Source organism: Ranitomeya variabilis, chromosome 6 (genome assembly GCF_051348905.1).
Source record: "Ranitomeya variabilis isolate aRanVar5 chromosome 6, aRanVar5.hap1, whole genome shotgun sequence".
NCBI classification, from domain to species: Eukaryota; Metazoa; Chordata; class Amphibia; order Anura; family Dendrobatidae; genus Ranitomeya; species Ranitomeya variabilis.
This window is the reverse complement of record NC_135237.1, coordinates 83,226,465-83,370,643: the sequence shown is the minus strand read 5'-3', so window position 1 is coordinate 83,370,643 and position 144,179 is coordinate 83,226,465. Positions and strand designations below refer to the sequence as shown.

The 144,179-nt window shown below is 43.4% G+C and overlaps 1 protein-coding gene and 1 long non-coding RNA gene across 3 annotated transcripts; one reads left to right on the top strand and one right to left on the bottom strand.

Annotated features, from left to right (window-relative positions):
- Positions 1 to 23,918: 23,918 nt before the first annotated feature.
- On the bottom strand, positions 23,919 to 96,210 carry MACC1 (MET transcriptional regulator MACC1). Of its 2 annotated transcripts, none has more exons than XM_077268728.1 (5): positions 96,095 to 96,210; positions 44,862 to 44,971; positions 35,785 to 37,826; positions 31,391 to 31,579; positions 23,919 to 24,959 (listed from the first exon to the last, which is right to left on the bottom strand). In XM_077268728.1, exons 2-5 carry the CDS (start codon positions 44,965 to 44,967, stop codon positions 24,750 to 24,752), a joined length of 2,547 nt encoding a protein of 848 aa, XP_077124843.1. In that variant the 5' UTR covers positions 44,968 to 44,971; positions 96,095 to 96,210; the 3' UTR covers positions 23,919 to 24,749. The 2 variants fall into 2 exon arrangements, with proteins under 2 accessions (XP_077124843.1, XP_077124842.1); XM_077268727.1 differs by lacking the exon at positions 96,095 to 96,210 and adding an exon at positions 56,135 to 56,258.
- Positions 96,211 to 96,365: 155 nt separating this feature from the next.
- Positions 96,366 to 129,543, top strand: LOC143781843 (uncharacterized). Its single transcript, XR_013216816.1, has 3 exons — positions 96,366 to 96,410; positions 126,756 to 126,787; positions 129,167 to 129,543. It is a non-coding gene; the product is annotated as an uncharacterized LOC143781843 (long non-coding RNA).
- The last annotated feature ends 14,636 nt before the right edge of the window (positions 129,544 to 144,179 follow it).

The window sequence follows — 144,179 nt, the reverse complement described above, 5'->3', positions numbered from 1 at the left end:
TTTAAAAAATGAAAGTCGCTCAACCCTAGTCCTGTATACTCAGAGAGTGATATGTAGAGAGGAATAATAGGAGCCTTCTATGTACATCAGCAGAAGTCACAAACCCTGAAGACAACATCAGCTGATCAATGAAACATAATCAGAACTGCGAACCAAACTTGCATTTACTTGTCTATTGCAATGGTGGAGAAAAAATTTAAGTGCCTTAAAATTGGTTGTCCACCACTTTTTATTTTAATAATAGGCCCACAGTGGTTCGAAAAAAAAATACACCTACTCTCCTAGGGGACAACAGTAATTCCTAGGTACTTCTGCCATGACCATTGGCCTACTTGCTTCCCCTTCTTATGTTTAACCCCTTAACGACCGCCGATATGCCTTTTAACGGCGGCAGTTAAGGGTACTTAAACCACAGCGCCGTTAATTACCGGTGCTGTAGAAAAAGTGAATAGCGCCCCCCAGAGTCAGATTTTCTCTGGGGTCTCAGTTACCGGAGGTAGCCGAGACTCCAGAGAACATGATTCGGGGTTTTCTTACTGACCCCCGGGTTGCGATCGCCGGTAATTAACTGTTTACCGGCGGTCGCAAAAAAAAACAAAACGCGATTTCACATATAATTTCTCTGTCCTCCGATGTGATCGCACATCAGAGGACAGAGAAATGGGGTCCCCGATCGCCCCCTGATACTCACCTGTCTCCCCCCGTGCTCCTCGTGGCTCCCGATGGGTGCCGCAATCTTGTTCCGTCCGGCACCCGGAAGATCTTTGGGGTCTCGGCTGCCAGGGGTAGCCGAGACCCCAAAGAACATGATCGGGGTCGGTTTTTACCGACCCCTGTTTTGCGATTGCCGGTAATTAACTGTTACCGGTGATCGCAAAAAATAAAAGCAATGTGTAATTCTCTGTCCTCTGATGTGATCGCACATCAGAGGACAGAGAAATAGGGGGATTTGGGGACCCTTTTATACTTACCGGTGTCCCTGGGTCCTCCTGTGTCCACTCCTGGCCGCCGGCTTCTTCCTCCGGTAAGAAAATGGCGGGCGCATGCGCAGTGCGCCCGCCATGATCTGCCGGCCGGCAGGTAGAGGAGTTGGGGCTAAAGTTAGGGTTAGGGTTAGGGTTGGGGCTAAATTTAGGGTTAGGGTTAGGGTTTGGGCTAAATTTAGGGTTATGGTTAGGGTTGGGGCTAAATTTAGGGTTAGGGTTGGGGCTAAATTTAGGTAAGGGTTAGGGTTAGGATTGGGGCTAAATTTAGGGTTAGGGTTGGGGCTAAATTTAGGGTTAGGGCTAGGGATAGGGTTGGGGCTAAAGTTAGGACTAGGGTTAGGGTTAGGATTGGAGCTAAAGTTAGGGCTAGGGTTAGGGTTGGGGCTAAATTTAGGGTTAGGGTTAGGGCTAGGGTTGGGGCTAAAGTTAGGGCTAGGGTTGGGGCTAAAGTTAGGACTAGGGTTGTGGCTAAAGTTAGGGTTAGAGTTGGGATTAGGGTTAGGGTTTGGATTAGGGTTGGCATTAGGGTTAGGTTTGGGATTAGGGTTAGGTTTGGGATTAGGGTTAAGGTTAGGGTTGAGATTAGGGTTAGGAGTGTATTCAGATTAGTGTTACGTCTGAGGTTAGGGTTGAGATTAGGATTAGGGGTGTGTTGGATTTAGGGTTCTGATTAGGGTTATGGTTAGGGTTAGGGTTGGGATTAGGGTTGTTTTGGGGTTAGGGTTGGGATTATTGTTAGGGTTGTGATTAGGATTATGGATCGGGTTGGGATTAGGGTTAGGGGCATGTTGGGGTTAGGGTTGGAGTTAGAATTGGGGGGTTTCCACTTTTTAGGTACATCAGGGGGTCTCTAAACACCACAGCCAATTTTGCCCTCAAAAAGTCAAATGGTGCTCCCTCCCTTCCGAGCTCTGCCGTGCGCCCAAACAGTGGTTTACCCCCACATATGGGGCATCAGCGTACTCTATAAATTGGACAACAACTTTTGGGGTCCAATTTCTCCTGTTACCCTTGTGAAAATAAAAACTTGGGGGCTAAAAAAATCTTTTTTGCGGAAAAAAAAATATTTTTTATTTTCACCACTCTGCATTATAAACTTCTGTGAAGCACTTTGGCATTCAAAGTTCTCACCACACATCTAGCTAAGTTGCTTGGGGGTCTAGTTTCCAAAATGGGGTCACTTGTTGGGGGTTTCTACTGTTTAGGTACATCAGGGGCTCTGCAAACGCAACATAACACTCACAGACCATTCTATCAAAGTCTGCATTCCAAAACGGTGCTCCTTCCCTTCTGAGCTCTGCCATGCGCCCAAACCGTGGTTTACCCCCACACATGGGGTATCAGTGTACTCAGGACAAATTGGACAACAACTTTTGGGGTCCAATTTCTCCTGTTACCCTTATGAAAGTAAAAATATGGGGGTAAAAAGATAATTTTTGTGAAAAAAATATGATTTTTTATTTTCACGACTGCATTATAAACTTCTGTGAAGCACTTTGGCATTCAAAGTTCTCACCACACATCTAGATAAGTTCCTTGGGGGGTCTAGTTTCCAAAATGTGGTCACTTGTGGAGGGTTTCTACTGTTTAGGGACATAAAGAGCTCTGCAAATGCAACATGACGCCCGCAGACCATCCATCAAAGTCTGCATTCCAAGCGGTGCTCCTTCCCTTCCGAGCTCTGCCATGCGCCCAAACAGTGGTTTACCCCCACATATGGGGTATCAGCCTACTCAGCATAAATTGCACAATAAAATTTGGGGTCCAATTTCTCCTGTTACCCTTGTGAAAGTAAAAATTTGGAGGTGAAAATATCATTTTTGTGGAAAAAATATGATTTATTTTATTTTCATGGCTCTACATTATAAACTTCTGTGAAGCAGTTGGGGGTTCATAGTGCTCACCATACATCAAGATAAGCTCTTTGGGGGGTCTAGTTTCCAAAATGTGGTCACTTGTGGGGGGTTTCTACTGTTTAGGTACATCAGGAGCTCTGCAAATGCAACATGACGCCCGCAGACCATCCCATCAAAGTCTGCATTCCAAGCGGCGCTCCTTCCCTTCCGAGCCCCGATGGGTGCCCAAACAGTGCTCCCCCCCCACATATGGGGTATCAGCGTACTCAGGACAAACTGGTCAACAGACGTTGGGGTCCAATGTCTCCTGTTGCTCTTGAGAAAATAAAAAATTGCAGGCTAAAAAATCATTTTTGAGGAAAAAAAAAGGATTTTTTATTTTCAGGGCTCTACGTTATAAATTTCTGTGAAGCACTTGGGGGTTTAAAGTGCTCACCACACATCTAGATAAGTTCCTTAAGGGGTCTAGTTTCCAAAATGGTGTCACTTGTGGGGGGTTTCCACTGTTTAGGCACATCAGGGGCTCTCCAAACGCGACATGGCGTCCGATCTTAATTCCAGCAAATTCTACATTGAAAAAGTAAAACGGCACTCCTTCTCTTCCAAGCTCTGCAGTGCACCCAAACAGTGGTTTACCCCAACATATGGGGTATCAACGTACTCAAGAGAAATTGCACAACATCTTTCATGGTCTAATTTCTCCTGTGACCCTTGTGAAAATAAAAATTTGGGGGCAAATATCATTTTTGTAGAAAAAATGCGATTTTTATTTTCACGGCTCTACGTTATAAACTTCTGTGAAGCACCTGGGGGTTTAAAGTGTTCACCACACATCTAGTTAAGTTCCGTAAGGGGTCTAGTTTCCAAAATGGGGTCACTTGTGGGGGGTTTCCACTGTTTAGGCACATCAGGGGCTCTCCAAACGCGACATGGCATCCGATCTCAATTCCAGCCAATTCTACACTGAAAAAGACAAACGGCGTTCCTTCACTTCCAATCTCTGCGGTGCGCCCAAACAGTGGTTTACCCCCACATGTGGGGTATCGACGTACTCAGGAGAAACTGCACAACAAAATTTATGGTTACATTTCTGTTTTTACCCTTGTGAAAATAAAAAAAATGGTTCTGAAGTAAAATGTTTGTAAAAAAAAGTTAAATGTTCATTTTTTCCTTCCACATTGTTTCAGTTCCTGTGAAGCACGTAAAGGGTTAATAAACTTCTTGAATGTGGTTTTGAGCACCTTGAGGGGTGCAGTTTTTAGAATGGTGTCACACTTGGTTATTTTCTATCATATAGATCCCTCAAAATGACTTCAAATGTGATGTGGTCCCTAAAAAAGAATGGTGTTGTAAATTGAGAAATTGCTGGTCAACTTTTAACCCTTATAACTCCCTAACAAAAACAATTTTGTTTCCAAAATTGTGCTGATGTAAAGTAGGCATGTGGGAAATGTTATTTATTAACTATTTTTTGTGACATATCTCTCTGATTTAAGGGCATAAAAATACCAAGTTTGAAAATTGCAATATTTTAAAAATTTTCGCCATATTTCCGTTTTTTTCATAAATAATCGCAAGTAATATCGAAGAAATGTTACCACTAACATGAAGTACAATATGTCACAAAATAACGTTCTCAGAATCAGCAGGATCTGTTAAAGCGTTCCAGAGTTCTAACCTCATAAAGTGACAGTGGTCAGAATTGTAAAAATTGGCTCGGTCATTAAGTACCAAATTGGCTCTGTCACTAAGGGGTTAAAGCAAAGCTAAACCAATTTTTTTTTTTTTCAGATTAAATGTAAGCTTCCTGTTCCCGGCATCTTCACCATTCCTTTTCCGTGATGCCATCTTGTGACCGCAGCTTCTGACTGGCCAGAAGATACATCACAAACACTCAAGTGTTTGAGAGCTAAAACAAGGCCAGAACAAAACTCTCATAGACTTGTTTTGAAAAGTGACTTCCCGTTCACTCCATGAAGCTATCGGCAGGTCAGTTTTCACTGGAGACTGACGGGAGTGACTCTGGAAAATGATTAAATCAGCGTCAGGAGAGTATGAGATAGGGGGCAAGAAAATTACATTATAAAGCACAACTTTAGTGCTACAATAAAAAAATATGCACGAGTGATGCTTTAAAAAGAAGGTGAATAGACTCGCAGGGGACACGAGCACATGACTGATGAATGTCGAGATCCCAGAAAGGTAAGTAAATATATTTTTTTATTTCTAGACTACCATGGGTGTACAACTCTTTTAATGTAGGAATATATTGACCCAAATGTCCCATTTCGGTCTGCGTGTGAAATTTCATATACTTCTTTCATACATTTGAATCATATTCTTTGTTCACATTGATTATACAATAGTTTTCACTGTCTAATAATTGGGCCATTATAATGAAAGAATTTAATATATTTATTTTACAATTTCCCATCATTAAGATTAAACACAACATTTCCAGATTATCCTTTACAAATGTCAGATGTAAGAGCGGCGCACAATACACGATAATAACAACCTTTATTTCCAATATAAACATTTGTAATTCAGGTATTTTTAGATCTCTGTACATTCACATAAAACATCTGAAAGAGCAGATCTGGTAGTCAGAGACATGCTACCACAGGCCGGCCTCACCCCAAGGATTTGCAAGTTTACGACAAGAGCTTGGGTGCGTCTCCGACACCCATCTCCAGCATTTATACTGCGCTTCTTGGATCTGACAGGCTTGATAGTTAACGAGGGATGAGAACAGTTTTACAGTCTCTAAACATGAACTTATAAAACTGTTTACATGCATATTCTATATACATAGTGACTTATAATAGCCGGTCTTAAATTCCGAGCACATGACATATATGAAAGCACACATTAGGACTCATATACAGTAATGAGCTATTGCTAAAGTAGAAAAAAATACATTAACACATTACACATTTGTCAACAGTAAAATTAACATTGATAAGGAAAAGGAGTAGGAATGATCTGACCTCTATCACAAAGCATTGATCTGGGAAAAGGATATTAAATAGGTTATTAATTAAATGCAGGAAATTCAAATGTGTAGTAAATGTTCCTGCTGTGACAAATTATCACTTCTTCAGTTTTTCATACATTGAAAAATTGAATTTACATTTGCAAAATACAATCAAATCCATTTAAAGGGAATCATATGGGCATGTAGGAAGCTGAATAAAATTATACCTTGATGTTTGTGATCCAATGTCTTAGTCATGAAAAATTCACATTTCTTATATGTAAATGAGCTGTTAAATCTATGGGCCTGATACAGATTTCTCCGACAATTTGTCTCCAGAGCTTATTTTAAACTAAAGGGGGCATTACTAGTGTGAGACATGTAATCACTGACAGTCTACTCTCCTATTCTCACTTCTCTTCCATTTAAAATAAGCTCTGAGGGCAGATTCTCAGGGAGATTTATGTCCAGCCCATAGAATGAGGCTATGTGCACACCTTGCGGATTTATTGCGTATTTGTCCACGCAGAAACGCTGCAGATCCGCAAAGTGATTTACAGTACAATGTAAATCAATAGTAAAAAAAATGCTGTGCTAATGGTGCAGAAAAATCCATATGAAAAACGCTGCCAATCAAAAGAAGGAACATGTCACTTCTTTTGTGCGAATCTGCAGCGTTTCTGAACCATTTCATTATAGAAATCCGCAGGGGTAAAAAGCGCATGAAATCCGCAACAAAAATTGCACAAAATCCACGTAAAAATGCGTCAAATCTGCACCTGCGTTTTCTGCCAGGAGATACGGATTTTGTGCAGAAAATTCTGCACCCCAATCCGCAACGTGTGCACATAGCCTTAACAGCTAATTTTCATATAGGACAAACATAGATTTTTATGGAATAAAGCAATGGATTGTAGATATCAAGGTATCTTTTTATTCAATTTTTTATGACCTGAAAACCCATATAGACGGTTTAGAAGGGTTGATTCTACTGAGAGATTCACTTTATTCTGTTCTCCAATAGTCCACAAGGCCTGTTAAGACATACAGAACTGTAATATGTAAAATTACATGACCTGAAGACTGTGCCGGGATCAAATCAGAAAATGCATCTGTTTAAAAGCAGAATTTGGTTGTCCGTGCAAATTACTCCTTTCACAAGCACTGATGATGAGCAAATACCCTTAAACAGTGGTCTGTAGAAGGGTGACAGGCATGTTGCAAGGCTCGCTAAATGGTTAGACATGAAAGGGGTAGTCCTGTAATATAAAACTGATAAGTGACCTATCCTTAACCCCTTAATGACACCACCTTTTCGTTTTTTGGCTCCCCTTCTTCCCAGAGCCATAACTTTTTTATTTTTCCGTCAATATGGTCATGTGAGGGCTTACTTTTTGCGGGACGAGTTGTTCTTTTGAACAATATCATTGGTTTTAGCATGTCGTGTACTAGAAAACGGGAAAAAAATTCCAAGTGCGGTGAAATTGCAAAAAAAAAGTGCAATTCCACACTTTTTTGCTAGGTTCACTAAATGCTAAAACTGACCTGCCATTATGATTCTCCAGGTCATTACGAGTTCATAGCGTCTCCATTTTTCGTGATGTGGGGTCAGGTGAGGGCTTATTTTTTGCGTGCCGAGCTGATGTTTTTAATGATACCATTTTGGTGCAGATACATTCTTTTGATCGCCCGTTACTGCATTTTAATGCAATGTCGCAGCAACCAAAAAAACGTAATTCTGGCGTTTTTAATTTTTTCTCGCTATGCTGTTTAGTGATCAGGTTAATCCTTTTTATTTATTGATAGATCGGGCGATTCTGAATGCAGTGATACCAAATATGTGTATGTTTGATTTTTTTTTATTGTTTTAGTTTGAATAGGGCGAAAGGGGGGTGATTTAAACTTTTATATATTTTTTTTCATATTTTTTAAAACTTTTTTTTTACTTTTGCAATGCTTCAATAGCCTACATGGGAGGCTAGAAGCTGGCATAGCCTGATCGGTTCTGCTACATAGGAGCTCCTATGTAGTAGAATTGCTGCATTGCTATGAGCGCCGCCCACAGGGTGGCGCTCACAGCAATCCAGAATCAACAACCATATAGGTCTTCAGTAGACCTCTGTTTGTCATGCCGACACATCGCTGACCCCCAATCATGTGACGACGGTCAGCGATGCGCGCATTTCCGGCCCGTTGGCCAGAAGTGCTAGCTAAATGCCACTGCCAGAGTTTGACAGCGGCATTTAACTAGTTAATAGTGGCGGGTGTCAGCTGTACAAAACAGCTGACATGTCCCGGCTTTGATGCAGGCTCACCATTGGAGCCTGCATCAAAGTGGGGGTTCTGTCCTTGGACGTACTATTCCGTCCAAGGACAAAAAGGGGTTAAAAAGAACCTGTCATCACAATTTTGGAATATAAAGTAAAAATATGGCTGAAATTGTGCGGTAATACAGATAACATTGATACCTTTAGTGAAGAAATCCAGTTGGTTGTTGTTTTGTAATCATTATTTCAAATGTTCTTTAGATTAGGTTTAAGTTCACAAGGGCCTGACTGTGCACTGGGTCTTACCCTCCCAACATCTCCACTAGTGATGGGCGAACCTGAAAGGTAAAATTTGGTGTCCGTGCATAGACTCCATAAACGGACTTCTCATGGCAGCCCAAACAAAGCTTCAACAAACAATTCCGGTGTGGGCATTTCCGGCTCAATTATAGCCATGTCAGCTATTGGCAAGACTCTGATTGATTCCGCAGTATATAAAAACAAATCAACGTAAGGTCTCTATTCTCGATAACCAGCCAGGTAAAGCTGACAGCTGTGGGCTGCAGCCCTTAGCTGTTAGCTTTATCTTGGTTGGTTATCAAAAACAAAGGGATGCCTTTTTTTTAAATTAAGTAAATAATTTAAAAAAATGGCGTTGGGTCCCCCCATTTTGAAAACCATCCAACCTAAAGCAGACAGCTGGGGGTTGGTATTCTCAGTCTGGGAAGGGGCCATGGATATTGGCTCTCCCCAGTCTAAAAATACCATCATCCACCCAAGAAAAGGCACATCGATTATATGCGGCAATTCTACTGCTTTGCCCAGCTCTTCCCACTAGCCCTGGTGTGTTGGCAAGTGAGTAACAGTTTTGGGATTGATGTCAGCTGTTTTATGTCTGCTGACACGAAGCCCAGGGGTTAGTAATGGAGAGGTGCTTATCAGATGCCCCATTATTAACCCCGTAATCAAAAGTTAGATAGACACACAGAAATAAGTACTTTAATTGAACAAAACACTCCCTAAGGCCGGGGACACACTTAACGTATAAAAAAACGGTCCGTTTTTCACGGCCGAGAATCGCACAAATGTTTCAAAAACAGTGATCCGTGTGCAGTGCGAGGATGCGATTTCCTCGCATCAAATGATCCGTGTGACATCCGTGTGACATCCGTATGGCATCCGTATGCCGAGATTTTCTCGCAAGCTTGCAAAACCAACATCTAATGGATTTATGTGCTCAAATGTTCGGGAAAACATATATACAGTATATATATATATATATATATATATATATCATTGAGACACATATATATATATTCTGTATTTATATTTCATTCAGTGCGATATCTGTGAACAGCCGGTAATTCAATTGCCGGCTTTTCATTTCTCCTGCACAAACCCGACAGGATATGAGACATGGTTTACATACAGTAAACCATCTCATATCCCCATTTTTTTGCATATTCCACACTACTAATGTTAGTAGTGTGTGTATGCAAAATTTCAGCGCTGTAGCTGCTGAACTAAAGGGTTAAATGGCGGAAAAAATTGGCGTGGGCTCCCGCGCAATTTTCTCCGCCAGAATGGTAAAGCCAGTGACTGAGGGCAGATATTAATAGCCAGGAGAGGGTCCATGGTTATTGGCCCCCCCGTGGCTAAAAACATCTGCCCCCAGCCACCCCAGAAAAGGCACATCTGGAAGATGCGCCTATTCTGGCACTTGGCCACTCTCTTCCCACTCCCTGTAGCAGTGGGATATGGGGTAATGAAGGGTTAATGCCACCTTGCTATTGGAAGGTGACATTAAGCCAGATTAATAATGGAGAGGCGTCAATTATGACACCTATCCATTATTAATCCAATTGTTGGAAAGGGTTAAAAAACACACACACACATGATTTAAAAGTAGTTTAATGAAATAAACACAGCGGTTGTTGTAATAATTTATTGTTCTCGCAATCCATCAGGAACACCCTGGCTTGGAAAAATAATAAACGCACAAGATACATACCTTCTGGTGAACCGTCTCGTCCCTCGAAGTAATCCATCTGAAGGGGTTAACTAATATTACAAGCAGGAGCCCTGCAAATGCAGCTGTGCTCCGTGCCTGTAATCCCCGGCGAATGAATGAAATGTAGGTCATTGACCTACATTTCCTTCAGTCGCGGTGAGGCGCCCTCTGCTGGATGTTCTCATGAACTGCAGCCTGGGAACTTTTTCCCACGCTCCAGGTCATATGAGGACATCCACCAGGGGGCGCCTCACCGCGACTGAAGGAAATGTAGGTCAATGACCTACATTTCATTCATTCGCCGGGGATTACAGGCACGGAGCACAGCTGCATTTGCAGGGCTCCTGCTTGTAATATTAGTTAACCCCTTCAGATGGATTACTTCGAGGGACGAGACGGTTCACCAGAAGGTATGTATCTTGTGCGTTTATTATTTTTCCAAGCGAGGGTGGTCCTGATGGATTGCGAGAACAATAAATTATTACAACAACCGCTGTGTTTATTTCATTAAACTACTTTTAAATCATGTGTGTGTGTGTGTTTTTTAACCTTTCCAACAATTGGATTAATAATGGATAGGTGTCATAATTGACGCCTCTCCATTATTAATCTGGCTTAATGTCACCTTCCAATAGCAAGGCGGCATTAACCCTTCATTACCCCATAGCCCACCGCTACAGGGAGTGGGAAGAGAGTGGCCAAGTGCCAGAATAGGCGCATCTTCCAGATGTGCCTTTTCTGGGGTGGCTGGGGGCAGATGTTTTTAGCCACGGGGGGGCCAATAACCATGGACCCTCTCCTGGCTATTAATATCTGCCCTCAGTCACTGGCTTTACCATTCTGGCGGAGAAAATTGCGCGGGAGCCCACGCCAATTTTTTCCGCCATTTAACCCTTTAGTTCAGCAGCTACAGCGCTGAAATTTTGCATACACACACTACTAACATTAGTAGTGTGGAATATGCAAAAAAAATGGGGATATGAGATGGTTTACTGTATGTAATCATGTCTCATATCATGTCGGGTTTGTGCAGGAGAAATGCAAAGCCGGCAATTGAATTACCGGCTTTTCTATAGAACACCGCTGCGTATTTCTCGCAATGCACACGCATGGTCCGTGTGTAATCCGATTTTTTCTCGCACCCATAGACTTGCATTGGCGAGTCTCGGCCGAGATACGCTGACAATCGCAGCAGGCTGCGAGTTCCCTCGGATCCGAAATACGGTGGAGAAAATATCGGATGATGGGAGCTGCACCATAGATTAATATTGTGCCGAGTGCTATGCGATTTTTTATCGCATAGCACTCGTCCGTATTACGGTCTAGTGTGACCCCGGCCTAACAATAACTCTCTTTTACCCATTTATTAATTTAAAAATAAAAAATCTAATTTATACTCCCCTGTCCTGGAATAATCCATAATGCTGATGTTCCATGACAATCCCCAACTCTGCTACATCTGGTTGCATTGCTGAGCAGTGACAAATGTAACCTCTCAGTGCCACAACCAGTTCATACTGAGCGGAGTGTGTTATGGTTCTCAATGGCAAGAGAACATAGCCCAGCAAACATACGAACTAGCTCTTGGAAGGATGGAAACTAAACTGACCATGAACTAAACCTGCCGCACAACTAACAGTAGCCGGGTAGCGTAGCCTGCGTTTTATCCCTAGACGCCCAGCGCCGGCCGGAGGACTAACTAATCCTGGCAGAGGAAAATATAGTCCTGGCTCACCTCTAGAGAAATTTCCCCGAAAGGCAGACAGAGGCCCCCACAAATATTGGCGGTGATTTTAGATGAAATGACAAACGTAGTATGAAAATAGGTTTAGCAAAATTGAGGTCCGCTTACTAGATAGCAGGAAGACAGAAAGGGCACTTTCATGGTCAGCTGAAAACCCTATCAAAATACCATCCTGAAATTACTTTAAGACTCTAGTATTAACTCATAACATCAGAGTGGCAATTTCAGATCACAAGAGCTTTCCAGACACAGAAACGAAACTACAGCTGTGAACTGGAACAAAATGCAAAAACAAACAAGGACTAAGTCCAACTTAGCTGGGAGTTGTCTAGCAGCAGGAACATGCACAGAAAGGCTTCTGATTACAATGTTGACCGGCATGGAAGTGACAGAGGGGCAAGGCTAAATAGCGACTCCCACATCCTGATGGAAACAGGTGAACAGAGAGGATGATGCACACCAGTTCAATTCCACCAGTGGCCACCGGGGGAGCCCAAAATCCAATTTCACAACAGTACCCCCCCCCTCAAGGAGGGGGCACCGAACCCTCACCAGAACCACCAGGGCGATCAGGATGAGCCCTATGAAAGGCACGGACCAAATCGGAGGCATGAACATCAGAGGCAGTCACCCAAGAATTATCCTCCTGACCGTATCCCTTCCATTTGACCAGATACTGGAGTTTCCGTCTGGAAACACGGGAGTCCAAGATTTTTTCCACAACGTACTCCAACTCGCCCTCAACCAACACCGGAGCAGGAGGCTCAACGGAAGGCACAACCGGTACCTCATACCTGCGCAATAATGACCGATGAAAAACATTATGAATAGAAAAAGATGCAGGGAGGTCCAAACGGAAGGACACAGGGTTAAGAATCTCCAATATCTTGTACGGGCCGATGAACCGAGGCTTAAACTTGGGAGAAGAAACCCTCATAGGGACAAAACGAGAAGACAACCACACCAAGTCCCCAACACAAAGCCGAGGACCAACCCGACGCCGGCGGTTGGCAAAAAGCTGAGTCTTCTCCTGGGACAACTTCAAATTGTCCACTACCTGCCCCCAAATCTGATGCAACCTCTCCACCACAGCATCCACTCCAGGACAATCCGAAGATTCCACCTGACCAGAAGAAAATCGAGGATGAAACCCCGAATTACAGAAAAAGGGAGACACCAAGGTGGCAGAACTGGCCCGATTATTGAGGGCAAACTCCGCTAAAGGCAAAAAAGCAACCCAATCATCCTGATCTGCAGACACAAAACACCTCAAATATGTCTCCAAGGTCTGATTCGTCCGCTCGGTCTGGCCATTAGTCTGAGGATGGAAAGCAGACGAGAAAGACAAATCTATGCCCATCCTAGCACAGAATGCTCGCCAAAATCTAGACACGAATTGGGTACCTCTGTCAGAAACGATATTCTCCGGAATACCATGCAAACGGACCACATTTTGAAAAAACAGAGGAACCAACTCGGAAGAAGAAGGCAACTTAGGCAGGGGAACCAAATGGACCATCTTAGAGAAACGATCACACACCACCCAGATGACAGACATCTTCTGAGAAACAGGAAGATCCGAAATAAAATCCATCGAGATGTGCGTCCAGGGCCTCTTCGGGATAGGCAAGGGCAACAACAATCCACTAGCCCGAGAACAACAAGGCTTGGCCCGAGCACAAACGTCACAAGACTGCACGAAGCCTCGCACATCTCGAGACAGGGAAGGCCACCAGAAGGACCTTGCCACCAAATCCCTGGTACCAAAGATTCCAGGATGACCTGCCAACGCAGAAGAATGAACCTCAGAAATGACTTTACTGGTCCAATCATCAGGAACAAACAGTCTACCAGGTGGGCAACGATCAGGTCTATCCGCCTGAAACTCCTGCAAGGCCCGCCGCAGGTCTGGAGAAACGGCAGACAATATCACTCCATCCTTAAGGATACCTGTAGGTTCAGAATTACCAGGGGAGTCAGGCTCAAAACTCCTAGAAAGGGCATCCGCCTTAACATTCTTAGAACCCGGCAGGTAGGACACCACAAAATTAAACCGAGAGAAAAACAACGACCAGCGCGCCTGTCTAGGATTCAGGCGTCTGGCGGACTCAAGATAAATTAGATTTTTGTGGTCAGTCAATACCACCACCTGATGTCTAGCCCCCTCAAGCCAATGACGCCACTCCTCAAAAGCCCACTTCATGGCCAAAAGCTCCCGATTCCCAACATCATAATTCCGCTCGGCGGGCGAAAATTTACGCGAGAAAAAAGCACAAGGTCTCATCACGGAGCAATCGGAACTTCTCTGCGACAAAACCGCCCCAGCTCCGATTTCAGAAGCGTCGACCTCAACCTGAAAAGGAAGAGCAACATCAGGCTGACGCAACACAGGGGCGGAAGAAAAGCGGCGCTTAAGCTCCCGAAAGGCCTCCACAGCAGCAGGGGACCAATCAGCAACATCAGCACCCTTCTTAGTCAAATCAGTCAATGGTTTAACAACATCAGAAAAACCAGCAATAAATCGACGATAAAAGTTAGCAAAGCCCAAAAATTTCTGAAGACTCTTAAGAGAAGAGGGTTGCGTCCAATCACAAATAGCCTGAACCTTGACAGGATCCATCTCGATGGAAGAGGGGGAAAAGATATATCCCAAAAAGGAAATCCTTTGAACCCCAAAAACGCACTTAGAACCCTTCACACACAAGGAATTAGACCGCAAAACCTGAAAAACCCTCCTGACCTGCTGGACATGAGAGTCCCAGTCATCCGAAAAAATCAAAATATCATCCAGATACACAATCATAAATTTATCCAAATAATCACGGAAAATGTCATGCATAAAGGACTGAAAGACTGAAGGGGCATTTGAAAGACCAAAAGGCATCACCAAATACTCAAAGTGGCCCTCGGGCGTATTAAATGCGGTTTTCCACTCATCCCCCTGCTTAATTCGCACCAAATTATACGCCCCACGAAGATCTATCTTAGAGAACCACTTGGCCCCCTTTATGCGAGCAAACAAATCAGTCAGCAGTGGCAACGGATATTGATATTTAACCGTGATTTTATTCAAAAGCCGATAATCAATGCACGGCCTCAAAGAGCCATCTTTCTTAGCCACAAAGAAAAAACCGGCTCCTAAGGGAGATGACGAAGGACGAATATGTCCCTTTTCCAAGGACTCCTTTATATATTCTCGCATAGCAGCATGTTCAGGCACAGACAGATTAAATAAACGACCCTTAGGGTATTTACTACCCGGAATCAAATCTATGGCACAATCGCACTCCCGGTGCGGAGGTAATGAACCAAGCTTAGGTTCTTCAAAAACGTCACGATATTCAGTCAAGAATTCAGGAATCTCAGAGGGAATAGATGATGAAATGGAAACCACAGGTACGTCCCCATGCGTCCCCTTACATCCCCAGCTTAACACAGACATAGCTTTCCAGTCAAGGACTGGGTTATGAGATTGCAGCCATGGCAATCCAAGCACCAACACATCATGTAGGTTATACAGCACAAGAAAGCGAATAATCTCCTGGTGATCCGGATTAATCCGCATAGTTACTTGTGTCCAGTATTGTGGTTTATTGCTAGCCAATGGGGTGGAGTCAATCCCCTTCAGGGGTATAGGAGTTTCAAGAGGCTCCAAATCATACCAACAGCGTTTGGCAAAGGACCAATCCATAAGACTCAAAGCGGCGCCAGAGTCGACATAGGCATCCGCGGTAATAGATGATAAAGAACAAATCAGGGTCACAGATAGAATAAACTTAGACTGTAAAGTGCCAATTGAAACAGACTTATCAAGCTTCTTAGTACGCTTAGAGCATGCTGATATAACATGAGTTGAAGCACCGCAATAGAAGCACAACCCATTTTTTAGTCTAAAATTCTGCCGTTCACTTCTGGACAGAATTCTATCACATTGCATATTCTCTGGCGTTTTCTCAGTAGACACCGCCAAATGGTGCACAGGTTTGCGCTCCCGCAGACGCCTATCGATCTGGATAGCCATAGTCATGGACTCATTCAGACCCGCAGGCACAGGGAACCCCACCATAACATCCTTAATGGCATCAGAGAGACCCTCTCTGAAATTCGCCGCCAGGGCGCACTCATTCCACTGAGTAAGCACAGCCCATTTACGGAATTTCTGGCAGTATATTTCAGCTTCATCTTGCCCCTGAGATAGGGACATCAAGGCCTTTTCCGCCTGAAGTTCTAACTGAGGTTCCTCATAAAGCAACCCCAAGGCCAGAAAAAACGCATCCACATTGAGCAACGCAGGATCCCCTGGAGCCAATGCAAAAGCCCAATCCTGAGGGTCACCCCGGAGCAAAGAAATCACAATCCTGACCTGCTGAGCAGGATCTCCAGCAGAGCGAGATTTCAGGGACAAAAACAACTTGCAATTATTTTTGAAATTTTGAAAGCAAGATCTATTCCCCGAGAAAAATTCAGGCAAAGGAATTCTAGGTTCAGATATAGGAACATGAACAACAAAATCTTGTAAGTTTTGAACTTTCGTGGTGAGATTATTCAAACCTGCAGCTAAACTCTGAATATCCATTTTAAACAGGTGAACACAGAGCCATTCCAGGATTAGAAGGAGAGAGAGAGAGAAAGGCTGCAATATAGGCAGACTTGCAAGAGATTCAATTACAAGCACACTCAGAACTGAGAAAAAAAAAAAAAAAATCTTCAGCAGACTTCTCTTTTCTCTCCTTTCTCTGTCAATTAATTTAACCCTTTAGTCCGGTCAAACTGTTATGGTTCTCAATAGCAAGAGAACATAGCCCAGCAAACATACGAACTAGCTCTTGGAAGGATGGAAACTAAACTGACCATGAACTAAACCTGCCGCACAACTAACAGTAGCCGGGTAGCGTAGCCTGCGTTTTATCCCTAGACGCCCAGCGCCGGCCGGAGGACTAACTAATCCTGGCAGAGGAAAATATAGTCCTGGCTCACCTCTAGAGAAATTTCCCCGAAAGGCAGACAGAGGCCCCCACAAATATTGGCGGTGATTTTAGATGAAATGACAAACGTAGTATGAAAATAGGTTTAGCAAAATTGAGGTCCGCTTACTAGATAGCAGGAAGACAGAAAGGGCACTTTCATGGTCAGCTGAAAACCCTATCAAAATACCATCCTGAAATTACTTTAAGACTCTAGTATTAACTCATAACATCAGAGTGGCAATTTCAGATCACAAGAGCTTTCCAGACACAGAAACGAAACTACAGCTGTGAACTGGAACAAAATGCAAAAACAAACAAGGACTAAGTCCAACTTAGCTGGGAGTTGTCTAGCAGCAGGAACATGCACAGAAAGGCTTCTGATTACAATGTTGACCGGCATGGAAGTGACAGAGGGGCAAGGCTAAATAGCGACTCCCACATCCTGATGGAAACAGGTGAACAGAGAGGATGATGCACACCAGTTCAATTCCACCAGTGGCCACCGGGGGAGCCCAAAATCCAATTTCACAACAGGAGTGTGAGAACCCACCTTCGTATGACCAGCGGTGATGTCATTAAGCTTACCTCTGGTTACAGGCAGCTGCGTTCTCTTTATCAGCTCAGCGTGTCCGTGATGTCGGGCTGAGAGATCTCAGTACTTATGTCACCGTTTAGCAATGTATCCAAATGTAGCAGGGTTGGAGCTTGTCATGGAACATATGGATTATCAGCGGACAGGTGAGGAATACTTTGAATTTTTGCTTTTATTTTGATCTTAATGAATGCATAAACAAGGGTAATTGTTGGAGTGTTTTGTTCAGTTAAATGAATTTTTTCTGTGTATGTCTTTATTAATTTTCACTAAGATGCGCCATATCTGGGGCAGCTGAGGGCTGGTGTTATTAGTCTGGGATGGAGCCAATATCCATGACCCCTTCTCAGCCTATTAATATCATCCTGCAGCTGTCTGTTTAACCTTTACTATTTAATAAAAATAGGGAAAACCCCATGTCATTTTTTGGGGGTCCTCCCTTTTTAATAACCAGCAAAGGCTACACAGACAGCTGTGATCTGATATTAATAGGCTGAACAGCTTCATAGATATTGGCCCCTTCCCAGAATAATAACGCCTGCTATTTTTAGGCAGGGGAGGCCAATATCCGTGGTCCCTTCGCAGTCTGAGAATACTAGACCCCAGTTGTCTGTGTTAGCTTGTCTGGTTATCAAAAAGGGGGGAAACCCACACAGCTTTTTTCATTTATTTAAATAATTAAAAAAATCGGGGTGGTGCCCCCCTATTTTTCATAACTAGCCAAGGTAAAGCTGACAGCCTGCAGCTGACAGCTCTAACTGCCCTGGTTATCAAGAATAGAGGGGACCCCACACCATTTTTTCTTCTATTTATTAGCTAAATACATGTACAGTGAAATACTCACACACTGCACAAATTATCTCACTGGCATATTTATTACTATGGACAAGTGCCGGCTGGTGAATACTCTCATCAGCGTACACCTGCTCACGCTGCTATCAGCAAGACCAGGCATACACTGATAAAAGTAGTACTCAACAGCCGACGCCTGACCGGCTGTAACCTTTCACCTATGTGACAGCATTGGAACAGCAGCCTGTGACCGGCGGTAATGTGTAAAGTTATCGCCTATCAGAACTGGTGTTTCTTGAGCTGTCACACAGATGAAAGCGTGGGAAATGCTAGCTGTTCGGACCCCCTTTCATTTCAATGGGATCCGGATTCGAGTTCGAGTTCCGGTACTGTTCTGGCACCCGAACTGAACTTTTTTTTTAAAGTTCGGCAAACCTGATCATCCACGGATCTGCCCATCCCTAATCTCCACTTACCCCCGATCTTTGAATAACAGGTCACTGCTTTTTTCAGTGACCTGACTCCTCTTTTTAAAAAAGTTGATTTCAAAGCACTTACTGATTTTCGCATTTACTCAATCAATTCTGTGTGTCTTGTTTTAGCTGGTTTCTCTATTTCAATCATGTCTGTATCACTGTATTCATACCATGACTAAAGACAGTTCCATGTCTGAAACAAAACTGCTTTTTCCTTGATGCAATATTTTTAATATACCTGACAAATTTTAGGCTATGTTAATAAGTTGTATTAAGTTGTATTATATTGTAATAAGTTGTATCAAGTTTTGTATCTAAACGGCTGGATACCTTCATTTGCTTTGTCACAAGCAGTAGATCTCTCTCTATAAGGCCGCTGTCACACTAGCAGTATTTGGTCAGTATTTTACATCAGTATTTGGAAGCCAAAACCAGGAGTGAAACAATTAGAGGAAAAGTATAATAGAAACATATGCACCACTTCTGTATTTATCACCCACTCCTGGTTTTGGCTAACAAATACTGATGTAAAATACTGACCAAATACTGAATGTGTGACGGCAGCCTAAGACATCTACATTCCACATCAGTATTTAAGTGGCCAGATCAGGATGGATAGAAAGACATACCGTATATACTTGAGTATAAGCCGACCCGAGTATAAGCCGAGACCCCTAATTTTGCAACAAAAAACTGGGAAAACTTAATGACTCGAGTATAAGCCTAGGGTGGAAAATGCAGCAGCTACCGGTAAATGTCAAAAATAAAAATAGATACCAATAAAAGTAAAATTAATTGAGACATCAGTAGTTTAAGTGTTTTTGAATATCCATATTGAATCAGGAGCCCCATATAATGCTCCATACAGTTCATGATGGGCCCATAAGATGCTCCATATTATAATATGCCCCATTTAATGCTGCACAAATGTTGATTATGACCCCATAAGATGCTCCATAGACGCATTTGCCCCCTATAATGCTGCACATGGCCCCATAGAGATATTTGCCCCATATAATGCTGCACATGGCCCCATAGAGATATTTGCCCCATATAATGCTGCACATTGCCCCATACAGATATTTGCCCCATATAACGCTGCACATGGCACACTACAGGAAGAAGCTGCCGGAGAACCAGGGACGTCCAGGGACTGCGCCAGGAGCAGGTGAGTATTATTACACAGCTCCGCTCCCCCTCCCCTGCCGACCCCTGGGTTTGACTCGAGTATAAACCGAGAGGGGCAATTTCAGCCTAAAAAAATGGGCTGAAAATCTAGGCTTATACTCAAGTATATACGGTAGTTTAGTTCAAACTTCATTTCTAGGAAGTTTTAACTAAACATGTGAAAAGTAAAAAGTAATAATGATTGGAAACATTATAGAGTGCATTCTGAAATTAATTTAATATCTTAAACTGTACATAACCGTAACATTAAAACAAGATAATTCCCTTTATTTAATCCATTTATGATCAGTAATATACATCAAAGAGTCACTCATCTTTTTCATACACACAATATTGACCAGGCAGTAACCAGTGGTGCAGGCAGCAGACACAACACGTATCTATTAGCAAACATTAGCAAATAATATAAATACATAACAAAATATAAACCATAGCACTGAACAGTGGAAATCAATAGCTTTGAAAATATTTAGTTAGCTTAGATATAAGATTCAGCTAATCTCACATACTGCATCAGGCGATTAGTTTTTATACTTTATTTCATAGTTTTGATCATTGTGTAACATGTAGGTTATTAAAGACAATAATGTCTTTTTCCAGAACTGTATTTTTTTTATATAAATTAAGAAAAAAATGGCACAAAAAACATAAAAGTTAACTACACTTGTACTGCTGCATATACTGTAAAAGAAAGGCTTATAACTACTATAGGGTCATGGATGGACTGACAACATCGCAGGCGTTCCTCCTAAGTTCAATACTAGCTGTATAAATTCATATTCAGCTAGCTCCCTCTAGTGGTTGCTGCATGCAGTCAGATATTTATAATTGAAAGAGAATTTGTCACACCAGGTTTTGCAACCCCATCTGAGAGCAGCATGATATAGGTGGAGAAACCCTTATTCCAGCAATATATCACTTACTGGGCTGTTTGCTGCAGTTTTGATAAAATTACTGTTGATTCTGCTGCAAATATACCAGTTTTCTGAATGCTGAGCTCTGTATAACCCTGCCCACACCACTGATTGGCAACTTTTGTCGTTTACTCAGTGTATACAGAAAGTTGCCAATCAGTGCTGAAGCGTGGATGAACATGGGGTACTACATGGCAGCAGGTTTACTAGTCCTCTAGTGATAATCTTCTGCTGATAAACTAAGGATTTTATCAAAGCTAAAAAGTAGTGAAGTAAGTAACACATCATTGGAATCAGGGTTTCTGCCCTTACAGTATGCTGCTCTCAGATTAGGTGGCAAAAAAATCTGATAAACTCCCTTTTAGAAGTCAAAATTGAACAATGAACTTGGCACTGAAACAGCACTGCAGCATCATGTTTGAAAGAAGTTTGAAGCTTGATAAAAGTAAAATAAGATTATAAAGAATTTTGAAAAAAAAATCTTAACTATGCAAAAAATTGGGAGATAATTAAAATGAAAAGTTGAGTTACTCTTTACAGCTCTCTTATACACCTATTTCAAATATTGTCGCTTAAAGGGAATCTATCAGCAGGTTTTTGCTATGTAATCTGAGCACAGCAGGAGGTAGGAGCTGAGACACAGATTTCAGCAATGTGTCACTTATTAGGCCTTGTGCAGTGGTTTTCATACAATGAATGTTTTATCACCAGGAGATTATTACTAATCAGGTTAACTCCCTCTTGTCAAGTGGTCCAACCACGCCCCTTCCTCTGATAAGCAGCTCTCATTGCTACATCTAAAATCTCAGATTGTGTCACAATTGCTGCACCCAATCAACTAACTGACACATCGCTGGCATCAGAGTCTCTTTTCCTACATTATGCTGATCTCAGATCAAGAATAAAAAATCTGATAACAGATTCTCTTTCGTAAAACAACTACAGTGGCTTGTAAAAAGTATTCACTTGGCTTTTTACTTATTTTGTTACACTACCACCTGTGTTCAATTATTTTTGTAATCAGATTTGTGTGTGATGCATCAGCACTAAATAGTCGGTGAAATGATGTGAGAAAAAGTTAGTCTTAAATTTATCTGATGAAATAACTAAAAAATTGCATGTGCATATGTATTGACCCCTATTGTGACCCCCTAAAATTGTCACATGGTCTGTGAGTTTATACACTTCACCTTTTCTGAAAGGTCATAGAGGCTGCAATACCATTAAGAGGCACCACTAACCAATCAACACCATGAAGACAAAGGAGATCTCCAAGCAAGTCAGGGACAAAGTTGTTCAGACATACAAGTCAGGGTTGGCTTATAAAAAAAGATCACAATCTCTGATCCCCCAAAGCACCATCAAATCCAATATCAAATGGAAAGAACCTTGCACCACAACAAACCTGCCAAGAGAGGGCCGCCCACCAAAACTCTCAGGCTGGGCATGGAGGGCTTTTATCAAAGAGGCAGCACAGAGACCAAAGGTAACCCTGAAGGAGCTGCAGAGTTCTCAAGCAGTGATTGGAGTATCTGTCCACGCGACCACAATAAGCCATACACTCTATAGAGGTGGCCTTTATGGAAGAGTGGACAGAAAAAAGCCTTTACTTACACATAAAAATTTTAAGTTTTGACAAAAGACATGTTGGAGACTCCCCAAATGTATAAAGGAAGTTGCTGTGGTCAGATGACACCAAAATTCTACATTTTGGCCACTATGGTAAACACTATGTCTTGCACTAAACCAACACAGCTCCTCAACCTGGGAATGCCATTCCCACAGTGAAACATGGTGGTGGCAGCATCATAATGTGGGGATGTTTTTCAGCAGCAGTGACAGGGGAATTGGTCTGAGTCGAGAGGAAGTTGGATGGTGAGAAATACAGGGATATTCTTGAGCAAAACCTGTTTCAGTCTGTCAGCGATCTGAGACTGGAAGGAGGTTCACCTTCCAACAAGACAATGACCCAAAGCATACTGCTAAAGCAACACTCGAGTGGTTTAAGGGTAAACGTGTAAATGTTTTGGAGTGACCTAGTCAAAGCCCAGACCTTAATCCAATTGAGAATCTGTGGTCAGACTTGAAGATTGCTGTTCACCAGAGGAAACCAGCTAACTTGAAGGAGCTGGAGCAGTTTTGCCTTGGGGAATAGGCAAAAATCCCAGTGGCAAAACATGGAAAGCTCATTGATACTTATCCAAAGCAACTTGCAGCTGTAATTGCCGCAAAAGGAGGCTCTACAAAGTACTGACTTTAGGGGATTGAAGAGTTATGCACTCTGAAGTTTTCAGTTATTTTGTCCTATTTGTTGTTTGCTTCACGATAAAAAGAAAAGCAAATGTTCACAGTTGTAGGCATGTCCTTACATGAGCTGATGCTAACCCTCAAAAAAACAAGGACACTTTAGGTTGTGAGTAGTGTTGAGCGATAACGTCCGATACTTGAAAGTATCGGTATCGGAAAGTATCGGCCGATACCGGCAAAGTATCGGATCTAATCCGATATCGATAGCCGATACCAATACAAGTCAATGGGACACCAAGTATCGGACGATATCCTGTATGGTTCCTAGGGTCTGAAGGAGAGGAAACTCTCCTTCAGGCCCTGGGATCCATATCAATGTGTAAAAGAAAGAATTAAAATAAAAAATAGGGATATACTCACCCTCCGACGCAGCCTGGACTTTACCGCCGTAACCGGGAGCCGTTGTACTTAAGAATGCGCGCTTGAAGGGCCTTAGATGACGTCACGGCGCTCTGATTGGTCCGTAGCAGTCGCGTGACCGCTACGCGACCAATCACAAAGCAGTGACGTCACCTAAGGTCTTTCAAGCGCTTGAAATACCTTAGAAGACGTCCGCAGCTTCTGATTGGTCGCGTAGCGGTCGCGTGACCGCTATGCGACCAATCACAAAGCAGTGACGTCACCTAAGGTCTTTCAAGCGCTTGAAAGACCTTAGGTGACGTCACTGCTTTGTGATTGGTCGCGTAGCGGTCACGCGACTGCTACGGACCAATCAGAGCGCCGTGACGTCATCTAAGGCCCTTCAAACACGCATTCTTAGGTACAACGGCTCCCGGTTACGGCGGTAAAGTCCAGGCTGCGTCGGAGAGGTGAGTATATCCCTATTTTTTATTTTAATTCTTTCTTTTACACATTGATATTAATCCCGATATCGATTCCCGATACAACAAAAGTATCGGATCTCGGTATCGGAATTCCGATACCGGCAAGTATCGGCCGATACCCGATACTTGCGGTATCGGAATGCTCAACACTAGTTGTGAGGTAGCAAAGCACGAAAAATGCCAGGGAGGGTGAATACTTTCACAAGCCATTGTATGTCTTCATGATACATGTGTTTTATGCGTGCAAAGCTATGTTAATAGAAAAAACAAGTTTCTCAGTCATTTAGTGGTATAAAGTACACAAATAACATGCCTCAACAGATTACTATAGATGGTATCATCATAACAATACTAATACAATAATTTACACATGATACATTCCAGAATAAATAGTCAGCAAAAACAATATAATTGAATGAATATTATCACAGCATTAGAAAGATCTGGATATTAGAGATGATACTGTCAAACAGTAGTCGCAGAGTTAACAATATATAGAAAATATATAAAACATAGTACATCCCAGCATTGAACAAATATGCTTGTAGGGAAACTACATGTAAAAATTTAGAAAAAAAAAAAAGATGTTGATAGCTTGTGTATGCTATGTCTGAGCACTTTATGTCCACCGGCAATACATCGTGGCATACCAGTCATCCAGTCATTTTAGAACACTGTTTGGGTTGCTATGGCACCAATCTGCAGGAACCTAATGATACTGATATAAAAAAGCACCATAAATTCCTCTAGAACAAGCCAAGGAAGGTGTTTATAGCGGCACCAGGGTCTGACCCCCACAATTTAATTGTATTCACTGTAGATATGTAACAATTTCACAATTTTTACAATTAAACTTCAGGCTTCGAAAAAGAAGTGGCCCGAAAGACCTCCAGGCAGTTGACAAAGATGAGAGTCCCAGTCAGCTCCCTCCATTGCCTGGTCACTGGATATTTCATTCTGTCCAATGCACAGTGTAAGTCTTGTAGAACGTCCCTGTAACTGTCCCCGTAATGAGCTGCCCAAGTATACAGGAAGTCAAAAGCAGGTTTCCACATCATCTGCGAGAGAGAAATCAAGGGTTAAATGAGAAGGACGTAATTACACTGTGGAAGCCAGGAAACCCCAGGAGGGTCATGGACAAGTGTCCTGTCCTCAGCTATGCAAACCCACATATAGTTCGGGAGTCTGAACCCTAAATGTTGGTAAGGCTGTGTTCACATGTTGCGTTTTTGTTTTGTTTGTTTTTTCCTACCTTTTTATACAAATTAAAAGCTGCTTTTCACAGTACCAGTAGTGTTGAGCATTCCGATGCTGCAAGTATCGGGTATCGGCCGATACTTGCTGTATCGGAATTCCGATACCGGGATTCCGATACTCTTGTGGTATCGGGTATCGGGTATCGGAACAACATTAATGTTAAAATGTGTAAAAGAGAGAATTAAAATAAAAAATATCGCTATACTCACCTGTCCGACGCAGCCGGGACCTCAGCGCAGGAACCGGCAGCGTTGTTTGTTTAAAATTCCCGCTTTTACATGGTTACGCGAAGTCCCGGCTTGTGATTGGTCAGGGCGGCCATGTTGCCGGGCCGCGGACCAATCACAGCAAGCCGTGACGAAAATACGTCACGGCTTGCTGTGATTGGTCCGCGTCCCGGCAACATGGCCGCCATTAACCAATCACAAGCCGTGACGTCACGGGAGGCTGGAAACGCGCTCATTTTAAAAAGGGCGCGTGTCCAGCCTCCCGTGACGTCACGGCTTGTGATTGGTTGCGTCGCGGTCAACCAATCACAAGCCGGGAGGCTGGACACGCGCCCATTTCAAAATGAGCGCGTCCAGCCTCCCGGCTTGTGATTGGTTGATCGCGGCGCAACCAATCACAAGCCGTGACGTCACGGGAGGCTGGACACGCGCCCATTTCAAAATGAGCGCGTCCAGCCTCCCGGCTTGTGATTGGTTGATCGCGGCGCAACCAATCACAAGCCGTGACGTCACGGGAGGCTGGACACGCGCCCATTTTAAAATGAGCGCGTGTCCAGCCTCCCGTGACGTCCCGGCTTGTGATTGGTCAGGGCGGCCATATTGCCGGGACGCGGACCAATCACAGCAAGCCGTGACGTAATTTCGTCACGGCTTGCTGTGATTGGTCCGCGTCCCGGCAACATGGCCGACCTGACCAATCACAAGCCGGGAATTCACGTAACCAAGTAATAGCGCGATTTTTAAACAAACAACGCTGCCGGTTCCCTCGCTGAAGTCCCGGCTGCGTCGGACAGGTGAGTATAGCGATATTTTTTATTTTAATTCTTTCTTTTACACATTTATATGGTTCCCAGGGCCTGAAGGAGAGTTTCCTCTCCTTCAGACCCTGGGAACCATCAGGGATACCGTCCGATACATGAGTCCCATTGACTTGTATTGGTATCGGGTATCGGTATCGGATTGGATTCCGATACTGTGACGGTATCGGCCGATACTTTCCGATACCGATACTTTCAAGTATCGGACGGTATCGCTCAACACTAAGTACCAGCAAAAGCTGTGAGATTTCAGAAATCTCATGCACACACATCCTTTTTTCCCTGACTAAATTGGAAAATTGATGCGGTTTTGAAAACTGCAGCATGTCAATTCTTTCAGCGTTTTTTTCACCCTTAGATAGCAATGAGGGACTGCAAAAAGCAGCAAAAACATTACCACAGTTTTTGCAGCATTTTTGGAGAAAAAAACTCAGGTACAGCAGGATGTGAAACCCATTCATTGTTGTGATTTTCCTAAGTTTATCCCATAATGTCTTGGTGTCCTCACATAAGCATGGATGTTAGTATTATTACAGTGTAATTCAACTAGTGATATGTGTGAAACTAAACCAAGCATGAGCATCTCAATGCCCGACCAAGGTGCGAAAGTGAACAATGCCCCACAAACTCAATGCCCGACCAAGGTGTGAAAGTGAACAATGCCCTACAAACTCAATGCCCGACCAAGGTGTGAAAGTGAACAATGTCCCACAAACTCAATGCCCGACCAAGGTGTGAAAGTGAACAATGTCATACCAATTCAATGCCCTGCCAATGTGGTAGGTAAGTAATGGCAGACCAATTCAACTCCCACTGCTGTGTTTATGTTAGCAATTGTGTATTTTTTCATGAACTCATATGAACAATTTTGTTCAGAATAGTCACTATTTTTTCAACTAAATAATTTGATCAATTTACCCAGTTTTCAAAAAAGGCTGTACTGATATCCCTTGTGGACATTCCTGCAACGTCTGGAGCCTAGGTCTCGATCCAGATACTAGAGGAAGTGTCTGGTCTTCTGACATCTCAAGGTCGGTGGACATGGAATCGTGTGAAGGGCAGGTGGCTGGTCCTAGGTGAACTGCTAAAATGGACAGGAAATTCCTGAGGGTGACGGAGTTAGTGGACTTAGGGATAGTACAAGTTGAATGAGTGGTAGGGCTGAAGATATGTTACACTAAGGAAGTAAGAAACGTGAAGTGTTGTGCCCTATCCCACGTTACACCCTGAAGAACTTGAACTGACCAGTAAAGTTTGCCTTTTGGAATGAACTTGGTGTCTCCTGAGTTGTGTGCGGTGGCTCCTGGAGACATCAGAGGCCTGAGGCCTACAAGTGAGTGTGATGCACCCCACACCTGACAGCACACTGGGCCTGAGACTGCTTTCCTGTAAAGTGTCAGAGCGTAACCGGACAGAGGCTCGATCATGACTTCCTCTCTTGGCAACTTTACACAAGTGCAATCCATTTTTTAATTAAATTGCACTCTTCTGATTTATACACTAGTGCCCTAATGACAACTCTCTTTTTCTTTGCTGTGACAAGGTTGCCCAATATGAGCTATAGATGATCTTGCCAAACACTGTTTAATGCACTAATGGCATCAGTCGCTCTTTTTTGACTCATGAGAAGCGTCTACATCCAATAAGAATGTTGCCTAAAAGGACATCTGAAAAAGTACTGTGTCAAATACCAATCAATATTCTTCACTATATTGACAGCTATTGTTTTTAATGGTGATACCCATCATCTGTTTTGAGAAAATGAATTAAAGTGAATCTGCCAGCAGGTTTTTGCTATGTAATCTGTGAACACCATGAGGTAGGTGTTGAAACACTGATTTAAGTGATGTGTCACTTATTAAGCTGTGTGCTGTTGTTTCAGTACAATGAGTGTTTTATCAGCAGGAGATTATCACTGCCAAACTAGTGCCTGTGTGCCAAGTGCTCCAACTATGACCCCACCACGGAGTAGCAGCTTTTTCTCACTATACAATGTACACAGAAAACTACTAATCAGGGATATGAGCAGGGTTAGCTTCTCAGCTCTGCTGCATCTAAGAACTCTGTATCACAACTGCAGCGCCCAGTAAAGAAAGTGATACATCACTGGATTCAGGGTCTCTTTCCCTACAATATACTGCTCTCAGATGAGGTAGCAAAAACTAGTTGACAGAATCCCTATAACTGTTAATCTGCAAAAGTACACAGATATTATATTATTGTTGAAATGTTTCTGTAGAAATTTCTGACCCTCAGCTTTAATGTAGAAGTGGGTATTATTTCATATTTCTGTATCCAGTCTTTTATACCTTTAATCGGAACCTCTCATGCTTTGCTTCTGGTTATGGAGGAGGTGCAGAGAGCGGTAAGTCATTACACAGTGAGCGTGGCAGTAATCACTCCCCTTCACTGATTGTCAGCCTGCTCTGCACACATATGCTGCAGATACACACTGCAGAATTGGTTGGGAGTGATTACAGTCACACTCACTGTATAGTGTATCCAGGGCCGGCGTCAGCACCTGACGCACCAGGGCAAGTGATGGGGCCCTAGCGAGATGGGGGGGCCCATTTTGACAAGTGTGATCAACTTTTTACTATTGATGCTGGCTGTGCTATATACTACATGGCTGTGTTATATACTACATGGCTGTGCTATATACTATGTGGTTGTGCTATATACTACATGGCTGTGTTATATACTACATGGCTGTGTTATATGCTATGTGGGCTGTTATATGCTACGTGGCTGTGCTATACACTACGTGGGCTGTGCTATATACTATGTGGGCTGTGTTATATACTACATGGCTGTGTTATATACTACATGGCTGTGTTATATGCTATGTGGGCTGTTATATGCTACGTGGCTGTGCTATACACTATATACTATGTGGGCTGTGTTATATACTACTTGGCTGTGCTATATACTACGTGGGCTGTGCTATATACTATGTGGCTGTGCTATATACTACGTGGCTGTGCTATATACTACTTGGCTGTGCTATATACTACGTGGGCTGTGCTATATACTATGTGGCTGTGCTATATACTACATGGCTGTGTTATATACTACATGGATGTGTTATATGCTACGTGGGCTGTTATATGCTACGTGGCTGTGCTATATACTATGTGGGCTGTGTTATATACTACTTGGCTGTGCTATATACTACATGGGCTACATGGGCTGTGCTATATACTATGTGGCTGTGTATATACTACGTGGCTGTGCTATATACTACGTGGCTGTGCTATATACTACGTGGCTGTGCTATATACTACGTGGCTGTGCTATATGCTACCCATTTTGCACTTTTACAAATGTTCTAATTAACCCCTTTCTGCCAGCTGACGGAATAGTACTTCAGCTGGCAGATCCCCTGCTTTGAGGTGGGCTCCGGCGGTGAGCCCACCTCAAAGCCGCGACATGTCAGCTGTTTTGTACAGCTGACATGTGCGCGCAATGAGCACGAGCGGAATCGCGATCCGCCTGTGCCCATTAACTAGTTAAATGCCGTCATCAAGCGCTGACAGCGGCATTTAACTAGCGCTCCCGGCCGCGCGGCCGGAGGTTCTCGCACCGCTGACCCCCGTCACATGATCGGGGTCAGCGGTGCATTGCCATAACAACCAGAGGTCTCCTTGAGACCTCTATGGTTGTTAATGGCCGATTGCTTTGAGCGCCACCCTGTGGTCGGCGCTCAAAGTACACCGCCATTTCTACTACATAGAGGTGATCTGTACTTCACCTCTATGTAGCAGAGGTGATCGTGTAGTGCATGCCTCTAGCCTCCTATGGAGGCTATTGAAGCATGCCAAAATAAAAAAAAAAAGTGTTTAAAAATATTAAAAAAACAAAAAAATATAAAAGTTCAAATCACCCCCCTTTCACCCCAATCAAAATAAAACAATAAAAAAAAATCAAACCTACACATATTTGGTATTGCCGCGTTCAGAATCGCCCGATCTATCAATAAAAACAAAGGATTAACCTGATCGCTAAATGGCGTAGCGAAAAAAAAATCAAAACGCCAAAATTACATTTTTTTGTTCGCCGCGACATTGCATTAAAATGTAATAACGGGCGATCAAAAAAACGTATCAGCACCAAAATGGTATCAATAAAAATGCCAGCTTGGCACGCAAAAAATAAGCTCTCACCCGACCCCAGATCACGAAAATTGGAGATGCTACGGGTATCGGAAAATCGCGCATTTTTTTTTTCTTTTAGCAAAGTTTGGAATTTTTTTTCACCACTTGGATAAAAAATAACCTAGACATGTTAGGTGTCTATGAACTCGTAATTACCTGGAGAATCATAATGGCAGGTCAGTTTTAGCATTTGATGAACCTAGCAAAAAAGCCAAACAAAAAACAAGTGTGAGATTGCACTTTTTTTGCAATTTCATCACACTTGGAATTTTTTTCCCGTTTTCTGTTACATGGCATGGTAAAACCAATGGTATTGTTCAAAAGTACAACTTGTTTCGCAAAAAATAAGCCCTCACGTGGCCATATTGGCGGAAAAATTAAAAAGTTATGGCTCTGGGAAGGAGGGGAGCAAAAACCGAAAATGAAAAAACGGAAAAAGCTCCGGGGGTGAAGGGGTTAATACTTTCTAATGTTTACTTTAAAAAGTTTTCCATTAAAAAATTGTCATATTCAATGTATGCAGTTATTTCTTTGCAGCAAGTTCAGCTAACAATAAAATGCCTACTGGTAACTGAGGAAGAGGGAGTAGGTCACAAAAATTTGCATATAGGGGGTTGACTTACATAAAGCCCCTCTGCTGTATTGTATTGTAGAATTTACAATAGCTATCACTCATGTCAGAAGTGAAATCTGGCATTGTACTATACCTATATTTCTCTGCTGTATCTGTGCATCATGAATCGTGGTATGTGTTAAAGGGGAGGGGGGGCACTGATACTCTTTTGCCCGGGGCCCCCAAAAACCTGGAGCCGGCCCTGAGTGTATCAACTGATATTTCCATGCTTCACCCCTATGACTGATATTGTACATGGAGGATATTTGTTCATTTTTTCCCTGTAGCTGCTGCTCCAGTAAGGCAGCCTAATATTATTTTAATGCTATTTACCTGCAGTTTAATGCCATATTTTCAGATATAAGCATTTGTGGATATTATAGGTTCCCTTTAACACTATAAAACTAATTTGGAAGATACCTGCAAGTTGACCTCTCCGCTCTTTCCCTGGTGAGGAATCTCATAGGCCTCGATCTGTTGCTTTGTAAGTCTGGCCAGCTTCTCTGCCAGCTCTCTCCAGCGTATGCCAAGCTGTACGGCTGCAGTCAGGATAACAGTATCTTGTGTAAGGCGAGCTACCAAGCCTTGACAGTCAATCTTCAAAAGACCCTGCACACAGTTGACACACAGGAATAAAAATGATATTGAAGATGTATTTAGACATCTATGATGAGAGACTTAATCAATTCTTAGTCGAAGAAAACCAGAAGTTTATTGACAGCAACCATGAGATAACCTGTAAAGTACCATACCTACCTTGTCTATCAATTTGTTCCAAGTATGTTATTACATCTGCATTATTATTCATCAGTTGTACACATTTTTTGGCCAACTTAAAATCATGGACCCTAAGACGCTATTTGAACTCATCCTCGCTAATATTACCTTAATCTCTAATCTTCCATTTGTTCTTTATAACAGTCTGTAGAAAGAGCCACATTCGTTTATGAGTTCTGTTCACTGACGGGCATGGACATCATAAATTTGACATGTCCTCATCCAAACATATATTTTTGCAATGTCTTTTGCTTGTGTGTGGGATTTATTTCTCATATTTTAGGGAACTTTTGCAGCTCACTAATATTTCCTGTAATATAAAGCTGGCAATGAGCACTAGAGGGTTACCACAGATCAAGAATTCTAACTATTAAAGGGCATCTGTTAGTAGGATCAACCCTTATAAGCCATCTATATGGGCATTGTTACTCACGTGGTTGTGGAGCCACTGTGCTACGGTCCTGCGTGAGGCTGGAGGGACGTACAGTGGGGGAAAAAGTATTTAGCAAGCCACCAATTGTGCAAGTTCTCCCAATTAAAAAGATGAGAGAGGCCTGTAATTGACATCATAGGCAGACCACAACTATGAGAGTCAAAATGAGAAAACAAATCCAGAAAATCACCTTGTCTGATTTGGCAAGATTTATTTAGCAAATTATGGTGGAAAATAAGTATTTGGTGACCTAAAAACATGCAAGATTTCTGGTTCTCACAGACCTGTAACTTCTTTAAGAGTCTCCTCTGTTCTCCACTCATTACCTGTAGTAATGGCACCTGTTTGAACTTGTTATCAGTATAAAAGACACCTGTCCACGACCTCAAACAGTCACACTCCACTATGGACAAAGAGCTGTCGAAGGACACCAGAAACAAAATTGTAGCCCTGCACCAGGCTGGGAAGACTGAATCTGCAATAGGCAAGCAGCTCGGTGTGGTGAAATCAACTGTGGGAGCAATAATAAGAAAATGGAAGACATACAAGACCACTGATAATCTCCCTCCATCTGGGACTCCACGCAAGATTTTACCCTGTGGGGTCAAAATAATCACAAGAATGGTGAGTAAAAATCCCAGAAGCACATGGGGGGACCTAGTAAATGACCTGCATAGAGCTGGGACCACCGTAACAAATGCTACCATCAGTAACACACTACACCACCAGAGACTCAGATCCTGCAGTGCCAGACGTGTCCCCCTGCTTAAGTCAGTACATGTCCATCACCGACTGCAGTTTGCTAGAGAGCATTTAGATTTTCCAGCAGAGTATTGGGAGAATGTCATATGGTCTGATGAAACCAAAGTAGAACTGTTTGGTAGAAACAAAACTTGACGTATTTGGAGGAGACAGAATGCTGGGTTTCATCCAAAGAACACCATACCTACTGTGATGCATGGGGTGGAAACATCATACTTTAGGCTGTTTCTCTGCACAGGGACCAGGACGACTGATCCGTGTACATGAAAGAATGAATGGGGCCATGTATGGTGAGATTTTGTGTGCAAACCTCCTTCCATCAGCAAGGGCATTGAATTTGAAACGTGGATGGGTCTTTCAGCATGATAATGATCCCAAGCACACTACCAGAGCAACAAAGGAGTGACTTCGTAAGAAGTACATGAAGGTCCTGGAGTGGCCTAGCCAGTCTCTAGATCTCAACCTCATAGAAAATCTTTGGAGAGAGTTGAAAGTCCATGTAGCCCAGTGACAGGCCCAAAACATTACTGCTCTAGAGGAGATCTGCATGGAGGAATGGGCCAACATACCACCAACAGCGTGTGCCAACCTTGTGAAGACTTACAGACCTTACATGACCTCTGTCATTGCCAACAAAGGATACATAACAAAATATTGAGATTAACTTTTGTTAATGACTAAATACTTATTTTCCACCATAATTTGCTAAATAAATCTTGACAAAACAGACAAGGTGATTTTCTGGATTTGTTTTCTCATTTTGACTCTAATAGTTGTGGTCTGCCTATTATGTCAATTACAGGCCTCTCTCATCTTTTGAAGTGGGAAAACTTGCACAATTCGTGGCTGACTAAAAACTTTTTTTTCCACACTGTAACTAAGCAGCCACCTGACTCTTCGCTAAAGCCCCTAATGATGTGGGTTAGACTTGACTTCAGATGGATGCCAGGTGCTACTCCTAGACGGACCCACAGAGCCATAACATCTGTTTTCCAAGGGTGATAGGGAATAGGACTGGCCAGGAACAGGTTATCAGAAGGGTGCAGCTGGTAGACAGGAGCGGGATTAGGCACAAGAAGGACTGGTACAGGAACACAGGACGGCCACAGGTATGGAATCACTGGTGCACATTAGGATGGGTATGAGTTCAGAAGGACAGATTGGATCAGAAAGCATGGGTATGGCTACCTAACAACTAGCTAGCAGGATTTACACTCACTGGCCCTTTAACAGGCAGGGAGTGAGCGCAGCCTAATCACACTCCCAGGATGCCGAGCGCAGGTCTTGGGAAGAAGCAGATGCCAGGGGAGCACGGATAGGTAAGTTAACTCACCCATGTTCCTGTAGGGGGGAGCAAGGGGATCCGTGCAGGGGCGCTTGAGCCTCTGTTACAGGAATGTAGGTCATAGGAAGCTGAATAAAGTGGTAACTTGATATCTGTGATTCGATCTAATCCAGAGTAATCCACATTTTTTTCTTAATATGTAAATGAGCTATTAAGATCTATAGACCGGACACTGGTCTCCCTGATAAGCTGTCTCAGAGCTTGTTGAAGCTCTTGTTGAAATTTGTTTGCGTTTCTGTAGGCAAGTTTGACTTTTTGGAGTGCAATGTATTTTTGGAGCAGGGTTTGGGGTACTGATCGGAAATTCTGATATTATTGTTGAACCCTGGCTGTCTTTGATCTGAACATTAAAAACAAAAGGGCTAATATCTTTGCCACCTTTCAATGAGAAAGGGAATTGGGCCCGAATGATCTTACCGGCCTTCAGCTGCTGCAATTTGATTTCATTACTGTTATCCGTCGTTTTCACTGAATAACACGAGTCATTTGTAATAAAATGAATCAATAAGTCTTGCATTTGATGAAACACAAACTGGTGTTTTCCCCAAAGTTGAAATACAAGTGGCGGCAAATTTTTTCCACGTCTTTTTATGTCATCCACGGTGAGTTTATCTGGAGTATAGTTATGTCCCATAATAGCTAGCACTGTGGTGAATGCTGGATGTATATGCTAGGGTCCATACACTGCTACAGTTAAGGATTTGTGAATGTAGTCATAAACACTGTAGGTCATAGGAAGCTGAATAAAGTGGTAACTTGATATCTGTGATTCGATCTAATCCAGAGTAATCCACATTTTTTTCTTAATATGTAAATGAGCTATTAAGATCTATAGACCGGACACTGGTCTCCCTGATAAGCTGTCTCAGAGCTTGTTGTGAATGACAGGGGATTTTACCAGTGTGAGACATGTAATGACCAACAGGCTGCTCTCCTTATCTACATATCTCATGCCAGTAATGCCCCCCTTCATTTAAAATAAACACTAGATAGATTCTCGGGGAAATATATGTCCGGCTCATAGATCTTAACAGCTCATATACATATTAAGAAAAATGTTGATTTCTCTGGATTAAGATATCAAGATATAATGTGATTTAGCTTTCTATGGCCTATGTGCACATATAGACAGCTTAGGAGGGTTGATCCTACTGACAGCTTCCCTTCAGCATCTGATAATAAATTATGTTTTTGTTGCGATTATTTTAACTTGCTGCCCAAATGCTGAATTTTTTGATTTTTTTGTTAATTGTTTAGATGCATTCTAAGATTTATGGTACAAAGAGTCAATGGCAGCTAATATTTTACAATGGAGCATGCTTTTATTATTACTTCCTGACACTAGGAGTCATGTGAATGGGCACCATTAAAACAAACTGTGCACATTGTGTCATATAATATAATTTACATTATTTGCCTAATTCACTTACAGCATGCATATGTTTTTAGTAGATCTATGTACATAATGTCGACTATGATCAAGACTAAAATACCTACCATAACAAGCTCGTAATGAAATTTCCTCTTTTTGGAGTCGACATGACAATCTTCTTTCAGCTTTTTCACAACACATGACACTCTGTCAGACTCTTTCTCGGGAAGAGTGTGACTGAGGTCGTCCAGGGACAAGTGCGAGTAACCAAGAGCGTCAGCTAAAGATCTCCAGTCCTGTACTTTGTCGGAGACATTGGATAGCACAGAAGAGTATATGTAAGTCAATTTCTTAAATGGCAGAGTGATCTGTTCCAAAAGCATCTTGGTTGTAAAATGAACATCGGAAAAATCGATGACTTGATCTTTGGAAATAATCTTAACATTTTTGCAGTGTACAAGGCCAACCTTCCCTCTTAAAACACCCACATACCATTCTTTAACCTTGTTTTGACCTATGGCTTTAATTTTATCTTCCCCAAGAAGAGCAATTGTGTCTCCTTTAAAATATTCCAAAAAGAAGTCAATTTTCTGTTGCCTCAAAACAGTCTTTAAAGTCACAGCAAAGTTGAGCATCTTCAGAGTTTTATCCTGGAACTTAGGATATTTCAAAGTGTTTCTGATCGGCATGACAGGTGTAGACAAAATTTGTTTGCGTTTCTGTAGGCAAGTTTGACTTTTTGGAGTGCAATGTATTTTTGGAGCAGGGTTTGGGGTACTGATCGGAAATTCTGATATTATTGTTGAACCCTGGCTGTCTTTGATCTGAACATTAAAAACAAAAGGGCTAATATCTTTGCCACCTTTCAATGAGAAAGGGAATTGAGCCCGAATGATCTTACCAGCCTTCAGCTGCTGCAATTTGATTTCATTACTGTTATCCGTCGTTTTCACTGAATAACACGAGTCATTTGTAATAAAATGAATCAATAAGTCCTGCATTTGATGAAACACAAACTGGTGTTTTCCCCAAAGTTGAAATACAAGTGGCGGCAAATTTTTTCCACGTCTTTTTATGTCATCCACGGTGAGTTTATCTGGAGTATAGTTATGTCCCATAATAGCTAGCACTGTGGTGAATGCTGGATGTATATGCTTGGGTCCATACACTGCTACAGTTAAGGATTTGTGAATGTAGTCATAAACACTGCTGGACTGGTTTTCAACAGACTTGGCCTGTGCCGCAGTCACAATGTAGGTAACTCGACTAAGAATTGGTAACTTGATTTGTAACATGTTATTGTATATGTAGCCATCAGGGATTTTTTCGAATGGACCTTCTTTGTTATAGCTATAAAAGGTTACAATATCAGTCATGACTTGACTGTATGGATCGTTCTTTACCTCAACTGCAATTTTCATTTCCAGTAAAAGATCCTCTACTGTATTGATGTTGCTTAATGTTATTTCTAGAAGAGGACTAACACTAGTTGACAGGTTGTTGTTGAGCAAGACTGGTGGATCAAGAAAAGCTTTTAAAGAGATGTCCTGAAATTCCCCAGGTCTAACATGACCTTCAGGAACATGGAGAGTTATATCAGAGTTTGGAAGTTGTACAGACCCTCCTTTATGTTCTATTCTGCAAAATACATGAGCATCTGATGCTTGTGTTTGCCCCCATCCAGGACTTTGACTCATTACATCCAAGTCAAGACATGATCGAGTTAATTGTCTATGACTCAACCAAGCCATTTTGTAGGCCTCTCTATCATTCTGAAGCCACTCTAAATCTGGGGCTAAAATCTGCCCGTCAATCTCCTGAACATTAGATTGTGTGCTGTCTAGATCATCCAGATATGAAACACTTTTAGATCTTCCATTCTTTATTGTTGCTGTTTCATCCAGGAAATGATCAATGTCAAGTTCATCTCCAGAACTTGATACTGAGTTTCTGGTTTCTAAATCCCTAAAGAGCAAGAAAGGATCTTCTTTTAAAATAGACACTCTTTGATCAGTTGATGTGTTGGCTTGAACCACGTCATCCAGAAAAGGGTTGGATTCAGAGAGTCCGTTCCAAAATGGATTTGTCTGCTTTTGAAAATTCTGGGAATGGTCTTGGAACACATCTGTCCAGTTTATAAGTAGATCCAATTTGTTTCCCAAATTTTCTGTGAAAAAAAAGAAATGTGATAAATACAATCAGGTATTCCACCATATTAACAGCCGACACTGTGGCCACCATTATTCTGCACAACTCATTAATGACACCTCTCAAAAATTCAGGATATTCTTGAGACATTTCTGCTATCCCTCTCTGAAAAGGCAATTTGCATATTTAATTTTTTAGAGGAGCAGTGCATGGTGAATAAGTCTCCTTACATTGGCATGCCAGGGCCAGTATGTCACTCTCCACAAGGAGAAACGTTACCTCTTAGACCTCAGTCCAGAGCTTCTCACCTAGCCAAATCAGATCTCATACTTTGCACTGATGCGGGGTAATACCCCGAAACACTTATACTAAGTCATATTGCAAGGATCCTTAAAGGGTCAATAGTGACTTGTAGGATTGTTTCTTCCAACAGGTGGTGCTATAGAGTTCTAGTCCTCTTCTTCTCTGCAGAATAAATTTGCATATTTAATTTTCCAAAGAAGCATTGCACAGCATATAAGTCTCCTTACATTAGCATGCCAGGGCCGATATGTCACTCTCCACAAGGAAAAACATTACCCCTTAAACCTACTATTCTCTAAACTCTGTAATTTAGTATAAGCATGACGAAGCCTTCTGTACAGATTATACTATAATATTTGCTTCCTTGTGCTCTCTGTAATAGTTTTCCTATATTCTTCAGAGCTTCCATAGGGTTGTCTCATGTCAAAAACTTACAACATATGGATAAGAGATATGCAAACAGGTGAGTGAGCATGCTACTGTATTTCCAAATCTCCAATAGTAGTAAAAGGGAACCGGTCACAATATTTATAGCCTTTAATCTTCCACTAATGCTTTATACTTAAAGGAAATAGGCTTATAAACAGGTCCCTATATATATTATTTGCTGCTGCATTAATTCATAAAACAAGTTTTGCACCTTCGTTAAATTAATGAGCCTCGGGGTTTGTGACACTCACTTGAAGAGTCACATGTGTTGGTTTTGAATATGGGTTCATTGAAGTTCTCCAGCCTGGTGTAGGGCATTACCGCCCTGCTCCTGTGCCAGCTGGTACATGCAAGGAAAGGCAAGGTGTACTGGTACTGTGCATGCATTGGGTGCTGTCAGCACTGGCTTGTGGTGACATTTCCCAGCCTGAGGGACATCAAGCCAAAAAGGTTAATTTCTCCAGCAGCTAGCGTCTCTTTTCAGAAGAGCAGCAGCAACCCGCCCCCCGTTATGTTTTAGAAGTAATTTGCTGTATGCATGAGCTATGCTAAAACCTCCTTTATTTTTGAATGCATCATAAAAGAATATATTAATATGTATACATATATGGTTATGGACAAAAGTATTTGGGAAAGTCCATATTTCATTCCAATCCATTGCCAAAAAGTGGTTGAGAAAATGTGAGATGTGAAATTCTATAGTAAGGTTATACTCACTATTTCAATCCCAATTTATAATGTTATAAGAAAAATACCTTACATTTGGTTTAAAATTGTCTGATTGTCCAGTTACTGATGCTAGGCATTTCAGATTTTCAATCACGGAAGATGTAATTAATTAGTAAATCCAAGACTTCCTAAATCTTGGCAGTCATCACAACTTTAGTACTTATAGTAATTAAACTTTATTATGAGACTTGGATTAAACATGAGACATTTTGCTGTTTAAATGAAATTTGAAAACGTGCACTTAAAGGGGACTTGTCACGTCAGCTAATGCTAATCTGTAGCTATAGAGTTAATCTGCAAGTGTGGCACCTGGGAGAAAATGAACTGTATTCCTCTCGGGAGTCGCCGGCTTTCAGTCATACAGGTGTGCTTTGGACATCACTCACTATATTTTTAGTAATGGCTGTAACCACTCCCTGGTACTTTGACTGACAGTTGGTTCTGCACTGATGCACTGCTGAGCCAGTTGTCAGTCACAGTGCCGAGACAGTCGAGTCCAATGAGTGTCGCTGGTCTTGGTCCGTTGCCTCGTCTCTTCTTGCGATTGCCACCCTTTTTTCCTGCTTTGTGTGAATGACGTGTCCTATCTCATCCACACAATTTCCTCCATTGTGCTCCTGCACATGAGTACCTCTCTCTGCCCTACCAAGGGAAGAGCAAAGTACTGCAGTGCGCATATGCAGAAAAAGGCCATAGAGCGCCAGCACATGCATACTGCAGTACTTATACCTCGACAGGGCAGAGAGAGGTACAACTGTGCAGGAGTGCGATGGTGGACAATGTATGTACGGCGTAAGATGCATCATCCACATGAAGCAGGAACGGAGGACTGGGATCGCAAGAAGAGAGGTATGACCAACCCCAGTTACTCTGAAAAAAAGGATAAAAATGTGATGCTAAATAGTCACAATTTGTGTTTTAAAAATATGGCCTTGTGACGTAATTTTTAATGTGTAAAAAAAAAATAAAGATAAATCACATAGAATAAAGGAATCGACAGATGCTAGCCCTGCCCCTTACAAATAATATCTAAATATTCCTTATGTTAAAGTGGCCGTAGCGGCAGAGTCAGACAGCTGTATGTTCTCTCATCCCAAGAGACTCATGATGATTAGGCAAATGGCACTCTGATGAAACTCAGATCCGAGAATCAGCTTAGTGTGATCCGTTTTTCTCGGATGAGAGAACCGTAATTCACTGTGAGATGATGGAGATCAAAATTTCTCCATCTTCTCTGTTGTGTCAGTGCGCAGAAATCAGACTGTGATCAGATGACATCTGTTGATTTCCACGCACTCATTCACTTGAATGGCCGAGTACGATCTGATAATCGGATAAAACTTGGACATGCAACATTTTTTTCCTTGAGTCGGCTCTGTCCGTGGAAAAAGAAGCGGACGTGTTCACAGCTCCGTAGACTAGCACTGGTCTGGGTGCGATCCGATGTTTTTTTGGATCACACTTGAACTGATAATACTGCACCTTCCCTAACAGAAAGGGGACCCAATGTAATACAGTATTTTATTGGCACTTTATGCTATAAAACAATAGAAAAACACACTTTTTTTCTTCTACATTTACAAAAATTCTAAATACTAATATAGAAATTGCATAAAAATAAATCTCATACATATTACAAAAAGTACTGTTTGCACATTTATAAACCTATCACTAATTTCATAAAAAAACTGGAAGAGTTTGACATTATTAGCACTTTATATCTTAAGTGCAGCAATTTTTGCTATTTCCGTATAATTATGAGACAGTCTTGCCTAAATACCCAAAGCAGTGCCAGATGAGATAACATAATCTCTTAGCTACTAATAAAGTGATGCATAGGCGCAGACAGTTTTCCATTAAATGTATCTATATACCAATATTACATTCACTCTTTATGGAGGCTGGCTGGCAAACAGCTGACAATGGCTTCTTACCCTAAGTATATCATTCATCGTACATTTTTCTTATGTTGAAGAGCAAAGAATGTAGAAAGTTACTAAAGTTAATTATTTTTCTACAGGAATGTTTCAAGATCAATGTAATCTTTGTGCTACTCTATGGGCTAACAGTTACCATGAAGGATGATTAAATCGGAATTGGGGGTCTTCAACCCTTTCCCTACAGGGCGATTTTACATTTTTTGTAGTTCCATTTTTTTCCTCTCCTTTTTTCAAGAGTCATAATTTTTTAATTTTTCCAACAAAATAGATGCTTTATGGCTTGTTTGTGTGTTACAGTTCTTATTGGCACCATTCTTTTTACCATTTGATTCCAAGTGCGGTGAAATTGCCAAAAAAAAGAAGCTATTTCAAATATTTCTTTGGGTTTTGACTTTATTACATTCATTATATGGTCAGAATGACTTGTCAACATGATTCTCCGGGTCAATCTGATTGCAAAAATACCAAACTTTTTTTTTAAGTGGGGAAAAGAAATTTGGAAAATCACATAAAAGATAATAATAATTTGCATGTGTCACCATTTTCTAGCTTTTCCCACTGCACTTTTTTGGCTTGATGGTCTGATGAAGCTCAGAGAGGCTTTATATTTTGAATGGCAAGAGGACAAAGATTGACAGTGGCATTTAAGTGAGTAACAGCTGAGTACGGAGTTCAGCTCCTGAGCTTACATCAAAGACAAGGACCCAACAAATGATGTAATAGTAGGTCATGTGTCGGAAAGGGTGACAGTGTACTTGTTATTTTACCAACAAGATAAAAAAGCATGGTCTTGTTGTTATCACTATACCATAAAACAAGTTACAAATTGCTTTAGGGGTAGAAACCAGTCTAATATGTCCAAACCTGGCCTGATTTGCAGCAGGTCTGCCATCATTCAATGTCTTTTCTGCTCTTTACAGAAGGCAGGCATCTAGTGGCATTCACTTTGAAGTGATTTTTTTTTGTGGTAAGAAAACAATTGCCTCTTTTTCCACTTAGCAATCACTTCTTACCTCACTCACAAAAACTGCTCAAATCTGTCTTCAGTTCTGTCTTTACTGAGAAATCAGACTGCAGGTGCTAGTTATAGACGTCTATGGAGAGGAGTTAGGACACAAAAATTCGCTTCTGCAACTTCCAGTGACTGCAAATCATAAGATGCTCCAAAATAGTGGTAATGGGCAGTTAACCTTTAAAGTGTACCCATCCCTGCCCTTCTTAATAAAATGAAAATGATATCTATCGCTACACTAAGTATTTGTCTATATATGTGATTTCACTACACAATTAACCTCTTCCCACAAAATGACTGTAACTATTAAGTCAAGATTAGAGATGTTTTACTGCAACCTGACCTACACTTAAGTCAAAAACTCCAAGTGGACATTATCAAATAGCAAATCTGTAAGGAAATGGAGTTGCTGTAACATCCCCCTGGAAGAAGCTGTGCTTATACTGTATTGCATTGTACTGTTTCGTCTAGTTGGTAATTTGCATTTCCATGTGTTGAACTGCTGATGTATTTACGTTCTGCCAAGCAACAGCTAATTGATTACAGACAGGGTTAATAGTTGGGACTAGCCCAGGATGGGAGGAGATATATGGGCAGTAGCTGAGGCAGATTTCCTGTTATGACTCAGATAGGGTCTAGCATTCAGTAGTGAAAGACCTATGGTCTACTAACTTGCAGACCTTCATGCTAACGGTGTAGTGCACGAAAAGGGCAGACATCAGACAGATAATATGTCCTAAGGACCAAGGAAATGTGAAGAGACATGTGATAGATTGGAACCAAGGCCGGGGAGTCTATCCAAACAGTGCAGAAGTTTGCCCATGGGGAGCAGATGGCAAACTTAAGGGGACTGAAAGAAGTGGAAACTGTATCCGTAGGACACTAGAGAACAATTGTGTACATTAAAAGGAAGCTACGGTCACCATATTGGGGCATGAATTCTCCTACGGAGAGCAGTGGACTATCACAGTACTATTGAGGAGTCGTACTGACATATCTCTAGCAGCGGGGTCCTCATTAGTGAGTTGGAAACTGAGAGTAGCTGTGGGGGTCCATAGTGTTACACCTCGACCCGTGCGGCCCAAACAGGGGAAGATGGAGTTTTCCATAAGAGTTTGCTGTGCTGTCATGAGATGCAGGATTGTGAAGTGCCCATGCCTGCTTCATGGAATTGGAATATTCGTGAAGCATTGTACCTATTATGTGATGTACATAGTTCTTAACAAGTTACTGTTCATTAAAAAGAAGTAAATTTTTGGACTCTTTTCTCACGCACTCATTGCTGCACTTTCTGGTCCTGGCCTGCCAGGTACAATGGCAGTATGCCTTCTGGATAGGCGTATGCAGTGTGTATTTAGTGCAGAGAAGTGATAAAACAAATTAAATTATAGACATTTGGTATCACCATATTCCTACTGACGCACAGAATAAAGTCCATACGTTATTTGTGCAGCATAATGAATAGCATAAAATGTAACACAGATAAAAAACAGTGGCTGAATGGCTGCTTGGTTTGCATTCCTTCCCATGAAGAGTTAATAAAAGTTTGTTAATGTATATATACACCTCAAAAGGATGCCGCTCAGAAATACAACTCATTCCGAAAAAAGCAAATCCCTCATATGACTGTCGCCAAATTAAAAAAAAAAAAACGTTATGGATCCTAGAATGCAACAATAAAAAACTGGGAAAAAAATCTGGCATAAAGGCCAAAACTGGCTGTGAGGCCGAGGGGTTAATACTGTACAATGTATCTAAAAGACCGGACTCTTTAGCAGGAGTTGGATCTGATCTGCTTGGTTGTGGAATCCCAGCATGCTTAAAGGAGTTTTTTAATGAATGAATGAATGAATGAATGGCTGCTGCCTGCATCACTAATACAGCAGTTACCGGTCAGTAACATTATTACAGTAGATATTGATTGGTAATGGCGGCTGGAATGATGCAGGCAGCGCTCATTCATTTCAAACCACAAGTAAAGATCTTGTTATAACACATGAGATCTCATGTTCTCACACTATATGCTGTCATGGAGGTTGTGGGATTCCACTAAGTATGCCGAGGTATGACAAACAATTCAGAATTTCGGACCAGACTCCTTCTGAAAAGTTGGGTCCTTTAGGACTCGTGCACATGGCTGTATTTTCGGTCCGAGTGTGATCTGACAAAACATTGAATCGCAACTGGACCAATGTTATTCTATGGGGCTTTGCACATGGCAAATCGCTGCATACCAGAGTTTGATTCAATATTCGGAACTCACTTGGCCATATAAGACAATGAGTCCGTGGAAACATCAGACTGCACTCGGATGACATCTGTGTACAGTCTGATTTCCTGAGCGAATCAGAGTAAACTATGATCACACTTTGATCAGCGTTTGATCAGAGTGCAATTTGCATAATCAACCCGATTCTCTCAAATGAGGGAATACAAGGTCGTCTGCACGGGCCCTTAGATACATTTTTTTAACTACTCATACTTGAAAAAATGTTTAGTGTAACTTTTTTAATTAATAAAAAAGGCATTAGTTTCTATCAAATAAGATCAGAATATCTGAAAGTACAGTGACCAAATCATTTAACATAATTGGAAAGGTGCAACATGCAGAAAAAAATAAAATCCAGATACTTGTGCTTACCTGGATTGTTTGTAGGGGCACTTGGCCCATCAAGATCAATCAGTGTTCCTTCCGATTTGCTTCTTGAAATGCCGGCAGAGCGAAAAGATTGTTGCCGCCTTGACATTTTCCTGCCAAATGAGAAACATAGCAAATTCATTAAAGTTTGCACTAAACCATGTCATAGAAACTTGACTGCACTTCTGACTCCTATCGTGCGGTAAATGTGTGCAATGCTTCTCATATAAGCTGAGCAGTTTATTTTCCAGACATCTCCTTGGACATAAACTACCATTGTCAGCCATATTTCTCCTGGGACTCATTTAGCAGTCACCTACAACATGACCCGTCTTCTCTCAGTCATTCTAAGAGGACTCTCCCTGCCCTAAAACTCGTTGATTAAACCTCTGCCTGTAGACTGTGAAACATGGTCTAGTATAGGTGGCAACAAATATTCATGGATCAGTAATTATGATCTTGGAATAGGAAATACATAGTGAGCAAAAAAAAATATCATAGAAACAACCGAGCTTATAACTTAACCTCTACTAAAAATCAATTAAAATCCAAAGTATAGGTTATATGAGAAGCAGAACAAGTTCAATGAATGATTTGGCTGATATGATGATAACATATTTAAGCAAGAGAATACACTCTATCATTAAAATTCGTCCTGTGAACCCTGATAGGAAAAAAGAGCAAGCCCCTGAAAAAGCCACTCCATACCGAAACCTACCCATGTTATAACCTTACAACAATCCCTACGTAAAGGTCTTACTGCATTTCTCAGAATCAAAAAAGGGTGTTCATTTATGGTCAGAAACGGAATAAAATAGGAAATATTAGAAAATATGCAAAATCTTCAATTTTTATTTTATACTTCTGGGTCATTTGCTGTGGCTATGCCACTTAGTTTATACGTATTGACGATTTTGTTTTTCCATAGTTGTGTTAAATAAAAATCATCGCAGACAGGCCTTTTATGTCCTCTGCTCTTGCTCATAAGAGTGAAGCCCCCTCTCTAGTAAGTCTATATGGCCCAATTCGGCATTTGATAATGGATTTTAAAGGGGTATTCTCATTGTATTAAATTGGTATGGTTAGAACGCATAAAAATAAGCAAGTGTGTAATTAACTTGCTATTTTTACTTGATTTTTTTCCATCTGCTTTTATTATCCTGCTATGAGAGCTTTTATCTTACACAGTGCACAGCCCATAGGAATGACCACCAGAACCTGGCAAATATGTAAAGTAAAACTGAAGAAATGGGCCAGCACCCCCATTGGTGTAAGTGCAATATGTAGGTGCATATTCACACTGTGGCCGTTAGCAGACATAAGCTGGGATAAAAAAAAACAATTAACCAATACCCTGTAGTAAGTAAACAGTAGTAGTACATGTAAATAACAGAGTACTTAGCTGACACAACTAAGTCTCTAACATTATTTACATGTACTACTGCTATTTAGTTACTTACTGCAGGTTGCTTCTACATTGTTTTTATCCTAGCTTTAGTATGTACAGTTTTTACATTTCAGGGTGAGAGGTTAACTCCTGAGAAACCAGTCATCTCTCTCCAATCCATTGAGTTCTATGGAACAGTCAGCTGCTCATCACGTCCTCAGCTACTGACCAGATGCTGTTATCAGTCCTGCAAAACTACCAGCCTCCAGTATCTGCATTTTCCAGAGCAGTTCTCCTGATCACTTGTTAAAAGACCTTGTTAACTCCATATGAAAATATAATAATAAAAGTGTAGACTTCAGAGCAAGCATTGCCAGACTGTTAATGCATCATACTAGCATTAACTCAGCAGCAGAAGTAGGCTACTGAACCAGAACTATCACTCAAAAAGGATTGCCTACTCCCAAGAAACAAGGAAGTGAAAGAGACTGGAGAGCTGTATGCTGCTCAAGAAGCAACTTGAGAATAACCCTTTAATTAAGCACTAAATATGCTCTAAGCATCTAGTCATCAGACTGCTCGGGACTGGGGTTGCATGATTATGTTGTCTACAATTTTAAATAGTTGTATCACGAAGACAACCTCTGGGCACATGCCCTATTAGCTTAGAACCCTCCTCCTGTTATGACTCCAGGTGTCCTTGTAGCACATGGGTAACCATTCATCTAATTTATGGCCACCATGTAATATGGCACAGCTTGCTTTAGCAACATGAGCAAATTACTAGAGCTGACGCAAGTGGGATTCATCAACCTCTTAACTCAGCATCAGTATCTTCAAAAGGAATGTCCAGGATGAGACCACCGCATCACAGTGTAGGCTTGCAGTTATGTCTACTAGAGCTAAGGTCAAGAACCACATATTCACATTTGTGTTGGATTCTTGTTTGATTACTTTTGGACATTATTGGACTATTTCACATTCTTTAACAATCATTGCACCTCTTTTACCAAACCATCAAACAGAAAATCAGAGCTCAGATTTTTTTCTTCAGAGCATTTTTAAAGATGAAACATGAGGTCTGATTGGTTGATTTTAGACAATTATTTTATCAAACGACTTTTGGAATTAGACCCTTATTTTTGTCACATTTCTATAGTTCCCAGTACAAGTTTCCAGGCTAGCAGTTTACAGCTGAGGGATCAGTCATAACTGTTTTACAGCTTTGCACTTTATCAAGCTTTGTAGAGAGCCATAACTAATATCACTAACAATTTTAGAATTATTTCATTTCTCTGGACAACCTATCCAAAAATCACAGAAGGCCAACCTTTTTTATGGACATGTTGTAAAGCTATAATTACGGTAATCGTTAAGATTATGAGTGACAAACAGAATGTCTACAGCTTAAAATACTGATCCAAAGACATTTGTAACAATTATAGATAGTGCGTAAAATACTAATAATGACAATCATAATCTATACCAGCTTCTCTAGCTTCCAAAAAAATTGAGCAGACAACAATTTTATGGTTAAAAAATCACATGACTGCATTATGTCATTCTTAGGCCATATTCACACATTAGTATTTGGGTAATATTTTCCTTCAGTATCTGTAAGCCAAAACCAGGAGTGGAACAATCTGAGGAAAAATATAATAGAAACACGTCACCATTTCTGGATTTCTCACCCACTCCTGGTTTTGGGTTACAAATACTAATGTGAAATATGGATCCAAATATTGCTGTGTGAACATGGCCTTAGTCTAGTGGGATGAATATAAGAGGACCACTCAACGGGTGTGTATCGGATCAAACTTGGGCATGAAGGAAATTTTTCCTATGACATACTCTGTTCGAAGGAAATATTGGACATGTGCACAGCCTCAAAGACTAACATTGGTCCGAGTGCGATCCGATGTTTTGTTGGCTCACATTCATGACCGAAAATACACTGGTCTGAACCTGCCCTAAACATGACCGATGAGCGCCAATTCTTGTCTTATCAGTGCTTGAAGTTTATCACAATTTCTGTGTTTTTGTTTGTACACCCACTTTTGAGGATTGACCACAATGGAAACTGTAAACAAACATAATGTACTACTATACTTGAAGTTAGAATGGTGCCTTGATATTAAAATATTAGTGCGTTCAACTTCACTTCCATCTTATGTTAAACACAGGAGAAAGCTTTTGGTGTTGGCACATTTCTGTGTTGGAACTGTGAAGGGGAATAATTTGCTCATTTTAGTGACTACGCCAGCCTACTCTGTCTGTGCATCTCCTGTAATATAAAGGGGGACTGGCTTAGCTATTGAATAAGTTTACCCCTTCTGCATTGATCATCGTAACGCACTAATATTGTAAGTTTAAATAACCCACAACAGGCTCATAGGCCACCACGCACCTACGGGAGCAAAAGGTGCCGACATGGTAAGCTGAGTATAATTATCTATATTCAGTGGCTTATGAGGGCACTATATAAACAAACAACTTGCCCACAGCTCTATAGCACAAAGCTGCAGGGACTCTGCATGATCTCATATAGGCACAGTACACTCAAGTCTGGCAGAACCACTATGGCTTGAGCAAGATGATAACTATACAAATCAACCAACAACTTCTAGGTTGATAATTATTAGTTTGTAAGACACGGACACCAAACAGGTCACGTGGAGTCACTGTTAAGTGCAGACTTGTAGGCTCAAAAGTACACACCCTGCAGCTGTCATGTCACACGGCAAGATGTAGAAAGTCATGAAATTCCAGTTGTGGAAAACAATCTTGATGTCTTTCTAATATGATCTCCCTTCTGTGTCTCCATTATAAGTGTTGCAAATATTTGGATTACACAGCTCTGGCAAAAATTAAGAGGCCACTGCACAGTTTTATAGAAATCAGCTTCTCTACATGTCTGACAGCCATTCCATTCCAGTGTCAGTTGAATTCCAACCAGAGTACATTGTACCTCATTCTATTTAATGTGCTTCTGATTAGGTGATCACCTGAACCAAATCTTATTTAATGAAGGAACGTATAAAAAACACTGCAGTGGTGTTCACAATCCTCTTGCAATAGGACAAGCTGGATGGCGAAACAAGTGCTAGTAATATCCCAAAAGTAATAGGAATGAAAAAATAACTTTTCACCATGCCAAAGGAGTTGAAAAGAAAAGTATTGAGTGGGGAAAAGAAGGGCTAAATTCTGGCTTTACTAGCAGAGAGATACAGTGAGCGTCATGTTGCCTCCATCCTTAAAATTTCTATTACAATAAGGCCAAGCAGGAGACATTGGGGACAACAAAGCTACAGACCTGCAGAGGGTGAAAACAACTCTCCACTGACCGGGATGATCTTATTCAAATGTCACTCAGCAACCGCAGGATGACATCAAGTGACCTACCAAAGAAATGGCAAATGACAGCTGGGGTGAAGTGCACGGCAAGAACAGTTGGTAACAGGCTCCTAGAGGCAGGACTCAAGTCATGTAAAGCTAGAAAAAAGCATTTCATCAATGAGAAGCAAAGGAGAGCCAGGCTGAAGTCTGCCAAAGACCATAACAATTGGAGTAAGGTAATGTTCTCTGATTAGTCTAATTTTCAGCTTTGCCCATCACCTGGTCGTCTAATGGTTAGACGGAGACTTGGAGAGGCGTACAAGCCACGGTGTCTTGCTCCCACTGTAAAATTTGGTGGAGGATCGGTGATGATCTGGAGATGCTTCAGCAAGGCTGGAATTGGGCAGGTTAATCTTTGCAAAGGACGTATCAGTCAAGCCGCATATAAGGTTATCCTGGAAAAACAGTTGATTCCTTCTGCTCAGGCAATGTTACCCAACTCTGAGGACTGGTTTTTCCAGCAGGATAATGTGCCATGCCACCACATCAAATCCTTGTCATGGCCAGCCCTATCTCCAGACCTGAACCCCATTGAAAACCTCTGGGATGTAATCAAGAGGAAGATGGATAGTCACAAGCCATCAATCAAAGAAGAACTGCTTACAGTTTTGTACCAGGAGTGGCTTAAGGTCACCCACAAGCAGTGTGAAAGACTGGTGGAAAGAATGCCAAGACGCATGAAAGCTGTGATTAAAAATCATGGTTATTCTACAAAATATTGATTTCTGATCTCTTCCTGAGTTAAAACATTAGTATTGTTGTTTCTAAATGTTTATGAACTTGTTTTTTGCATTACTTGAGGTCTGCAAGCAATGCTTTTTTTGTTATTTTGACCATTTATCATTATCAGAAAATAAACAAAAAAAATATTTATTGGAACTTCGGAGACATGTTGTCAGTAGTTTATAGACTAAAAGAGCAATTTACATTTTCCTCAAAAATATACCTATAAAGAGAAAAATCAGACAAGCTGAAAATTTTGCAATGGTCTCTTAATTTTTGCCAGAGCTGTATATGTCAATGGTCTAGATCAACATAACATCAGTCATTAAAAGAGTTAAATATTTTCTAAATTTGCCCTCAAATTTAAATGAGCTTGCCTCTCTCTACACCATGGCTTTATGCTTCATAATATGAGTGTGTGCCTAAAAATGAAATTACAGTAGACATGAGCAGATCTGTGGATGTTCAGGTTCATCTGAATTGACTAAACATTAGCCCAAAGGTCGGTTCGGGAACCAGAACTGTACCCAAACCCCATAGAAGTCAATGGGGCCCAAACTTGGTGCTGTAAAATGGTCATAGTAAGGGCTAGGGGGCTACCAAAGAAAGCAGAGTACCCCCACAGAGAAAGACTCTCTCACTCTCTCTTTCTCTAACTCTCTCCTATGATGGACTTCCAGGGGAGGTCCGTGTTCGGAGTTCAGCACCAGGCACTAGGTGACCTTACAGTTCAGGTTCGCTCATCTCTATTACTGAGATCTATTTGGGACAGAAGAGCACAGTAGGACAATACTGCAAGAGAAATACAAGGTTGAGAGTGATGGTAGTGCTCCCTGGGGGGATTGTGTAAGGTCACGCCATATATGAGACTGAGAATATGCGGCTGCATGCTGGAGGAGAAATTCTTCCAGATAGCAAGTACTTTTAGTAGAGAATAGATGTTATGTTACTCAGCTTGCGCTTGCTGGCAAACAAGAAGCCTCCATGGTATACAATTAAGGCATTTAGTCACACTAATGACACTAATGCATTTTGCCACTTTTTTAAAGTGAATTTTCTATAACTTTGAAAATGGCGCCAGTCCGGACCGAAATGCGTTGGTGTGGATAAAAACCTTTAAAATGCACAATCAAGGTTTCTTCATTACTGCAAGTGCAGCTCAGGTATGATATCTTCAGTAAAGTAAATATGCAATTACACACAGCAAATACAACAAGCATAAAGTGGCTGGGCACCTAAATCCATATTAGAAGTCATGCAATTCTCCATTTCATTTATACAGGGTGGGCCATTTATATGGATACACATAAATAAAATGGGAATGGTTGGTGATATCAACTTCCTGTTTGTGGCACATTAGTATATGGGTGGGGCAAAACTTTTCAAGATGGTTGGTGACCATGGCAGCCATTTTGAAGTTGGCCAATTTGGATCCAACTTTTTTTTTTCCAATGGGAAGAGGGTCATGTGACACATCAAACGTATTGAGAATTTCACAAGAAAAACAATGGTGTGCTTGGTTTTAAAGTAATCTCATGAGTTATTTACAAGTTTATGACCACTTATAAAATGTGTTCAAAGTGCAGCCCATTGTGTTGGATTGTCAATGCAACCATCTTCTCCCACTCTTGACACACTGATAGCAACACCACAGAAGAAATGCTAGCACAGACTTCCAGTATCCATTGTTTCAGATGCTGCACATCTCGTATTTTCACAGCATAGACAATTGCCTTCTGATGACCCCAAAGATAAAAGTCTAAGGGGGTCAGATCAGGAGACCTTGGTGGCCATTCAACTGGCCCACGATGACCAATCCACTTTCCTGGAAACTGTTCATGTAGGAATTTTCAGACCTGACACCCATTATGTGGTGGTGCACAACACAATGGGCAGCACTTTGAACACATTTTATAAGTGTTCATAAACTTGTAAATAACTCATGAAAGAGTAAAGTTATGTTAAAACCAAGTACACCATTGGTTTTCTTGGGAAATTCTCAATAAGTTTGATGTGTCACATGACCCTCTTCCCATTGGAAAAAATAAAATTGGATCCAAAATGGCCAACTTCAAAATGGCCACCATGGTCACCACTCATCTTGAAAAGTTTTCCCCCTCCCATATACTAATGTGCCATAAACAGGAAGTTGATATCACCAACCATTCCCATTTTATTTATGTGTATCTATATAAATGGCCCACCCTGTAGATTAGTCTGTAAACAGGGAGCCATTGAGTTAACAAGGGAGTACCATCCAAGTAATTTTAAATGGTCAACATGTAGCTTGTCTAATTGACACAGGGTTGGCAGTGACCACCATGACATGCCAACTTTATCATTCCAATGGGAGAATAGATTGATGGCTACATGGCTTAATTAGACAAAACCAAACCATCTACCTAATTATATTTTGGTATTTACAGAGATAGACATGGATCAGATACCTTACAAAGTATTGGTAGTAAAGTACTGCACTCCTCGAACTTAAAAGACTGATGTTTAAGGGACCGTAAAAAATCAAGTGTTGATCTCCCAAATCTTTGGTACCATCAAACAGTTCAATTAATGGAACTGGTATGGTTTCAGAAACCACAATGAAACAAGAGCAAATGTCTTTATCTATTATATGCTCATTAAGAGAACCATTCAAACTGTACTACACTGTGAGCAATAGAGAAATGGTGATGTTGGACAAAGTAGGGGTACAGAAGCAGTTACTAGATCCTACAAAATTCCTGTTCAAGAACAGCAGTTTACCCATACTCAGTGAAGATATTGGCGATGTCTAAACCTAGATGAACAAAGAAACAGTACCGACAGCACTACCATGAAATGACGTGTCCTTAACCCTGAGCAATTCTACAGAAGTCTTTGTCAGTCTCTGTATACTGTCACAGCCATCCTTGTCCTCGTGTTTCTGTGCTAGCTATGATGTTTGGGCCCATGGCCGCTGTTGTTTTTCGAGAATGTTAGTTGCTATACTACAGTAGATGTTAAAAGAAGGATAAACACGAACCCAATACGGTGACAGGATGTGGGGATATAAGATCTTCATTTGTGCAGTGTCTGTAAGGCTGGTATGCATTATGCAGCATGGATTTCTTAAAGACAAACATTATGTTTGAATGTCAGTTGGGCCTGAGGCAAGTGACGTTCATCAAAGAATTTAGTAAAGTAGAATGACTCTTTCCATCTCAACTGCATAATTCATGAGCATTACTTAGAAGTTTACCGAGTCCTCAGAGATACAAGCAGTTTAGGACTCCTTGTAAATGTGCCATGAAAAAATGTTCATGATCTGCAACACTTCAAATTTCTAACAACTCTGTTCTAATAAGATGTTCCCTCATATAAATTAGCTCATAGGGACTCTTAAGTTTCTCTATACACTGTACATGAAGCCCAGGTCAGCTCCTGTGTATGATGAGTAAATATACCCTCCCATTTATAGGCTTATTTTTTCTTACCCAATGTACTTTTTGCCCTTCATATAAGATGGGCACAATTATCTCTATTTTTTTTACGGACACATTGGAAAATCATCATAAATCATTATGATTATAAGTTATACATGTCTACAGCCCATAATTCTTATATGAAGACATCATTTGCATTCAATGGGAACTAAAAATGATGACAATTACAGTCAATATAATTTGTATAGGTGTCTTCAGTTTTTTTTTTTTCTTTTTAAACACGGATCCCTTAATTTTTTTTACGGATAGGACAAAAAAGTGCCCTATTTTTACAGACTGTTCAGGAATTTTTGGATGGTTGGTAACACAGTTGGTGACATATACAGTGCAATGGCGTAGCATGGATCCTATTTCTGGAGGTTTATACTGTATTGGGAAATCCCAAAGATTAGACTTTGCAAAATCACAGTTTGCAAGCCACATTCGGATCTTCAGCTTTTCCTCTCCGGTCTGCGGATAGTGACAGCCAAAGATCTGAAAATTAAATGTAACAAAGCAGTGGAGTGGTGCTGACAGCATTGCAGTCTGCTTGGATACAGTTTGCAGATGAGTGGACCTGGTCATTGGGCTGCATCCATATATCCATTGTAAACATCGGTTATTTTCTGGGACAGCACACAGACCCATAGAGCTTCATTGATCCATACACATAGCAAAGCGCTGCGGAATATGTTGGCGCTATATAAATAAAGATTATTATTATTATTATTATAGCAGATTTAAAAATGGATCTGTGTGTCCGATCCATGAGGCTCAGATATGTTCTATACTCATCCATACTACAGATCAGTCTAGGCCATTTAGGTCCATGGTGATATGTTAACTATGGATAAAAATGGAAGATATTCTTTCTTCTTCACAGTTCTCACAGTTCCTTTCATGTTTCATCTTTTTCGTACTATTCCTTTGTTAAAGAGGACCTCTTATTAAATGTTTCACATGTTGAACTGAACACATGATGTAACAATGGCTGCAGAGCAGTTTAAAACTGTTATTGTTTAACATTTTGCCTCTCCATTTCGGAAATATTAGCAATCAAGTATTTTACAGCAAAATACAGTAATTAATTTATGTTTAAGTGGGCGTTCTCAGAGAGTTTTCATTGAGGCATATCTTCCTCCTGTGTGATATTGACTAATCATAAGCAGACTGCAGATATCAAGAGAAAGAAAGAACAAGCTCCCATTATACTGTAGCTTAGAGCAGGCTACTCCTGTGTGAGATGTAATCACGGACAGCCTGATTTCACTGCACAGCGACTACAAGCAGCCCTAAGCTAAACAGACATAGGTCTGACACTATTGAGTTTTCATCTACTGGCAGTCCACGAGGGAGGAGTAATTTTAAAACTCTTCTATGAACTCTGCTCCTCCTATAGCACTGTCACCTCTGCTGTACTGTTCCTCCCAGCACTTCTCCTGTCCAGAGATAAGACATAATGTCTGTTGTGCTCAACTTGTCTGATCTCACTGCAGATTGATTACAAGTTGTTCTGAGCACAGCAGACATAATTGTGATTTCAGCTGAGCGAAGAGATGACAGTGCTATGAGAGGATAACATTTGATATGTGTTTTTAATGCAACATTTCATTATATGCTTAACACAGGAGTAACCACTTCTAAGCCATGGTGAGGGCATGTTTTTCTTTACATTCAGTGTCGCTGGTCGATCATGATTAGTCAACATCATTCTGAGCAAATAAGTACACCCCCCTAGTGAAAACTATATGATAACGCGCAATTGGACTTAAAACCAGAAATTAACTCATTAGCTACCAAATACTTTGGTTGTTAATATTTCCCCAACGGGGAGTCAAAATGAAAACGAAACAGAAAACACATTTTATTCTTCTCTGCAGCCAATATTCCAGTGTGTGATTAGTTCAAAATTAAAGATTTGGTGAACGGTCCTCTTTAAAGAACACTTATCAGGTGTTCTCTATAAAAGACGTTGCTAGCACATATTTTAGCCCTTCAATGCATTTCTAACAAGCCTACTATATCCCTAGGCAGCACCGTAGTCCTTATGCAAAAAGCTCTGAATTGGTCTAGTGAAGCTCTCTAATGAGAACGAAGTGGGCTAATGGTCATCTCCGGACCTAGCTTGGCTACCCCCCTCTGCCTTATAATGCTGCCTTGTCTTCTACTTCAACCACACAGCCATCAAAGCCTCATGTCTGTGCATACACAGGCTCTCTACCAGTTGGGCAAAAAAATTTCCTCTGCAGGAGTTAATATTGACTTAAATTAAAGTCTTTGTCCAGGTTGAGGATGAACTTCTGAATACTCACATCGTGTTCACCGCATGCATTCAGGATTCTCCGGTGCCTGGGGTAAGAGTGTGTGGTCACATGATTGTATGTATTTGATTTGCATACTTCCGGCTACATTCTAACTAGACATAGAAATGAACTGAGCAAGGTCAAGCACGTCTAGTTGGCATGCAACCGCATATATGCAAATAGCGTACTTGTTCTCATAGAATCATAGATTCTATGACAAGTACGCAATTTGCATATATGTCATTGATTCTATGACAAGAAGTACGCAATTTGCATATATGTAACTAACAGCTCTCACCGCCTGCATCAGGTAAATCCTGACTGCATACGGTGAGCTATGTGGACTCCAAATCTGCAGTCACATGGACTGATTGCAGACTTTCATCCAAAACCTGGAAAACCCTTTAATTTTGCTCAATATTAATTCATCCATCCTAAACCCGGGCAGTCCCTTTATGCTTAGTCTATTATTATTTGGCCCTCCACAACAGGCCCAGTTTCTTATGTTGTCCCTTAGTAACACGAATTTCCCTTCCCTTCTCTAAATGCATTCTTCCCATAGCATGTTTAAAGACTTTGAAAAGAGCCTATAGGTAATTTACCTGTTTGTGGGAGGAGACTGACTTAGGCCAGGTTTACACTGGCATTCAGTGAACCATTTTTCTATTCTGTCAAAGGAACAGGAAGACAAAACTTAAACCTTGACAGACACAATCAGTGCTAGACAGACCTAATTGATTCTGGGGCGGACATATAATTTGGTCGACATTCAGAACTTGCATCTTAGTCTCCATTAGGAGACCTAACTGTACCTGTAGCTATGCACACATAATATATGGAGAACATAGTAACTCTAAACAGATGCTGGTTTTTTACTGGATTTTAAGCCAGGACCCCTGCACTGTAAGGTAACAATGCCATCACATAATCAGATCGGAAAGCATTTTTTTCCTTCTGTTTTTTTTCAGGCTCCTTATAGAATAACAGAGAAAAAAAATGCTCTAAAATTGCAGATTACAGCAGCATCCTTATACAAACTGAAGGCGGCGATTTCACGAAATCACATCCACTTTGCTTGGACATTTAGACCATGTTCACACGTAGCAAAAATGCTGCATTTTTTCTGCTGCTTTTTTTGCACAGAAATTCTGCTGTGTTTAACCATCCAAGCAAAGTGGATGTGAGCTTATGAAAACTGTGCCCACTGTGGTCTAAAGATGCTGCTGAACTGTGCAGTTTTGGTGCTTTTTTTTTTCTCTGTTGGCTTCTATGTGGAACATAAAAAAGCATGTAAAAAACTGCAGCTACTTTACTAAGTGCAGAATCAAAACTTTTTTGTACTATAAAAAACACGGCTTCACATCTGCATAAAATATTGAAAAAAGTTATAAAAATGAAGCAATAATCAGAGAAGATTGTTTTTGTATAGTTTGGTGTTGACACCAGCAGAAAACAAAAAAACACCCTATTTATGCAACGTGTGAACACAGCCTTACAGACACCAAAAAGCCAGATGTCATATAATGAGGCTGCATAAAGATTAGAAATTTCTGGCGGCTCCGACAGTGAACGAATGAATAAAAAATAGATCCACAGGTCCCAACAATAGATGAACCAGACGCATAGATGATGTCCAGACGGCCCTGCTAATCAAGAGCCGCGTCAGGAACGCCAGAAGGTACCACTTTCCTTAACACTGCACCAGAGTCCCATGAATCAATCTGCTAATCTCCCAACCTTCATGGATACAGCGGATTGGGGTATACGCCCTGTAGTCTCAGGCGTCTGACTTTCTCTCACTTCTGCTGCCCCTCTGACATCTCCTCCTGCCAGAGAACAAAGAAACTGTAAATGGGCATGGATTGGGGTGTAGTCTGGTCCATGGCCAAAATTTGCCACAGCGTGCTAAGCGTGCTACATGATATGTCCGTCATATTGGGAAGTTGGGAAGTATGCGTTAAGCAAGACTCTCATTCTCTCATCTAGTGTATATTTCACAGCTTTCACATTCAGACGGGTTATACTTTTTCAATAGCATATCATCCTTTTTTTTTTAATAAACTCTACTATTAACAATGCATTATGTCTTTGTACAGTTTACCACGTTACCAACAAGGTGAATTAGGAGATCTGAATCCTGTAATACAACGTAGTGAATCCAGGTGTCTGATATGGATTTAGAAGGATTCATGTTTTAACTTTTATTACTCCATAGACTGAATAATATATAAAACAATGAACTGAGCATTTACTCGCCTTGCCTGAGTCCTGGACTGTTTCCTCATTGCTGTTTCACTCTTTGTTGCAATGGTGACTTAGTGTCTGCAGTGCTTACAACTGCTTTAGTCACAGACAGGCCACACCAGGCCACACCAGCCTCTGAGTCCAGTAATTAGATGCAGCACTGTAGGCATAACATCGTCACTAGAGATGAGCGAACGTGTTCGGAAAACGTTTGCCAATCTCAAATTGGGCACGAATGTAGCACATTCGGCATCATGTTCGCTTTCACAATAATTTTTACATAAAGTCGACAAAAGTCGGTCACACTTTGGTAAATCATTGCGTTTCCACTAATGCTTTTGTATGACTTTGGCTATGATAGTGGTGCTGTATGATGAGCGACGGGAACGGGGGGGATGTATTTGATGAGGGGAGAGGATGTGCAGAGGTTAAAGGAGCATCTGAAGAGATTACAGGAGATTAGCGCACCTTTTTCTTCACTTTATTTTATGTGTGTTGATTCGAGCAACCATTCACAACATCATGATACAAGGTCTTCTGTGATTGCTTGCCGATGTCACATGTCCCTGGCCATATAAAAAGGGGACATCTTGTTTTGCTGACGCCATTTGCTCAGTGTCACAGTGCAGAGAGGTCACTCCTGCGCTAGTGCTGAAAGTGAAAATAGATAGGATCCTGTCCTGTGCGAAATCGATCTTCCAGTATCGAAATAGATTGCCACGCAGTTTTTGCACAGTCTCCAGAAGCCCCATTTGCTACTCCAAATCATTTGTGCTAAAACTGTATTTCAGTGTCAAATCAGAAGGCCAGATTTCCACATAATAATCGATAGGCCTAATACTGTGGTGTAACCAGGAGACCCAAATAGCTACTCCAAATGGTTTGTGCTAAAACTGTGTTTCAGTGGCAAATCAGAAACCCACATTTCAAGTGGTATGCCTTGTAGATGAAGCTTAGAAAGAGCATGTGCTCCTGTGGATAGCAAACGCTGCATTCAGTGGCCTCTATTCCTCTTCCTCCACCTTAACATCACACACAGTACAATCCTCAGAGGTGGCACCCCAATCATCCTAATTCCCCCATGTCAAAAATTTCCAAAGCCCAACTGACTGTGGGGAACCTCAGATGGGCCATTCTGAAGAGCTATTCACAAATTGTGAGTGTGCATCAGAGGTCTGCTCCAAAGAATTACAGAATCCAGAGGAGGAAAGCATCTGCACCGATGCCCCAAATTTTTTTATGTTGGATCCGAGGATGGATGAAATAGGGTCAGGGCAGAATCCAGATCTTCATCACCAGACATTAACCACCAAGAGTGGAGGGGATCCTGATGAGACTCAGATACCAGAGGTGCACGCAAATTGTACTGTGGTATCAGGGCAGGAAGATGAGGAGGGTGACACTCAGGGTGAGGAGTGTGAGAACAGAGAGGATGACAATGAGATTGTAGATCCCACTTGGTGTGAACCCAGAGGTAGGCATCTGAGCAGCTCAGCAGAGGAGGTGGAGGAGGAGGAAGATGAAAAGGTTATATTGTGGCTTCCCACACAGACACGAAGTAATGCAACCTCAACAAGCACTGCATCCTCAACCCCAACTCTGGTTGTGGCCAGCAACGGTTGCGAGTATGCAGCTCACAGGGGTGGCAAGAATTGCCTAGCCTGGGTTTTTTTGAGACCACAAAGGATGACCCAACACACGTTATCTGCCAAATTTGCAAAGAAAACTCAGTAGAGGCAAGAATTGCAATAATTTGACAACATGCATGAACCAGCACATGCACGATCAACATGCCTTAGTGTGGGAATCTCACTACGTTAAAATGTGGACTAGCGGGCTTCGCAAACCACAGTCCATCGCATCAATCCCATCTGCTGCTGTTTCCTTCTTCATCGCTATACCAAGTCTTCTCACACACGTCTCCAGTCACAGAAACTACAATTGTTTACCTACCACATTCGGGGTGAAAGAGAGCTGGTAAGCTGTTAAGGAAGTAGAGATGACTGCTGCTTTTGTGTCACTTAGCGCAACACATCTTTCTCAATCCACCATAACATCTGCACCTCACTCACAGTCCAGCAGTTTGTCCTGTTCTCCGTACTCTGCCCTCTCTCACAGCAGCCAGCTCTTGGACCCGCAGTTGTGGTCACGTAAAAGAATGTTTCCTCCTACACATGGCAAACACCCATTTTATACAACAATTCAAGTTTTGGTTTTAGATTTTTAAATCTTTTTTAATACAAAGTTCTTTAACAACTGCCGATACGCCTTTTAACGTCTGCTGTTAAGAGGCCTTATTCCTCAGTGTCCTTTTTTAACAGCACTGAGAAATAAGTCAATAGCGCTCCCCAGCATTGGAAAATCTCCAGGGTTTCAGCTACCAGGGGTAGCTGAGACCCTGGAGAATATGATCAGGATTTTTCCGGTCCTCTGTCACTTTATTTCAGTGAATAACGGCGATCAAGTAAAAAAAAGAAGCCCAATTTAAAAATAATTTCTCTCTCCTCTGACATGATTTAGCATGTCAAAGTAGAGAGAAATGATGTTTCCAGGACCCCCTCTGTACCTCGATACTGGCTACACCATCCTCTGGCCCTCTTCCTCCTTATCATGGAGCAGAACGGCAGGCACATGGGCAGGGTGCCTGCCGAGAATCAGCTGGCTGGCTCCCTGCAATAGCAGGGATTTTTTCTATTGGTCCCTGACTTTTGATCATTGTGACAGATCCCAAAACAAAAATTACCTATCACCTATTTTAACCCCATTTAATTTTTTCAATTTTTTTCTACAATTAATACAATTAATTGCCAACCAAACCACACTATATGTCTGACAATAAATTTCTCAAAAACCCACATCCTTTCATTCCCGTTCATGGATCCTCACAAAAGTCCCTGAAATAGAATGTTTTTTGGGTCTTACCCTAAACATGAGTATAGTAAAAAAAAATCCACTCCCTGTTCCTACTGGACAACAGAATCTGTCCACAGCACCCCTGCATTTGCAGAAGTCATGCCTCGATCTCGTTATGAGCCCTAAAGAGGTTCCTTCATTTTAGTGATCGTTCCCAAGTCGCCCCAAGAAATTATCCAAACTATGATCACCTTAACAAACTGAGAGCCCCAATTTCCCTCCTAAAGATTCTTTACTAAATTCCTACACCCCACAGCAAAATGTTACAGTCAACAAGTCTCTTATGAGTTTCAAGGGCCGTCTGTCATTCTGCTAATTTATTTCCTCCAAGGGCACCAAATACAGTGTCAAATTATACAAAATGTGCAATAACACAACACGTCACATGTGCACCTTTCTAACTTATGAAGTTAGGGACCGCCAAATAAACCCATCGAACTGCCCCCAGACAATTAGCATCCAAGGTAAAATTGTCTGGGAACTAATGATGTCGTTTCTTCACCATGGTTACCACATGCACAACGACAATTACTACAAAAACTGGTGCAATAAAATTTAAGGTGTGTTCTTCAGAATGTCCAAAAAAGATTCACGAAAGTGACAGTGACAAAATGCAAATTGTGATTTTTTCAAACTAGTATTGCATCAACTGCGTAAAAAAATCATGGTATTCTCTACCTCCCTAGATAAATACATTAGAGGGTATAAATGTTCAAAAAAGACATTTATGGGGGTTTTCTCTTGTTTTTGAACCATAAGGGCTCTGCAAATATAACAATCTATTCCAAATAGAGCCAAATTTGTGCTCCAAAATTCAAATTGTGCCCCTTTTGTTCTGAGCCCAGCCATTTGTCCAAACAGAACTTTTTGACTACATGTAGAGTATCGCCACACTCGTAAGAATGTGGGTATCACACTTTGTGAGCCACTTTTGGTGCTATCTCTTACAAAAATGAAAAATCAAGGGCTAAAGTAAGATTTTTGTGAAAAAAATAAACATTTTCAATATGATGACCTAATGTCATTAAATTTGTGTAATACCTGTGGGTTCAAAATGCTCACTATACCCCTAGATAAAATCCTTGAGGGGTGTATTTTAGAAAATGGGGTTTCTGCTGTTTAGGCATCTTAGGGGCCTAACAAATACTGCATGGTGACTGCCATCTCTTTCAGTCAAATTTGAGTTCCAAAATTCAAATATTGCTCCTTCCACTCCAAGCTTTGCCGTTGATCCAAACAGATCTTTTTGACTACATGTGGGGTATCGCCGCGCTTGTAAGAAAGTTGGTAACAAACTGTAGTATACCCTTTTTGGTGTTACCTCTTGAAAAGAAATTTGGGGCTAAAGCAAGACTTTAGAGGTATAATTTATTTTTTTTTCATTCTACTATGCATTAATTCCTGTGCAGCATCTGAAGGGTTAACAAATTTTAAAGTATTTGAAGGGTGCTGTTTTTAAAATGGTATTATGGTATTTGTCAGTTTCCATTATAGAGATAGAGACCCCTCAAAGTTCATTTAAATTTGAATAGGTCCCTAAAGAAAAAGGTTTTGGGAATTTGTTGAAAAAAATAGAAATTGCTACTAAAGTTTTAACCCTTCTAACATCCTAACAAAAAAAAATTATGCTTTAAAAATTATACAGATGTACAGTTGATATATGGGAAATGTTATTTGTTAATTATTTTGTGTGGTATAACTATCTGATTTAAGGGCATAAAAATTTAAAGTTTGAAAATTGCAAAATTTTCAAATTTGGTGTAAAATTTTTGATATTTTCATCAATACACATAGATCATTTTGACCAAAATTTACCACTAACCCAAAGTACAATATGTCATGAAAAGCAATCTCAGAATTAGTGAGATCCGTTGAAGCTTTCCAGAGTTATTACCACATAAATTGATATTACCTGGTTATTAAAGTCAAAATTGGCTTGGTCACTATGGTGTTAAACTGCATAATTATTTCTGTTGAATAGAAAGCTAATAGTTCCTCTACAAGTTTTATTTTTTTAATTGTGTAATGAAAAAAACATGCACCTCCCGTGTCTGCAGAACATCGCCACATGGAATCCATCTGTCACCCTTTTCTATTCCAATAAAACATAAGATAAAGGCATGTGTCTATGGCGGAGCAGTTGACTTTACTTTTTACGTAGCTTGCTTTTAAATATATTCCTGTAAAAAAGCAGGTGCAGGATTTACTCAGAGCAATAGTGTGAGCCTTTATGCATAGAGCTGGAACTAACACCTGCAGCTTCACAATGGGCACTTATAAAGACCACAGTCAACATCAAGAGCTTTCACCTTTGACAATTATTGCACTTATTCTCCATATCATGGCTGTTATAAGTTCTAATATGATTCGTAACGTGAGAGTACAGTAAATATGGATATATGGGTAAGGAATAGTTAACCTGCAGCTGTGCTAAATGTGGAAAATAATAGATGTATATCTAGTGAAGCCTGTTCAATGGTACCAAGGCCAAGGGAGTTGAAGAGAGCCAAGTCTAAAAGTCTAAAAACCGGACATTTTAAAACAAGTCCCGTGTTTTTCTCACCACCCTCCCTCCACGTTGAGGGCTCAATTAATCATTTAGGTCACTTTTCTTTTTTTTTAATCTTGTGGTATTCGCTGACATTTTTTGTGCCGAATTGTATTTTTTTGTGCTTTTAACTCATTTTGCTAAAGCTAAAGGGGCACAAAACTTACTCATAAATTTCTGGTACATTTCAAACCACTTCATATGGGGTAATTGATTCGAATACATTTGTGACTTTTTGGAAAGTTGCAAATGATAAATGGGGTAAAAATATCAGGTAATCGTAAACCTCACATACAGTGGCAAACAAAAACAAAAAAACAGGTGAACATATAAAATAGACTAACAAACTAGGCACAAATGGAAAGATGAATTTGGTGCAAGCAAAGATAAAAACACCAAAACTAACATACAAATACAGTAATGAATTGGGCCCTATGTATCTACAGTCACTTATAGATTACATAGATATATACATTTAGGTTTTTAATATAAAAAATAATCTATGATGTAGTCTTACAATCAGCAGAGAGAGCTGAGGTAGCTGGAGATAGCTTGGAGAGCTGACATATTTACAGCCACCAGTTTTCTTTTGGTTCGTACTTTGGGCATTGCTGTATTTGCATGACTTTTTGGTTGCCAAGTTGTAATGTTTAGGACCTTACACATGGCTTTCCACAAGCCCATGTTCTAAAGTCTTAGCTTCTATACACTGCACTGATGAATGCTAAGCCACCAATAACTAATGTGCACAAATTGCTAAAAATGATTTTGCAGTTGCAAGTAGCTGTATCATCATCATTACTACCTAACATTAAAGCCTTGCCAAAGAGAAGTAGTTCCAGCCATCACATTAGGGGTAATTTAATTAAATATTTGACCAAATATAGCAGAATAATTTTCAAGTTGATAATTTTGTACGGCCACCAAAGGATGTTTTATATATCTAAATGGCCCTGGGCAGAGAAAAGGTTACCCATCCCTGGATTAAAGCGTATACTCATCAAAGGTGAACCATCACTTCTAGTGCCTCCAACACACCAGGACTGTGAAACAATTTGCTTCCCCCTGGTATGGCATCCAATACTGCCTTTGTGGTATTCAGACCAGGCCATTCTTCATTTCTGCAGATGACATCCCCTGACTGGCATCCTGGGCACCTCTTGTGCTCGCTAGGTTTCTAGATGTTGCATAAAGCTTAGCTACGAGGCCTCACGCGACATCACAACGTCTATTACAACATCAATACACAGTGGGGGCAAGTAAGGGCAAGTGGCGCCCTGAATGTGGGCTGCAGAAGTGAAGATTGCCTTGGTCTGAATACTGCAGAGGAAAAGAATGGATGCCGATCAAGAACAGCAGGAATCTTTTTTGCTCAACTCTACAAGACAGTCTTCCCATCCTTCCACTAACAGAATACATGTTTCTTAAAAGGCACATATGGATTTGTATAGAGTTGGAAAAAAACAATCAACTGGGATTGGACTGTTCTTTTCCTTTTCTTCGAAAATTACCTTTTTGTATTTGAACAATTTAGCACACATATCATAAAAATACTATAAATACATGACAATTGAGCCTAAGCTTCACCGTCAGTATTGTGTCCCTCTCTATGGTGCAAACGTAAATAGACAGCAAAGTTCTTATTTGGAAACAATCACAATACAATGTCAAATTTGTTTAGAGCAGCTAAAACTGTTCATAGAATAAAACGGCGCTCACAAGTTGGAATATGAACTAGACAAATACAGAACATTTTCTTAGGCTCTTGAAAACATCCAGTAGTTTCCTGCTGGGGGACATATTTTGTTAGTCATATACACACATGTCCACACAGGTGTGGTCTTTGTGTCAGATACCAGTAAAAAAACAAACACAATGACATCACACAGGGAGCGACACAGGAGAATGTCAACGTGCTCTCACATTCAACCTCAAATAGCTAAATAAAATGTGAACTGTATCCCTTGTCCTAAGAAACAATGGAGCACATGTCTAAAATTAGTTAGGGTACATTCACACGGAGCTGTCATGTAAATACACATTTTTTCCCACAACAATTTCATGATTACATCCATGGTTTTAGAAAACCACAATATTGGTGAAACTGTGCCAAAAACTGCTTCTGGTTACTAATACAGCAGGTCTCTGCTACCATTATCAACTTGTAGGAGAAGCTTTGTACAGTATATAAGGATGTCCAACTGGGAATAATCTGTTTGATCAAAAATGTTCTGGATACTATTGATTTAAATTGATTCTCTCTGTTATTATAAGTCTAGTGGAACCTTTTATTAAGTGATTGATATCTTCCATGCATGAGCATACACACATTGATAGAGCTGTCAGTCGTCCAGTACTACTCACTGCTCATTCAATCTCAGCCAAAACAAAGTTAGGAGGACACGTCACCAGGTCAAAAGGGACCAGTTTTTGTTATTAAATTTAGTCCTGCTGCTCCCTTGAGTACCGGTACTTTGCTTTTTTCTTTTTTTTCCATTTTGTTTTAAATTCATTATAGTGTTATAGAGGTATGGGCCTTTTTATTTTGTGCTATTTTTTATGTTTTTTTCAAGGATATGTGGTTAATAGGGTAGTAATGCAGATCAGCCTTTAGAAATGCCCCCGAGAATCATGAGAGCCAAGCCCCATTGGTAGAGTCCCACAGCAAATGCACTAAACAAAGAGACCCATATCTCTGGAACAGTATGGTGGATCTATAAAAATAACAGAATTCTCAGCAGGAAAAAAACAAAAGGAGAAATTGGCCACTTTTGACCTGGTGACAGAAACTCTTTAGGGCTCACTGTCGCATGTGTGATGTCAACATTTTCTACTGATAGCACAATGTCACATTAGAGTATAAAGAGCTATTCACATTGTCTGTTGTTTTGGTTGATTAATGGTCCGAATCAAAGGAATGGAAACATCCTATAGTTATCAAAATTGTGGCTCAAACTCGCCCATTCAAGGGAATATGTTAATGTTAAAAAGTAAAAGCACAATGATGTTGAGCTACTTCTATGTGTTTTCTGTTTTTGCTGGCTGATTTCTAGAAGAAGATTGGAAAGCCACCATAATTTAGTAAAAACTGACACTCTTAGCAAAAGCAGATGAAAAACGCATGTAGCACACTGAGCTGCTCCATTTTTTGTGGATAAAAAAAAAATCTGTGATGATTATCAAAAGTGCAAAATTGCAGTTGTTAATGGTGTTTTCAAAGAAGAGACCAATATAGACAGAATATACATATCTATGTTGCATCTGTTTTTTTGTCACTCGTTTTTAAAAACTGTCTGAACTATTTTTATCCATTGAATCTTAGCAATGGGTAAGATAAAAACATGAATAAAAAAATAGAATGAAACTTTGAAGTACAAAGCATGTCTATCATGTTTCATCTGTTTTTAACGGATCCCCATAGACATTAATGGCCCAGTTTGATCATCAAAACAGAAGAGACGAGGACATGCTTTGAGTCTCACAGACTGGACACACAGGCTCAGAATTGGAGTGGATGTGTGTTTAGATCAATGAGACCAAGAAAAAAACCCTGACATTACATGGATGTGTGTACAATGGATTTGTGAATGTAGTTTAAAGAAATTATCCAGGACTTTGGCTTTGGCTTTTTTTTTTTTGCTACTGTGCTAAGAACTTACTGGCAAGTAGTTGTCTGCCGGCCTGTTCTGCCTTTGGACAATCTGTTCTGGCTTCTGCTGGCAATTCTTCTGCTTTTGATGATATCACATTGACAGAGCAGCAGCTTCTCTTTCTCTCTGCTCTGTCGATAGGGCTTCTAAAAGGGGGAGCCGGCTGTGAATCTGCATGACATCGGCAGATACACCACATCGACTGAGCAAATTGGAAGAGAAAGAGCTGCTCTGTTGACATGAGGTCAAATGAAGCCTGAGAATCGCAGCAGGGCAGAAAAGGTGGGTAGTTACCAATTACCTGCAGGTAAGTTTTTAGCTCAATAACCAAAAAAGATCCATTTAGCTAGGCTGTATTAACAGGATAATCTTTCACCAGAAAAACACATGTTCAACAATTAACCTACTTCTATTAAATATATATGGCCATGTTAACCCATAAATTACTCATGCAGTAATATGCTTCAAGGATTTTTGTGCTATTAGAATTAAAAAAGGAAAGGTACAATGAGATCAGTTAACAGCAGGTATGCTGCTTGGTCACAGTTTCCAGGCAACAGCAGATTTCTATTAACTCTTCCAAAAAAAAAACCTGGAAAAAAGTAATACAGCACATAGCATCTTAATACGTATTAATATTCTAAGTTGCTAATCATTGAGCTATAGCAATAAAGAGGATCTGTTACCACATCAAAAATTATGAATGTTTGCTTTTATATTATTCCCTTCTAGCCCGAGTGTTCTGTTTCTGTGTTTTTTAAACCCATCGTACAGTTCAGAGATATTTAATCTTTTAATTTACTGCTCACTTTTATCGATTTTACCAAAGGGGCCTTACTCACAGGCCAACATTGCAGAGCAGCTGGAAGACACAGGCCCAGAGAACAAAAAAATAAAAATATAAAGCAGTAAACTGAAACAATTTGAACTGGTGACAAAGAGTAGTCTTTTAATCTTATAAAACATTGTAATTTCTTATAGTAAAGTACCAGTAAATATATAACAGATTTATTGATTCACAACATATAGGTGAGTGGAGGCCCTACGAGTCCCCCGCCTGACTTATGATATCAGGAGATAGTAGGATAGAACAGTTTTAATACATTTTCTTTACATTGGACACAACTTTCTTCCCTTTCCCCATGAAGAATAATGAATATTGGACCAAGTGAAGTGTTCGCATATATGGGGGAGATGGTAGAGATAGCTGTTCTGTAAATTACTGATAGCATCCTAAGGTGGATATGCACAACCCCTTAGACCAGTGTTTCCCAAACTCCAGTCCTCACGGACCCCAACAGCTCATGTTTTCAGGATTTCCTTAGTATTGCACAGGTAATGGAAATATCAGGAGTTCTTTCTATGGAGAATCCTGAAAACATGACCTGTTGGGGTCCGTGAGGACTGGAGGTTGGGAAATACAGCCTTAGATGATCTGTGGCGTCATGCCGTTCCACCTCGCTAAGTCAAGCCAGAAATCTTAGCGGCGCACAAACCACTTGTCAGACACTCCTGAATCATTAAGATGTGTGTGCCTCTTCAACAATCAGGAGCATCTGACTTCAACTCACCCCCCTCATCAACACTGACAAGAAAATCATCCGTCTGGGTTTCACCTGAAATGTGCCTAAAAAAGCGCAGCAAAAAAATGAACTTAATACACAGCAAAGTCAATATGAAGTCTTCGGAAACCTTGAAGCAGTTAAAGAAGTAAACATGTTTGTTTGGATGCTGCCTGCTCTACTTACTTGAAAATAAAGAGCAAGAGACGCTAGCGGTGGAGTAGTCACAAAAACGATGACAAAGCCACCTTCAAAATTGCTTGAGAAAAAAGACCACGGGCATTTTCCTAAAGCAGCTTCACCTTGGAAATCTCTGTGTCTTAAGGTACCTTCACACTAAACGACTTTGCAACGAGAACGACAACGATAAGTGACGTTGCAGCGTCCTGGATAGCGATATCGTTGTGTTTGACATGCAGCAGCGATCTGGATCCCGCTGTGATATCACTGGTCATTGCTGAAAGTCCAGAACTTTATTTGGTCGTCAGATCGGCGTGTATCGTCGTGCTTGACAGCAAAAGCAACGATGCCAGCAATGTTTTACAATGGTAACCAGGGTAAATATCGGGTTACTAAGCGCAGGGCCGCGCTTAGTAACCCGATATTTATCCTGGTTACCATTGTAAAAGTAAAAAAAAAACAGTACATACTCACCCTCTGATGTCTGTCACGTCCCCCGGCATCCGCGCTGCTGCTCAGAGCTTCCTGCACTGAATGTGTCAGTGCCGGCCGTAAAGCAGAGCACAGCGGTGACATCACCGCTGTGCTTTAGGGCCGGTGCTTACACAGTGCAGGGAAGCTGAAGGTGAGGGACGCGACAGACACGGCAATGTAAGTATGTAGTGTTTGGGTTTTTTTACATTTACAATGGTAACCAGGGTAAACATCGGGTTACTAAGCGCGGCCCTGCGATTAGTAACCCGATGTTTACCCTGGTTACCTGGGGACCAGCATCGTTGGTCGCTGGAGAGCTGTCTGTGTGACAGCTCTCCAGCAACCACACAACGACGCTGCAGCGATCGGCATCGTTGTCGATATCGCTGCAGCGTTGCTTAATGTGACGGTACCCTTAGAGACACTCTTTCAAAACTGTTCAGGAAAAGAAAAACGTCTTATAAAAACTGCCCCTAGGTATGTGCACATGGCACATCAAAAAGGACTGCATAAGCACCACATAAAATTAATTTAGCACAAAGCAATGTCATTTTGCATTGCTGTGCAATATGTTCATTTTAAGAAGCACTTTCATTCCATCCTGTGTCACTTCATTTAACCGTTTCAGGATTCGGTAACTCTGACACAAAGAAGTGACATGCGCATTACTCATTTCTTCACAGTATAGAGTGAAAGTTGTTGCATGAACGATGGTAACGCCGCTTCATTAAATCGACTTCCAGCATTATCCTGAAGCCACTTTGCCTGAGAACACCTAAAAAAACCTTGTAAGAACATAGCCCAACTGTACCTCTGTATTTCTCCAGATACATACAAACAAATTAGTCTGCTTTATACTGTATATTGAGAGATATCCTATACTAAAAGCAATACATACACTCACCGGCCACTTTATTAGGTACACCTGTCCAACTTCTTGTTAACACTTAATTTCTAATCAGCCAATCACATGGCGGCAACTCAGTGCATTTAGGCATGTAGACATGGTCAAGACAATCTCCTGCAGTTCAAACCGAGCATCAGTATGGGGAAGAAAGGTGATTTGAGTGCCTTTGAACGTGGCATGGTTGTTGGTGCCAGAAGGGCTGGTCTGAGTATTTCAGAAACTGCTGATCTACTGGGATTTTCACGCACAACCATCTCTAGGGTTTACAGAGAATGGTCCGAAAAAGAAAAAAAATCCAGTGAGCGGCAGTTCTGTGGGCGGAAATGCCTTGTTGATGCCAGAGGTCAGAGGAGAATGGGCAGACTGGTTCGAGCTGATAGAAAGGCAACAGTGACTCAAATCGCCACCCGTTACAACCAAGGTAGGCCTAAGAGCATCTCTGAATGCACAGTGCGTCGAACTTTGAGGCAGATGGGCTACAGCAGCAGAAGACCACACCGGGTACCACTCCTTTCAGCTAAGAACAGGAAACTGAGGCTACAATTTGTACAAGCTCATCGAAATTGGACAGTAGAAGATTGGAAAAACGTTGCTTGGTCTGATGAGTCTCGATTTCTGCTGCGACATTCGGATGGTAGGGTCAGAATTTGGCGTAAACAACATGAAAGCATGGATCCATCCTGCCTTGTATGGAGCATCTTTGGGATGTGCAGCCGACAAATCTGCGGCAACTGTGTGATGCCATCATGTCAATATGGACCAAAATCTCTGAGGAATGCTTCCAGCACCTTGTTGAATCTATGCCACGAAGAATTGAGGCAGTTCTGAAGGCAAAAGGGGGTCCAACCCGTTACTAGCATGGTGTACCTAATAAAGTGGCCGGTGAGTGTATATACAGGTGCGTCTCAATAAATTAGAATATCATCAAAAAGTTAATTTATTTCAGTTCTTCAATACAAAAGTGAAACTCATATGCTAAATAGAGAGAGTCATTACAAACAGAGTGATCTATTTCAAGTGTTTACTTCTGTTAATGTTGATGATTACAGCTTACAGCCAATGAAAACCCAAAAGTCATTATCTCAGTAAATTAGAATTCTTTATAACACCAGCTTGAAAAATGATTTTAACATCCAAAATGTTTGCCTACTGAAATGTATGTTCAGTAAATGCACTCAATACTTGGTTGGAGCTCCTTTTGCATCAATTACTGCATCAATGTGGCGTGGCATGGAGGCAATAAGCCTGTGGCACCGCTGAGGTGTTATGGAAGCCCAGATTGCTTTGATAGCAGTCTTCAGCCTGTCTGCATTGTTGAGTCTGGTGCCTCTTATCTTCCTCTTGACAGTACCCCATAGATTCCCTACAGGGTTAAGGTCAGGCGAATCAAGCACAGTGATACTTTTGTTTTTAAAACCAGGTATTAGTACGTTTGGCAGTGTAGAGAGGTGCCAAGTCCAACTGGAGAATAAAATTTCCATCTCCAAAAAGCTTGTCAGCAGAGGGAAGCAAGAAGTGCTCTAATATTTCCTGATAGATGGATGTGCTGTCTTTGGTCTTGCTAAAACACAGAGGTCCTACATCAGCAGATGACATGGCTCCCTAAACCTTCACTGATTGTGGAAACTTCACACTAGACCTCAAGCAGCTTGGATTGTGTGATTCTCCACTGTTCCTCCAGACTCTGGGACCTTGATTTCCAAATGAAATGCAAAATTTATTTTAATCTGAAAAAAACACCTTGGCCCACTGATCAGCAGTCCAGTTCTTTTTCTCCTTAGCCCAGGTAAGACGCTTCTGGCATTGTCTGTCTTAAGTGGTTTGGCACAAGGAATGTGGCACTTATAGCCCATGTCCTGAATATGTCTGTGTGTGGTGGCTCTTGAAGTAATGACTCCATCAGCAGTCCACTCCTCGTGAATCATCCCCAAATTTTTGAATGGCGTTTTCTTAACAATCCTTTCAAGGCTGCGGTTATCCTGGTTGCTTGTGCACCTTTTTCTACCAAACTTTTTTCTTTCCATTCAACTTTCCATTAATATGCTTGGATACATGCACTCTGTGAACAGCCAGCTTCCTTAGCATTGACCTTTTGTGGCTTACCCTCCTTGTGGAGTGTGTCAGTGACTGCCTTCTGGACATCTGTCAAATCAGCAGTAGTGTTGAGCGATACTTTCCGATATCGGAAAGTATCGGAATCGGAAAGTATCGGCCGATACCGTCACAGTATCGGAATCCAATCCGATACCGATACCCGATCCCAATGCAAGTCAATGGGACGAAAATATCGGAATAAAAATAAACCCTTTATACACTTGTAGGTTCATTCTACATGAAGGAAAACAACTAAGAATAATGTAGGATGTATTGGGGGACGTGGCGGAGACATTAAAGGCACAGAGGTTTAGCCCAATCTAATAGAATAGCAGGATTTTTTTTTTTTTTTTATGACGTTCGGCGTTAGAAAGAATTTGACTATGTTATTTTTTTTTTTTATGTCAGATATTGATGTTTCACTACTTCCACGCCCTTCACCTTCTTTTTTACTTCTCCCACGCTTTCTTCTTCATTATCCTCATCATCAGCTTCTTTGACATCAACTTCTTCACCTTCTTCATCTTCTTCTTCATCTTCTACCTATTATTTTTTGGGTTACATTGTTCATATTCTTTTTATTTTACTATTATCTTCATCATATTCTACTTCTTCATCATATTCTTATTTGTGACAGGCATTCCCGTAGTTGTTATCTATAAAAGTTTGAAGATTACACCTTCCGTTCTGCCTGTCACAAAACAGTTACATTTGTCCGCGTTCAGTTTGGCCTGCAGCATCAGGCTTTATCCAGGGGCACCACGAGGAGGAACGGACTCACCCCCATACACTGCTTAGTCTTCTTCTGCTTATAATTTACATAATATTTTTTGCTCTGATATTTTGTGTTATGCTTAATGTCCTTCTGCTCTTTGTTCTGCAGCCTCTTGTTCTTCTGCTTCTCGGTCTTCCAGGTCGTCGTCGTCTCCAGGGTCGTCGTCTCCGGGGTCGTCGTCATCGGGGTCGTCTCCGGGGTCGTCGTCATCGGGGTGGTCTTCAGGGTCATCGTCTCCAGGGTCGTCGTCATCACGGTGGTTGTCGTCTCTGGTGTCGTCGTCATCTTAGGGGTGGTCTTCCGGGTCATCGTGTTTAGTCTCTTGAACTTGGAAATGCAGCAGAAGGTACAAGAAGGCTGAGAGAATGCCGAGAACCAGCTGATGGAACTGGAGCTCAGATGGCTACCCGAAGGTCCAAGAGCCAATGGAACGACCGAGGACCAGCTGACGTTACTGGAACCCGGTTACTAAGCAGGAGGTACCCGTGCTGAAAGCACTACCAAGGACCACCTGACGTTGGTGGAACTCAGATACCCAGAGGGAGGCACCTAAGCCAAAGGCTCTGCCCGGAACCAGCTGACGGTACTGGAACCAGGATGGGGAGCAGAAGGTACAAGAGCAAAAGACACTGCCGAGAACCAGCTGACGGTGCTGGAACCCGGATGGGTAGCCGAAGGTCCAAGAGCCAATGGAACTACCGAGGACCAGCTGACGTTACTGGAACCCGGTTACTAAGCAGGAGGTACCCGTGCCTGAAAGCACTACCAAGGACCACCTGACGTTGGTGGAACTCGGATACCAAAGGGAGGCACCTAAGCCAAAGGCTCTGCCCGGAACCAGCTGACGGTACTGGAACCAGGATGGGGAGCAGAAGGTACAAGAGCAAGTGTCTGCGTGGCTTTTGCAGGACACGATGCCGGCTGCACAGCAGGGGAACAGCTGGCGGTGCTGAACCCCACTGACACATTGGCTGGTGTTTTTCTCTGTGCAGCTAGCACATCTGGGCCCCAACTGGCGGTGTGTTAGAGCCCAGGGACAGCAGGAGAAGGAGGAGGAGCAGGAGCAGGGGGAGGGGAGTGTAGGCCGAAGCCTGCACTGGCGGCAGCTTTGGGTGTGTTGTGTCTGCGTGGCGGTCGCAGGACACGTTGCCGGCTACACAGCAGGGGAACAGCTGGCGGTGCTGGACCCCACTGACACATTGGCGAGGTGTTTGGCTCTGTGCAGCCAGCACTTCCGGACAGCAACGAGCGGTGTTGTAGCCCGGGCTCTGCAGGGGGAGCAGAGTGTAGGCCGAAGCCTACTTGAACCAATTTCAAAGGTCACCTTTAACCCCCCCTCAGGGGTTAGAAAGTAGAAGAGCCACAGCTTATGCAGCAGTAGTGCTGCGCAAGTCAAAGGTTGCTCTTGTAATTTTTCTCCTTGCACACGCTGAATGGAACACGTATAACATTTAGCCCTTTATACAGTCAAACTGTGTAATGGAGGCGAGAGTTCCCTTTGTAATGAGACGCAGCACAGATGTCAAGAATCCCACCTTGGTGCTGGGTGCAGCCTCCTGAGCGTTGTTATTTGCTGTACAGGAGTCTGCGCTGTCGTGTTATCCCCTGGCCTAGCGCCGTTAGCGCTGCCCATCTTCTGACATCATTTAATGTCGGCCGTTGCGGTTCGCGATGACCATGAATCCCAGCCCCGCAGTGTCTTAACATTGTTAAAACACTGCGGGGCTGGGATTCAGGGCCTGGCGCAGCACATATGTTCGCCTCTCACACGCGGGTCCTTACACCCGCTTCAGACTGTGCGGCGTCATCTGATCCCTTATCGCATGCCACGGCCATGAAGCCGCACAGTCCGAAGAAGGCGGAAGGAGAGGAGGGACAGGCGAACTGATGCACTGATCCTGCCCATCAATCACACCCTCGCAGTCCCAATAAATAAGACACCGAGGGGCGTTGTGTGGGTCAGGGCGGCCGCAGAGGCGCAGCCAGCCAAACAATGATGCCAGAAGACGGGCAGCGCTACCAAGGGGGTTGCAGCGTGTCATTACAAAGGAAAGTCACACCCCCGGGACGGTTAAATGGTCACACAGAGGACACATTTCAGACGTGTTTTCAGTTCCACATGTGCGAGGAGAATACGTTTATGAGCCACCTTGCACACATGCAGCATTACCGCTGTACAAGGTGGCTGGATAACGTAAAAACGCCTGGGGGAGGGGGGACAGGTTCCCTTCAATTTCAGTTCTTGTGTCTGCGTGGCTTTTGCAGGACACGTTGCCGGCTGCACAGCAGGGGAACAGCTGGCGGTGCTGGACCCCACTGACACATTGGCTGGTGTTTTTCTCTGTGCAGCTAGCACATCTGGGCAAAAACTGGCGGTGTGTTAGAGCCCAGGGACAGCAGGAGGAGGAGCAGGAGGAGGAGGAGCAGGGGGAGGGGAGTGTAGGCCGAAGCCTGCACAGGCGGCAGCTTTGGGTGTGTTGTGTCTGCGTGGCTTTTGCAGGACACGTTGCCGGCTACACAGCAGGGGAACAGCTGGCGGTGCTGGACCCCACTGACACATTGGCGAGGTGTTTGGCTCTGTGCAGCCAGCACTTCCGGACAGCAACTAGCGTTGTTGGAGCCCGGGCTCTGCAGGTGGAGCAGAGTGTAGGCCGAAGCCTAATTGAACCGATTTCAAAAGTCACCTTTAACCCCCCCTCAGGGGTTAGAAAGTAGAAGAGCCACAGCTTATGCAGCAGTAGTGCTGCGCAAGTCAAAGGTTGCTCTTGTAATTTTTCTCCTTGCACACGCTGAATGGAACACGTATAACATTTAGCCCTTTATACAGTCAAACTGTGTAATGGAGGCGAGAGTTCCCTTTGTAATGAGACGCAGCACAGATGTCAAGAATCCCACCTTGGTGCTGGGTGCAGCCTCCTGAGCGTTGTTATTTGCTGTACAGGAGTCTGCGCTGTCGTGTTATCCCCTGGCCTAGCGCCGTTAGCGCTGCCCATCTTCTGACATCATTTAATGTCGGCCGTTGCGGTTCGCGATGACCATGAATCCCAGCCCCGCAGTGTCTTAACATTGTTAAAACACTGCGGGGCTGGGATTCAGGGCCTGGCGCAGCACATATGTTCGCCTCTCACACGCGGGTCCTTACACCCGCTTCAGACTGTGCGGCGTCATCTGATCCCTTATCGCATGCCACGGCCATGAAGCCGCACAGTCCGAAGAAGGCGGAAGGAGAGGAGGGACAGGCGAACTGATGCACTGATCCTGCCCATCAATCACACCCTCGCAGTCCCAATAAATAAGACACCGAGGGGCGTTGTGTGGGTCAGGGCGGCCGCAGAGGCGCAGCCAGCCAAACAATGATGCCAGAAGACGGGCAGCGCTACCAAGGGGGTTGCAGCGTGTCATTACAAAGGAAAGTCACACCCCCGGGACGGTTAAATGGTCACACAGAGGACACATTTCAGACGTGTTTTCAGTTCCACATGTGCGAGGAGAATACGTTTATGAGCCACCTTGCACACATGCAGCATTACCGCTGTACAAGGTGGCTGGATAACGTAAAAACGCCTGGGGGAGGGGGGACAGGTTCCCTTCAATTTCAGTTCTTGTGTCTGCGTGGCTTTTGCAGGACACGTTGCCGGCTGCACAGCAGGGGAACAGCTGGCGGTGCTGGACCCCACTGACACATTGGCTGGTGTTTTTCTCTGTGCAGCTAGCACATCTGGGCAAAAACTGGCGGTGTGTTAGAGCCCAGGGACAGCAGGAGGAGGAGCAGGAGGAGGAGGAGCAGGGGGAGGGGAGTGTAGGCCGAAGCCTGCACAGGCGGCAGCTTTGGGTGTGTTGTGTCTGCGTGGCTTTTGCAGGACACGTTGCCGGCTACACAGCAGGGGAACAGCTGGCGGTGCTGGACCCCACTGACACATTGGCGAGGTGTTTGGCTCTGTGCAGCCAGCACTTCCGGACAGCAACTAGCGTTGTTGGAGCCCGGGCTCTGCAGGTGGAGCAGAGTGTAGGCCGAAGCCTAATTGAACCGATTTCAAAAGTCACCTTTAACCCCCCCTCAGGGGTTAGAAAGTAGAAGAGCCACAGCTTATGCAGCAGTAGTGCTGCGCAAGTCAAAGGTTGCTCTTGTAATTTTTCTCCTTGCACACGCTGAATGGAACACGTATAACATTTAGCCCTTTATACAGTCAAACTGTGTAATGGAGGCGAGAGTTCCCTTTGTAATGAGACGCAGCACAGATGTCAAGAATCCCACCTTGGTGCTGGGTGCAGCCTCCTGAGCGTTGTTATTTGCTGTACAGGAGTCTGCGCTGTCGTGTTATCCCCTGGCCTAGCGCCGTTAGCGCTGCCCATCTTCTGACATCATTTAATGTCGGCCGTTGCGGTTCGCGATGACCATGAATCCCAGCCCCGCAGTGTCTTAACATTGTTAAAACACTGCGGGGCTGGGATTCAGGGCCTGGCGCAGCACATATGTTCGCCTCTCACACGCGGGTCCTTACACCCACTTCAGACTGTGCGGCGTCATCTGATCCCTTATCGCATGCCACGGCCATGAAGCCGCACAGTCCGAAGAAGGCGGAAGGAGAGGAGGGACAGGCGAACTGATGCACTGATCCTGCCCATCAATCACACCCTCGCAGTCCCAATAAATAAGACACCGAGGGGCGTTGTGTGGGTCAGGGCGGCCGCAGAGGCGCAGCCAGCCAAACAATGATGCCAGAAGACGGGCAGCGCTACCAAGGGGGTTGCAGCGTGTCATTACAAAGGAAAGTCACACCCCCGGGACGGTTAAATGGTCACACAGAGGACACATTTCAGACGTGTTTTCAGTTCCACATGTGCGAGGAGAATACGTTTATGAGCCACCTTGCACACATGCAGCATTACCGCTGTACAAGGTGGCTGGATAACGTAAAAACGCCTGGGGGAGGGGGGACAGGTTCCCTTCAATTTCAGTTCTTGTGTCTGCGTGGCTTTTGCAGGACACGTTGCCGGCTGCACAGCAGGGGAACAGCTGGCGGTGCTGGACCCCACTGACACATTGGCTGGTGTTTTTCTCTGTGCAGCTAGCACATCTGGGCAAAAACTGGCGGTGTGTTAGAGCCCAGGGACAGCAGGAGGAGGAGCAGGAGGAGGAGGAGCAGGGGGAGGGGAGTGTAGGCCGAAGCCTGCACAGGCGGCAGCTTTGGGTGTGTTGTGTCTGCGTGGCTTTTGCAGGACACGTTGCCGGCTACACAGCAGGGGAACAGCTGGCGGTGCTGGACCCCACTGACACATTGGCGAGGTGTTTGGCTCTGTGCAGCCAGCACTTCCGGACAGCAACTAGCGTTGTTGGAGCCCGGGCTCTGCAGGTGGAGCAGAGTGTAGGCCGAAGCCTAATTGAACCGATTTCAAAAGTCACCTTTAACCCCCCCTCAGGGGTTAGAAAGTAGAAGAGCCACAGCTTATGCAGCAGTAGTGCTGCGCAAGTCAAAGGTTGCTCTTGTAATTTTTCTCCTTGCACACGCTGAATGGAACACGTATAACATTTAGCCCTTTATACAGTCAAACTGTGTAATGGAGGCGAGAGTTCCCTTTGTAATGAGACGCAGCACAGATGTCAAGAATCCCACCTTGGTGCTGGGTGCAGCCTCCTGAGCGTTGTTATTTGCTGTACAGGAGTCTGCGCTGTCGTGTTATCCCCTGGCCTAGCGCCGTTAGCGCTGCCCATCTTCTGACATCATTTAATGTCGGCCGTTGCGGTTCGCGATGACCATGAATCCCAGCCCCGCAGTGTCTTAACATTGTTAAAACACTGCGGGGCTGGGATTCAGGGCCTGGCGCAGCACATATGTTCGCCTCTCACACGCGGGTCCTTACACCCGCTTCAGACTGTGCGGCGTCATCTGATCCCTTATCGCATGCCACGGCCATGAAGCCGCACAGTCCGAAGAAGGCGGAAGGAGAGGAGGGACAGGCGAACTGATGCACTGATCCTGCCCATCAATCACACCCTCGCAGTCCCAATAAATAAGACACCGAGGGGCGTTGTGTGGGTCAGGGCGGCCGCAGAGGCGCAGCCAGCCAAACAATGATGCCAGAAGACGGGCAGCGCTACCAAGGAGCTTGTTGCGTGTGTCAATACAAAGTCAAATCACACCTGAGGGACGTTTTAATGGTCACAGAGGACACATTTTAGACGTGTTCACTTCAACATGGGCAAGGAGAATAAGTTTCTGAGCCACCTTGAACACATGCAGCATTACTGCTGTTCAAGGTAGCTGTAAAACATAGAAACACCTGGGGGAGGGGGGACAGGTTCCCTTCAATTTCAGTTCTTGTGTCTGCGTGGCGGTCGCAGGACACGTTGCCGGCTACACAGCAGGGGAACAGCTGGCGGTGCTGAACCCCACTGACACATTGGCTGGTGTTTTTCTCTGTGCAGCTAGCACATCTGGGCAAAAACTGGCGGTGTTAGAGCCCAGGGTCAGCAGGAGGAGCAGGGGGAGCGGAGTGTAGGCCGAAGCCTGCACTCGAGCAAGTTGAAAGGAAACCTTTAACACCCCCCCCCCCAGGCGTTTGTAGCTGAAAGAGCCATTGTGTACAGCACTAATGCTGGAAAAGGTAAACTTAGCTCTTTTAATTATGGTCCTTGTACATGCGGAACCAAACATTTATGAAATGTGTCTCCTCACAGCGTTAAACCGTCCGGTAGGTGGAACTTTCCTTTGTCGTGTGACGCAGCACAGCCATCATTTTTACCCCCTTGGCGCCGTGCGCCCACTCCTCAGCGTTGTTTGAATCTGTCCCGGAGCCTGCGCTGTTAGGTTAGCCCTTGGCCATGCACACATGTTGCGCTGCCCGTCTTCTGACCTCATTTGGTGTCAGGCTGGCTGCGCCTGTGCGGGTGCGCTGGTCGAGATCCCGCCTCGCAGTGTCGTCTAATGTAATCCCACCGCGGGCCTGTGATCCGTGCCCGTGCGCAGTGCATATCCTGTCCTCTCACTCCCCTCCCTACGGCTTTTTCAGACTGTGCGTTGTCACGGCCGTGGCATGCTATTAGGGACCAGCTGACATCGCACAGTCTGAAGAAGCCGTAGGGAGGGGAGTGAGAGGAGAGGATATGCACTGCGCACGGGCACGGATCACAGGCCCGCGGTGGGATTACATTAGACGACACTGCGAGGCGGGATCTCGACCAGCGCACCCGCACAGGCGCAGCCAGCCTGACACCAAATGAGGTCAGAAGACGGGCAGCGCAACATGTGTGCATGGCCAAGGGCTAACCTAACAGCGCAGGCTCCGGGACAGATTCAAACAACGCTGAGGAGTGGGCGCACGGCGCCAAGGGGGTAAAAATGATGGCTGTGCTGCGTCACACGACAAAGGAAAGTTCCACCTACCGGACGGTTTAACGCTGTGTGGGGACACATTTCATAAGTGTTAGGTTCAGCATGTGCAAGGAGCATCACGAAAAGAGGCACTTTTTCCCTTTGCATTATTACTGCTGCACAAGGTGGCTCCTTCAGTAACAAACGCCTGGGGGGGGGGGGGGTCAGGTTCCCTTACATTTAACTTGTTGTGTCTGCGTGGCGGTCGCAGTACACGTTGCCGTATACACAGCAGGGGAACAGCTGGCGGTGCTGAACCCCACTAACACATTGGCGAGGTGTTTGGCTCTGTGCGTACAGCACTTCTGGACGGCAACTAGCGGTGTTGGAGCCCAGGGACAGGTGGAGGAGGAGGAGGTAGGAGGAGGTTGGAGGAGGTAGGAGGGATTGCCACACACACAGCAGGGGAACAGCTGACGTTACTGAACCCCAATAACAGAGGAGCGACTGTTGACTGTGCGTACAGCACTTCTGGACGGCAACTAGCGGTGTTGGAGCCCAGGGACAGGTGGAGGAGGAGGAGTTTGGATGAGGTTGGAGGAGGTTGGAGGGATTGCCACACACACAGCAGGGGAACAGCTGACGTTACTGAACCCCAATAACAGAGGAGGGACTGTTGACTGTGCGTACAGCACTTCTGGACGGCAACTGGCGGTGTTGGAGCCCAGGGACAGGTGGAGGAGGTAGGAGGAGGTAGGAGGGATTGCCACACACACAGCAGGGGAACAGCTGACGTTACTGAACCCCAATAACAGAGGAGGGACTGTTGACTGTGCGTACAGCACTTCTGGACGGCAACTGGCGGTGTTGGAGCCCAGGGACAGGTGGAGGAGGAGGAGGTAGGAGGAGGTTGGAGGAGGTAGGAGGGATTGCCACACACACAGCAGGGGAACAGCTGACGTTACTGAACCCCAATAACAGAGGAGCGACTGTTGACTGTGCGTACAGCACTTCTGGACGGCAACTAGCGGTGTTGGAGCCCAGGGACAGGTGGAGGAGGAGGAGGTTGGAGGAGGTTGGAGGAGGTTGGAGGGATTGCCACACACACAGCAGGGGAACAGCTGACGTTACTGAACCCCAATAACAGAGGAGGGACTGTTGACTGTGCGTACAGCACTTCTGGACGGCAACTGGCGGTGTTGGAGCCCAGGGACAGGTGGAGGAGGAAGGAGGAGGTAGGAGGGATTGCCACACACACAGCAGGGGAACAGCTGACGTTACTGAACCCCAATAACAGAGGAGGGACTGTTGACTGTGCGTACAGCACTTCTGGACGGCAACTGGCGGTGTTGGAGCCCAGGGACAGGTGGAGGAGGAAGGAGGAGGTAGGAGGGATTGCCACACACACAGCAGGGGAACAGCTGACGTTACTGAACCCCAATAACAGAGGAGGGACTGTTGACTGTGCGTACAGCACTTCTGGACGGCAACTGGCGGTGTTGGAGCCCAGGGACAGGTGGAGGAGGTAGGAGGAGGTAGGAGGGATTGCCACACACACAGCAGGGGAACAGCTGACGTTACTGAACCCCAATAACAGAGGAGGGACTGTTGACTGTGCGTACAGCACTTCTGGACGGCAACTGGCGGTGTTGGAGCCCAGGGACAGGTGGAGGAGGAAGGAGGAGGTAGGAGGGATTGCCACACACACAGCAGGGGAACAGCTGACGTTACTGAACCCCAATAACAGAGGAGGGACTGTTGACTGTGCGTACAGCACTTCTGGACGGCAACTGGCGGTGTTGGAGCCCAGGGACAGGTGGAGGAGGTAGGAGGAGGTAGGAGGGATTGCCACACACACAGCAGGGGAACAGCTGACGTTACTGAACCCCAATAACAGAGGAGGGACTGTTGACTGTGCGTACAGCACTTCTGGACGGCAACTGGCGGTGTTGGAGCCCAGGGACAGGTGGAGGAGGAGGAGGTAGGAGGAGGTTGGAGGAGGTAGGAGGGATTGCCACACACACAGCAGGGGAACAGCTGACGTTACTGAACCCCAATAACAGAGGAGCGACTGTTGACTGTGCGTACAGCACTTCTGGACGGCAACTAGCGGTGTTGGAGCCCAGGGACAGGTGGAGGAGGAGGAGGTTGGAGGAGGTTGGAGGAGGTTGGAGGGATTGCCACACACACAGCAGGGGAACAGCTGACGTTACTGAACCCCAATAACAGAGGAGCGACTGTTGACTGTGCGTACAGCACTTCTGGACGGCAACTAGCGGTGTTGGAGCCCAGGGACAGGTGGAGGAGGAGGAGGTTGGAGGAGGTTGGAGGAGGTAGGAGGGATTGCCACACACACAGCAGGGGAACAGCTGACGTTACTGAACCCCAATAACAGAGGAGGGACTGTTGACTGTGCGTACAGCACTTCTGGACGGCAACTGGCGGTGTTGGAGCCCAGGGACAGGTGGAGGAGGTAGGAGGAGGTAGGAGGGATTGCCACACACACAGCAGGGGAACAGCTGACGTTACTGAACCCCAATAACAGAGGAGGGACTGTTGACTGTGCGTACAGCACTTCTGGACGGCAACTGGCGGTGTTGGAGCCCAGGGACAGGTGGAGGAGGAGGAGGTAGGAGGAGGTTGGAGGAGGTAGGAGGGATTGCCACACACACAGCAGGGGAACAGCTGACGTTACTGAACCCCAATAACAGAGGAGCGACTGTTGACTGTGCGTACAGCACTTCTGGACGGCAACTAGCGGTGTTGGAGCCCAGGGACAGGTGGAGGAGGAGGAGGTTGGAGGAGGTTGGAGGAGGTAGGAGGGATTGCCACACACACAGCAGGGGAACAGCTGACGTTACTGAACCCCAATAACAGAGGAGGGACTGTTGACTGTGCGTACAGCACTTCTGGACGGCAACTGGCGGTGTTGGAGCCCAGGGACAGGTGGAGGAGGTAGGAGGAGGTAGGAGGGATTGCCACACACACAGCAGGGGAACAGCTGACGTTACTGAACCCCAATAACAGAGGAGGGACTGTTGACTGTGCGTACAGCACTTCTGGACGGCAACTGGCGGTGTTGGAGCCCAGGGACAGGTGGAGGAGGAGGAGGTAGGAGGAGGTTGGAGGAGGTAGGAGGGATTGCCACACACACAGCAGGGGAACAGCTGACGTTACTGAACCCCAATAACAGAGGAGCGACTGTTGACTGTGCGTACAGCACTTCTGGACGGCAACTAGCGGTGTTGGAGCCCAGGGACAGGTGGAGGAGGAGGAGTTTGGATGAGGTTGGAGGAGGTTGGAGGGATTGCCACACACACAGCAGGGGAACAGCTGACGTTACTGAACCCCAATAACAGAGGAGCGACTGTTGACTGTGCGTACAGCACTACCAGGCAACAACTAGCGGTGTTGGAGCCCAGGGACAGCAGTAGAAGCAGAGGAACACAATGTAGGCCGAAGCCTGATTGGAGAAAGGGAACCTTTAACCCCCCCCCCCAAGGCATTTGTAGCTGAAAGAGCCAGCTTGTGCAGCTCAAAAGATGCAAAAGGAAAAGGTGGCTCTTTTAATTATGCTCCTTGCAAGCACAGAACTAAACACTTATAAAATGTGTCCCCTGAAACCGTGAAACTGTCCCGGAGGTGGGACTTTCCTTCGTAATATGACGCAGCACAGCTGTCATTCCTACCCCCTCGGCGCCGTGCCCCGGCTCCTCATCGTTGTTTGATTCCGTCCCGGAGCCTGCGCTGTTAGGTTATCCCTTGGCCAGGCACACTTAGCGCTGCCCATCTTCTGACATCATTTGGTGTCAGGCTGGCTGCGCTTGTGCGGCCGCGCTGTCCGAGAGCTCGCCTCGCAGTGTGGTCTAATGTAATCCCACCGCGGGCCTGGGATCAGTGGCCATGCGCAGTGCATATCCTCGCCTCTCGCTCCCCTCCCTACGGCTTTTTCAGACTGTGCGCTGCCACGGCCGTGGCATGCTATTACGGATCAGCTGGCACCGCACAGTCTGAAGAAGCCGTAGGGAGTGGAGCGAGAGGCGAGGATATGCACTGCGCATGGCCACTGATCCCAGGCCCGCGGTGGGATTACATTAGACCACACTGCGAGGCGGGCTCTCGGACAGCGCGGCCGCACAGGCGCAGCCAGCCTGACACCAAATGATGTCAGAAGATGGGCAGCGCTAAGTGTGCCTGGCCAAGGGATAACATAACAGCGCAGGCTCCGGGACGGAATCAAACAACGATGAGGAGCCGGGGCACGGCGCCGAGGGGGTAGGAATGACAGCTGTGCTGCGTCATATTACGAAGGAAAGTCCCACCTCCGGGACGGTTTTACGGTATCAGTGGACACATTTTATAAGTGTTAAGTTCTGCGTGTGCAAGGAGCATAATGAAAATAGCTACCTTTTCCTTGTGCAGCATTACTGCTGCACAAGGTGGCTCTTTCAGTAACAAACGCCTTGGGGGGGGGGGGGGACAGGTTCCCTTACATTTCAGTTGTGTCAGCGTGGCGGTCGCAGGACACATTGCCGGCTACACAGCTGGGGATCAGCTGACGTTACTGAAACCCAATAACACTGGGTCGTATGTTTTGACTGTGCAGATGGCACTTCTGAGCCTCAACTGGCGTTGTTGGAGCCCAGGAATGTAAGTTCAGGTGGTTGAAAGATGAACACAACAGGAGACCTGGATAACGTATACAGTGACCTAATTATTTAATCAGGAGGAGGAGTGGCAAATTCCTGCGAGATCCAGGCCTTGTTCATTTTCAGGAAAGTAAGCCGGTCAACGTTATCGGAGGATAGTCGCATGCGACGGTCAGTTAGTACACCACCTGCAGCACTAAAGACACGTTCCGATAATACACTGGCCGCAGGGCAAGACAGCACCTCCAATGCATACTGGCTTAGCTCTGGCCATGTATCCAGCTTTGAGACCCAAAACTTGAAAGGGGAAGAGCCGTCTGGGAGTACAGCAAGAGGGCAAGACATGTAGTCTGTCACCATCTGACGGAACCGTTGCCTCCTGCTGACTGGAGCCGTCTGTGATGGTGTAGACTTTTGTGGGGGGCACACAAAACTGTGCCACAGTTGGGCCATACTGGTCTTGCCTTGGGCAGAGGCACTGCTTCTGCTCCCTCTTTGTGCAGAGCCTCCACCACTGCCTGGACGCACTGAGCTGCTTTGGAATGCACTAGCAGCACTTCTCTCAGTTGGAATGGAGAAGATGATGGAACTGACCAGTGTGTCTTGGTACTCCCGCATTTTTCGCTCCCGGTTCAACGGTGTGATGAGGCTTTCTACGTTGTCCCGGTAGCGAGGATCGAGGAGGGTGAACACCCAGTAATCAGACATGTTGAGAATGTGGTCGATGCGGCGGTCGTTTCTCAGGCACTGCAGCATGTAATCCACCATGTGCTGCAGACTGCCAACTGCCCAAGAAACGCTGTCCCCAGCTGGAGGCGTGATCTCTGCCCGCTCGTCATCACCCCACCCTCGCTGTACACACTGAGTACTGGACAATTGTGTAACTCCCTCCTCTGGACGGATGTCTTCCTCCTCCATTGACTCCTCCTCATCCTCCTCACAAACTGTCCCCTGCCTACGCGTTTGTGAGGAACCACGTGGCGCTGACTGTCCAGAAGATGATGGAAGTGGTGAATCCTCATCCTCCACCTCTTCCACAACATCATCCCTTAGCGCTTGCAGTGATTTTTCAAGCAGGCAGATAAGGGGGACAGTCATGCTGACTAGTGCATCATCTGCACTCGCCATCCGCGTGGAATAATCGAAGGGACGCAAAACCTGGCAGACATCCTTCATAGTGGCCCACTCTGTGGTTGTGAAGTCTGTACGGCGCTGACTGCGACTTTTGTGCGCCTGATACAGCTGGTACTCCATTACAGCTTGCTGCTGCTCACACAACCGCTCCAACATATGTAACGTGGAATTCCACCTGGTAGGTAGGTCACATATGATGCGATGTTCCGGCAGGCGGTGTCGGCGCTGCAGAGCCGCAATGCGCGCTTTTGCCGTGCTGGAACGCCGCAAGTGAGCACACTCTAGGCGGACCTTGTGCAGCAGTGCATCAAGATCCGGATAGTCCCTCAAAAAACTCTGCACGACCAAATTGAGCACATGTGCCAGACATGGGATGTGAGTGAGGTTGCCGAGGCCCAGGGCTGCCACCAGATTTCGGCCATTATCACACACTACCATGCCTGGCTGGAGATTCGCTGGCTCAAACCACACATCGCTCTCCTGCTTGATGGCATTCCAGAGCTCCTGCGCTGTGTGGCTACGATTCCCCAAAAAAATTAATTTCAAGACGGCCTGTTGACGTTTGGCCACGGCTGTGCTCATGTCGGTCGTAACAGGTACACGTTCATCACGGGTCCATGTGGAGGTGGACTGTGACGGCTCCTGCAGCGATGATTCTGAGGAACTGGTGTAAGAGGAGGAGTCAATGCGTACAGAATGGATTCCTGCAATCCTTGGAGTGGGCAGGACACGTCCTGCGCCACTCGCACGGTCTGTACCCGGCTCAACTACATTAACCCAATGGGCAGTGAGGGAAAGGTATCGCCCCTGTCCATGTTGACTGGTCCACGCATCGGTGGTGAGGTGGACCTTGCTACTGACGGCGTTCAGTAGCGCGTGTTTTATGTGTCCCTCCACATGCTTGTGCAGGGCAGGGACGGCTTGCCTGCTGAAGTAAAAGCGGCTGGGCACACTGTACTGTGGGACTGCCAATGACATCAAGTCACGGAAGCTGTCAGTCTCCACCAGCCTGAATGACAGCATTTCCAGTGACAGAAGTTTGGCAATGCCTGCAGTCAGAGCCTGTGCTCGTGGGTGGTTTGACGAGAAAGGCCGCCTTTTCTCCCATGCCTGTACTACCGATGGCTGTAGACTGGGCTGGGAGTGTGTGGTTGACTGGGAAAGTGGTGCTGCGGGTGGAATTACAGCGGGTCTCTGGACAACAGGGCCAGAGGTTCTTCCACGGCGATCCTGGGAGGAAGCCGAACCAGCTGCGTGTGAGCTAGAGGAAGAGGCAACACGAGCTGAAGAGGTGGTAGCTGCCGCTGTTGGTTGGCCTAGCTCTTCAGTGTGTTTGTCTAACTCCGCCGGGTGCCTGTTGCGCACATGTTTCCACATGTTGGAGGTATTGAGGTTGGCGACTTTTTGACCTCTTTTGATTTTTTGATGACACACCTTGCATCTGACATAGCAAATGTCATCTGCAACTGTGTCAAAAAAGGACCAGGCACTGCAAGTCTTGGGAGCCCCCCTTTTGACTTTTGGAAGAGACATGCTCCTTACGGGTGCCAAAGCGGAGGCTGCAGGATCCGCAGTCTTCCCCCTCCCTCTCCCTCTTTGGACCGTACGGGGAATCTCTTCCTCAGAGCTGCTCCCACCACCTTCCTGTCCCTGACGCCAAGATGGGTCAAGGACCTCGTCATCCACACTACCCTCTGCCCCCAACTGCTCCTCCCGGGTAGTCTCAGCAGCAGAGCACGCACCAGTAAGTGGCACCTGAGTGTCATCATCAGCTGATGCGGCCTGCGATGTGGTGAACGGAGCCACTGGCCCACCCGCCTCTTCAGACTCAGAGAGAAAAAGCTGTTGGGCATCACTGCACCCTGCCTCTTCTTCCATTTCTCCAATGCTGCTTGGCTGGCCCCCTGTTTCCAAGCCAAGAGATTCAGAGAACAGAAGTAGAGACGGCTCCTGTCCTGGGCTCTCTGTCTGCCTGGGCAATTTGGCAGGTGGTGAAGAGACAGATGGCTGCTCTCCAGTGCTCTGTGTCTGAGAGGATGTGGCACTAATGGAAGTTGATGCATTAGCTGCCATCCATCCCACAACGGCTTCAATTTGGTCTTCACGCAGCAGCGGTGTACGGCGCTCGGCGACAAAGCTGCGCATGAACGACTGTTCCCTCGTGAAAGTGGGTGCTGATGAGTCACCGGTGCCCGCAGCGGGCACAGAATCCCCACGTCCCCTCCCTGCTCCGCGCCCACGCCCACGTGCCTTACTCACTGCCTTCTTCATCGTGGTTGACTGATAAAGAAAAGCAGAAAAGTACTAACGGCTTTATGTGCTTATTCCTGAAAAACTCCTCCTAACAGGTATAAGAAACACTAATTAGCTAAAGTGTGGACTAGACTTTAATATGAGTTAATGTGGCCTACACAAATGTAAAGTGGTGTAACTGGTGTGTTTGGTGAACTTTATTATTTATTTCTTTTTTGGGGGCTGAACTGACAACGGATAGAGCTGCAGTCACACGGAGACCGTGCAGACAGACGTTAACGGCGCTGTAAGGCCCAAAAACCCTCCTCTACTTTATCCTATGTAGTGTTTTTCCACAAATTAGCTGGAGACGGGTGGAAAGACACTAATAGGATTTTTTTAAATTAATTAGCAGCAGACTACAGTACTTGAAAAAAAATTAAAATTGATTTGGCGGTATGACGCAGTTAACAACCCTGAGCTGGAGACAACCAAGCTACGGCTGCTCACAGACTACAGGGCGAGCTGCAGTCACACGGAGACCGTGCAGACAGCCGTAAACGGCGCTGCAAGGCCCAAAAACCCTCCTCTACTTTATCCTATGTAGTGTTTTTCCACAAATTAGCTGGAGACGGGTGGAAAGACACTAATAGGATTTTTTTAAATTAATTAGCAGCAGACTACAGTACTTGAAAAAAAATTAAAATTGATTTGGCGGTATGACGCAGTGAACAACCCTGAGCTGCAGACAACCAGGCTATAGCTGCTCACAGACTACAGGGCGAGCTGCAGTCACACGGAGACCGTGCAGACAGCCGTAAACGGCGCTGCAAGGCCCAAAAACCCTCCTCTACTTTATCCTATGTAGTGTTTTTCCACAAATTAGCTGGAGACGGGTGGAAAGACACTAATAGGATTTTTTTAAATTAATTAACAGCAGACTACAGTACTTGAAAAAAAATTAAAATTGATTTGGCGGTATGACGCAGTGAACAACCCTGAGCTGGAGACAACCAAGCTACGGCTGCTCACAGACTACAGGGCGAGCTGCAGTCACACGGAGACCGTGCAGACAGCCGTAAACGGCGCTGCAAGGCCCAAAAACCCTCCTCTACTTTATCCTATGTAGTGTTTTTCCACAAATTAGATGGAGACGGGTGGAAAGACACTAATAGGAATTATTTGAAAAAATGTGCAGCAGCCTGCACTACTTCAAAAAAAAAAAAAAAAAAGGACAGTATGAGGCAATGAACCACCCTCCCTGAACTGAATACAACCAGCTATGGATGGCCTATGTGGCTGCACTCAGACTAGAGAGTGGGCTGCACTCACACACACACACACACAGAGAGACCTTGCAGATCGCTGTGAAAACAGCGCTACAAGGCAAAAGCAAGGTGAATAGTAGGTGAACACAGCGGTTGCTAAATTAGCCTTTGGAAAGCACAAAGAAGCAAATCGCTATCTCTAAACTGTCCCTCAGTCAGCAAACAGCGTCCTGTCACTAACTGAATTCACAGCAGAGTGATCGCAAAATGGCGCCAGCGACTTTTAAACTGCATCATGACATCATTTCAGCAGCCAATCACAGCCTTGCCAGTACTTTCATGCCCTCCATGCTAAACAGGATGTGCCCACACTTGGAATCTTTCTCATTGGCTGAATTTCTGAATTTTGAATCATGGAACTTCCGATTCCGGTATCCGATACGCGCCAAGTATCGGAATCCCGGTATCGGAATTCCGATACCGCTAGTATCGGCCGATACCCGATACTTGCGGTATCGGAATGCTCAACACTAATCAGCAGTCTTCCCCATGATTGTGGAGCCTACTGAAACAGACTAAGGGACCGTTTTAAATTCTTAGGAAGCTTTTGCAGTTGTTTTTTGTTAATTATTCTAATTTACTGAGATAATGACTTTTGGGCTTTCATTGGCTGCAAGCCATAATCATCAACATTAACAGAAATAAACACTTGAAATGGATCACTCTGTAATGACTCTATATAATATATGAGTTTGACTTTTTGTATTAAAGAACTGAGATAAATTAACTTTTTGATATTCTAATTTTGTGAGAAGCACCAATGTGTAATATATATATATTATATATATATATATATATATATATATATATATATATATATATATATATATATATACACACACACAGTGGATACGGAAAGTATGCAGACCCCTTTAAATTTTTCACTCTTTGTTTCATTGCAGCCATTTGGTAAATTCAAAAAAGTTAAAACTTTAATGTACACTCTGCACCCCATCTTGACTGAAAAAAACAGAAATGAAGACATTTTTGCAAATTTATTAAAAAAGAATAACTGAAATATCACATGGTCATAAGTATTCAGACCCTTTGCTCAGACACTCATATTTACACATGATGTCCATTTCCTTGTGACCTTGGTTCTTACTCCTTCATTGGAGTCCTTCTATGTTTAATTAAACTGATAGGACTTGATTTCGAAAGGCACACACCTGTCTATATAAGACCTCACAGATCACATTGCATGTCAGACCAAAAGAGAATCATGATGTCAAAAGAACTGGCCAAGGAGCTCAGAGACAGAATTGTGGCAAGGCACAGATCTGGCCAAGATTACAACACAGTTTTTGCAGTACTCAAGCTTCCTAAGAGCACAGTGGCCTCCATAATCCTTAAATGGAAGAAGATTGGGACCACCAGAAGTCTTCTTAGACCTGGCCATCCAGCTAAACTGAGCAATCATGGTAGAAGAGCCTTGGTGAGAGAGGTAAAGAAAAACCCCAAGATCACTGTAGCTGAGCTCCAGATATGCAGTAAGGAGATGGGAGAAAGTTCCACAAAGTCAACTATCACTGCAGCCCTCCACCAGTCGGGCCTTTATGGCAGAGTGGCCTGACGGAAGCCTCTCCTCAGTGCAAGACATATGAAAGCCCGCATAGAGATTGTTAAAAAAACACATGAAGGACTCCAAGACTACTACTCCCATCAGCCTACGTCTGCTGTTGCTGATAGCAGCGAAAGTAGGCACCAGCTGATGTGGGTTCCCCTCTATTTTTGATAACCAGCATGGCAAACTGACTGCTACGGGCTGCAACCTTCAGGTGTCAGCTTTACCATGGCTGACTATCAAGAGTAGAGGAGTTCCCATGACATTTTTTTAATTATTTAAATACATAATTTAAAAAAATGGTGTGGGGTCCTTCAAATTTTAACAACCAGCCAAGCTAAAGCAGAGGGGCTGGTATTCTCAGGTTGGTAAGGAGCCTTGGATATTGGCCATCCCAGCCTAAAAATAGCTTACAGCTGCCACAGGAAAGGCGCATCTATTAGATGTGCCATTTGTGGAGCTTTACCTGGCGCTTGCCACTGCCTCAAGGCAAGTGGGGTTCATGTTTGTGGGGTTGATGTCACCTTCGTATGGTCAGGTGACATCAAGGTTATGGATTAGCATCTATAAGACGTCTCTGCATTACTGACCCCAGAGTCATATTGTAAATAAACAGAAAGCCAGAAAAAATACTTTATTTGAAATAAGAATACAAACTGTTTTACTTTTTTTTAATTTAAAAATAAAAAAAACAAAGTTATATTCACATAACGCTCATTCCATTGAAGCCCTAGTCCTCTGTAAAAAACAGAAAATAATAAACAACAATAATACTCCCCTAATGCCCATTTCATTGAGGCCTAGGTCTCCTGTATAAAAACAAAAATAAAACACAACCATATCCCTCACCTGTCTGACATACTGTCCAATGCTGTAATCTATGTCTGCAATAAGTGGTTTTCAAACTGAATGGTGCTAAGATGTGACCTTCCAGGCGGAAGACCATGGAATAATGAGATGCTGCTAGCAAAGCATCATTGACTAGCGGTGACATCATCAAGGATACTGCAGGTCACCGAGGATGCATTCCCAGCTCACTTCGTTGTTGAACTGCGGTGACCTCTGAAAGATCACCACTAGTACCATGGCAAAAAGTTTCACGATGCAGCGCTGAGCTCAGTAAGTTTACCGCAGTTCACAGTGAAAAATTTCTAACAGTGAGATTTGGCCAACTGCAGAGCCACACTTACAAGCTCTAGAGTACATAGCTTTACTACAATTCAGCTGGCATTTATCTTCGGTTCCAATGATAAGACCCACAATGAACAGCTTTGACCTATTCAATAGAAAAGTAGTAATTTGCTTGGACCACAATACTGATTAACACAGATTGCAATTAGAGAGTGGATCCAGTGTCAGACAATGATACTGTGAGCTCAGGTCTCAGTGATTTTGAAGTCTCACCTTCTATTTACACTGAACATGTCCAATTTTTATTGCACCATAAACATTATGGTTATTATTGCACACACAAGACTTAACATCAATAACATCTACTAGGCATTTTGTGAATCAAAGGGTTAGAAATAGAGCCTAGCCCCAAGCGATTGGCCCTAAAGTTACCTCCAAATATATTTGTCTTCTAATGGACCTTTTGTGGTCCATTAGAGTTTCAGAGTCCAGACCGATCAGAGGAGGGTCTTCTCGTATTCTGTTTAGGCTGTCTGTCATATTTGGCTCAGAGATTTGGCTCATAAGGATGATCAGTCACTTGCCTTAAATGTGTATTTTTTTTTACTTGGTCTCAATGTCTCTTTTCCTCTGCACCATGTGTATTTTTTCTTCTATTTTTGTTGCTGTGACTAATCGATCTTGAGATATGACCCCACTTATAATTTAGGCGCTGTATGCCAATTTAGGCTCAGTAGCCAAGCGGATGTGATCATCCTCAACTCTTCTGTGTGGGCATCTTCTTGAAGTTCATGCCCACCTGGTTAACAAGTCTAGATTTTCATTCTAGGAAAAGGGAGCCCTTTTTATATATAAAAAATGAAACAAAACAAAAAAAACAGATTGAGGAGGACTGTGGCACTTCGACCAGGTAAATAATTACAAGTCCTGTGTACAGTAATCCAAATATGAAAGCAAAAAACTTTGTATCCACCTTATGCAGTGGCATCCCCATGTTTAACCAGTTCAAGATGTTTTCCTTGGTTTAGACCAGGCAAATTTTGTGTGTTATGACCAACATTCTGCCCCCAACACTGACTCAATGACTGGAAGAGAGTAGCTTCACGGAGAACATAAGTGTATGTGAGCACAAGTTTTCAAGTAGATTCTGCCTGGAAAAGTGCTAAAAAACATAAAAAATAATGAACATCTGTAAAGTAATGTCAAAATGACCCGCTGTGCATGTGTTCTGTCTTTTATCACTTTTTTAACCTCTTCAGGATTTGAAAGCTGTAAAATGTTTAAAAGAAGTGATTGGTCCATTCCTCTGACAGCTTCCACTTGGAAGCCGCCACTATTTTACATATAGAATCTAAAAAAACTCAGGCGGCAACCGCAAAAGACGTTTCGGGTAAAAGCATATTCCTAAAGCATCTTCCTATATCAAGAATTATGCAGGTATGCCGGTCTCTAAAAGACGCCATATACACTTATCCCTTTTTTCATCTTCTTCATATAGTTAAACTTATTAGAAAACCAGATGTATATAAAAAGCTATTTCCCTGCAGATTACCACCATGGCTGTAGATAAACACTTGGGTTCACGTTAAAAGCACAGACGTTGCTCAAACAACTCCATGTTCCATCAAGAACGGTCTACTATACGCCTGGGATAGAACAAAAGTAAACCCTGTAACGTGCTTGATTTATTTTCAGCTAGACCAGCTAAACCCTATAATGATCTTTGGTGATTGTATCAATACTCATAATATTACATTGTTCATCTACATAAATATCAATCATTGATCATTTCATCCTAGAACAAGCTGATACCAAGTCACCCAATGGCCTCTCTCACAGAGACACTTTTTTTCCTTTTCAACAAGGTGTGACGCTATTATGAATCATCAAAGATGTGAGGATAATATGACTTTCTTCCTGTCATTATCAGCCAGCGTCAATGCGTGACTTCTGCCTGCCTCTACAAACCGTAGAGTCTTCAAACACACTAGGAAATGTCACCAATAATGGGACATTTATCATGGAGAACTTGTTAGTCTATGTCTCATAATTAAAACCTCAGTAGCTTCCTATTCATTTTCTTTAAACACAGAACATCCAGAGCAAGAACAATGGAGGCAACTGGCGATGATAGAAAATTGTACTGGTCTAATGCATGATTTTATTAATAACACAGAATTGCTTTACGTATACAAACATATATGCTGGGGCTTACCCTTGTCAACTGCTGAGGTGTACGACTATTTTAGTGTAGTCTCAACATGATAATGCCAAGTAGATAGTAGCAAATATACTTTTGCAAAGTTTTTGACTTATAGATTATTGTCATTCTTATTAATGCAATTATACGAAAAAACAGGCATAATTACACAAATTAATACGCCAAACATTCAGTATTTGGTCAGTATTTTACATCGGTATCTGTAAGCCCAAATCAAGAGAGGAACAATCAGCTAAAAAGTATAATAGAAACATGTCTACACTTCTGTATTTATCACCCACTCCTGGTTTTGGCTTAGGCTAGGTTCCCATTGCGTTAATGGGATAGCGCTAACGGACAGCGTTGCACGGCGAAATTAACGCCGTGCACCGCGTCCGTTAGCGCTCCCATTGCCGGCAATGTTAGAGCGCATTGCTTGCGCGTGTCATTTTCGGCACGCGCTAGCGATGTGCCGGTCTTTTGTAGCGCGCCTCGGACGCTGCTTGCAGCGTCCGCGGCACGCCAGAGGTCCGTTCTCCGCTCTCGCAGATCGGGGATCTGCGAGAGCGGGGATGTTAACGCGACCCCTGAACGCGGCCCTGAAAAAGACATTGCGTTAGCGCAATCCGCTAGCGCTCGCGCTAAACGGATTGCACTAACGCAATCTGAACCTAGCCTTACAGATACTGATGTAAAATACTGACCAAATAATGAAGGTTTGAACGTCAGCATCTAGTCTATTAATAAGAATAAGATGACCGTTTCTGAGTTTATAGTACAACTCAATAGTCAAATAAATAGTAATAAAATATATTTTGATATTAAAAGTGTCTAAAGTCACCATGGACACATTGTATTAAAGATTTTAATCAACCGGAGCTTTTCCTGTAGTGAGAGACAGTTCTGGTCTACATACACCTGCAGCTTCCACGTCTTCTCATTCATAGTCCTCCTGACCCAACCAAACTAATATATATGTGCTCATCAATATATATATATATCAACTCTATAGCATTTTCCATTAGTTGTGCAGGCTTCTGGGAATCTAGCAATATGAGGAAACCATCTTACCTTGTATTGAAGTTCAGCTGCGATGAGGAGATTTCATGATATTCCTCTCATGCTCTACTACTCCTGTTTGTTTACCTAGTCAAGCAGTTAACTTCGGAGTAATGATTACCTTGTTGAGCAAGACTAGGCAAACTCAGACACACCTTACCCTGTCCCTGCTGGCTGACATACCAGAGCGCAGGGTCTGCTGGGACTTGGAGTTTTTCTTTGTGTACTTCCAGGCCCTCTGACGGAGAAAAAGACTCATTACCCAAAATTCTCATCGGCCTACCTGTGTGAACACCTGAAACCAAGCAAGGAGTTTCGGTTGAAGGAGGTATCAGGAAAAAATATGAAAACTCTTATACTTGTAGTGTAAGGTATCACATTTATTTATGTGGTAGGAAGTGTAGCTAATAAATTTCATAACAGACTTCACCATAGTGTATTGCAGGATGGAAACAAACATACTATTCCCTTTTTTTTACATTTCAAAGTATACATATAATATATATATAAAACTTCAAATCTAAGAATAAAAAAGAAACAATGTGAATAGTATCTGCCTATCTATCCTGCAGTGCACTATTGTGTAGACTGTTATGAGATGTGATGCACATACGTATATATATATATATATATATATATATATATATATATATATATATATATATATATATATATATTTAGATATATATGGATATATAGATATACAGCTCTGGCAAAAATTAAGAACCAATGCAAATCGTTCAGTTTGTCTGATTTTTCTCTTTATAGGTATATTTTTGAGTAAAATGTAAATTGATCTTTTATTCTATAAACTTCTGACAACATGTCTCCGATTTTCCAAGCAATTATTTTTGTTTGTTTTTTTCTGACAAACAAAAATAGTAAAAATTTTTTAAAAAAGCAGTGCTTTCAGACCTCAAATAATGCGAAGAAAACAAGTTCATAATCATTTAGATACAACAATACTAATGCTTTAACTCAGGAAGAGTTCAGAAATCAATATTTTGTGGAATAACCATGATTTTTAATCACAGCTTTCATGCGTCTTGGCATGCTTTCCACCAGTCTTTCGCACTGCTTCTGAAACAAAAATGTAAGCAGTTCTCCTTTGTTTGATGGCTTGTGACTATCCATCATCCTCTTGATTACATTCCAGAGGTTTTCAATGGGGTTCAGGTCTGGAGATTGGGCTGCCCATGACAGGGTTTTGATGTGGTGGTCTCTTAATTTTTGCCAGAGCTGTATATATGTATATTGGGACCTTGGGAAAGGTCAACGCATCTGGACCGAAATGTCACCATATGGACAATCAAATTACACTTGATTTTCATCTATTTGGTGTGCTGCCTCCATTTTTTGGATATATTTGCAAGGTTTGGTACTACCTGGGAGGCTTTTGCACCCTACAATTTTTTTGGTGCTGCGTTTTATTCTTTTTTCTAGTCTGTAAATATACAGACTATGTAAAAAACATAAAAAACATAGTCTCCTATCTTATGTAAATTACCGCCCCTTGATATATAGTGCCCTGTCACTGTCCCTTATATATCGGGTTCTCTTGTTATTTTTGACATTGATAGCACCATGTCTTTATTTCATAGCATCCTCTCTTATTAGATACTGAAACTGCTGATGAAAAGCTTGTATTCCGATGGAGGAGGCAGATAAACTGGTCTGCTGGTCAGATGCTGCTCCATCAGCAGTCATTTTATTTTAGATCTAACAAGAGAGGACTCGATGTAATGAAGATGTGGATAACAAAAATAATGAGAATACACTATGTAAGGGACGGTGCTATATATAAACAAGAGATTACACTAACAGAGAATGCTATATAATAAGGGATGGCCATACATAACTAGACAGGATGGTACTTAATAAGAGACAGTGTTATACATAATAAAAGAGGAAACTATATAATTAAGGACAGCGCTGCATATAACAAGATCGTACACTATATACTAAGGGACTAGGCTATACATAATAAGGCTACATTCCTGTATCCGTGTGATATGACAGTGTTCGGCCTGATTTTTTTTCTTGGACAGCACACAGACATATTGAGTATATTCTATTCTGATCCTCATAATTGGGTCACAATAGTACTTGCTCTGAGTCTCGCAGATCTCATTCTTGGATCCATGATTTTCACGGATTTGTGAATGGCTCTATGAAATTTTGAGTCCATATGCCATGTATATATGCCATGTATTTCACCCATACCAATGAGAGGGGAAAATACACAACAAAAATGCATGTAAAAAAACACGTATTGTTCCTGCCAAAACATCAGGATTTGCAAATCTGCATATCCTGAACGTGCGCACATAGCTTTAGTCCCTGTCCTGTGTCCTTCCTCCCACACACACATTCATTATAAGTCCCTGATAGCACTATTATTTATTAGACGGTGGGAGAAAACATTATCAGGGTCTGATGAATGAATTGGGAGATGGGAGAGGATGCTATCAGATACTTAGCAAAATTTGGACCTGGGCCCCCACCTGCATGTTGGTCAGATGTATGGACCTTTGTAACATTATCGAGACATAAAAAAGTGTACGTCGTGTTATATATAATAATAATGGTCTAAGGTCATCCATAATGTGCCCTATCCTATAATAATCTCCCCCATCCTGGGCTTTTTCATGGCAAAATGTTCCCCTTCCACCTCCAGTCCCCATGCAGTTGCATAGGTGGTATGTCTGCCCCTCATATGTAACAGAAAGACAAAGTACCAGCCGATATTATATAAGTAATAGAATATTAGTGTATAATTTGTGTTTACTTGCGGATTTATTTTTAAGGCTTGTATAACAAGGTTTTAATTCATCCATAATCTACTATATAATTGTCTAAGGGTCACTTCGGTCTTTCTGTCTGTCCTTCTGTCTGTCTGTCTGTCACGGAAATCTCAAGTCGCTGATTGGTCGCGGCAAAACAGCCACGTCCAATCAACGACGGCCACAGTCCGGCGGCAAAATGGCCGCTCCTTACTCCCCGCAGTCAGTGCCTGATCCATACTCCCCTCCAGTCAGTGCTCACACAGGGTTAATGGCAGCATTAACGGACCGCGTTATGCAGCGGTGTAACGCACTCCGGTAACGCTGCTATTAAACCTGTGTGACCAACTTTTTACTATTGATGCTGCTCATGCAGCATCAATAGTAAAAAGATCTAATGTAAAGATCTAATGTTTAAAATAATAAAAAAAATAAAAAACAGTTATATACTCACCGTCCGTCGGCCCCTCGGATCCATAACAGGCCTTTCCCACTCCTCGCGATGCTCCAGTGACCGCTCCATGCATTGCGATCTCGCGAGATGATGACGTAGCGGTCTGACGAGACAGCTATGTCATTATCTCGAGAGACCGCAATGCACTCTTGGGACCGGAGCGCTCGAGGAGCATCGGTAAAAACTTCACCTGGATCCGGGGGCCAACGGAAGGTGAGTATATAACTATTTTTTATTTTAATTATTTTTTTTACAGGGATATGATGCCCACATTGCTATATACTACATGGGCTGTACAATATACTACGAGGGCTGTGCAATATACTACGTGGGCTGGGCAATATACTTCATGGGCTGTGCAATATACTACGTGGGCTGTGTAATATACTACGTGGCTGTGCAATATACTACTTGGGCTGTGCTATATACTACGTGGCTATGTTATACACTACAGGGGCTGTTATATACTACATGGGCTGCCCTATATACTACGTGGGCTGTGCTAAATACTACATGGGCTGTGTTATACACTACGTGGACTGTTATATACTACGTGGGCTGTGTTATACACTATGTGAGCTGTGTTATACACTATGTGGGCTGTGTTATACAGTACGTGGGCTGTGTTATACACTACGTGGGCTGTGTTATACACTACTTGGGCTGTGTTATACACTACGTGGGCTGTTATATACTACATGAGCTATGTTATGCTACGTGGGCTGTTATAAACTACGTGGCTGTGTTATATGCTATGTGGGCTGTTATACACTCTGTGGGCTGTGCTATATACTCAGTGGGCTGTTATATACTACGTGGCTGTGCTATATACTCCATGGGCTGTGCTATATACTATGTGGCTGTGCTATATACTAAGTGGCTGTGCTATGTACTACATGGCTGTGCTATTTACTACGTGGGCTGTTATATACTACATGGCTGTGCTATATACTGCGTGGCCGGCAAACAATCAGTGACAAGCGCAGTCCAGCCGCGAATTGGCGCAGGATTTGAACCACGCTTTGCTAATTGGTCGCGGTTGGCCGAATCCTGTGTATTCAATGTATTATTCTAAAATCTTCATAAATAAACTACATACATATCCTAGAATACCCAATGCGTTAGAATCGGGCCACCATCTAGTGACTTATTGGTGGTTTTCCAGTTTTTGAAAACTAGACCTGAAATTATCAAATTGTAGTAAATAAAAAAAACCTAGAGATTGTGTTCATGCTCCCTTGTTCCTCTGCTGCTGTGTTATGGCTGCTGTGGTCACGTCGACAGGTCACAAAAAAGATGCATATCAATCACTTCTCAGTTGCACATACAAACTACATGTATGTGCAAAATAATAGCAGTCTAGCATCGCTAATGTGTTTAATTACTCTTTTTGGCAGAAAAGATCATACAACATGGGGAAAAACTCATGACTAGGTGTAGGTGAGTAATGAGCAACCACAAGAATCAACAGTCTTGACATTCACGTTACTAATTGGGTGTAAGTGACTCATTTAATGAAAGGGGGTTCTCTAATTAATAGCAATACAGAGTTCAATAAGTGAGGTCATTCATTCTGTGAAGAAATGGGTGTCAGTTATGGCCCTTATTTAAAAAAGGAGAGCAGAAAATGTTGTGCCTGCTGGTTTTAGTCCTTGGTAAGTAAAATGTCGTTATAGACATTGTAGTGTAGGAGAAAGACCTTTAATCAAGAAAATGATTGGCGAGGGGAAAACATAAAAAAGTGCAGAAAATAATTGGCTGCTAGCTAGAAAAATTTCCAATGCTTTAACTCCCTAAGCCCCGAGGGTGGTTTGCACGTTAATGACCGGGCCAATTTTTATAATTCTGACCACTGTAACTTTATGAGGTTATAACTCTGGAACGCTTCAACGGATCCCGGTGATTCTGACATTATTTTCTCGAGACATATTGTACTTCATGATAGTGGTAAAATTTCTTTGATATTATCTGCGTTTATTTGTTTCAAAAAAATGGAAATTTGGTGAAAAATTTAGAAAATTTAGCAATTTTTCAACTTTAAATTTTTATGCCCTTAAATCACAGAGATATGTCACACAAAATTCATAATAAGTAACATTTCCCACATGTCTACTTTACATCAGCACAACTTTGGAAACAAAAATTTTTTTTCTTAGGGAGTTATAAGGGTTAAAAGTTGACCAACAATTTCTCATTTTTACAACACCATTTTTTTTTAGGGACCAGATCACATTTGAAGTCATTTTGAATGGTCTATATAATAGAAAATAACCAAGTGTGACACAATTCTAAAACTTCACCCCTCAAGGTGCTCAAAACCACATTCAAGAAGTTTATTAACCCTTCTGGTGCTTCACAGGAATTTTTGGAATGTTTAAAAAAAATGAACATTTAATTTTTTTTTCACAAAAAATTTACTTCAGCTCCAATTTGTTTTATTTTACAAAGGGTAACAGGACAAAATGGACCCTAAAAGTTGTTGTACAATTTGTCCTGAGTACCCCGATACCCCATATGTGGTGGTAAACCACTGTTTGGGCGCATGGCAGAGCTCGGAAGGGAAGGAGCGCCATTTGACTTTTCAATGCAAAATTGGCTGGAATTGAGATGGGACGCCATGTTGCGGTTGGAGAGCCACTAATGTGCCTAAACATTGAAACCCCCCACAAGTGACACCATTTTGGAAAGTAGACCCACTAAGGAACTTATCTAGATGTGTGGTGAGCACTTTGACTCGCCAAGTGCTTCACAGAAGTTTATAATGTAGAGCCGTAAAAATAAAAAATATTTTTTCACAAAAATGAAATTTTCGCCCCCGATTTTATATTTTCCCAAGGTTACCAGAAGAAATTGTACCCCAAACATTGTTGTGCAATTTGTTTTGAGTACACTGATACCCCATATGTGGGGGTAAACCACTGTTTGGGTGCATGGCAGAGCTCGGAAGGAAGGAGCGGCGTTTGACTTTTCAATGCAAAATTGGCTGGAATTGAGATGGGACTCTATGTTGCGTTGGGGAGCCCCTGATGTGCCTAAACATTGAAACCCCCCACAAGTTACACCATTTTGGAAAGTAGACCCCCTAAGGATCTTATCTAGATGTTTTGTGAGAGCTTTGAACCCCCAAGTGTTTCACTACAGCTTATGACGCAGAGCCGTGAAAAAAAAAATTTCCCACAAAAATAATTTTTTAGCCCCAAGTTTTGTATTTTCCCAAGGGTAACAGGAGATATTGGACCCCAAAAGTTGTTGTGCAATTTGTCCTGAGTACACTGATACCCCATATGTGGGGGGAACCACCGTTTGAGTGCATGGCAGAGCTCGGAAGGGAAGGAGCGCCATTTGGAATGCAGACTTAGATGGAATGGTCTCCAGGCGTCACATTGCACTTGCAGAGCCCCTAATGTACATAAACAGTAGAAACCCCCCACAAGTGACCCCATATTGGAAACTAGACCCCCCAAGGAACTTATCTAGATGTGTTGTGAGAACTTTGAACCCCCAAGTGTTTGACTACAGTTAATAACGCAGAGCTGTGAAAAAAAAAAAAATTTCCACAAAAATTATCTTTAACACCCAGTTTTGTATTTTCCCAAGGGTAATAGGAGAAATTGGTCCCCAAAAGTTGTTGCCCAATTTGTCCTGAGTACGCTGATACCCTATATGTGAGGGGGAACCACCGTTTGTGTGCATGGCAGAGCTCGGAAGGGAAGGAGCGCCATTTGGAATGCAGACTTAGATGGATTGGTCTGCAGGCGTCACGTTGCATTTGCAGAGCCCCTGATGTACCTAAACAGTAGAAACCCCCAACAAGTGACCCCATATTGGAACCTAGACCCCCTAGGAACTTATCTAGATGTGTTGTGAAAATTTTGAACCCCCATGTATTTCACTACAGTTTATAATGCAGAGCCGTGAAAATAAAAAAATCTTTTTTTTCCTACAAAAATGTTTTTAGCCCCCCAAATTTTTATTTTCCCAAGGGTAACAAGAGAAATTGGACCACAGAATTTGTTCTCCAATTTGTCCTTAGTACGCTGATACCCCATATGTTGGGGTAAACCCCTGTTTGGGCGCACGGGAGAGCTCAGAAGGGAAGGAGCACTGTTTTACTTTTTCAACGCAGAATTGGCTGGAACTGAGATCGGACACCATGTCTTGTTTGGAGAGCCCTGATGTGCCAAAGTAGTGGAAACCCCCAATTCTAACTGAAACCCTAACCCAAACACACCCCTGACCCTAATCCCAACCACACATCTAACCCCAACTCCAACACACCCCTAACCCTAATCCCAATTATAACCCTAACCACACCCCTAACCCTGATACACCTCTAACCCTAATCCCAACCGTAAATGTAATCCAAACCCTAGCCCTAACCCTAGCCCCAACCCTAACCCTAGCCCTAACCCTAACCACAACCCTAACCCTAGCCCTAACCCTAACTCTAGCCCTAATGCTAACCCTAGCCCTAACCCTAGCCCTAACCCTAGCCCTAGCCCTAGCCCTAACCCTAGCCCTAACCCTAACCCTAATGGGAAAATTGAAATAAATACATTTTTTTATTTTTCCCTAACTAAGGGGGTGATAAAGGGGGGATTGATTTACTTTTATAGCGGGTTTTTAGCGGATTTTTATGACTGGAAGCCATCACACACTAAAAGACGCTTTTTCATTGCAAAAAATATTTTTTTGCGTTACCACATTTTGAGAGCTATAATTTTTCCATATTTTGCTCCACAGAGTCATGTGAGGTCTTTTTTTTTTGCGGGACCAGTTGACATTTTTATTGGTAACATTTTTGGGCACGTGACATTTTTTGATCGCTTTTTATTCCGATTTTTGTGAGGCAGTGTGACCAAAAACCAGCTATTCATGAATTTCTTTTTTTGGGGGGGGCGTTTATACCATTCTGCGTTTGGTAAAATGGATAAAGCAGTTTTATTCTTCGGGTCAGTATGATTACAGCGATACCTCATTTATATAATTTTTTTATGTTTTGGCGCTTTTATACGATAAAAACTATTTTATAGAAAAAAATAATTATTTTTGCATCGCTTTATTCTGAGGACTATAACTTTTTTATTTTTTAGCTGATGATGCTGTATGGTGGCACGTTTTTTTCGTGACAAGATGACGTTTTCAGTGGTACCATGGTTGTTTATATTCGTTCTTTTGATCGCGTGCTATTCCACTTTTTGCTCGGTGGTATGATAATAAAGCTTTGTTTTTGCCTCGTTTTTTTTTTTTACGGTGTTCACTGAAGGGGTTAACTAGTGGGACAGTTTTATAGGTCGGGTTGTTACGGATGCGGCGATACTAAAAATGTGTACTTCTATTGTTTTTTTTATTTAAAGAAATGTATTTATGGGAATAATATATATATTTTTTATTTATTTCGGATTTTTTTTTTTTTACACAACTAATTTTTTTTTTTTTACTTTATAACATTGTCCCGGGGGGGGGGGGGAATCATGTTATAATGTCGAATCGCTGACACTTTACAGAGCACTGTGTCAGATCAACGATCTGACGTGCACTGCTCCAGGCTTACCAGCACCTGCTCTGAGCAGGTGCTTGGTAAGCCACCTCCCTGCAAGACCCGGATGCAGCCCCATGGCCATTTTGGATCCGGGGCCTGCAGGGAGAAGAAGGTAGGAGACCCTCGGAGCAACGCGATCACATTGTGTTGCTCCGAGGGTCTCAGGGAAGCACGTAGGGAGCCCCCTCCCTGCGATGCTTCCCTATACCGCCGGAACACTGCGATCATGTTTGATCGCAGTGTGCCGGGGGTTTATGTGCCGGGGGTGGTCCACTCCTGGCACATAGTGCCGGATGTCAGCTGCGATAGTCAGCTGACACCCGGCCGTGATCGGCCACGCTCCCCCCGTGAGCGCGGCCGATCGCTATGACGTACTATCCCGTTCCTGGGAATTAAGTCCCAGGTCACCTTGACGGGATAGTACGTCAAATGGGATTAAGGGGTTAAAATGGCAAACCACAACTGAAACATGTGGTAGAAAAAGAAATACTACATCCACATACACTCACCGGCCACTTTATTAGGTACACCATGCTAGTAACGGGTTGGACCCCCTTTTGCCTTCAGAACTGCCTCAATTCTTCGTGGCATAGATTCAACAAGGTGCTGGAAGCATTCCTCAGAGATTTTGGTCCATATTGACATGATGGCATCACACAGTTGCCGCAGATTTGTCGGCTGCACATCCCAAAGATGCTCCATACAAGGCAGGATGGATTCATGCTTTCATGTTGTTTACGCCAAATTCTGACCCTACCATCCGAATGTCGCAGCAGAAATCGAGACTCATCAGACCAAGCAACGTTTTTCCAATCTTCTACTGTCCAATTTCGATGAGCTTGTACAAATTGTAGCCTCAGTTTCCTGTTCTTAGCTGAAAGGAGTGGTACCCGGTGTGGTCTTCTGCTGCTGTAGCCCATCTGCCTCAAAGTTCGACGCACTGTGCGTTCAGAGATGCTCTTAGGCCTACCTTGGTTGTAACGGGTGGCGATTTGAGTCACTGTTGCCTTTCTATCAGCTCGAACCAGTCTGCCCATTCTCCTCTGACCTCTGGCATCAACAAGGCATTTCCGCCCACAGAACTGCCGCTCACTGGATTTTTTTTCTTTTTCGGACCATTCTCTGTAAACCCTAGAGATGGTTGTGCGTGAAAATCCCAGTAGATCAGCAGTTTCTGAAATACTCAGACCAGCCCTTCTGGCACCAACAACCATGCCACGTTCAAAGGCACTCAAATCACCTTTCTTCCCCATACTGATGCTCGGTTTGAACTGCAGGAGATTGTCTTGACCATGTCTACATGCCTAAATGCACTGAGTTGCCGCCATGTGATTGGCTGATTAGAAATTAAGTGTTAACAAGAAGTTGGACAGGTGTACCTAATAAAGTGGCCAGTGAGTGTATATCATAATATAACAAGAATGGCAAAGAAGTATCCAATTAACAGCTCCAGGGAGATCAAAGAAGATATTCAGTTACCTGTGAGTCCTGGAACCCTCAGAAGAAGCCTACGTAAAGGAAGACTGTTTGCAAGAAGCCCTCATAAAGTTCCATTGCTGAAAAAAATAATGTGCTGAAAAGATTACAGTTTTCTAAAGAGCACATTGACTAGCCTAAAGAGAAATGGCACAACAGTCTATGGGCACATGACTGCAAGATTGTTCTTATTGGATCTAAAAGCCGCAGTTTGTGAGATGACCCATAAACACTGAATTCAAGCCACAGTACAGTGTGAAGACTAGGGTTGAGCGACTTTCATTTTTTTAAGATCGAGTAGGGTTTTGGGAAACCCGATTTTGTCCAGAGTCGAGTCGAGTGCAGTCGGCCGATTATCGCTAAAAGTCGGGGATCGACCGAAACACGAAACCCAATGCAAGTCAATGGGGAAGCATAGTCGGCAGTGAGTGGAGGCCAGGAAAACACCTACAGTGCCCATTTTAATGCCAAAAACATCCATTCTTGTTTCTGAAGCTTGCCAATCTTAATTAACTGTATAATAATAGTTGGGCATAGGGAATTGGGGGAAAGTTGTGGGGGGAGTAGGGCTGGCTCAAGTTTTTCGTGGGCCCAGGAAATGCGGACTACGTCACGGCGGTGTTGCAGGGAAAGGTAAGTATTTAAAAGTTGCAAGTGCTGTGATCCTGAGCAAGCAGGGGGGGGCCCACTCGTTCGCATTGCCACTGGCACAGGGCCCCTCAAAGTACGGCGGTGTGTTTGCATGGTGGGGGCGCCTCCCACCAGCAGCGACACTTTTGCGTACTCTGAGGGGCCCTGTGCCAGTGACGTCGCCAACGAGTATGCCCCCCCACCTGATGAAGGAACCTGCACTTTCATCTGCACCTTCCTCTTTGTCCCTGTGTAAGGTGGTATAACATGCGGGAAGGGGAACCTTACTTTCAGCAGGGACAGATTCTGGCTGTGTAGAGTACAAGGGGAATGTAGTGGTCTAGGTCAATGTACCAGCAGACTCATTTAGCAGTGGCTGGGCAATGGGCAGGATGAGGAGGAAACAGATATAGGGCCAAAGAATAAAGTAGGCTACATGCAGTTCAAAATTGGTAACAGGACTAAACAGGCGGCATTGCTTTGTTCAGTGGAGTAGCAAACCCAAGAGCAGCAGACACTGTTTCAAGGGCCTAACCACACTAGTAGGCCAAATGCAGTTTAATATCTGATAGTATAGGGCGAAAGCCAGAATGTGGAAGCTCAGCTTTGTTCAGTTGAGGACAACACCAGGGAGGGGCAGACACCTTTAGTAGGCCGGAAAAGCCTATTGCATTTTTTAAAATGGTAATTTGGAGCAGAAGGTTGAAGCTCAGCTTTATTTAGTTGAGGGCAACACCAGGGAGGGGCAGAAGCCGTTAGTAGGCCCTAACCACCATTTTTTTTTTTAAAACCACTTAATGAGAGCCGGAAGGTTGAAGCTCAGCTTTATTTAGTTGAGGACAACACCAGGCAGGGGCACACAGACAGACACCTTTAGTAGGCCGGAAAAGCCTATTGCATTTTTCAAAATGGTAATTTGGAGCAGAAGGTTGAAGCTTAGCTTTATTTAGTTGAGGGCAACACCAGGCAGGGGCACACAGACAGACACCTTTAGTAGGCCGGAAAAGCCTATTGCATTTTTCAAAATGGTAAGTTGGAGCAGAAGGTTGAAGCTCAGCTTTATTTAGTTGAGGGCAACACCAGGGAGGGGCAGAAGCCGTTAGTAGGCCCTAACCACCATTTTTTTTTTTTAAAACCACTTAATGAGAGCCGGAAGGTTGAAGCTCAGCTTTATTTAGTTGAGGACAACACCAGGGAGGGGCAGAAGCCGTTAGTAGGCCCTAACCACCATTTTTTTTTTTTAAAACCACTTAATGAGAGCCGGAAGGTTGAAGCTCAGCTTTATTTAGTTGAGGACAACACCAGGGAGGGGCAGAAGCCGTTAGTAGGCCCTAACCACCATTTTTTTTTTTAAAACCACTTAATGAGAGCCGGAAGGTTGAAGCTCAGCTTTATTTAGTTGAGGACAACACCAGGGAGGGGCAGAAGCCGTTAGTAGGCCCTAACCACCATTTTTTTTTTTAAAACCACTTAATGAGAGCCGGAAGGTTGAAGCTCAGCTTTATTTAGTTGAGGACAACACCAGGCAGGGGCACACAGACAGACACCTTTAGTAGGCCGGAAAAGCCTATTGCATTTTTCAAAATGGTAATTTGGAGCAGAAGGTTGAAGCTCAGCTTTATTTAGTTGAGGGCAACACCAGGGAGGGGCAGAAGCCGTTAGTAGGCCCTAACCACCATTTTTTTTTTTTAAAACCACTTAATGAGAGCCGGAAGGTTGAAGCTCAGCTTTATTTAGTTGAGGACAACACCAGGGAGGGGCAGAAGCCGTTAGTAGGCCCTAACCACCATTTTTTTTTTTAAAACCACTTAATGAGAGCCGGAAGGTTGAAGCTCAGCTTTATTTAGTTGAGGACAACACCAGGGAGGGGCAGAAGCCGTTAGTAGGCCCTAACCACCATTTTTTTTTTTAAAACCACTTAATGAGAGCTGGAAGGTTGAAGCTCAGCTTTATTTAGTTGAGGACAACACCAGGCAGGGGCACACAGACAGACACCTTTAGTAGGCCGGAAAAGCCTATTGCATTTTTCAAAATGGTAATTTGGAGCAGAAGGTTGAAGCTCAGCTTTATTTAGTTGAGGGCAACACCAGGCAGGGGCACACAGACAGACACCTTTAGTAGGCCGGAAAAGCCTATTGCATTTTTTAAAATGGTAATTTGGAGCAGAAGGTTGAAGCTCAGCTTTATTTAGTTGAGGGCAACACCAGGGAGGGGCAGAAGCCGTTAGTAGGCCCTAACCACCATTTTTTTTTTTTAAAACCACTTAATGAGAGCCGGAAGGTTGAAGCTCAGCTTTATTTAGTTGAGGACAACACCAGGCAGGGGCACACAGACAGACACCTTTAGTAGGCCGGAAAAGCCTATTGCATTTTTCAAAATGGTAATTTGGAGCAGAAGGTTGAAGCTCAGCTTTATTTAGTTGAGGGCAACACCAGGCAGGGGCACACAGACAGACACCTTTAGTAGGCCGGAAAAGCCTATTGCATTTTTCAAAATGGTAATTTGGAGCAGAAGGTTGAAGCTCAGCTTTATTTAGTTGAGGGCAACACCAGGGAGGGGCAGAAGCCGTTAGTAGGCCCTAACCACCATTTTTTTTTTTTAAAACCACTTAATGAGAGCCGGAAGGTTGAAGCTCAGCTTTATTTAGTTGAGGACAACACCAGGGAGGGGCAGAAGCCGTTAGTAGGCCCTAACCACCATTTTTTTTTTTAAAACCACTTAATGAGAGCCGGAAGGTTGAAGCTCAGCTTTATTTAGTTGAGGACAACACCAGGCAGGGGCACACAGACAGACACCTTTAGTAGGCCGGAAAAGCCTATTGCATTTTTCAAAATGGTAATTTGGAGCAGAAGGTTGAAGCTCAGCTTTATTTAGTTGAGGGCAACACCAGGGAGGGGCAGAAGCCGTTAGTAGGCCCTAACCACCATTTTTTTTTTTTAAAACCACTTAATGAGAGCCGGAAGGTTGAAGCTCAGCTTTATTTAGTTGAGGACAACACCAGGGAGGGGCAGAAGCCGTTAGTAGGCCCTAACCACCATTTTTTTTTTTAAAACCACTTAATGAGAGCCGGAAGGTTGAAGCTCAGCTTTATTTAGTTGAGGGCAACACCAGGGAGGGGCAGAAGCCGTTAGTAGGCCCTAACCACCATTTTTTTTTTTTAAAACCACTTAATGAGAGCCGGAAGGTTGAAGCTCAGCTTTATTTAGTTGAGGACAACACCAGGGAGGGGCAGAAGCCGTTAGTAGGCCCTAACCACCATTTTTTTTTTTAAAACCACTTAATGAGAGCCGGAAGGTTGAAGCTCAGCTTTATTTAGTTGAGGACAACACCAGGGAGGGGCAGAAGCCGTTAGTAGGCCCTAACCACCATTTTTTTTTTTAAAACCACTTAATGAGAGCCGGAAGGTTGAAGCTCAGCTTTATTTAGTTGAGGACAACACCAGGCAGGGGCACACAGACAGACACCTTTAGTAGGCCGGAAAAGCCTATTGCATTTTTCAAAATGGTAATTTGGAGCAGAAGGTTGAAGCTCAGCTTTATTTAGTTGAGGGCAACACCAGGCAGTGGCACACAGACAGACACCTTTAGTAGGCCGGAAAAGCCTATTGCATTTTTTAAAATGGTAATTTGGAGCAGAAGGTTGAAGCTCAGCTTTATTTAGTTGAGGGCAACACCAGGGAGGGGCAGAAGCCGTTAGTAGGCCCTAACCACCATTTTTTTTTTTAAAACCACTTAATGAGAGCCGGAAGGTTGAAGCTCAGCTTTATTTAGTTGAGGACAACACCAGGCAGGGGCACACAGACAGACACCTTTAGTAGGCCGGAAAAGCCTATTGCATTTTTCAAAATGGTAATTTGGAGCAGAAGGTTGAAGCTCAGCTTTATTTAGTTGAGGGCAACACCAGGCAGGGGCACACAGACAGACACCTTTAGTAGGCCGGAAAAGCCTATTGCATTTTTTAAAATGGTAATTTGGAGCAGAAGGTTGAAGCTCAGCTTTATTTAGTTGAGGGCAACACCAGGGAGGGGCAGAAGCCGTTAGTAGGCCCTAACCACCATTTTTTTTTTTAAAACCACTTAATGAGAGCCGGAAGGTTGAAGCTCAGCTTTATTTAGTTGAGGACAACACCAGGCAGGGGCACACAGACAGACACCTTTAGTAGGCCGGAAAAGCCTATTGCATTTTTCAAAATGGTAATTTGGAGCAGAAGGTTGAAGCTCAGCTTTATTTAGTTGAGGGCAACACCAGGCAGGGGCACACAGACAGACACCTTTAGTAGGCCGGAAAAGCCTATTGAATTTTTCAAAATGGTAATTTGGAGCAGAAGGTTGAAGCTCAGCTTTATTTAGTTGAGGGCAACACCAGGGAGGGGCAGAAGCCGTTAGTAGGCCCTAACCACCATTTTTTTTTTTTAAAACCACTTAATGAGAGCCGGAAGGTTGAAGCTCAGCTTTATTTAGTTGAGGACAACACCAGGCAGGGGCACACAGACAGACACCTTTAGTAGGCCGGAAAAGCCTATTGCATTTTTCAAAATGGTAATTTGGAGCAGAAGGTTGAAGCTCAGCTTTATTTAGTTGAGGGCAACACCAGGCAGGGGCACACAGACAGACACCTTTAGTAGGCCGGAAAAGCCTATTGCATTTTTCAAAATGGTAATTTGGAGCAGAAGGTTGAAGCTCAGCTTTATTTAGTTGAGGGCAACACCAGGGAGGGGCAGAAGCCGTTAGTAGGCCCTAACCAAAGTTGAAGGCCAAATGCAGTTTAATTTCTGATACTATAGGCCGAAAGCCAGAAGGTGGAAGCTCCGATTTAGACAGTGGAGGACAATTTGAATTAGGGACTGCAGACAGACTTAGTAGGCTGTCCCCTGTGGACCATGCATCCACCACATTAACCCATTGCGCCGTAATGGACACGTAATCTTCCGTGGCCATGCCTACAGGTCCATGCGTCTGTTGTCAGGTGCACCTTTGTACTCACAGATTGCCAGAGTGCATGGACAATGCGGTCTTCTACATGCTGGTGGAGGGTTGGGATGGCTTTTCTCGCAAAAGAAGTGTCGACTGGTTAGCTTGTAGCGTGGTACAGCGTAGTCCATCATGGCCTTATTAATAGTAAATAAAATATATAACTAGGCTCTATGAACTTTTAAATAGGTTCCAGGGGTACACGGGCAGCATTGGTGTGGTCAGTGGAGGAGTATTGCAAGTAGGGGCTGCAGACAGGCTATCAAAGGCCTAAAATAACAAACAGTAGGCAGTCATGGCAGTTTTACATCGGTTACATGGATACACAGGCAGGCACTCCAGGCAGCATTGTGGTCAGTGGAGGAGTATTGCAAGTAGGGGCCGCAGACAGGCTATCAAAGGCCTAAAATAACAAACAATAGGCTCATTGCAGTTTTACAGCGGTTACATGGATAGACGGGCAGGCAGCTTGGTGGTGAGTGGAGGAGTATTTAAAGTAGGGACCGCAGACAGGCTATCAAAGGCCTAACATAACAAACAATAGGCTCATGGCAGTTTTACAGCGGTTACATGGATACACGGGCAGGCAGCTTGGTGGTCAGTGGAGGAGTATTTAAAGTAGGGACCGCAGACAGGCTTCAAAGGCCTAACATAAGAAAATGGGCTGGCTGTAGGCACTTTATAATTGGTTCCAGGGGTACACGGGCAGCAGTGGTCTGGTCAGTGGAGGACTAGTGGAAGGAGGGACCGCAGACAGGCTTCAAAGGCCTAAAATAACAAACAATAGGCTCATGGCAGTTTTACAGCGGTTACATGGATACACGGGCAGGCAACTTGGTGGTGGTGAGTGGAGGAGTATTTAAAGTAGGGACCGCAGACAGGCTATCAAAGGCCTAAAATAACAAACAATAGGCTTATGGCAGTTTTACAGCGGTTACATGGATACACGGGCAGGCAGCTTGGTGGTCAGTGGAGGAGTATTTAAAGTAGGGACCGCAGACAGGCTATCAAAGGCCTAAAATAACAAACAATAGGCTTATGGCAGTTTTACAGCGGTTACATGGATACACGGGCAGGCAGCTTGGTGGTCAGTGGAGGAGTATTTAAAGTAGGGACCGCAGACAGGCTATCAAAGGCCTAACATAACAAACAATAGGCTCATGGCAGTTTTACAGCGGTTACATGGATACACGGGCAGGCAGCTTGGTGGTGGTGAGTGGAGGAGTATTTAAAGTAGGGACCGCAGACAGGCTATCAAAGGCCTAACATAACAAACAATAGGCTCATGGCAGTTTTACAGCGGTTACATGGATACACGGGCAGGCAGCTTGGTGGTGAGTGGAGGAGTATTTAAAGTAGGGACCGCAGACAGGCTATCAAAGGCCTAAAATAACAAACAATAGGCTCATGGCAGTTTTACAGCGGTTACATGGATACACGGGCAGGCAGCTTGGTGGTCAGTGGAGGAGTATTTAAAGTAGGGACCGCAGACAGGCTTCAAAGGCCTAACATAAGAAAATGGGCTGGCTGTAGGCACTTTATAATTGGTTCCAGGGGTACACGGGCAGCAGTGGTCTGGTCAGTGGAGGACTAGTGGAAGGAGGGACCGCAGACAGGCTTCAAAGGCCTAAAATAACAAACAATAGGCTCATGGCAGTTTTACAGCGGTTACATGGATACACAGGCAGGCACTCCAGGCAGCATTGTGGTCAGTGGAGGAGTATTGCAAGTAGGGACCGCAGACAGGCTATCAAAGGCCTAAAATAACAAACAATAGGCTCATTGCAGTTTTACAGCGGTTACATGGATAGACGGGCAGGCAGCTTGGTGGTGAGTGGAGGAGTATTTAAAGTAGGGACCGCAGACAGGCTATCAAAGGCCTAACATAACAAACAATAGGCTCATGGCAGTTTTACAGCGGTTACATGGATACACGGGCAGGCAGCTTGGTGGTCAGTGGAGGAGTATTTAAAGTAGGGACCGCAGACAGGCTTCAAAGGCCTAACATAAGAAAATGGGCTGGCTGTAGGCACTTTATAATTGGTTCCAGGGGTACACGGGCAGCAGTGGTCTGGTCAGTGGAGGACTAGTGGAAGGAGGGACCGCAGACAGGCTTCAAAGGCCTAAAATAACAAACAATAGGCTCATGGCAGTTTTACAGCGGTTACATGGATACACGGGCAGGCAACTTGGTGGTGGTGAGTGGAGGAGTATTTAAAGTAGGGACCGCAGACAGGCTATCAAAGGCCTAAAATAACAAACAATAGGCTCATGGCAGCTTTACAGCGGTTACATGGATACACAGGCAGCTTGGTGGTGAGTGGAGGAGTAGTGCAAGGAGTGTCTGTCCCAGTACTCCCAAAATATAAATAGATGTTAATGTCTCGCAAAACAACCACAACAAAAAAAAAGGTGGCATACTTAGGTACAGGGGTGGGCTCATCTACTGAGTTTCTGACATAGTAATTTGGCAGTAACTATTTAATGGTGCCAATATAGGACACAGACACAGACTACTTTAAGTTGCATCATAGATGTCTACAAATTTGTATTGTCAGTGCCAGATATTGAATGATGTCAGCGAATAGACTAAAGATTGGTGGAGCTGTGCGACATAATTTTGGACGTGGTAGAGCACATTTTGAGCTGGGGTAGGGGGGAACTCTCTTGAGGCCGGCGGGACCGCCCCAGGGCCCCTCATGTTACAACGGTGTGTCTGACGTTGGGTGCGCACCACCACCGCCAGAGACACTACATTGTACTATGAGGGACCCAGTAGCAATGCCGTCAACCAAAAGCGAGCACACCCACCTCTTCAGACAAACAGCAGTCTCACGGGTGCTTGCGCCAAGTCGCGATACCACAGCCCCGTGTGGGGAGTTTTGCCATTTAGGGAGGTGTAAACATGTCGTATGCTGTACAATCAGCTGCAGCAAATTAGACATTAGAAAAGTAATTCACAGGCAAGAGCTTTTCATAGGAAAGCTAGGTGTCGGCCGGGCAAGGTGGGGCAAAAGATTTAGAAATCCAGTTGTGGTTCATTTTAATGAATGTTAGATCGTCAACATTTTGGGTAGCCAGACGAGTCCTTTTTTCGGTTAATATTGAACCTGCAGCACTGAATACTCTTTCTGATAGGACACTTGCTGCCGGGCAAGCAAGCTCCTGCAATGCATATTCTGCCAATTCTGGCCAGGTGTCTAATTTGGAGGCCCAGTAATCAAATGGGAATGACGGTTGAGGGAGAACATCGATAAGGGATGAAAAATAGTTAGTAACCATACTGGACAAATGTTGTCTCCTGTCACTTTCAATTGATGCAGCAGTACCTGTCCTGTCTGCGGTCATAGCAAAATCACTCCACAACCTGGTCAGAAAACCCCTCTGTCCAACGCCACTTCTGATGTGTGCACCCCTAACACTCCTAGTCTGCTGCCCCCTGGAGCTCGTGTGAGAACGATCACGTGCGCTGTGTGCTGGGAATGCCTGAAGCAAACGGTCAACAAGAGTTGATTGTTTGGTTGCTAATATTAGTTCCAAGTTCTCATGTGGCATAATATTTTGCAATTTGCCTTTATAGCGTGGATCAAGGAGGCAGGCCAACCAGTAATCGTCATCGTTCATCATTTTCGTAATGCGTGTGTCCCTTTTTAGGATACGTAAGGCATAATCCGCCATGTGGGCCAAAGTTCCAGTTGTCAAATCTCCGGTTGTGATTGGTTGAGGGGCAGTTGCAGGCAAATCTACGTCACTTGTGTCCCTCAAAAAACCAGAACCCGGCCGTGACACGCAACCAATTTCCTGTGCCCCCGGGAAAGGTTCGGCATTAAAAATATACTCATCCCCATCATCCTCCTCGTCCTCCACCTCCTCTTCGCCCGCTACCTCGTCCTGTACACTGCCCTGACCAGACAATGGCTGACTGTCATCAAGGCTTTCCTCTTCCTCTGGTGCAGACGCCTGCTCCTTTATGTGCGTCAAACTTTGCATCAGCAGACGCATTAGGGGGATGCTCATGCTTATTACGGCGTTGTCTGCACTAACCAGCCGTGTGCATTCCTCAAAACACTGAAGGACTTGACACATGTCTTGTATCTTAGACCACTGCACACCTGACAACTCCATGTCTGCCATCCTACTGCCTGCCCGTGTATCCTCCCACAAATAAATAACAGCACGCCTCTGTTCGCACAGTCTCTGAAGCATGTGCAGTGTTGAGTTCCACCTTGTTGCAACGTCTATGATTAGGCGATGCTGGGGAAGGTTCAAAGACCGCTGATAGGTCTGCATACGGCTGGCGTGTACAGGCGAACGTCGGATATGTGAGCAAAGTGCACGCACTTTGAGGAGCAGGTCGGAGAACCCAGGATAAGTTTTCAATAAGCACTGCACCACCAGGTTTAAGGTGTGAGCCAGGCAAGGAATGTGTTTCAGTTGGGAAAGGGAGATGGCAGCCATGAAATTCCTTCCGTTATCACTCACTACCTTGCCTGCCTCAAGATCTACTGTGCCCAGCCACGACTGTGTTTCTTGTTGCAAGAACTCGGACAGAACTTCCGCGGTGTGTCTGTTGTCGCCCAAGCACTTCATAGCCAATACAGCCTGCTGACGCTTGGCAGTAGCTGGCCCATAATGGGACAACTGGTGTGCAACAGTGTCATCTGCCGATGGAGTGGTTGGCAGACTGCGTTCTGTGGAAGAGCTGTAGCTTCTGCAGGAGGACGAGGAGGAGGAGGAGGAGGGGGTGCGAACGCCTACAGCCAACTGTTTCCTAGACCGTGGGCTAGGCACAACTGTCCCTAAATTGATGTCGCCTGTGGACCCTGCATCCACCACATTCACCCAGTGTGCCGTGATGGACACATAACGTCCCTGGCCATGCCTACTGGTCCATGCATCTGTAGTCAGGTGCACCTTTGTACTCACAGATTGCCTGAGTGCATGGACGATGCGCTGTTTAACATGCTGGTGCAGGGCTGGGATGGCTTTTCTGGAAAAAAAGTGTCGACTGGGTAGCTCGTATCGTGGTTCAGCGTACTCCATCAGGGCTTTGAAAGCTTCGCTTTCAACTAACCGGTAGGGCATCATCTCTAACGAGATTAGTCTAGCTATGTGGGCGTTAAAACCCTGTGTACGCGGATGCGAGGATAAGTACTTCCTTTTTCTAACCAGAGTCTCATGTAGGGTGAGCTGGACTGGAGAGCTGGAGATCGTGGAACTTTCGGGTGTGCCGGTGTACATGGCAGACTGAGAGACGGTTGGAGACGGTATTGTTTCCGCCGGTGCCCTAGATGCAATATTTCCTCCTACAAAACTGGTGATTCCCTGACCCTGACTGCTTTTGGCTGGCAAAGAAACCTGCACAGATACTGCCGGTGGTGCGGAAAATGGTGGCCTTACAGTGACGGAAGGGATGTTGCGTTGCTGACTAGCTTCATTGGCCGAGGGTGCTACAACCTTGAGGGACGTTTGGTAGTTAGTCCAGGCTTGAAAATGCATGGTGGTTAAGTGTCTATGCATGCAACTAGTATTTAGACTTTTCAGATTCTGACCTCTGCTTAAGCTAGTTGAACATTTTTGACAGATGACTTTGCGCTGATCAGTTGGATGTTGTTTAAAAAAATGCCAGACTGCACTCTTCCTAGACTCGGATCCCTTTTCAGGGATTGCAGACTGAGCTTTAACCGGATGGCAACGCTGTGCTCCAACAGGTTTTGGCTTTGACACGCGTTTTGGGCCAGATACGGGCCCGGCAGATGGAACCTGTTGCGATGTTGATGCCTGCTGCGGCCCCTCCTCCACCTCCGCTTCTGAACTACTGCCGCCTGCACCCTGTTCCCCCAATGGCTGCCAATCGGGGTCAATAACTGGGTCATCTATTACCTCCTCTTCGAGCTCGTGTGCAACTTCGTCTGTGTCACTGTGTCGGTCGGTGGTATAGCGTTCGTGGCGGGGCAACATAGTCTCATCAGGGTCTGATTGTGGATCTGTACCCTGAGAGGGCAATGTGGTGGTCTGAGTCAAAGGAGCAGCATAGTACTCTGGCTGTGGCTGTGCATCAGTGCACTCCATGTCAGAATATACTTGTAATGGGCATGGCCTGTTAAATGTTTCACTTTCTAAGCCAGGGACGGTATGTGTAAAGAGCTCCATGGAGTGACCCGTTGTGTCGCCTGCTGCATCCTTCTCTCTTGTTGTAGTTTTTGCTGAGGAGGACAAGGAAGCGACTTGTCCCTGACCGTGAACATCCACAAGCGACGCGCTGCTTTTACATTTACCAGTTTCGGAAGAGGAGGCAAAAGAGCTAGAGGCTGAGTCTGCAATGTAAGCCAAAACTTGCTGTTGCTGCTCCGCCTTTAAAAGCGGTTTTCCTACTCCCAGAAAAGAGAGCGTTCGAGGCCTTGTGTAGCCTGACGACGAAACTGGCTCCACAGCTCCAGACTTAGGTGGAATATTTTTATCCCCACGACCACCTGATGCTCCACTACCACTACCATCATTACCAGCTGACAATGAACGCCCACGACGACCTCTTGCACCAGACTTCCTCATTGTTTTAAAATCTTAACCAAAGTAACTTTATTTGTTGCTGTCAAACAACTTACACGGTGAGCTATAACTTCAGTATGATTTCAATATCCCTTAACAGGTTGGTGAGACCACAAGGAAAATCAGGCACAATGTTACACACTCTGTTTTCTGTGGCACAAAATCACAGAGATGACACACACGCAGGACTGTCACTCAAGCACTAATGTCAATATTAATCTCCCACCTAATTTATGTATTTTTTTTTTTCAGGGAGACTTTAGAAACCAAATAATAAGAAAAAAAATAAATAAATAAATAGGCTTTCTATAGCCCACTGAATGAGAGATAGCACACACAGCAGTGGCACACAAGCCCTGACTGAGGCCAATATTTTTCTCCCACTGATTGATGTAGTGTTTTTGTGTTGAGGTAGATTTTAGAACACAAATCAAGGAAAAAAAAAAAAAATAGCCTTTCTATGGCCCACTGAATGAGAGAGAGAGGTGGCACACCCAGGAGTCAAGACTGGCACACAAGCTGAAAGGGCAATATTACTCTCCCACTGTTTTTTTATGTATTTTTTGTTTTTTAAGGGAGACTTTAGAAACCCAATAATATTTAAAAAAATAAATAAATAGGCTTTCTATGGCCCACTGAATGAAAGGGAGAGAGGTGGCACACCCAGGAGTCAAGACTGGCACACAAGCTGAAAGGGCAATATTACTCTCCCACTGTTTTTTGTATGTTTTTTTTTTTTTTTTCAGGGAGACTTTAGAAACCAAATAATATTAAAAAAACCAAAAAAAAAATAGCCTTTCTATGGCCCACTGAATGAGAGAGAGAGGTGGCACACCCAGGAGTCAAGACTGGCACACAAGCTGAAAGGGCAATATTACTCTCCCACTGTTTTTTTATGTATTTTTTGTTTTTTCAGGGAGACTTTAGAAACTAAATAATATTAAAAAAAAAAAAAAAAAAATAGGCTTGCTATAGCCCACTGAATGAGAGATAGCACACACAGCAGTGGCACACAAGCCCTGACTGAGGCCAATATTTTTCTCCCACTGATTGATGTAGTGTTTTTGTGTTGAGGTAGAATTTAGAACACAAATCACGGAAAAAATAAATAGGCTTTCTATGGCCCACTGAATGAAAGGGAGAGAGGTGGCACACCCAGGAGTCAAGACTGGCACACAAGCTGAAAGGGCAATATTACTCTCCCACTGTTTTTTTATGTATTTTTTGTTTTTTAAGGGAGACTTTAGAAACCCAATAATATTTAAAAAAAAAAATAAATAGGCTTTCTATGGCCCACTGAATGAGAGGGAGAGAGGTGGCACACCCAGGAGTCAAGACTGGCACACAAGCTGAAAGGGCAATATTACTCTCCCACTGTTTTTTTAGGTTTTTTTTGTTTTTTCAGGGAGACTTTAGAAACCAAATAATATTAAAAAAAAATATATATATATAGGCTTGCTATAGCCCACTGAATGAGAGATAGCACACACAGCAGTGGCACACAAGCCCTGACTGAGGCCAATATTTTTCTCCCACTGATTGATGTAGTGTTTTTGTGTTGAGGTAGAATTTAGAACACAAATCACGGAAAAAATAAATAGGCTTTCTATGGCCCACTGAATGAAAGGGAGAGAGGTGGCACACCCAGGAGTCAAGACTGGCACACAAGCTGAAAGGGCAATATTACTCTCCCACTGTTTTTTTATGTTTTTTTTTTTTTTTTCAGGGAGACTTTAGAAACCAAATAATATTAAAAAAACCAAAAAAAAAATAGCCTTTCTATGGCCCACTGAATGAGAGAGAGAGGTGGCACACCCAGGAGTCAAGACTGGCACACAAGCTGAAAGGGCAATATTACTCTCCCACTGTTTTTTTAGGTTTTTTTTGTTTTTTCCGGGAGACTTTAGAAACCAAATAATATTAAAAAAAAAAAAAAAAAAAATAGGCTTGCTATAGCCCACTGAATGAGAGATAGCACACACAGCAGTGGCACACAAGCCCTGACTGAGGCCAATATTTTTCTCCCACTGATTGATGTAGTGTTTTTGTGTTGAGGTAGAATTTAGAACACAAATCACGGAAAAAATAAATAGGCTTTCTATGGCCCACTGAATGAAAGGGAGAGAGGTGGCACACCCAGGAGTCAAGACTGGCACACAAGCTGAAAGGGCAATATTACTCTCCCACTGTTTTTTTATGTATTTTTTGTTTTTTAAGGGAGACTTTAGAAACCCAATAATATTTAAAAAAATAAATAAATAGGCTTTCTATGGCCCACTGAATGAGAGGGAGAGAGGTGGCACACCCAGGAGTCAAGACTGGCACACAAGCTGAAAGGGCAATATTACTCTCCCACTGTTTTTTTAGGTTTTTTTTTTTTTTTCAGGGAGACTTTAGAAACCAAATAATATTAAAAAAAAAAAAAAAAAAATAGGCTTGCTATAGCCCACTGAATGAGAGATAGCACACACAGCAGTGGCACACAAGCCCTGACTGAGGCCAATATTTTTCTCCCACTGATTGATGTAGTGTTTTTGTGTTGAGGTAGATTTTAGAACACAAATCACGGAAAAAATAAATAGGCTTTCTATGGCCCACTCAGTGAGAGATGGCACACACAGGGATGGCACTGTAGCAGAAATGCCAATCTTAATCTCCCACAAATAAAAACAAAAAAAAAAAAAAAACTGTCCTACAATTACTATCTCCCTGCAGTAATGTAAGCCAGGTATGGCAGGCAGCAATAGGAGTGGACTGATGCACAAATTAAATAAAAAGTGTGGACAAACAAAAAAGATAGCTGTGCAGAAAGGAAGGAACAAGAGGATATGTGCTTTGAAAAAAGCAGTTGGTTTCCACAGTGGCGTACACACAGCTATCACGGAGCCTTCTAGGGCAGCCCAATGAGCTACAGCGCTGAGGGGAAAAAAAAAAAAAAATAGCTTCCACAGTCCCTGCACACCGAAGGTGGTGTTGGACAGTGGAAATCGCTGCAGCACAAGCGGTTTGGTGGTTAGTGGACCCTGCCTAACGCTCTCCCTGCTTCTGACGAAGCGGCAGCAACCTGTCCCTAAGCTCAGATCAGCAGCAGTAAGATGGCGGTCGGCGGGAACGCCCCTTTATAGCCCCTGTGACGCCGCAGACAGCAAGCCAATCACTGCAATGCCCTTCTCTAAGATGGTGGGGACCAGGATCTATGTCATCACGCTGCCCACACTCTGCGTTCACCTTCATTGGCTGAGAAATGGCGCTTTTCGCGTAATTGAAACGCGACTTTGGCGCGAAAGTCGCGTACCGCATGGCCGACAAGCACAGGGGTCGGATCGGGTTTCATGAGACGCCGACTTAGCCAAAAGTCGGCGACTTTTGAAAATGATCGACCCGTTTCGCTCAACCCTAGTGAAGACTGTAAAACATGGGGGTGCAAGCATAATGGTTTGGGGATTTCATACTATGGAGTTGGGCCCATTTATCGCATACCAGGCATCATGTACCAGTTTGAATATATCAAAATAATGGAAGAGGTCAAGATGTTTTATGCTTAAGAAATGCCCTTTAAATCGGTTTACAGCAGGACAGCAACCCCAAACACACACAAGTAAGCGGCCACATCCTGGTTTCAGACCAACAAGATTGATATTATGAAGTGGCCAGCCCAATCCCCAGATCTCAATCCGATTAAGAATTTGTGAAGTGACAAAAAATGTGATGGCTGTGGACCCCAGGCTAGGGGGAAAAGGGTGTTCGGAGGTGCGATGCTGCAGGTGTGCGGTGATGCTGGGGCTCCATCTCCATCTGCACATGCACTGCCCTTTGACGGCCATTTTCCCGAAGTCCACCACAATGTAAACCAAGGAAGTGCAGGGGCTCTGGGCTTTCACAAAATGTTAGAGGAGCCCCCGCACCACCTAACACCCTCAGCGTGGCACCTCCAAACACCCCTTCCTCCCAGCCTGATGCCCACAGCATCGACCTACTCTTGCCTCCGTCAGCAGCGACCCTGAGATCCCACTCCAACGCAGCCGGTAAGGTATGCTGCAATTATGCCACCAAAATTTCTTGGGAAAAAAATGCGTCATATAATCAAAAAAATATGGTAAGTTCACTTCATAATTCACCAAAAAATTGGATTTTACAGAACCCAAATTATTTGTTGATCAAATTGCTCTAAAAAAGAAAGCTTCCTGATGCTCTTTAGGACTGGGAAGTGGGTTATAAAAAAAATACATTATACTAATCTTCCCAGTGCCAGCACCTGTACTGGTGTCAGGAGTGGACTTAAAATGAATGAAAAATGAAGGATGTAATCTTCTCAATATTGCATCTTATTTCTGTCTTTGGCTCAAAAAAATGCATCAAAAATTGCACTAGCGTTCTTCCCAAAATTTTAATAACTGAATGAAAATCCTCACTGATTCATGCTTGATACATTTTGACAAATATAAGATTACCCACCCTTGTGATGGACAATCTGGTCTGCATCGGCATGACAAAGCCACCTGCTGCATGAATACCCTCTCTGATAGTTCACTAAAGGCTAGATATGACAGTACGCCTGTCATAAAGAAAAATTTAAAGCCATAAAGATATTGGTAGCTAGTAGTTCCTTTTGTTATTGTGGAGTTTGCAGTGACCGTATTGGGGTACATATATACACTGCTCAAAAAATAAAAGGAACACTTAAACAACACAATGCAACTCCAAGTCAATCACTCTTCTATGAAATCAACCTGTCCAGTTATGAAGCAACACCGATTGTGAATCAATTTCTCCTGCTGTTGTGCTAATGGAACAGACAAGTAGAAATGATAGGCAAATAGCAAGACAACCCCTATAAAGGAGTGTTTCTGCAGGGGTGACCACAGACCATTTGTCTGTTCTCATCCTTTTTGTCTGTTCTTTTGGTCACCTTTGTATTTTGTCATTGCTCTCACCACTAGAGGTACTGTACAGTAGCATGAGGCGGTGTCTAGAACCCACAAAAGTTGCTCAAGTAGTGCAGCTCAATCAGTATGCATATTAACTGCGAGCTGTGGCAAGAAGGGTAGCTGTGTCTGTCAGCACAGTGTGCAGCGCATGGAGCAGATACCAGGAGATGTGGAGGGGGTCTTAGGAGAGCAACAACTGAGCAGCAGGACAGCTACCTCCTCATTTGTAGAACAGAAAGAACAGGAGAAGCAATGCCAGAGCCCTGCAAAATGACCTCAAGCAGGCCACTAACATCTATGTGTTTGTTCAAACTGTCAGAAACAGACTCCCCTGAGGAAGCCGTTGTGAAACGTGCATCGGGGCACGTGTTGTGATCTGGTGGCCCAGGAGTAGCATTGGACGTACTCTGGAGAAGGTGGTACCTGTACTGACCGCAGACCCTGAACTTAACACCGCAACTAGAAGTAGCCGTGGGATGTACCTACTGATCCTAGACACCTCGACACAGCCGGAGGACTAATTAACCCTATAGATAGAAAAGGGAAAACTATCTCGCCTCAGAGAAAATTCCCAAAGGATAGGCAGCCCCCCACAAATATTGACTGTGAGAGGAGAGGAAAAAACATACACAGGCTGAAAACAGGATTTAGCAAAGGAGGCCAATCTAGCTAAATAGGAAAGATAGGACAGAGAACTATGCGGTCAGTATTAAAATACTAGGAAATATCCACCACAGAAAATACAAAAAACTCCACATCTAACTAAAGATATGGAGGGTATATCTGCCTCTCCAGAGATTCCAGCTTGACTGCATAAATCCTTACACAGATTAAGCTGGACAAGAAAAAACATGAAATGCACTGAACAATGAGGCCCACAACATGTGGGCTGCAAAACAAGCAGAACTTATCTTGGTGAAAAGACCAGGAAGCAGGAGAAACCATGAAGGGATGTGAATCCTCCAGAATACAATGGACAACTGGCACTGACTAAAGGGTGAGGCCAGACTAAATAGCCCAGTCCAGAGTGGACACACCTGATAACTGCTGTGAAGGACAGACAGCAGCGCTACCACTTATAACCACTGGAGGGAGCCCAAGAACAGAATTCACAACAGGCACGTATCATGCTCACAGCCATGAATACAGGTGATAACTAGTGATGGTGTGACTTGTCTCACCACTGTTTTGGTAAATACATTGTTGGTCACTGACTTAGTATCTTTGTATTACACTGTATGCTCCTTATGTGGTGTTTTGAGTCCACCATTTCCGGTCTGGCTTTCATCATGATTACATGCACTGGAACTTTATGTTTCCATATATATTTCATGTGAAGGCCCCTTCATCTGAGCTTATGCCTGGGGGGTGACACCACATATTTTGTGCACCCAATTTGAATAGCTCTGTTATTGATTAATCTGTTGTGATACATGACTGTTCTGTATATTTTATTGAATCAATATTAAAATTTACATGTTCAATATATTTTTTGGTGTTTTATATGCTCCATGTGTCTGTGTTTAATACGTATTTGGGAGCTCCGTAGGGTTACAACCCTTTTCAGTCCCAGTAGATAGATTGAGGACTGAGTGCTTATATTATGGTGCCTGTATCTGAGATTTTGTATTATTGAACCAATCTACTGAGCCAGAAAACTATGGGGTCAAGGCTTAGAGCATATGCTGGAGAAAGGATATAATCCAGTTATAACTGAACCTAGTTGTTGGCACAGTGGTGGATAAAGCTTATCAAGTGTCATATGTAATATATAATGTAATTGCTGCTGCTTCTGCTACACAGGCAGGGTAGCATTAACTCTGTGGGGAGTTTGGGGAAAGCCTTGTCATGCAGGGGATTCAACTGATTCTGGTTATACACCAATTTTTACTTCCTTTTGAAAATTGGATGAAATTCCAATAGAAAATATCTAAAAGCATAGCAAAGTTCTAAATGTATGGAAATCCAAAACTCATTCCTGTCCTTGATGATAATGATATGCTTGTCAGCCCACAAGCAATTGAGCATATAACCTGACATCCTTGCTAACACGACTGATGTCACCATTACTTCCCCCCTCCAACCGCAACTGTTGGTCATCATAGCCAGCGTCATTGTGGTTATCAATTTCACCCTGACAGTCAAAATTGTTTCCTGCCTGTGTCTGGTATATTTTAATGTCCCCCTCCAGACCCACCTGCTGCTACTCTTCCTCCTATATAGTGCTGCATGTGACATTGACCCTGAGGGACCTCATCGCTCCTTGTCCCTTTTTAAGATGTGTCTCCAGCCAATGGCTTTGAGGCACTTAGTAGTTAAGTCATCTTCACCTGTTGGAAGGTGCCCAATATTAGTATTTAGTTAAACTGCAGGCTTCTAAGTCCATTGTCAGGTCCAAGTTCACTTACCTGTCCTGTTAACCAGAACCTGAACCAGTTCTGACTACCTGAACCTATCTAATTTGCACCAGTACTTGCACCTGCTACCATTCTGTCTGAATCTATCCTGCCTGAACTCTGAGCCAGTCCTACGGTCCTGAAATCCCTCCGTCTGAACCAGCTCTAATATCTATTCTGTCCGTGATCCTGTTCCTGCCCTACCAGCTACCCCGAGTCCATACCTTCATCCCTGTCCCCTTGGGATAAGCTGCTGCAGTTCCAGGGTCTGTCTTGGAAAAGTACATGGTGACTAGAGATGAGTGAACATTTTAATATTCGGTTCGGATGACGATCACCGAATTTGCAATATTAGCGAATTTAATTACCGAATATTTTCTAATAATAGCCAAATGCCATTGGAGTCAATAGGAGGCAAAAAGCAAATGAATACACAATACAAACACCGGTGTTTCCCACTGCCGGAGTTTCTCTCGTGGTAAACTCCTATGACCTGACTGACGACACCGCGAGCATGAGAAAGTTATCACGGTACCATCAGAAAGGTCCTGGGAGTTCACAGCCAATTAACTCACTTCACCTAAATGACGTCAGTGTGAGCGCCATTAGAAATTTTCCCACTGCACTCACACTGGCATCAGATAGGTGAAGTGAATTCATTGGCTTTTAACTTCCAGGACCTTTCTGAAGGCACCACAAGCATGAGAACTTTCTCACTCTCACGGTGACATCAGTTAGGTTATAGGAGTTCACTGCGAGACACTGGACAGCGGTAGCAGATGCTGCTCAGTGTCTCTGCTGGATGACAGGCTGCATGGTTGCATCATGCAACCATGCAGCCTGCCATCTAGATGTAGAAAAGCTATACCCATAGAGGGATATATGAATTATTTTCTTCTCTGCGGAAAGGTGAGAAATATTGTTTGTTATTTTAATTCTCTTGCAGGAGACAATGGTGTCACTGGAATGGGTGATGCAGTAAGTATGATTAAATTAAGATTTATTAAAGGAGTCTGTGTCATTCTTCCAATTAAATGACTATATCCTGGGTGTGTGTGTGCTTTTATACAATATGACTATGGGGTTAGTATGATGCCTCTCCAGTCTCCATTACTAACTTCTGGGCTTGATGTCACCTTGCAATACGAAGGTGACCTCAACCTCCCACCAACTATCACCCCACTTGCCACCAAGACAGGACAAGTGGAAAGAATGAGGCTAAGTGCCAGAATTGGTGCATCTTATAGATGCGCCTTTTCTGGGGTGTCTGGGAGCTGATGCTTTTAGCCTGTGGGGGACAGTATCCATGACCCCTTTTAGGCTATTAATATCAGCCCACAGCTGTCTGCCTAGCCTGTGCTGGTTATTAACTGTAGGGGGACCCTATGTCATTTTTTGGGGGTCCCCCATTTTAATAGCTAGTAAAGCTAAGTGTACAGCTGTGAGCTGATATTAATAGCCTGGGACGTTCCATGACTATTTCTCTGACTATAAACATCTGCCCCCAGCCATCGGCTTTCCCTCTGCTGGATAAGAAAATTACGCGGGAGCCCACAACATTTTTTTCAGAAAAATAATCTTTTAATAATTAAATACATGTACAGTAAGCTGCACGCACACTGTACTAATTGTATATGTGAATGACATCTGTATATCTATCTATTCTATGTGTATATACTATATGCAATCCATCTATTCTATCCTGTCGGCTTCTGCTGTGATTTTACAGTACATGGCTGCTGAATTGCCAGCTTTTCTTCTATCTATCTATGTAACATACAGTATGTATATATATATATACTAGACTGTGGCCCGATTCTAATGCATCGGGTATTCTAGAATATGCATGTCCCCGTAGTATATGGACAATGATGATTCCAGAATTCGCGGCAGACTGTGCCCATCGCTGATTGGTCAAGGCAACCTTTATGACATCATCGTCGCCATGGCAACCATTATGACATCTACGTCGATACTGTGCCCGTCGCTGATTGGCCGAGGCGAATTTGCGGCAGACTGTGCCCGTCGCTGATTGGTCAAGGCAACCTTTATGACATCATCGTCACCATGCTGTGCCTGTCGCTGATTGGTCGAGGCCTGGCGGCCTCGACCAATCAGAGACGCGGGATTTCCAGGACAGACAGACAGACAGACAGAAAAACCCTTAGACAATTATATATATAGATATCTATATATATAATTGTCTAAGGGTTTTTCCGTCTGTCTGTCTGTCTGTCTGTCTGTCCTGGAAATCCTGCGTCTCTGATTGGTCGAGGCCGCCAGGCCTCGACCAATCAGAGACGGGCACAGCATGGCGACGATGATGTCATAAAGGTTGCCTCGACCAATCAGCGACGGGCACAGTCTGCCGCCAGGCCTCGACCAATCAGCGACGGGCACAGTATCGACGTAGATGTCATAATGGTTGCCATGGCGACGATGATGTCATAAAGGTTGCCTCGACCAATCAGCGACGGGCACAGTCTGCCGTGAATTCTGGAATCATCATTGTCCATATACTACGGGGACATGCATATTCTAGAATACCTGATGCGTTAGAATCGGGCCACAATCTAGTATATATATATATATATGTGCGTGTGTGTGTGTGTGTGACACTTATAACTACAGTACAGGCCAAACCTGTACAGGACACACCATCTCATTTAAAGATTTTTCTGTATTTTCATGACTATGAAAATTGTACATTCACACTGAAGGCATCAAAACTATGAACTATGAAGCTCATCAAGAGAATGCAAGAGTGTGCAAAGCAGTCATCAAAGCAAAAGGTGGCTACTTTGAAGAGCCTAGAATATAAGAAATAATTTCAGTTGTTTCACACTTTTTTGTTAAGTATATAATTCTACATGTGTTAATTCATAGTTCAGTGTGAATGTACAATTTTCATAGTCATGAAAATACAGAAAAATCTTTAAATGAGAAGGTGTGTCCAAACTTTTGGTCTGTACTGTATATATCTATCTATTCTATGTATATATACTCTATGTAATCCATCTATTCTATCCTGTTTGGTCCTGTTGTGATTTTACTGTACGCGGCTGCTGAATTGCCTTTTTTTTATCTTTCTATCATCTATCTATTATCTACTTTAAAATACTATAGTGGCAATGCAATTATTTTCAAACACTTTTACAGAATTTTACCAACTTTTTCCGATTTTAAGAAAAAATGCTGGTGTTTCCGATCACGAATCCAAATGTCTCATATCCGAATTTATGTTTGGCGATCGTCTATCCTCAACATCAGGAGCTCTAGTGAAGAACCAAGTGGCCAATCCTTTTTCTGTTCCACGACAGTCTTAACTTCAAGACGAGCATTGTTTCATTTTTACAGGTTTTTCAAGCTTCTGTTCATAATATACATGGGTCTCTAGTTCCCCCAAGGCTCTCCACGGTCCGTGGCGCAGTTGGTCCACACCCCCAGCATGACATACATCTCTTGCAGTACATGAACTAGAAGAAGTTGTTGTGAAATTTAATTTTAATACCTGAATTTCTGTGGCTGAGGATATCAAAAGGTCAAAAAATACAAAGCTATCACTATGGCAACAGATGAGAAGGAATGTGTAGAAAATTGACTCTAATTAATGGTGTCACTGTCAGAAGTAACATCTCTCTTTGAGATGAGTAATGTGCCATTTCGTCCATAACTTCCTTCTAACTAATACAGTTGCTGGAGGCAAAGGAGGACAATAGTGATCTGCATTTGGTATCTCCTGCCCTTACAGCAGGTGTCAGTGATGGTGCTACTGTTGCTACTTGCAGCTCCCACATTCTTATTGCCAAATGCTATTGAATTGAATAAATTTTCTTGTGCATTATCTTGTGTATTGCCATTGCCTTTTTTTTTTGTTTCACCATATATTTGTTTGTACAGTACAATTAACCTTTCCAACTCACTCAATTGTACAATAATTCACTCCCATTCAAATGAACAAATAAATGCTAGGTACAGGGCACACCCAAAAAACAACAGCAACAGGTAAGGCTACTTTCACACTAGCGCCGTGCACTGCACGTCGCAATGTGACGTGCCGACGCAACGACGCTAGCGTTGAAAGCGCCGCACAACGGGGGCAGCGGATGCTGTTTTTCAACGCATCCGCTGCCCCATTGTGAGGTGCGGGGAGGCAGGGGTGGAGTTCCGGCCGCGCATGTGCGGTCGGAAATGGCGGATACGACGCAGTTACACGTACGATGACACGTACATACGACGTTACATGTAACGTTTTTTGCTGCCGACGGTCCGCCACAACACGACGGTTGCGACGTGTGTCAATGCGTCGCTATGCGTCACTAATGTTAGTCTATGGAGAAAAAACGCATCCTGCAAGCACTTTTGCAGGATGCGTTTTTTCCACAAAACGACGCATAGCGACGTGCAGTGCACGATTCTAGTGTGAAAGTAGCCTTATAGTATTGGCTTAGTGTGTATGCTTGTAAAATTTGACTAAAAAAGATTTGTGCAAAAAATGAGGTTTGTGACGCTCACACTTTGTGATACATACATTCACACGTAGTTACATAGTTACATTGGTTGAAAAAGACCTAGGTCCATCAAATTCAACCTTTCTCCACCAGTCATACATTTTGAAACTAAATTAACTATAACCCATATTATGTGTACTGAGGAAATCATCCAGTCCCTTTTTAAAAGCTGTTGTAGTGTCTGCCATTACTACCTCCTGTGGTCGGGCATTCCACATTCTGATTGCTCTAACTGTAAAGAACCCTTTCCTATTTAGCTGCCGGAATCACCTTTCTTCCACCCATAATGAGTGCCCGCTGATCCTTAGCATGGTCTTTGGAAGGAATAAGCCTTGCGCCAGTCCTCTGTACTGACCACACATATATTTATTCATATAAATGTGATCTCCTCTCGGGCGTCTTTCTTCTAAGCTAAATAAGCCCAACTTTTCCAACCTCTCAACATATAAGAGACCTTCCATCCCTTGTAATAATCTAGTCTCCTTTGAACTGAATCTAACTTTTGAATATCCTTTTTAAAATGGAGGGATCTCTCCATGTGCTTTGCAACATCCAGATTACTTTGCCCTTGGGACAGCTAGTGAACTGTTACCGACAGCGTTGTGCCTGAATCAGCACAACCACCGGAGCTCAGCTCCCTGATTTCATTCACTCTACTAATCATTATTCTTCTCTCTGATCCACAGTTAAATGTCTTTTTTTACTGCCATTATTTTTTTTAACATAATTTCCTACTTCCCAAAAAAGACCAACCGAGAAATGAAAGGGGCATATCGGAAAAACAACAGGGCGCTTTATTGGTGTGGTCTGTATATATGTTAAATGTAACAGATGTGCAAAATATCACTACTTTGTGACACGCAAACTTTGTGAGTTATTTTTTCTTCTTTGAGCAATAGCAGTGGACTTTGTCTGTATGAAGAATGGAAAAAAACACCAATAATTTATGTGATCAAACATGTGAATCTCTATATTATGCTATATCTTTCAAATACTATACTTTCCAACCTGTGCTTAAAATCAAACAGTCTATAGAATTTGGCCACTTTTCATGGCTTTCTCTCCCAATTTTAACAGTATAATGAGTATCCTTATGATTGAAAGTGTACAAAATGGGCCAAAAATCTGGCCTATTTACAATTAGATATATTTTTAAACTATTTGCTCCAGGAAAAAAAAGTATTTTTTGACATGCTCAACACATTGGTCCTGAAAGCGGTTGTGGCTTAGGAATGTCTAAGTTTGAGACATATTTATGACTAGTTTTTGACAAATGATGGCAAAAAAATAAAACTGGCACAAGTTTTAACAATTCCAAACTAACAAGGTTTGACAGGGTTTTCATAATTTACCACTTGCACTAGACAAGCATCCAAGTAAGAGTTATTTAAGTTACACAGGAACAAAAATCTAAATTATGCATAAAAAATTGTTTTTTTTTCTCTTTGTGATAATGAAGATATTAAAATAACACAAATCTGTAATACCGCATCTTGTAGCTCAGTGGTAAACATTTTGCCTTTTTATATCACAGGTTGTTGATTTGAATCCTGTTATTGACCTCAATTTTCTAGTTTTCATGGAAAATATTGATGTACACACACATGCATTACAGTGACAGTGTAGTACAGGAAAATACTATGGTTAGTTATCATACATTTATTTTAACCCCTTTCTGACATTGGACGTACTATCCCGTCGAGGTGGGGTGGGCCCGCATGACCACCGACGGGATAGTACGTCCAGCGCGATCGGCCGCGCTCACGGGGTTGAGCGCGGCCGATCGCGTCCAGGTGTCTGCTGACTATCGAAGCTGACATCCGGCACTATGTGCCAGGAGCAGTCACGGACCGCCCCCGGCACATTAACCCCTGGCACACTGCAATCAAACATGATCGCAATGTGCTGGCGGTATAGGGAAGCATCGCGCAGGGAGGGGGCATGCTTCCTTGAGACCCCCGGAGCAACGCGATGTGATCGCGTTGCTCCGAGGGTCTCTTACCTCTTCCTCCCTGCGGCAGGCCCGGATCCAAGATGGCCGTGGCATCCGGGTCCTGCAGGGAGGTGGCTTCACAGCGCCTGCTCAGAGCAGGCGCCGGGAAGCCTCCAGGATCTGTGCACTTCAGATCGCCGATCTGACACAGTGCACAGCAAAGTGTCAAATCGGCGATCTTACACTATAACATCATGCCCTCCCCCGGGGCAATGTTATAGTGTAGAAGAAAAAAATTTCACATGTGTAAAAAATAAAAAAAAAAATCCCCCCCAAAAATGCAAAAAAAAATAAATATATTGTTCCTATAAATATATTTCTTTATCTAAATAAAAAAAAAACAATAAAAGTACACATATTTAGTACCGCCGCGTCCGTAGTGACCGGACCTATAAAACTGTCCCATTAGTTAACCCCTTCAGTTAACACCGTAAAAAAAAAAAAAAAAAAACTAGGCAAAAAACAACGCTTTATTATCATACCACCGAATAAAAAGTGGAATAACACGCGATCAAAAAGACAGATATAAATATCCATGGTACCGCTGAAAACGTCATCTTGTCCCGCAAAAAATGAGATGCCATGCAGCATCATGAAAGAAAAAATAAAAAAGTTATAGTCCTCAGAATAAAGCGATGCAAAAATAATTATTTTTTCTATAAAATAGTTTTTATCGTATAAAAGCGCCAAAACATAAAAAAAGATATAAATGAGGTATCGCTGTAATCGTACTGACCCGAAGAATAAAACTGCTTTATCCATTTTACCAAACACGGAACGGTATAAACGCCCCCCAAAAGAAATTCATGAATAGCTGGTTTTTGGTCATTCTGCCTCACAAAAATCGGAATAAAAAGCGATCAAAAAAGTCACGTGCCCGAAAATGTTACTAATAAAAATGTCAACTCGTCCCGCAAAAACAAGACCTCTCATGACTCTGTGGACCAAATTATTTAAAAAATTATAGCTCTCAAAATGTGGTAACGCAAAAAATATTTTTTGCAATAAAAAGCGTCTTTCAGTGTGTTACGGCTGCCAATTATAAAAATCTGCTAAAAAACCCACTATAAAAGTAAATAAAAACCCCCTTCATCACCCCCTTAGTTATCAAAAAATTAAAAAATTAAAAAAATGTATTTATTTCGATTTTCCCATTAGGGCTAGGGTTAGGGCTAGGGTTAGGGCTAGGGTTAGGGATAGGGCTAGGGTTAGGGCTAGGGTTAGGGCTAGGGATAGGGCTAGGGATAGGGCTAGGGTTAGGGCTAGGGTTAGGGCTAGGGTTAGGGCTAGGGTTATGGTTAGGGCTAGGGTTAGGGCTGGAGTTAGGGTTAGGGCTAGGGTTAGGTTTGGGGCTAGGGTTAAGGCTACAGTTAGGGTCGGGGCTAAATTTAGGGTTAGGGTTGGGGCTAAAGTTAGGGTTAGTGTTTGGATTACATTTACGGTTGGGAATAGGGTTGGGATTAGGGTTAGGGGTGTGGTTAGGGTTACCGTTGGGATTAGGGTTAGGGATGTGTTTGGATTAGGGTTTCCGTTATAATTGGGGGTTTTCACTGTTTAGGCACATCAGGGGCTCTCCAAACGCGACATGGCATCCGATCTCAATTCCAGCCAATTCTGCGTTGAAAAAGTAAAACAGTGCTCCTTCCCTTCTGAGCTCTCCCGTGCGCCCAAACAGGGGTTTACCCCAACATATGGGGCATCAGCGTACTCAGGACACATTGGAAAACAACTTTTGGGGTCCAATTTCTCCTGTTACCCTTGGGAAAATACAAAACTGGGGGCTAAAAAATAATTCTTGTGAAAAAAAAGATTTCTTATTTTCAGGGCTCTACATTATAAATTGTAGTGAAACACTTGGGAGATCAAAGTTCTCACAACACATCTAGATAAGTTCCTTGGGGGTTCTAGTTTCCAATATGGGGTCACTTGTGGGGGGTTTCTACTGTTTAGGTACATTAGGGGCTCGGCAAACGCAATGTGATGCCTGCAGACCAATCCATCTAAGTCTGCATTCCAAATGACGCTCCTTCCCTTCCGAGCTCTGCCATGCGCTCCAACGGTGGTTCCCCCCACATATGGGGTATCAGCATACTCAGGACAAATTGGACAACAACTTTTGGCATCTAATTTCAATGGTTACTCTTGGAAAAATACAAAACTGTGGGCTAAAAAGTAATTTGTGTGGAAAAAAATAATTTTTATTTTCATGGCTCTGCGTTATGAACTGTAGTGAAACACTTGGGGGTTCAAAACTCTCACAACACATCTAGATGAAATCCTTAGGGGGTCTACTTTCCAAAATGGTGTCACTTGTGGGGGGTTTCAATGTTTAGGCACATCAGTGGCTCTCCAAAAGCAACATGGCGTCCCATCTCAATTCCAGTCAATTTTGCATTGAAAAGTCAAATGGCGCTCCTTCCCTTCTGAGCTCTACCATGCACCCAAACAGTAATTTAGCCCCACATATGGGGTATTGGCGTACTCAGGACAAATTGTGCAACAAATTTTGTGGTCCATTTTCTCCTTTTACCCTTGGTAAAATAAAACAAATTGGAGCTGAAGTAAATTTTGTGTGAAAAAAAGTTAAATGTTCATTTTTATTTAAACATTCCAAAAATTCCTGTGAAACACCTGAAGGGTTAATAAACTTCTTGAATGTGGTTTTGAGCACCTTGAGGGGTGCAGTTTTTAGAATGGTGTCACAGTTGGGTATTTTCTATCATATAGACCCCTCAAAATGACTTCAAATGAGATGTGGTCCCTTAAAAAAAAATGGTGCTGTAAAAATGAGAAATTGCTGGTCAACTTTTAACCCTTATAACTCCCTAACAAAAAAAAATGTTGGTTCCAAAATTGTGCTGATGTAAAGTAGACATGTGGGAAATGTTACTTATTAAGTATTTTGTGTGACATATCTCCGTGATTTTATTGCATAAAAATTAAAAGTTGGAAAATTGCGAAATTTTCTAAATTTTTGCCAAATTTCCATTTTTTTCACAAATAAACGCAGGTAATATCAAAGAAATTTTATGACTATCATGAAGTACAATATGTCACGAGAAAACAATGTCAGAATCACCGGGATCCGTTGAAGCGTTCCAAAGTTATAACCTCATAAATGGACAGTGGTCAGAATTGTAAAAATTGGCCCGGTCATTAACGTGCAAACCACCCTTGGGGGTAAAGGGGTTAAAAGCCTTGCTCCCTTTTTTCGCCCACTATTTTTGGTGCCTTTAAATTACACTGGTCAACGCAATTTTTCTGGAAAAAGGTTTTACAACATATTTTAAGTCAATTTTGGCTGCTGATTACGAATATGAACTCCGTTTTTGGCTATCACATCAGGATTTCGAGATTTTCAATTTTTGATGAAAATTACTCCTATCTAATGTTTTATGATAAAAACTCATGATTTTCGATACTACATTGTATATTTTTAATCAAGGAATAACAAAGATTACAAAGTCAATGTACAGCAAATCAAATATACTTACAGAATTAAACTACAAAATATAAAAACACATATATGTGGCACACAGATGAATGACAAATGACAGTTATTTGAACTTTTTTTCTTGGCTGATCTGTGATGTACAGCTTCTGGGTTGTCTCTCATCAAGCTCCAGCAATAGACAGCCATCATATGTGAGTCCCACCGGCCTTGATATCGTTCTTCCATTGTTTTAATGTTCTGATGAAAACGCTCCCCTTGTTCCTCGCTCACATCCTCAAGGTTCTCTGGAAAAAAGTCCAAATGGCTGTATCTTGATACTCATTCCACATCCAAGATTTCGCAGACTCATTAGTAGCTCTTCCACAATCTCTTCATAGTTGTCTGCTTTCTTATTCCCTAGAAAATTCTGCACCACATTACAAAATGCATTCCAAGCTCTTTCTTCTGTCTCATTCATTGATGTGATAAAATTTGGGTCTCTCATAAGTGTTCTTATTTGAGGTCCATCAAATATTCCAGCCTTTTTCTTCTCTTCACTAAGACCAGGAAAAGTTGAACATATATAGTTAAAGCATTCTCCACTGTGATTGAGAGCTTTGATGAACTTCTTCCTCAATCCAAGTTTTATGTGTAAGGGAGGAAAGACAATGTTCTTCCTATCCACTAGAGGATCATGGATGACACTCATATTGCCAGATGCCAAACTCTGTCGCTGAGGCCATTCAGTTTTCACCCAATGCTCTGCTGTAGCTCTACTGTCCAGTAGCACAGAAAACAAGGGTGTTATCATAACAAATGGGAATTATGCATGTTCTAAGAAAACAAAGATATTCTCACATTTATTGGGAGACTAAATGAAAACGAAATTTACCTTAGTGAACCGTATAAACCGGCACTTTTCATACACTACTTATATTCATCATGGAATTCTTGAAAATGGGCTATATACCTGTAGCGCAAAAACGTGATGTGATAGAGAAATTATAAGATCAGATTTGAATTCAGCACCGTCAAATTAGTCTAAAACTGTTCTTAAAGTCCATGCCAGAATTTTTATTTTTTTTTTGTAGACCAGTGTTATTAAAGGGAACCTGTCACCACGTTTTTGGAAGATGGGATAAAAATAGCGTTAAATAGGGGCAGAGGTGGGCGTTACATTAGTGTGTGTGTTATGCGTTTATTACCCACCTAAGTTGCCGAAATAACTTTGCAAAGTCTCCGTTTTCGCCTGTCAATCAGGCTGGTCAGGTCACATGGGCGTGGTGTCTTCACCCAGATTTGGCGTAGTTTTCCGTTGGTGGCGTAGTGGTGTGCGCATGCCCAAAGTCCGGAATCCTCTTCCAGGGGATTTAAAATAGCGCGGTGTTCGTTATTGCATTGGTGATCGGTGGGCGCGGCCATCTTCCTTTGGCCGCGCGTGCGCAGAAGCGGCGCTCTGCTGGCCGCGGCTTCAGGAAAATGGCCGCGGGATGCCGCGCGTGCGCAGATGGATATCGCGGCGGCCATTTTCCTGAAGCCGCGGCCAGCAGAGCGCCGCTTCTGCGCACGCGCGGCCAAAGGAAGATGGCCGCGCCCACCGATCACCAATGCAATAACGAACACCGCGCTATTTTAAATCCCCTGGAAGAGGATTCCGGACTTTGGGCATGCGCACACCACTACGCCACCAACGGAAAACTACGCCAAATCTGGGGGAAGACAACGCCCATGCGACCTGACCAGCCTGATTGACAGGCGAAAACGGAGACTTTGCAAAGTTATTTCGGCAACTTAGGTGGGTAATAAACGCATAACACACACACTAATGTAACGCCCACCTCTGCCCCTATTTAACGCTATTTTTATCCCATCTTCCAAAAACGTGGTGACAGGTTCCCTTTAATTTTGCTGCATGTGAAGAAACCAGATTATATCATAATTATCCAGACGACTATGTTTTGCAAACCAAGAAGAATTGACTTTTTATCTATAGGTTGACTTTTGGATTTAAGTGTTGATTTCTGGTGGATCAAGAAAACAGACTTTCATTTGTGTAAAGGTACCTTCACATTAAGCGACGCTGCAGCGATACAGACAACGATGCCGATCGCTGCAGCGTCGCTGTTTGATCGCTGGAGAGCTGTCACACAGACCGCTCTCCAGCGACCAACGATGCCGAGGTCCCCGGGTAACCAGGGTAAACATCGGGTTACTAAGCGCAGGGCCGCGCTTAGTAACCCGATGTTTACCCTGGTTACCAGCGTAAAATGTAAAAAAAACAAACACTACATACTCACATTCGCGTCCCCCGGCGTCCGCTTCCTGCACTGACTGAGCCTGGCCCTAACAGCAGAGCGGTGACGTCACCGCTGTGCTGTACTTTCACTTTCACTTTACGGCGCTCAGTCAGTGTGGGAAGCGGACGCCGGGGGACGCGAAGGTGAGTATGTACTGTTTGTTTTTTTTACATTTTACGCTGGTAACCAGGGTAAACATCGGGTTACTAAGCGCGGCCCTGCGCTTAGTAACCCAATGTTTACCCTGGTTACCAGTGTAAAACATCGCTGGTATCGTTGCTTTTGGTGTCAAACACGACGATACACGCCGGTCTGACGACCAAATAAAGTTCTGAACTTTGTTCAACGACCAGCGATATCACAGCAGGATCCTGATTGCTGCTGCGTGTCAAACTAAATGATATCGCTAGCCAGGATGCTGCAACGTCATGGATCGCTAGCGATATCGTTTAGTGTGAAGGTACCTTAAGTCTGTAAAGGTACCTTCACACGAAGCGACGCTGCAGAGATAGCGACAACGATGCCGATCGCTGCAGCGTCGCTGTTTGATCGCTGGGGAGCTGTCACACAGACCGCTCTCCAGCGACCAACGATGCCGAGGTCCCCGGGTAACCAGGGTAAACATCGGGTTGCTAAGCGCAGGGCCGCGCTTAGTAACCCGATGTTTACCCTGGTTACCAGCGTAAAAGTAAAAAAAACAAACAGTACATGCTCACCTACGCGTCCCCCAGCGTCTGCTTCCTGACATTGACTGAGCTCCGGCCCTAACAGCACAGCGGTGACGTCACCGCTGTGCTTTCACTTTCACTTTAGGGCCGGCGCTCAGTAAGTGTCAGGAAGCAGACGCTGGGGGACGCGCAGGTGAGTATGTACTGTTTGTTTTTTTTACTTTTACGCTGGTAACCAGGGTAAACATCGGGTTACTAAGCGCGGCCCTGCGCTTAGCAACCCGATGTTTACCCTGGTTACCAGTGTAAAATATCGCTGGTATCGTTGCTTTTGCTTTCAAACGCAACGATACACGGCGATCGGACGACCAAATAAAGTTCTGGACTTTATTCAGCGACCAGCGACATCACAGCAGGATCCTGATCGCTGCTGCGTGTCAAACGAAACGATATCGCTAGCCAGGACGCTGCAACGTCACGGATCGCTAGCGATATCGTTTCGTGTGAAGGTACCTTAATAGTGACTTGTAAGCTGATATACCATATAACATAGTGTGCGCTTATCTTTGACTATTGATGTTTGCTGATATTCTAATTGTGCATTGTATTATAGAACCAGTTTGTTGACTTTGAAAGCAGAGAGGGACTGTGCAAATAGATTGAATGGTCATGCAATGCTACTTGATCTCATCCCCATTGTTTTCCCTTATCTGTGATGCGGGACTGAAAGGAAACTTGTTAGGGTACAAGTCTCAGGTATAAAAAGACTCAGAGACAGCGAGACAAGGACACAGAGTGACACAGCCACACATTCTGCAAAACACCCAATGGACGACAGACAGGACTGCAGCCATTTCATCATGGCACCATCACGAGGGACACGGATCTATGATTCTATAGGAAACAACCTAGGGGTTTTTGGCTCTTTTTGGAAGGATACAGATCTGATCCATTGACCATCGCTGAACCATGGATACATTTGGAGAAAGCCAGCTTTGGGACCCGCTGGTCGCCTGGTTCCATGGAGATGTTCGGAAAAGGACCTTGTATGGACTCTACGGACTGTCATCCTCCTACACTTGTCGTTAACTCCTCTCTGTGTGTGTGTAACTCAGGTGGGTAGCGACCCTGAGAGCTCTGACATAACATCTACCATTATCCCGGCGAGTCAGCGGAAGGGTGAAACTCTGTAATGTGCACCATCTTGGGTACTGTGATGGGACTGTTCTACATGTTACCTCCCTGATTTGTGGTTTAATAAAGAGTTATGCCCACGTTTAACGGGAGAGCGGGCGTTAGGTGTGACGATCCCTGGTCCATGTGGTTTTGGCTAGCGGACTGGGGCGCCCCATTTCCCCACAGTGCACAATTACAAAGTACACATAAAATGCAAATAAATTCTCTGAAACGGACATCAAATAGAGAAAAAAAAATCACAGAAATAAAAGTACACCTATTCTTCTCTTGGGCAACATTTATTGTGAGTATAAGTTTTACACAGTGCAAACTTTTCATAAATATGCCCCAATATGTTTGCATTGTGGTGAACAAGTAACAAATCTTATCAATAAATTTGTTGGCCATTTTCATGTCACATGGCAAGAATGAGTATGAGTATAGCAATGAAAAACAAGATACTGCATTAACAAGGTTTCTCCAAGGCAAGGATTTGAAAGCACACTGGGATTTTCAAGATATGCTGATCAAGCTTTTTTGAAGAAGCACCAATAAATGTGCAACGTTTAGACAGTAGATGCAGTGACCAGCCAAGAAAACTTCATGCAGCAGGTGAAAGACACATGTTTACATCCCTTTGAAATCGGAAGATGACCAACAGTGCCATCAGCTGTGAACTGGCAGCAGCCAGTGGGACCCAGCTACATTCATCTGCTTTTCAGACCAGTATGGCCAGAAGAATGTGGCAGAAGGCAGTTTGTTTGCTGAAGGGCTGGAGAGCAGGACAATGATGAGTGTCTGTAGAAAACAGCGAACCATGATTAAGGTTGCAAGTTTAGAGCTGTATTACAGCAAATTAAGTTGAAGATTTGGTCAGAATTAATGGTGTTCTCAATTCTGCAAAATACAACTTGACACTTATCCATCATGTAATACCATCAGAAAGGCATCTGATTGGCTCTAAATGTATTCTGCGGTCGGACAACAGCCCCAAATATACAGCTAATATCATTAAGTACTATATTAAGCATAAAAGAGAATATTGAATCCTGGCAGTTAATATATAAGTCCACAGAGCCCTGATCTCAACCTCCTTGAGTCTATTTGGGATTACATGAAAAAGACAGAAGGATATGTGCAAGCCTACATTCACAAAACGTTTGTGGTTAGTTCTTCAAGATGTTTAGAACAATCTCCCTGCTATGTTCCTTCCAAGGCTGTGTACATGTGTATACTCAAATTTATACTGCTTTCAAGGGAAAGGATGGTCATTAGAAATGAGCGTATCAGGCAAAATTTGAATTTGTCTATTTGATTGGATTTTAGCGAGAAAGTTCTCCACAAATTTAATTTCCCTTATTTTCCCCTCTGCTGCTCATGCTGGAATCCCCGGGCCTCTAGCCCTTATCCAGAACTTCCAGTGTTGATGAAGGTTCTGTGCAAAAGGTCATGGCATCAAGACACCACAACGTGCTCTGTGATCTTCTGATCTTTGCGTACGCATAAACCTCCTGGAGATTCAAACCAGAGCGGTGTGGGATCGGAAGATGCAGTGAGGATCGAACAGGTGGTGGTGAGTAGTGAACGGGCAAGAGAGATGAGCGGTAAGATGATCGTGAGTGTAAGGATTTATTTTTACATAATATGTTTATTATGCTAAGGTCTATAGAAACCTCAGAGCACAGACAGGGAAAAAGTATTTGTTTGCTTTTTTTAACCTTTTCATGGCCCTTTAGAGTTCAGAAAAATGATGGCCACTGGCCGACATTTTGAGGAATCTGCTTGGAACTGAATTACAAAAAAATCTGAATTTTACCGAGTGCATATTTTGTAAAATTTGTGTAGCGTTCAATTCCTTTCTATTTTGCAGCATCTTTTCCACACCTGCCTAAAACTTTTGCACAGTAATTACATACATTCATATTTATACATTTCCATGTAGAGTAACAGAAGATATGGCCCAATACAGAGATTTGAATAAATGTGTTCCAACATTATCATATCATGGGGAAATACAGGTGCATCCCACAAAATTAGAATATCATCAAAAAGTTAATTTATTTCAATTCTTCAATACAAAAAGTGAAACTCATATATTAGATAGAGTCATTACAAATAGAGTGATGTATTTCAAGTGTTTATTTCTGTTAATGTTGATGATTATGGTTTACAGCCAATGAAAACCCAAAAGTCATTATCTCAGAAAATTAGAATACTTTATAATACCAGCTTGAAAAAATGATTTTAACATCCGAAATGTTGGCCTACTGAAGTGTATGTTCAGTAAATGCACTCAAGACTTAATCGGAGCTCCTTTTGCATCAATTACTGCGTCAATGTGGCGTGGCATATAGGTGCAATGTGGCGTGGCATATAGGTGATCAGCCTGTGGCACTGCTGAGGTGTTATGGAAGCCCAGGTTACTTTGACAGCAGCCTGATGGGTCTGGTGTCTCATCTTCCTCTTGACAATACCCCATAGATTCTCTATGGGGTTAAGGTCAGACGAGTTTGCTGGCCAATCAAGCACAATGATACCGTATTTTTTAAACCAGGTATTGGTACTTTTGGCAGTGTGGACAGGTGCCAAGTCCTGCTGAAGAATTGCATTTCCATCTCCAAAAAGCTTGTCAGTAGAGGGAAGCATAAAGTGCTCTAAAATTTCATGGTAGACGGCTGTGCTGACTTTGGTCTTGATAAAACACAGTGCACCTATACCAGCAGATGACATGGGTCCCCAAGACTCTGGGACCTTGATTTCCAAGGTCTAGTGTGAAGTATCCACAATCAATGATGGTTTCGGGAGCCATGTTATCTGCTAAATGACTGTTATATTTTGCAGAGACAAGTCCCGGCAGGAAGACATGATAGCGGTCTGTGCCATGATGAAGAAAAGCGAAGATGAAGGACTTCACCTAGGGACTTTACTGGTGAGTCACCGTATCACATGCACATGCACAATATATAGTATACATAGAGCTCCTGTGTATAATGCCACTGATGATCCCTGTATTAACTATACAGTTACACTATATACAGGGCTTTTTTTATAATGTCACTGGTGATCCCTGAATTACCTGAACACTGACACAATAAACAGAGCTACTGTGTATAATGGCACTGGTGATCACTGTATAACCTGTAAACTGACACTATATACAGAGCTCCTGTGTATAATGTCACTGGTGATCACTCTATTACATGAACACGAGACACTATATAAATTGATCCTGTGTATAATGTCAATGGTGATGTCACGGGGCTACCGCGACAGAGAGGTTCCAGAGAACTGCCGCGCTCTGGGCCTCATTCACACATGGTGAACAGAAGCTCTTCTCCTGAATTCTGACCTGGCTGTCTTGTGCCAGCAGGGCAGGAGTTAAACCTTGTTGCTGAAGTTGCTGAGAGCTTGGTCTCTCAGCTGAATTGGTTTTTGTAATCTCCTCTCTTATATAGACTCAGCTTTGACTACAACTGTTGTCAGTGATCAGTTCTGCTGCCTGGCTGAAGTGGGAAGGAGCATGGTGTTAGGAGCTTGGAGGTTTATCTACAGAGATTGTTGTCTGCTGTTTTGGTTGCATGTTAAACCTGTTTTCCTTCCTAGTTTTTCCCCCCTCTTCCCTTCTCTGTGTTTCCTCTGTGGCTGTGTGAACATTTGTTGAGTTTGAGATTTTAGTTACCTTGTCTGTATACCCTGTTTACTTGTCATATTAATACACTGGTGCAGTCCTCCTCCCTGGGGGGAGAGGGGGCCACTAGGGCTTGCACAGGAGATAGGGATACGCTGGTGGCTCAGGCCTCCTAACCATTATAGGTACCCCTGAGATAAGGGTAAGTCAGGGCCCCTTTATAGTGGCAGGGACAGGTGCGGGTCCCAGTACGCTGTCCTGCCCCTTTATCGCCGTTAACAGTGTGACAGGGGATCCCTTAATTACCTGTACATTATACGTTATATGCAGAGCTCCTGTTTATAATGTCTCTGGTGAGTCAGTGTATAGCCTGTACACTGACACTATACAGTGCTCCTGTGTATAATGTCACTGGTGATCACTGTATTACCTGTACACTGACACTATATACTATCTACAGAGCTCCTGTATATAATTTTGCTGGTGATCCTGTATTACCAGTTTAATGACACTATATACAGAGCTCTTGTACATGATGTCAGCTGTGATTAGGGTTGAGCGACCTTTACATTTATAGGATCGGGTCAGGTTTCACGAAACCCGACTTTTTCAAAAGTCGGGTCGAGTGAAATCGGCCGATCCTATAAAAAAGTCGGGGTCGGGG

Coding starts and splice junctions, on each gene's coding strand:
- MACC1 (XM_077268727.1), bottom strand. CDS start 56,154: ATGCATGCGGTGAACACGAT. Junction 44,972..56,134: donor ATGCATGCGGTGAACACGAT/GTGAGTATTCAG, acceptor CTCATTTGGCAG/GAAAATGTCAAGGCGGCAAC. Junction 24,960..31,390: donor GCGGAGAGGTCAACTTGCAG/GTATCTTCCAAA, acceptor TCTCTCTCGCAG/ATGATGTGGAAACCTGCTTT.